The sequence below is a fragment of the Paroedura picta genome, chromosome 6 (genome assembly GCF_049243985.1).
Source record: "Paroedura picta isolate Pp20150507F chromosome 6, Ppicta_v3.0, whole genome shotgun sequence".
NCBI lineage: Eukaryota > Metazoa > Chordata > Lepidosauria > Squamata > Gekkonidae > Paroedura > Paroedura picta.
In genome coordinates this window covers 63554977-63699155 of record NC_135374.1, presented here as the reverse complement: position 1 = coordinate 63699155, position 144179 = coordinate 63554977, and the positions used below count along the sequence as shown (strand labels likewise).

Sequence of the window (144179 nt, the reverse complement as noted above, 5' to 3'; positions counted from 1 at the left end):
TGTAATATAGCACTTTTGGGGCCATCTGAAATGGTAGAAGGGACATATGATTGTGGAGAACAGGACTTTACTGGGAAAGCTGACCTACACATAGGAGACTCTCCATACAGTAGGGAACCCAGAGTTCCTTGTCATGCAGAGAGACTGTTTATATATAAAAGCGTGTACCTTCCAGTCAGTGCTGGATGCAGTTTCTCCTACATTTTGGAATGTCTGGGATGGAATTATTTCTGGAACTTGAATTTCCCATCTGTAAAGGAATAATGTCTTGTTATTCCCACTCCCCTAATTTGTCCAATGAGTCAGGGTTACCTATACAGAAATTAAATTAAACTGTATTTTTATTTTAAGACATTAATGCAACTTCACTACTAATTATTATAGGGTGGTAAATCCTGTCTCATCTTTGCGAACAGAGAGGGAGTAGAGTGAGGGTACTTGAATTTAAAAAAAGAATATTGACCATCCTTCATGAGGGTGAATTATTAGGAGATAGTTTGCCCTCTCAAGTACCCTGAAAACTAATGAATGGGCCTAAGTACTCGGAGGCTGTAGTTGCCAACCTCAGTAGATTTCCTGGCGTTACAGCTGATCTCCAAACTATACACTGCTTTGGAGGGTAGACACTATGGCAAAACAGAGTGCTGAGATTCTTCCCAAACCTTGTCCTCCTAGGTTCACCTCCAAATCTCCAGGAATTTCCCAGCCTCGAGTTGTCAACCCTATGAGATATGAATTTCCTGGCCATTTCTGCATGGAGGGGTAAAACATGAGTGGCTTCCTGTTTACAAACACAGGATGGTACATCTCACGTTGGCAGCCCTTCTCATGGGGAGACCCCTCCCATGTTTTTCCTCTACCCCGTTATGGCTTTTTGCCTCCTGATGAGGCTGCAAAGGAAAGTAACACAAATTTCTCCTCTACTCCTTGGCTTGTCAATCACAGCAAGCCACCAATCACAGCACAGCAGTTCACTTGTGGACTGAAACTTTCTCCCCCCCAACCCCGAAATTAATTTTAAAAAAGAGGAACTTCCACGTTGCTATGTGGTAATGCCACAACACAGATGCATCTTTGATAGAAATCAACACTGACCTGTTGCTATGGAGAAATGTCAGAACAATACATCTCCCCCCCATTTTTGGAATGTTCTTTTGCAGTTTATCATCATCATCATCATTTTATTTATATCCCGCCTCCCTCCGGAGGTTCGAGGTGGGTCACATAAAACCCGCCTCAGTCCCCTAAAACCAATCCCCTAAAACCAGTCCCCTAAAACCAATACAGTAAAAACATGGTACACCACAGAACCTATCCTTAACAGAATTAGTTATGACAAAAATGGCGACAAGGTTCATTGTAGACTAACCCAATCTCCACAACCCCACTAAAAAGGGAGGTGGAGGGAAGCTGATGACACACGCAACCGCCACTTTGTGAGGGGGCAGATCTTTTTGTCTGGGTGGATTTCTGAGATGCTGAAGATGATAACTGAAGCCCAAAAAGACATTTTGTGCTAATGGTTGGCTTTAAAACAAGGTGTTCAGACCCTTGTATGATTCGGAGAAGGCAGCCAGATCAGCTGCCCTCCCCCCTTCTCAGCTCATTTCCCACCTCCAGAAAACAGAAATGGAGCTGCGTTTGCCTGATCCCAAACAGACTGTCGACACCTTAAAGAAGATGTTATTTCACCTTTGACAATGTAGGTGTGCAGTCATGCTGCAACACATACCGCAGCATCTTAAAAAAAAATTACTCGGAGCAGGAAAAGGGGAGGGCAAGGGTAGGACAAAGCTGCCGAGACTATTGTGCATTTCCCCCTCCATATATTCTTATCCCTGGTTGCTCACTGGTTGCTCACCAGTGGTGCACGTGATTTAGGGTGGTAAATCCAGGCCCATTCTGCACAAGTTAATTGTAGTAGGAGTGTGGCAAATTGTAAATGCTACACAATCTGCCACACCCCTGAAACAAACCCGCAAAAAGCGCTTCATTGTAGCGCTTCCAGGGAAATCGCCAAAGGTGGATTCACCCTCTGGAAAGCGCTACACTCTTGCAAACAATCTGCAACAGTATCAAAAAAGTTCTGTGCGTTCCCATTGTTGCGGTTTCAGCAAAGTCCCTCCCCCTGGCTCTCTCCTCTGAACTTCCGGCGAAGCGATCACCATTTTTCTTTCTCGGAGTGAGCGGAGAGCAACGAGCCGGCGAGCCTTCATTCACCCAGCAAGGCTTCTCCGGCTGCAGTCCCTCCACAGAGCTGTTTTAAAGCTCCCCTAAGTCACCAAGCACAACACAGCCCCATTTGCAAGTTCCCTTTATTTTCAGCCGAAAATTGCGCCCGTGCACGGGGGGATTTTTTTTCACTCGGAGGAGCATGGCAATGATGACTCGCCAGCTCACACACAAGCTGCCAGCTAGATGGGTCTCTACGTTAGGAGGAATCAAGGAATCAAGGCATATTCGTTGCAACGTGTGTTTTTCTTTTTTTAAAAAAACCTGTTCTTAAAGGGAAAGGGGCTTTTCTGGAGCATGATAACAACCGCCCACTGGCTGTTCGTTTGATTGATGGCCAGGGGCGGGACAAAGCATGGAAAAAATCGCTTCCTGTGTGGCGATTTTTGCAAGACCGGAAACCTGTGGGAAACTAATGAAACGGTACTGAATTCCACTACAAAGGCAGGTATGCGTTATGCCGAATTCCACTATTTTAAATTCCGTTATTTCTTTCTGCAAGCAATTTGCCACATTGATCCTTGTGCGGAATGGGCCCCAGTTTTCTGGATTCCCGAAATCATGAGTTAAAAGTGGCCAAATTGCAACCTGGCTACTGGACAGTCTTAGGATGGCAATGATATATAGAGGAGGCTGTATATGCCACCGACATGTGAAGGATGTCCAGGAACATTTTCCTCATGCAGAAATGGCCCCTAGGTTTGATGTAGGCTCATGGTTAGCCACTGTAGTCTCTTTGCTCTCCAAGTTCAACTGCATCTGGCCAATGGTTCACTGGAACTTTTTCCAATGGCTATAATGGCCAATCTACTCTTGGGGCCAGTTCATAAATCCTTGTATCTGTCCCAGTTCTGTTCATTGTTTAAATGTGACTAATTTTGTCCATGATAAACCATGATTGAATAGTTCAGTGTTATAAGAAGAAGAAGAAGAAGAAGAGTTGGTTCTTATATGCCGCTTTTCCCTACCCGAAGGAGGCTCAAAGCGGCTTACAGTCGCCTTCCCATTCCTCTCCCCACAACAGACACCCTGTGAGGTGGGTGAGGCTGAGAGAGCCCTGATATCACTGCTCGGTCAGAACAGTTTTATCAGTGCCGTGGCGAGCCCAAGGTCACCCAGCTGGCTGCATGTGGGGGAGTGCAGAATCGAACCCGGCATGCTAGATTAGAAGTCCGCACTCCTAACCACTACACCAAGCTGGCTAAAGTTAACTGAATATCCAAACAGGCTGCTAGCACTAATATGATTCCATGTGACTGTTTCTGTCCAAATAAACTTACTGTTGTTTGCTACAAAACTTTTGTTTTATATTTGCAATGGTTATTTTCCCTCTACCTTCTCAGATGGCAAAAACTAAGATACATGTTTTCTAAGGGAGGATAGGATGCAACAGTTTGCAGTCTCTCACTTTCTCTTTACAAAATGTTGATGTTAGAAAACAAATTCATATTTCAAATGGTGCAATTATACATGTTATTAGAAAAGGTACACTTTATTTTGTTAACTTATCATCTCGTGCTGGATCATACATGTAACTACATTACTTTAAAATGTGTGAATGGAAAGCTGTCATCCAAGAATGGCCCGACAATACAAGAGTACTGGGAGTAGTATTAAACCTGCCTTGCCAACTTTTATTTGGCTTTTTAGGCATTACTCTGTGTTAGAACTTGGATAGGGTGCAAAGAATGTTTAAAAAACAAAAGTTTCTTTCCTCTCTTGGTGGAGGGTTCTTCTAAATATAAAGTTTCATCTTGGCTTCTTGATTTAAAGCCCTGGGAGTAAGGCAAACACTTCACTTGCATATTCATACTGTTTTGAAAACTTTTTGAGCAGCTGGTGTCAGTTTGAAATAGGAAGACAGGAAAAGGAGATGTGGACAGGAATAATTAAAACAATCAGGGAGCCGTCAAGTTCAACTACCCTCTGCTTCAGAGTTATCCAAGGTTTAATGGCTTCTTATCCTGATACTGATTTTTGTTCAAAATAGAGAATATCTTGAGGATATCTTAAGGGTTTTAAGATGCAGTGGGTCTGTCCTGAATCACTAGCCTAATTCAGGTTTGCTGTTTCATACTGGCTCAGTTTTCAGACTTATTTAAAACTAGCTTCAAAGCCGATTCCTAAGAACGGGTCTTGAAAGAGTCCCCTCCCCTGGCCCCTGGCCAGGCAGCTTAAGGTGGCTTTGGACCACAGCCAGATCAAACGGGGTGGGTGGGGGCTGGGCAGCTCATTAGAAGGCCTGGGACAGAGCTCCTTAGCAGGCAGTCAGCAAGCCGGGAGGCCCTCATTAGCAGACCCTCCACCATGACCCTGTGGCCAGGGCCCTCTCCCCTTACCTGCTGCTGGCTCCAGGCACTGAGGTGCATCTGAGAGCAAATTGCTTAGAGTCCAGGGAGGGAGGGAACTGCAGGGGCAGGGCCAATCAGGGTGCAGCCAGTTTTGCTGGCTGCACCCTGGTTGGCCCTATTTCAACTTGGACAGCCGGACATGTTCCACCCCTCAGACTGTTTCACAAATATATAGAGTAACCATGGATAAGGATGGTTAGTGCTTATCTGAGACCATTTTAAATGGCAATTATGTCCAATAATTGATTCAGCATTACTTTAAAAATGTCCAATAATTGATTCAGCACTTGACACTGTCACATTTAAAATATTACCCAAGTAAATGCAGTCCTTTTAGCTGTTTGCAGTACGACATATTTAATTATCTGACAAGTAGTAATGTTAAATCCACTGTATAAAGAAAACAAACTACCTCTAAAAGGCAAAGGAGCCTTCTCTTTGTATTATTGCAGCATGTTGCCGCTGCTCTTAACTACTACACCAAGCTAGCTCTTGTATGTGGAAGAGGAATGGCATAAATGAAAAACAGATTGTATTTTGGTCTATGACAATGTAAATAAATTGAATACAGAAACAGCTGATATAATCAAACAGAAAGATGATCTGTTAACTGTGGGGAGAGGAGGTATCGGCTGTGTTGGAAATACAATCAGCAAGTTATTTGGAATAGTCCTACCTTGTAGGGCTGGTTGTTGTAAACTGCAAGGTCCTAGTCATGTGCTCAGTGAAGGCACCTGGTGGCGGCAGAACAGGAACCACTGTTGTTGCCAAAACTCATGCTAAGACCTGTTCCTTCTGACACACCTGAAGCTTTTGTTTTGAGTGGGAACACCCATTTCCTCTTGCATAGGAAAAAGAAGAGCAGGGTTTTTTACCGAGTCAGTCTGTCTCTGTCTTTGTCTTTGGCAGGCTGCCTGCATGTCCTCTTCCATTTTGTAGCAGCATGTAAGAACTGGCTTTCCCCTGTAACTGGCTTATGTTTATGGAACCCTGATTGGCAAGACTGGCCAATCAGTGAATATGATATCTGTGTATATATCAGAGCAAGTAAATGTTATTGATTTTGATCATTTCTCCTCACATGTCATTTGTGTCTCAAAGCTAGGCTGGAAGCCTGATCATTCACCTTCCCCAGTCTATTGCTGACTTCAGGCAAAGATTGTGACTGCGCCACCATGCAGAGATACCGCTTTCTAAGCCCTTTGACTTCAATTGACTGGTAATAGCTAATGATTTCCTGTGGGTAATTTGCCTATGACTTTAACTACTTTTCAATGTTACACATTGTAGATGGCCATGTTGGTGCAATGTAATATAGCATCACAGAATAGCAAATGCACATTTTGAGAAACTCAGAAGACTGCACTTGCAAAGTGTAATATTTGGCTTGATCCCAATGAAAAGGTATGATAATACTGTTGGTACTGTGTTTTTCTTTTTAGCCTTCTACCCTGTAGTTTTCTACTTGTGCATGGAAAACATATGTAGTTGTACCATAAGTTAACATTCTACCTGAAGAAGTCACGGCTTACAATCTGAATAAGTACGTGTGTGCTTTGTAAAATACAGTTTTTAACCCTCAAATTTATTTAAATGAAAATAAATCTCCCAAATCCATGTCATTTTCTCAAAAATAGGATAAAGGTAAGATGGGGGAGTACCTAAACCCTTAGCATTATAGAGTGAATTTGCCATCTTGGGGGGGGGTACAATTTTAAGGGGTATTGTTTTATTATTTTATTGTGGGGTTTTATCATTCTAACTTGCTTGGAAGTGGCGAGTAATGCATCAAATTAATAAATGAATAAAAATAAAAATACAGAAAGGCACAAAATGGCTAAGCTGAATCTTCTTATCATTGAATAGTCAGACCTTTTCCACATAGAAGGGTAAAACACATATGGCCTCCTGCTTCCAAATGCGGGATGTTAAACCTTGTGTTTACAGCCCTCCTCATGGGTAGACCCCTCTCATGTTTTCCCTCTCCCCCATCGTGGCCTTTTGCCTCCTGGTGAGTCTGCAAGGGAAAACAAGCTGAAATTCCCCACCACCACTCCACTCCTTGGCTTGTCAATCACAGCAAGCCACAGCACTTCTTTCATGGACTGAAACTTTCTTCCACCCCAAGCCCCCAGATTAATTTTTTAAAGGCACTTCTGCATTGCTATCTGGTAATGCCACAACACAGATGCATTTTTAATAAAAAATCAACACTACCGGGTTGCTATGGAGAAACTCCAGAATCAGATAGCACCACACCCCCTTTTTTGGGATTTGTGTCCTTTTGGACTTTATTTATATCTGGGTGGATTTCTGAGACACTGAACATGGTCCCATGGTCCCAAAAAAGTCATTTTGTGTAAATGGTTGGCTCAGACCCCTGTATGATAAGGAGAAGGATGCTTGATCACCCACCACCCGTCTTTCCCAGCTCATTTTCCATCTCCAGAAAACACAAACATGACTGTTTTTGCCTGCCTGAGTTATGACAAGCTGCACATGATAGCTGAAGCCCCAAAAGACATTTTTTTGTAAATGGTTGGCTTGATTGGAAGAAGGCTGCTCAATCAGCCCCCCCCCCCTTTCCCAGCCCATTCCCAACCATCAGAAAACAGAAATAGGGCTGTGTTTTTCCTGCCTGATCCCAAAAAGACCATGGACACTTTGCAGAAGATTTTATTTTAATTTTGACAGTGTAGCTTTGCAGTTGCACTGCAATACGGACCACACCATTAAAACAAAAACAAAAAATACTTGGAGCAGGAAATGGAAAGGGAAGGGTGGGTGTGAGGGTGGGACAATGCTGCAAAGACTATTGTGCCTTCTCCCCTTCATATGGGCTTGCCCATATGTTTGCTCAGTGGTTGCTCACCAATGGGATGTGAGATAAAAAGTGGCAAATCTACTTTTTGCAATTTCCCTCATTCTGAAGCAAATCAGGGCAAAATGCGAGCCAGCCCCTGGACAGCCTCGGGATGCAATCAACATCATGTGAAGGGAGCTCTAAATCCCACCAAGAATCGGCGGCTGTCCAGGGGCAGATTCCTCATGCAGAAATGGTACAAATGTCCAAAGAGTAGGTTTTTTTCCTGCAAAAAGTTATACAACCCAAACCAGTTTTTTGCACAAACATAGGCTCCAAATGGCATTGTTGAACATGTATCCCATTGTGTGAGCTTAGCCAGCAGCAAAAAAGCAAGACAACCACACCTGCTAAACTGCTTTTACAGGAGTGTGATGAGACTGTTTGTGCCATGCTAAACAAATTATGTGAAGAAAGCCTTTTTCCTGTTGTGGCATGACAAGGACACACAAGGATGAATCTAAGTTACAGCATTTCTATAATGACCAAGAAATGGCCTAGAAAAAATGTTTTGTTTTGTTTTAATGAAAGGGCTGAAGTTCATTCTTCTAAGGACTGTGAAACATCTGAAGGTTTTCAAAGCTTCAGTTTGGTGTGACTGAAAATTGATATGTTTTCTTTGATATTCAGCTTCTGTGGGGAAAATTGAGAAGCTTTCATTCTGAGATATGGTGGCTTCCTGTTTTGAAAGTGAGCCCTGACTGTTCCCCACACCCATCTTTCACTTTGAAATCCATGTAAATGAAAGCATTCCCTGCTTGAAACAGAATCTATTATTCACAAGATTGTTTTTTTTAAGGATTATTAAACCAGGCATATACAGCAGGGTGTTTTTCAAAATGGCATTGGAAGCAGCCCTTGCTGGTACCCTTCTCAGCGCCTTTTGTTAATCTAAAGCAGGGGCTTTAGATTAATCTAAAGCAGCGAATGCTAGCAGGGGCGCCTGGGAATTGTAGTCCATGGACATCTGGAGGACCGCAGTTTGACTACCCCTGATCTAAAGTCTTGATCAGTGGGGTTTAGAAAGTGAGATCTGAAACTGCAAAATGCCATAGCTCTTTGCACTTGAGCTGATCCTGCTTTCCGTTAATAGGGGTGGGGATCTTTTATGTTGGTTACTAAAGAATAAAACACCTGGAGAGGCCCAGGAAAGCCATATTTTATTTAAATTGAGGGTTAAAGTTTTTAAGCACACACTGTAACACATCGCGAGCCTTGTGGGAGCGGCGGGTAAGAAATTAAATAAATAAATAAATAAATAAAATAAGTGCAGTTTCTTTGATTGCAATTCCTTAGAAATTAACTGATTTCTTTTTATTCTGATTTTTAATTTTATTTAAATTTATTTGTTATTTGCCTTGGAGATCATTCCTGGTTGAAAGCGGGTCATGTAACAAATTATTGGGACCTACCTCTGAATCAACAATTGGCTGTAGATTTAATTATGGATAAAAATGTACTGCATTTTATCCAGAAGCCCTTAACAAATTGGTGCCTAGCTATATCTGGTGATATGTTACACTGTGATATCTTTCTTTTATATCAATTCAAATCATAAATGGGCTTTGGAAAAGAACATGACGGAGATACGAAAAATAATATCCTCAACCAGTACTGTATCTGAACAAGTAAGCATATACTCGATAGCTTGTGTCTTGAATAAAACTTTGTTGGTCTTGAAGTTGTCACTGGACTGAAACTTTGTTTTGATGGACTGACAAGGCAGATTCATGTGTTCATATGGCCAATAAGAATAGAGGGTAGCAAGACTATGGGTCTCAGAGCAGTTCCAGTTTTAACTAGGCAATAGTGTATGCCACAAGGGTATATATTCTGGGAGCCCTGGTGCTTCAGCATCCGAAGTGGCCGTTGGCTCCCGCCGCAGCAAGCGCCACGCCATGGGGGGAGGGAAGGCGCGGGAGTCAGCGTGCTGGCGGGCACACACACACAGGCACAGAGCGCCTCTGTGTGTGTGCACCCGCCGGTGTGCCGATGCCCACGCCTCCCCTCCCCTCCCCTCCTGTATGGGCAGACTAAAACAAAAAGCATCTTGATTTTGGGGTTTTTTTGGGGGAGGGGGTTATATAGAGAGCTCAATGATGTTTAGTTAAGTCATCTGCTTTCTCCTGTGCTGTAGTTCATTAAATCTGGAAATCGTGCATTGTAATGTACATTGCAGAAGCTTGGGAGTTTGGGGAATCAATATATATCTGCATACTGAACGATTGCAATGTGTAAATGAGTAAGACATAAATATACAGTGACTACAGATCTCTGTGCTGTTACTTTTAGAAGCCAACATTCACTTTCAATTGCCATCTTTTCTGAGATGCCTCTGCCCAGAAATGGTTTGTGAGTTTTTGCAATTTGGACAATAACGTAATGGTTTCAAGAATTCTAGAAATAGCTGTGACTTATGAGAGATAAGAATGAATGGCTATTAATAGGATGACAGCCTTTCTCCGGGACCAGGTTTTAGAAAAAACCCTCAACCCTTGTCACCAAGTCATGCTTGAAACATAGCTCAAGAGAGATTATCTGGCTCTGGACGTCATTGCAGCTTGTCTCTGCACACGCTCTTTCATTCCCCCTCCGTACTTCTGATGGTAAATGTGAAAGGCCACCTGGATCACTTCTCTGCAGCACTAAGGGTAGCATGGATTGCCAGCCTAAATAAAGCAGCCTTGTAAAATTGTGCATAAAAACAAGAGTTTTAGATTCTATTGACCTGTCAGATTACAGGGTTCACAGTTAGAAAAGGCCTACTAGGGCTTGAAATCCATTAAGAGTGGTTTGTTTTTGTTAAAGCTATATACATTTATAAAGCTATAAATACTCACATAGCATACATGCAGCGCTATCCAGTGTGTGGCTAAACAAGGCCCTCTTAGTATCTGTTGTAGTGATAAAACCAAATACAAAACCAATACTTTTTTCCTCTGTGCTTGGGGGAAGGAATAGATGCTCACACCAGATCCAAACCCCTGCTACCAAAATTTGTTGTAGATCTGACTGTGGCCCCTAACAACTTTTGCACATGCCTAAATGTTATAAAGCAGCCTGGATGCACTGGAAAAAGTTACCAAAAACATAGAAAAAGAAGATTGTCCTTTCCCTGTTGCATAAGGTTCCAATCTTAGCACATTTTGAGAGAGTGCAGTAATTGCTCCTGGGGGTATAGCTTCAGTGAGGCACGGGGACAATGAAAGAGTTTAACAAATAAAGTTTACTTGGTGTACAAATGTATCATGCTCAGAGAGTTGGCATTCTTGGCAAATCAGGGTTCACAAGCTTAAGCAGGTTGCATAAAACAGTCTTTACAAGCTGCTGCAGAATGGAGAATACACACATACAAAAAGAAGGTGAGACAGACTGAGGACAAAGCCTCTTTCCTTCTTTTCCTGTTCTGAGAGGAAATGGCTATTGTTATATGAAACAAAAGTCTCTGACAACTCATCCACTTCAGCTCCTATTTTGCAGTCACCAGGTGTCCCTACTGAGCTCATGAACAGGACTTTGCAGTTTCCAACATCCTCCCTACAAGGTAGGCCTGTTATAAATAACTTGCTGATTGTATTCCAACATTAACAATAAATAAAACAATCATGAAGAAGTGTTGCTGAAATTCAAAATGGAGCAAGAAGGAGGCAGAATGAAGCAAGAAAAAGAAGGTGGGGATGACAGCCAATCCCACAAACTGAAAAGCAATAGGCAAAAAGTGGTATCTTCTTGAAATTTATTAAATGCAGTCCTAGGTTATTTAAATGTTTTTGCAACTGAAGACCTGGGCTATTTTCCTTTGAGCAAAAATACAGCTAAGGAAGGTTTATTAAATTAAGATTTATAGAATTAAGGTAAGTTTGGAGGTAGTAAAAGGAATTTCACCCCTCTTCTTATAGTACCAAAATCCGGTAACTCAAACAAATAAATTGTTTGACAGGTTATGCAGTAAGTACAATTGGCTGGTTTTGAAAGGATCAGACAAATTCATGGGAGAGAGTAGAACTATGATAGGCCATTAAGTATAAGAGTTAAAGGAAATGTTTTGAGACAGTATAGTAGGCTCAAGCAAACAAATTGGAGGAAGTTCTTGCATAAAGTCCTCAAGAATAATACCATCTATCCTGATTGGGATCCAGGCAACTGAGGGAAAGGGGTTTAAGCCTGACAAGAACTGATGGTTTGCCTCAGCTAGTCTGTTTCAGGACCCATTCGAGTCCAGCATCCATCCTGGCCACCAGCTGGTCACTCTGACAGATGATCTCTGATGCCAGCTGGACCAAGGCGGATCGAGGCTGCTGACACTACTCACTCTGATGGCAGCATTCAGTGTATTCGATTATGAGCCTCTTGCTCACTGCCTTGCCAGTGCAGGGATACAGGGGACAGCCTTACAGTGGCTGGTCTCCTCTCTCCAAAAATGAGGACAGGCAGTGGCCGTTAGAGAGAGTAAATCAAGCTGATGCCAACTCCAGTGTGGAGTTGCACAAGATATGAGCCTCTCTCTGATGCTGTTTAACTTCTTTATATACCCCCTTACCCAACTGGTGGGAGGTTTTGGGCTTGGGTGTCATCAATATGCTGATGACATCCAGCTCTATATCCTGATGGATGGCCAGCCAGGTATTCCCCCTCCCGAAACCTAGGGCAGATGTTTGGAGGCTGTGGCGGAATGGTTCCAATGAAGCCACCTGAAACTTAACCCCTCAAAGATGGAGGTCCTCTGGCTGGTGGGGGTGGGGGTAGGGATAGGGGTGGGGGTGGCACGGGACCAGATCATATCTTTCTACCCTGGATGGTGTGCAGCTTTCTGCTGCCCAATCTGTCAGTCCTTATCAATGGAGGCCCAGGTCATAAAAGTAGCTCAGCTGGCATTTTACCATCTTTGCCAAGCTAAACTACTAGCACCCTACCTGGCCCTGGATCCATGTGACAGTGACCTCTAGACTGGATTACTGTAATTCCCTCTACATGAGCCTTCCCCTATACCTTCTCCGGAAACTACAACTGGCGCAAAATGCGGCTGCCTGGGTTCTCATTCAAACGTCTTGGAAGCCCCATGTAACATCTATTCTTTGTTGGCTTCTGGTGGAATTCTGGATTAGATTTAAGGTGCTGGTATTGATCTTTGAGGCCATCCATGGCCTGGGTGCGGTGTATCTAAGGGACCACCTATCTGAGTATGCCCTCCAATGAGCACTACGCTTGGCCCTGCCCCAGCATGTAGAATGAACTCCCAGAGAGATCACGGCCTTGCCTGAATTCCAGCAGTTCCAAAGGGCCAGTAAAACGGAGCTCTCCCACCAAGCCATTGGTTGAGACCAGTGCACACCTGCTGCATACAGCAGTATTTTGGGCCTTCCTCTACATATACATACTATGTCTACATTTACTTACTGCATATGTATTGGTGTATTGCCCCTCTATTCCCAGGTAAGAATTCTTCATCTCTAAGTCACCCATCCTGGGACCAATGCAATGGGGCTGACTGCTGGTTTTTGGAGGGGCTGTATGGATATTTTACCCTGTTTTATACTTTACCTTTTTATTCTATTTTGTTAACTGCCCTGAGACTTCGTGAGGGGCGAGATACAAATGGAATCATAAATAAATAAATAAGCAAACAAATACATAAATAAAATCAGGAAAATCAAGATAATTGAGGAGGAGGTACTTTTTTTAAAACACACAAAAATACTTGGAAGTCATAAACTGGTAATAGTATCTCCCTTTGGTTTGGCCCGTAGTCCCAAATACTGGTGGAGTTTTGAAGAAGTGTCTGGTTTAATGGTTGGTTCTAGAAACCAGTTGAAATGTTCGTTTGAGCTTTATCAGCATTGCTATAATCCTATGGGAAACCAAAGTAGCTTTCCTTTTTTAACATTTCAGTTATCTGCATGTATGTAATTAGTTTTCCAGCCAGCAATGAGTTTTTTTTAAGTGATGTCAGTAAAGCAGATTGTTTGCTGTCCCCCCTGCATTCTGTTTCTGTTCTCCTCATCTTATCTTCCAAAACAGCTTTAACCTATTTCACAATATGTTAGGTGTGTCAAACCTTGCTTCCTCTTCTGTCATTCTGGCAAGGCTAAATGGGAAGGGGGAAAACATCACACATCTGCAGAATGTAGCCTGAATGATTCAGGTCCACTGCGTTTGCTAGGCTCTACTGACGTAATGAGCAGGAGAAAATTACTGACACACCTGCTGGGGAACATAAATGACTAAGCCCTCATTGGATGAATCTTAGCTTCGGAGGCAGTGGGCTAAAGTAAACCTGAAGGTGACTGACTGGTTGTGTGTTGTTGTTTTTTTAAATACAAAAGCAGCAGAAGTTCTGTTCACATAATTTGTTTGTATTCTTTTAGTTGAAATAACAGAAAAGATTAGTGTTAAGTGCTCTATCCTTTTGAAAGCAGCTGTTTTTCTTTGTTGCCACTTACCGAGCATTTATTTCTTTAAAAGAGATGTGTGTATCCTCCCCGATCCCCCAGAAGCATGCAACCCACTTAGCTATCTGGTATCTCAGAAGTCTTTGCTCTCGGTTCCCTTTCACTCGATGGATTCTTTTAAGTCTGGCACTGGAATTGTTTGACCTTTGTTTTAAAGAATTTATAATCATATGTTTGTTTTTAATTTTATTAAAACAAAAAACATACATAAAGTGCCACATAATAAAAAGGGGGAAGTTGTTAATACAAAAGAGAAGATATATATATATATACACACACACACACACACACACACACATATATATACATACATAAATTGCAGCACCAATGTTTTTCCTCTTACCAACTAGACTATCACTATATAAGATATTATTTATTGACATCATGTACTGCTACTACTTTTGTGGTCTCTAATTCTATGTATTGCTTAGATATATCTCTACTAGGGGTGAGCATGAACTGGTTCACAAGTCAAAATTCATCACCACTTTAGCTTGGTTTGTTCTGCCAACCCCCCCCCCCCCCCCAACATTTCCCAGACCTGTTGTCTGGTTCATTTCAGGGACTTGGTCCATTTAAACCTAGCAGCTGAGCAGAAATGGTCTGCCCATCAGCAGCTAGGTTTAAATGTTATGAATCTAAATCACTTAAACTGCAGTATGGGAATAAACCCAATCTTATATATGATCACTGTGAATTATCTAAAAGCATTTGGATCAAAGACCTACACTTACATCCCTAAATAAAAGTGAACTAAAATGGACCTTAGAGCAGAAAAGGGCATTTTTGTTGACTGTGCACTGGGATGGAAAGGATATGGAATCCTCACTGTAGAAACAGTCAAGCTCTGCAATATGGTCCACATTACTGAAAAGAAGAAAATAAACAACACTGAGAAAGTAGATATTGGTGAGAGACAACTGAAGCACAGCAAATAGAAACAGTGCATCTGAGTACGATGGACAATTCACATGACACACCTGTGAAACCTAAAGAACTAGAAGGGGTTGCAGAACCAGATTTCAGACAACCAGCCAGATCAAATAAAGGAGTACCACCAAGAAAACTCTCTTCTCTAGCAAAGGCAGAAGCTATACATGAGCTTTCCACATGGAGAAGACATAGCAAGAATGCTTGTAACAGAAGCAGAAAAATGGAGGAAAGCTGCAGAAGAGATTGAATCTCTGACCAAGAGCCAACATGGGCAGAACTGCCTCCAGGGAAGAGGCAAATAGGATGCAAGCGGATCTTCACCACTAAACATGCAATGAATAAAGATCTAACATTAGATAAAGAAAATTTTGGGACCAGATTGCATGAAATTCTTAGGCCATCAACAATCCGAAAGGCCAGTCGGAAGTCAAAGAAAAACTTGTGGAATAAAAGGGCTATTAAAATATGGGATAGATATAAAGAAAGACTGTCCCCTACGCCCTCTAAGTTAAAATCGCCGGTGGAGGCATATTTGACCTCTTCTCAAAAAGTCAGGATTACATGTTTAAAATATCAAGATATCATATCTAAGACAAAAAAAATGAAAGATATGCAGACACTAAACCGAGAAGGAATCTCATTAAAATGGTTAGAATATAACCAATTAAAATCCAGATTTAAAACAGATTTTAAAATGCAGGATAGCATAAAAATGGACCACACAGAATTTGAGGAAATCATTCTGCAACAGAAATCTCATCTACAAGGCCACATATATAAGATACTGCTAAAATATGAAACTGAAATGGAAGTGGTCAAAAATTGCACAATTAAATGGGTGAGGAACTTCAAAAAGCTGATCACGGTAGATGCCTGGGAGAATATATGGAAAAATGTGAATAAATTAACAAGAAGCCAGATCATAAAAGAGAACTGGTACAAGATGTACTACCGCTGGTATATGACTCCCAAGGCAATTGCCAAAATAAATAAAGAAAACAGCAATAAATGTTGGAAATGCAGGAAAAAAATAGGGTCATTTTTTCACTTATGGTGGAGATGTCCTAATATACACAAATTCTGGAATAATATCTATCTGGAATTGGAGAAGATGCTAGGCCTGAATTTTAGCATGAAAGAAGAATATTTTTATTGAGTTTCATACCCGACAATATCCAGCCACAAATGAAATCTTTATTCTTTCATGCAACGACAGCAGCAAGAATGGTAATAGCCAAAAAATGGAAACTAAAAGAAATCCCCACCGTAGAAATGTGGGTGGAGAAATTAACTGAATTGGCAAAGATGGCCAGATTAATGATTCTAATAAACTTTCAAGAAGAAAAGAGATTCACAGAACAGTGGAAATAGATTACCTATCTAAATAGAAAATGCATAGGTAAATTTGACCAGGAAGATGACTATATGCCGATGTCGATAACACTACTATTACTATTAGCTATTAGCATATTTAACTTTCATTTGTATTAGGGGCAATTGATTTATTAGGACTAGAGTGTGGGATTTGTGTTAGTAATTCTAGTAAATAATTTGAGGGAAAAGAAACGTAATAGAGCAAAGATTAAGATTCTAAATAGTTACAACTCAGTCAATGTAATAATTTAATATCTTGATGGAACTGCACTATTTACGGAGGGGTGGGATTATATCATGGTTAATGCGTTTTGGACTATGTAAAAATAATAATAAAAAGAAACAAAAAAAACTAAACATGCAGACAGGAAATACAAAGATACAAAGTCAGATTTGTTGCTAAAGGATACTCTCAGGAGTATGAAGAAGACTCTGATGAAACCTTCAATAAGAGAAACTTCAATAAGAATGCTCTTGAGCATAGCAACAGCAAGAAAGATACGTGTGGAGCATTTAGACAAAAAGACTGACCATTTCTGTATTGCAGGCTTACCTCATTTTAAAATTGATGTGAAGTCTCATTTTTAACTGGAGGCTGGCATTCCTAATCTTTATTGACAACACTCCCCTGACAGTGCTTTAAAGGTAAAGGTAAAGGTATCCCCTGTGCAAGCACCAAGTCATGTCTGACCCTTGGGGTGACGCCCTCCAGCGTTTTCATGGCAGACTCAATACGGGGTGGTTTGCCAGTACCTTCCCCAGTCATGACCGTTTACCCCCCAGCAAGCTGGGTACTCATTTTACCGACCTCGGAAGGATGGAAGGCTGAGTCAACCTTGAGCCGGCTGCTGGGATTGAACTCCCAGCCTCATGGGCAAAGCTTTCAGACGGCTGCCTTACCACTCTGCGCCACAAGAGGCTCTAACAGTAAGTACTGGGCAAATAAGACAGCGAAGAAGAATGGTATACATAACTCTGGTATTATTTGGGGTTAGAATATATCACATGTTGACTCAGATACACTAAAAGGAGTTCAGATGAAAGAAAGAGGAGAGGGTGATTTCCATCCCACCCCCACCCCCCAAGCAGCCATCCCAGAGAGATTCATGTGTTCTATTGCCATCTTCTGCAATTGGGTGAAGACTTTTTTGTTTTATTTGGCATTCTCTTAGTAATCTCTTCCTCCTGCCCAATGTTTTAAACTGTGTTTTTATGGTTTTATATATATTTTAGCTCTGGTTTTATTTGTTTTAATGAAGTTATTTTTGATAGTTTTTAAAATTGGATTTTATTATTTATGTTTTAATTTGTGAGCTCTTTTGGTGGCCCTGATGAGGGCAGAAAGGCCTGGTATACATTTTGCCAAATAAATAAAATTAATATATTACTTCACACAAATCCCACAACCTCAGAATCAACTTTCTCATGTTCAAATGAGACTGCTGGGGAAGAATATCTCCATTAATCAGGTATATTCATGTCCCCACATTTTCATTTTTTTAAAAATTTAAAGCAACCAACCAGAGTGCAAGCTTCAATGGAGAACCAGTTTGAGGCAAGGTATCTCCCATCCCCATGTTGGCAATTATCCCATGGTAGCAATTGTCACCTGGGCAGTGTTTTTAGGGTTTTAAAAGAAAGCAATGAGGTAGGGGGGGGGGCATTGTGGAACTAACAAACCTGTAATTTGAGTGTGTGAAATTCATTGACGTCATGTACAGATTTTAATTTAAGAGTATGTTTTCCAGGTTATATTGAGTGTTGAGGCCTTTCTCGAGTAGTGACTTGAAAAAGTGAAGTGAAAGAAAAATAATAATCTTATCTTCATGATTGCAAAGACAACCCATTAAACATATCTTCTTCAACCACAGCAAAAAAAAAAGACTTGAAAAGAAGATCTAAAATTCAGGAGGACATACTCACATAATCATTGTCGGGGTTTCTCCGACTTCGCCACTCCTACCCGGGGACTCACCAACAAGAGGCGTATCACCTGGACCTTTATCCAACCCTGCAGAGTCGGGTCTGGGGGAGTCCTCGGGGGGGGGAGTCCTCAACGAGGAGCAGTGTTTGCGCTTGGAGGACCGGGGAGGAGTGAGGAGCGGTCTTGGCCGGGCAAGGAGCCGCCCAAGATTGAAACGACGGATGCAAGACGCCGGAGCTTCTCCTTTAAGGGTTCGGTGGGCGGGGGATGCGAGGGCGGAAAGCTACTTAATGGGAGAGGTCGGCGTCAGTGAGGAGGTGGGGTTCGGGATAGTGCAAGAAACTATCACGAACCCGGGAGTTTCAGCCTGGGTTTCCCGGTGGACTCCATTCTGAGACGTCGACTATCTGCCTCAAGTGCTATTCCGACCTGCCTTCCCGTCTGCCAACACCGTGGCGGAGCAAAGAAGAGGAGAGGACCCCTCGAACCCTGACAATCATTCCCTGCTACTTCCCTCGCCTGGGCTTCTAGACAAACTGTGTAGGTCTCTTTGGTTGCATTCGGATATTACAGATATTAAAACAATAAATCAGCATTTGTTAGTAATGCATGCTCACCTATTGAGTTCTCACTCCCCATGGGTTGCCATCCTCCAGGCGGTGCTTGGAGATCTTCCAGAATTACAATCGATCTTCATACTACTGAGATCAGTTCCCATGGAGAAAATGGATCCTTTGGAGGGTAGATTCTACAGCATTATAACCTGCTGAGCTCACTTTCTTCCCCAACCCCCTTTCTCTGGCTTTGCTCCCCAAATCTCCAGCAATTTATCAACCTGGATTTGGCAACCCTATTACTCCTCCAGTGATGTGGTATTCCAAGACTAAAGATAGCAATTTTCAGTAGATCTGGCTTGTCATAGTGCCAAATTAACAAATTGAAATTTGTTTCTTTTTGCACTAACTGGAATTTAGTATGATTATACCTTGTCCTTCCCAGTTGCTGGGAAGAAACAAACCTCAGTTTATTAAGGTATCCATATTTTGATGCAGTGAAACTGCAAGCTCTATCTGCCACATAAGTAGCGAAAGGGGGGCAAACACAAGCAAAACACAATTACTGCCTTGAACTTCAGTATTATATGGAGTTTGAGTTACAAAATGGACGCATGGGATTTTAATGATGGGGAAGCATTTTTTGCCTTTTCCTTTTAAAAAGAGTCCCCTACAATATTTTGCAAATGCTTTTTTGACCTAGTTGCTAATTACAATAAGTTCTTCTTGTCTTGGCCATTTATTAACTCAACAAGTTTCAGTTCAGGGTTCTTCAGTTCTTAACAGAAGATCTTTGCACCCAGAAAGGCAGGTCTGGTTATGCTTTCCAGTCATCTCACTAGTTTATTCATTTCCAATCCCTTGCCTTGATGATATGTCATAAAGTGAAATGGAGATGTCCACAGACAGCAAAGTTCCAATCAATAGAGTGCTTTAGGCAGCATTTAGTTAATGCTAGACCCTGGAGAATGTGAATGCAGGACAGCAAATAAGTTGATAACATATTTATCATCTCTTCTATTTGTTCATAGGCCTATTATGCATGGGTGTTTCTCCCTTGCTTTCACTGTGCATGTCCATCGGGTTTTCTTTGTTGATGTACATTGAATTGCTTCCTTCAGTGTTCAGCTTTCTAGTAGCTGTTTTCTCGGGTTTTATGAGAGTGCTTTTGTACCAATTTTTCCCATGCTTTACTTCAAAGTCAAAGCTAATTCAGAAGAATCCAGATTCCCTGAGATTTTTCCCCACACCTTTTTGCTGTACCGGGTCACTCCCCCGCCTATATCCAAGCAATTCTGCCCCTCTGTACCTTCTGCATACTCTCCACCCATCATTGTGCAAGCTACACTTCCATCTTATTTTTAATTATATATTTTTGACAAGTGGTATAAGCCTATTAATATGAGACCGTCGCTTGTCTCAGATTGCTGAATAAAAAAAAATTAAATAACCAGACAGAATTTTAAATGGAGCTGCATGAGGTTTCGTTCCCTGCTGGTATTGACTTGAAAAGGGTATTGGAGAAGAGGCAAATAGCAGCACCCGCAGTACAAAAGAAAAAAGAAAAAAGGATTTCAGTGCTGCATGCAAAGAAAATAAAGGGATTGTCAGAGCAGAATGAAATTGACATGAGATGTAAACAGAGACAGACATTGGATAAGAAGCTTTAAAGACAGTTTACTCTTTCATATTGTAGTGAGCAAAGATTTTTGGGCGGGAGGGGACCATTTTGGCAGTCTCTAGTAGGCTAACTTTAAAATGGCCATTTAGCCTCGTGGACTTTCTGAATACCACTGAACTCTAGAATTGCTTGGGATCAATGCATTTGGAGGACAGAGTGCAATCTGCACAGGGCATGCCCTTAGAAAAAAAACCTTACCAAGATCACAACCAGTGTACAGGATCAAATTAGAGAATCACAAAGAGAAAACCATGTAAATTTGCAAGGAAGGGCAGGAAATTAAGCATTACTATGCAACTATGCTAGGACATCAGTGAAAATCCCACCATTTTTTTTCCAGTTTCATGGCACAAGACTAAAAATGTTCTCCAAATCTGCCAGAGGACTCCACCGCCATACAAATTGCAACCCTGTGAAAAGCATGGTGGGGTTGTAGCTGATATACACAGGTGCATGTGCACATACACACACTCACATGTTGCCAACAATCACAGGTTGTAATCCCAGTGTCAGTGAGCTCTACTGTGCATTTTGTACACTCAATATGTTTCCTCACATTATGAGATAGTCTCTTCTCCCTCTTTTCACAGTGGCTGATACCACAGCAGAGAATCACCTTGAGCTACATAGAAAACAGGGCTTTGCAGCTGCTTGTCAGTTCCAAAAATAAAGTCTGGTCAGTTTCAACATTGGGTTTTCCCCCTTTGCCTGCATTCCTTTTTATTCCCTTTTATTTAATGAACTAATGCTAAAATGTTTGCACCAGACTTGAACAACAAGGATTTAAATGGAAAGTACTTGCTGGATGCACAGTTGCCACTCCAACATGTCCTAAGTGACATTCCACCCTGACTGAGAAAAGTGAATTTCTAAAACTGTAGCTGCAAAATAAATACACAGGAGGGGAAAGACTAGTGCTTAAGGCAGGCACAGAATCTGAAGTCAAGACTTACTGCTCTGAAAATCGGCAGTAAGGTGTGCATGCATAAAGGGCCATAGTCTTCCTTCTCTTGGTGATTCTGCTTCAGTTTTTGGGATAAAAAAACATGCACAATTATTTTATTTCCTTTGTTCACACACACACAAAGACAGATGAGGAAAGAGTGAAGATAAAAAGGGTGGGTGAGATTAAAGCCCAAATGCAATGCAGTCAGGAGTTCATTAAAAGCAGAAGGTTATAGCTCTTATTGTCCCTGCGTCAGTCCTCCCTTTAATGAGCTCTCCCTGTGACGCCAGGAGGAGCCTGTTAAATGTCAGCTATTTACTGACTGTATAGAAAAGGAAGAAAAGTGGCTGTGTGTTGCTGCTAGCCTGTCTGTCTCCAGTAACCTCCTCTGAATAATCTATTATGAATGAATCGATCTAGCCTGCACGAGTAGGCTATAAAGGCAGCCAAGGCTCAGGTGGACTTCTTTTCAAAGGAACCCATAAGAGAGTGGGGTGGGGAGAGTCCTAGTCTTTCTTCACTATGTCATGTTATTTCCCAGCTCCCTCCTCCTTTCTTTGACCTCCCTTTTTTCTATTATTATTCAGACTGCAGAATACATTTGATATGGGTCCTTGCTGTCCTTGAAAACACTAAAATGTGAATGAACCTTGGAGAGCAGTAACAGTTACAGAGGTGGTTAACTAACTGCTTGGCACATAGCTTAGCATTTAGGCATTCACTGATAGTGATGTGCCTACATGACCCAGAAATAATATAGGCACATTTGGGGGCAGGGATAATACTCTGGTCTGGGATGGGGTGCCCTATTTACTCCTGGATGGCAATTTTGAAAGCAAACAGCTGGCCTGATTGGTCAGGTGACCTGTGAAATGTCTGGTGAGGAATCAGCCACTGCCAGTTGTTTGCCACGGAGAGCGCTGCAGGGAGATTAACCACACACTCATAGGCCAGAATGGTCAAATGGTACCTCCTATAAAGGTAACCACCCTGTGAAGTGGTCCGAGCAACTAGGAGACTCTGCTCTTGCTGGCTAAGATCAACTGTGCCCAAGAAGGCCTATCAACTAGTTTCCCAAGCCAGTATTTGAAGGGCTTCCAAAAAAGCAGCATGGGATTGAAGAATTGCACCCTGGGAGCAATGTTTTGCACATTAACAGAAGCCCTGTTTATAAACTTCGGCAAACAGTTATACAACCAGTGTAAAGGGTGCACTTGATGTTTCTTTATATGTGGACTGAATAATTCTCAAGTTGCTTTCAATGCACGTACAGCTGAACGTGTTATTTAAACCCATAATTATCCATATACTGATCCCCAGATTCATTATTATACTAAAAGTATATTGGCTCTTTCATGCAAACAAGTATATGAAAGATATAAAATGTGAATATGGCTAGAGAACAGAGGAACAATCCAAAAGTCACATGTATCCATGGATTATTCCAAAGTCATGCCCAGAATCTTTTGGTACATTGCACAGGATCTTGGAACATAATGGATGGGAAAAAATGTCTTGCAGTAAAGAACAACTTTGTTCTTTGGCTCTTATGTTTCTCCTGTGATATAGGACATAGGATAAAATGTGGGTTGTCCAGGCATAGATCATATTCCAAATGCAAATCAAATGAAAAATATGGATTCAGATATAACCTATGTCAATATCAGCTTTACCTATTTGTTGCTTTTTTGCTGGCTAATGTGGGAAGTATAGCTCAGAATTAGACCCATGTTCTTTGCATGCATACCAAACAAAGCTTAGTCTTTGGCATCTCACCAATGGAGCCTCAAGGCTGAGAAAGAGCCGTCAGCCAGAGCAGACAGTACCTGGCTAAATGGAGCAATGGTTTTATTTGGCATAAAACAAAAACCCAGCCTAAAAATTGATAAATCTAATATAAAAATAAATAAAATCAGTCAATGAAAACATATTCAGTGAAGAACAATTGGAACTCTAAAACAAGAATCTAGAAGCAATTGGTCAGGGGAAGAGACATATTGACCGATTCTGCATGGAGATGTAAAATGCACACCACCTCCTGCTTGCAAACGGGCGTTTGGAAACTGCGCTTTTGCATGCTTCCTCTCCCACGTTTTCCCACCATGTCGTTGCGGCTTTTTGTCTCCCGATGAGGCGGTGGAGAATCTGAAAGTGTAGACAGCCCAAACTTCTCCCCTTGCTCCTTGGGTTGTCAATTAATGCAAGCCACCAATTCTTTCACAGTAGTTGTTTTCGGGGCTCAAAATTATGTGTCCCCCAAGCCATGAAAGGAGCCTCTTGTGGCGCAGAGTGGTAAGGCAGCCGCCTGAAAGCTTTGCCCATGAGGCTGGGAGTTCAATCCCAGCAGCCGGCTCAAGGTTGACTCAGCCTTCCATCCTTCTGAGGTCGGTAAAATGAGTACCCAGCTTGCTGGGGGGTAAACGGTAATGACTGGGGAAGGCACTGGCAAACCACCCCGTATTGAGTCTGCCATGAAAACGCTGGAGGGCGTCACCCCAAGGGTCAGACATGACTCGGTGCTTGCACAGGGGATACCTTTACCTTTACCTTTACAAGCCATGAAATTATTTTTTTTTAAAGATACACTTTCACATTGCTATGGGGAAGCATCACAACAGTAAAACATGTTTTTAAAAACGTACACTTACATGTTGCCATGAGATCATGCCATAACAATATTTCCTTAGATCTCTTTTTGGGATTCTTTGTATAATCATCTTAGGCATTTGCCTGACAACAGGTCCCCACTCAGATATTCTCTCCATGGCCTGAACTAGTCTGTCAGCTAAGTTACATTCCCATTATATTGTTTAAGATCACTTAAATTATGTCATTTAGATTATTGTTGTTGTTGTATTTGTTTATGTTATATATTAATTTGTTCCATGTATCCCCCATGTTGTATGTAAAGTGCCCTGAGCCATATGGAAGGGCGGTATAGAAATCAAATAAATCAAATCAAATCAAATCAAGTAAATTTAAAAAGAACATGTCACCAAGTCATAACAAACCCAGTCTGCAGGACATTCCAGGCAAGAGTCAAGCAGAGGTGGTTTGCCATTGCTTTCCTCCATGCAGTCTTCATTGGTGGATTCCCACACAAGTACTGACTGAGGCCAACCCTACTTAGCTTCCAAGTTCTGGTGACTTTGTGTTACCCAAATAGGTGGTTTCCTGATTAGTTGGGAGAAATGAGCTTAAAGGAGATGTTGTGTGGTAGTGGGGAAGAAATGGAGCTCCATCCGGAGCTCCAAGGGGATTGTTCCCTCTGAGAGCTCACGATAAACCTGATGGATGTTTGACTAGAAAAGCACACACAAGGCTGACTAAGAAGAATTGAGGAGAAAAAGACAGAAAATATTTTTGAAAAGATTGTATTACCAGTCATGATGAGAAGGGATCCATGGAAGCAGCAAAGTGGCCAGTGTTTCATGGAAGAAGAGGAGGGGTACAATGCACTGGGTGTATGTATGGGTCCAAGAAGACACACACAGAGCACTGGTGGCTAGGCGTTCTTGATACAGGGAAAATGTGCCCCGGGGCAGTCTGACCTATCAGCCACCCAAACCATAACTTGATAGGATCTTCCGGGAGTGGACAGTGATTTGGGAGAAGCATAATGGATTTACTGAAAGTTAAACTATAGATACTAATGATTCTTGATGACCCTCAGATCACTGGATATAAAAGCTATTAAGTTGAAGGAAAGTGTTAAATACTACCTGATTTGTATGGATGATGAAGTCCCACTCAAAACTGTTGAGATTATTGCCAAGGTATGAGAGATTTATTGTCCTAAATTCTGTATCTCCCTGGGGTGGAGAGAAGGTCATTAGCAGGTGGACTGTTCCTTCTCACACAATTCTCAACTATATGTCCAGACTTGTCTCTGGCTGGCATCCGTTTCTGTGTCCTGTTGAGCCAGGCAGTGGATATGCATTTATGATCCGGCTGACATCTATTTCTGTGTCATTTTTAGCCAGGCAGAATATTGCATTTAATACTTGAAATGACATTGAAGTAAGGATATTTATGGTTTTCTATCAATAAGCTGCCCCTCAGTGAGAGGAGGGCTCTGACTGCTAACACTCAGGCTAAGATGGGCTATTCGGACTACTTGATTTAGCATCAGGCAGCTGCATCTGCTCGTAGAATCTGAGCTGTGAAGAGTCTAAAGAGCCTTCCAGAAGACTGGGTACGTGAGTCTTCTAAATAGGGGAAGTCTGGAATCATTTCAGGGAGTGTAATGATTTGTCTGCCATCCTGGTCTATAGCAAGAATTTTTCTGACAGGACATGAGTTACAAGAGCAAGTTGCTCACACTGAAAAGATAATCGGAACACTTCACCTTAGGCAGGATTTGTACTGTCACACAAATGACTTTCAATAGTTGCTTTGAAGTGGTGAGGGTGTGCTTCACTGCAGTCCATGCACGCAACAAAGTCCAGATGCCACTGTATCCAAAAAATGACTGTGCAAATTGGGCCCTTAGCATAATGGGCAGTCCGCAATGAGTGACGTCCTTTGCTAAGTTTCCAAACCTGTTTTCTAGCCCTGTTATGGCAGGGAGATAGCCAGTTATCATGGGTAAGAGTGGTATGGGAAGAGCCAGAGGCAAATGGGAAGAGCTTGCATTTTCTTCAGGAAATCAAACTCTCCTTTCTGTTCCTCTGTCAATCCCTGTCACTAAATACTTTATATACAATGTTGATTTGGTAAATGAGCAGCTATTCATTTTGTGACGAGGGGAAAGCTTCCTCCCATTTTCACTCCATGTAGTGATTGCTGCAAATAAAAAGAATCTTTGTGAAATGATAACACCATGGGGTAAATCTTCAATGAGATACACACAGATTTTAGCTGTGCAGCCATCATTTCCATTAATGGGAGCCACATGGCCAAACTGCTGTGCTAGGGGGAAATGCTTCCTGCCCCAAGCCTCCCAGGTGAAAGAAACTGGGACCATTAGGAGAGGGAACAAAAGATTCAATCTGGCCTCTGTGTGAGACTGACAGAAGACCTATCACTGAGGAAGAACTGTCACTCACTGCTAGCTAATCATAGTGCAGGGCAGCAGGGGACAGGTATTCAAGGCTCAGGGAGAAGGCCGGAAGCCCTTTGTGCATCTGTGACTGTACATTCTAAATGAGATCCTCTGTGGTGACAGAAAGCACAGATCCCAGCAGCTTGTAAAAAGCTGGAGAGAAAGCCAGGGAAACAGCAATTATTTACCACCAGATAAAAGCCCTTACGAAGACAGGTGGGGTGAGGGCTGGGAGTTGTAATGGGAGGCAGGGAAGCTCTCTTTTCCATCTCCTCCTGCTACTAGCACTGCCGTGGCTCATAGTTTGCTCAGGGAGAAAGCCAGGTACTTTATGCCTTGGCTGAACAGAAAGCTAGCCCGGAATGCATTGCATACTCCTTAGCAGCAGAGGATCATAAAGCACAATTTGATATGATCTAGTAGTCCACCAACCTTGGAAGCCAGACAAGCTAGAGGCAACCTTTACCAAGCAACCTTTACCAAGTCCAGGGTACTGTCTGCACTTACAATTTTTTCCTGGTCTCAGTCCTGCCCAATTCTGATCGATCTGAACCTGGATCATGCAACAGATCTGCAACATTCCTTTTCTTTCTGACTCAAAACAGCTTTTGAGTCTTCTGTCTTCTGCATGTGAATCGTTCCAGTTGTCAGTCTCCTCTCTCCTTCCTGCTTGATCAGGGGAGGGGCAGCCAAGTGCATGCCCGTGACTATAGGTCTCTTTTAGCTAGAGTGCAGGGTGGCGGGAAAAGGGGTTATATGAGACTCTAGCTGGCATTGAAGTTGCAGGAGGTTGGAGAGGACTCTCCTTCACTTGTTGGTTTGAGCTGTTAATTGGTCTGTTGATTGGTTTCTGGCAGGAGCAGGGCTTTCAATTCTGGGCTTTGCATTTTGCACTTCAGTGCTTCTTGTATAAAGTTAAGGGACATTTAACACTTTCTTTTAAAAATGATTGCAAGTGCGAGGGGGAGGGGAACACTTTCAAAAAGTCTTTACTGATGAGCATACTGCATTCAAAGTCTCTATGGCCCATTATGCATGGAGTGGAAGGTCCGCATTTGGGGTGGAATGGCGGTGGCTAAAATTACCAATTATGCATGCTGCAGGTGGCAACCGGGCGCAGAGTCAACGTATGTCACCGAAAAAGCCGCGTTAGTGAGATGCAGAAGAAAGTAGAGCTTCCCGGGACCAGGGTGCAACCAGAAGCGGCTCCGGAGTAGCCGGGTGCATAATCGGATACTCTGGGTTTTGCCGCCATTGCATTCTGTCCTGTGCGTAAACTATTTGCTTCGCTTCTTCCTCCTCCGTGTTCTCCATGCCGCCGTTTCAGCGGCCATGCATAATAGGCCTATGCCAGGTTTTCTGGTGTTTTCTCTCACTTTTTCCCCAATGTCTCCTCCTCACTTTAAGAAACAAATTGCCAAACTTGGAAAGGGAGAACAACCCATTTCACCTCCCCCCCTTTCCTTGTGAAACATGTATGGGCTGATCTTTAACTCTTTCTGGTGTGATTGCTTCTCACATTACTTGAAGAGTTCAGACAGATTTTACGCAGCACCAGAAAGGAAAGGGTCTGCTGCTGCTGGGAGCCAACCAATCAGCAGACACTGCAGCACAATGTCTGTGCTGGAGACAGTGGGTGTGAGTTAGGGAAACTCCGAAGACGTCTGCACTTTAAGGAGAATGCTGTGGGCCTGAATTTCCTCATTAAAGTGCTGAAAATCCACTTTTGGATATGCTGGAGAATAAGTAGTGGGACTGCAGAATCACACTACAGCTCTCTCTCCCCCTCACCCACTCCCCTTCTACACAAAGATGTTTCTCCTCACAATAAAACTATTTTTGAGCTCTATAACCAGTATAGAGCAGTGGCCACTCAAGTTGACCATTGGGGAGCTCACCACATGGTAAGGAGGAGGTCGAAAAGCAATGATCTGTCTAATGCAACAGTTCTCAACCTGTGGGTTGTATGACCCCTTTGGTGGGGCAAACAACCCTTTCACAAGGGTCATGACCATCGGGCCTAGAGCTCCCCCCTTCCATAGCAGCCATTCCCTGCTCTCTAGACTCTGGGGAGGAGCAGTAACCACAAGGGATCCCCAGGCTCGACCCAGAGGCCGATGCTTCTATTCATGAGCAAGGTCCCTGTTGCAATAGGGCATTTCCCTGAAAGGGCTGCAGGCAGCATGCTAGAGAAGGGAAGGCAGAGCGAGCCAGGCGTCCTTCCTCTTTCCTTCCATGCACGTGGACAAGAGGGAGCAATGGCTGGGGGGAACTCTTAAGGATTTGGGGCTTGGAGCCTGGGGAGGACAGGTCTTCAGTGGGGGGGGGGGGAGCGGCGATGCCATACAGTCCCTCTCCCCTCTGAAGCAGCTGCTTTCTCCAGCAGAACTGCTCTCTGTGGCCTGCAGAGAATCTGTGATTCCAGGGGATTCCCAGGGCCCACTTGGAGGATGGCATCCTGAGAAAGGAGCCCTATTCTCCATGGGGAACTCATTTCTATGGTCTTGAGATGAGCTGTAATTCCAGGGGATCCCCAGGGCCCATCTAGAGGCTGGCATCCCAAGAAAGCAGCCATATTCTCCAGGCAAAACCAGACAAAAGGATTACGATGATAAAAAATTATTTTATGGTTGTGGGGCACCACAACATGAAGAACTGTATTAAAGGGTCACAGCATTAGGAAGAATGAGAACCTCAGGTCTAATGAAACTAGACTAATCTATATATTCTGCCATCCAAGCTCCTGTATTTTCCTCATCAGTTCATGCCCTTCTGCATTGACCATGTTCTGGACATATAGGAAGCATAGTTTTCTCCGTGATAAACCCGCAGTTATGAAAATTTGCTATGCCCATCTGTATTAGCCTGGGTGACTTCATCTTTGTTCTTAGTTGAGAGAGGATGGCACAAACTGTTCTCAGGGGAACTTTCTCACTCTCATGCTTGTCAGCAGAGCCTTATCTCCAAGGCATGGGTTGGTCCACCCCCTTCCCACACTGGAAGTGAGGTACAAAGTGGCGTGGCTCATTCAAGTGTTCGGAATAGCTTGGTTAATCATTCTTTGGACACACAGCCAGTATTCAGGGTATAAAAGATGCCTAGTTCTAATTATGCTCTTTGTCTCAAGATTTGGCTAAGGTTTGCTGAGTATGTGTATGCATCTCAAGGCCAACAGGTTGATGTTCAGCCTAAATCTGCTTTGATAACACTGATGTGTTATTAAAGCTCTTCTCATAAGTAAACACGGGTCTCATATTATTTCTTTGGCCACTTCTGTGAACATATGGAGCCTCTGACCACGGTCCATGAAATCATCTATAACTATCCCTTTAAGATCGTTCCAAAAAGACAAGAGATTTCACCACTTTTCCTATCCACAGCTAGTGACCTGCTAAGAACTCTTATAGATCTCTTAAAGGGACAAAATTCCTATTCCTTTTTGAAATATCATTGGATTACCTGACCCTGGATTGTACCTGTCATGCCCTCTGATAGGCCATCTGGTTCATGGTCCCATCATAAATTAATCAAATTTAGTTCCATAGGTTTTCCATCTCTAGCTAGAGATCCTAAATTCTGATTTGTTTCTCTGTATGGATTAAAAAGGGAAAGATTCTGATTTATTAAGGATGACGTCTGGATAAAAACTACATCCAGACCAAGGAAGATCTGTGGTATGTTTTCTGTTCTATCTGCCATGCCTAGGGAACATTCAAGATAGTGCTTCCCATTTAAAAGCACTATCTTTTTACTATTCAAACAGTCTTAATTTTTAAGAGATGTTCTTTTTTCCTACTCTTGACAAAATGGAGGCTCCTAATGGCCCATTATGCATGGGGGGGATAGTGCACATTCAGGGTGGAATGGCGGTGACTAAAATCACCGATAACGCATGGAGCCGGCTGCAACCGGCCGTAGATTTGGTGCATGCCACTGAAAAAGCCGCGTTAGTGAAACGCGGAAGAAAGCGCAGCTTCCGGGTGATCGGGGCGCAACCAGAAGCGGTGCCGGGGTCGCCGCGTGCATAATCGGTTACTCTGGGTTTTGCGTCCCGTCCTGTGCATAAGCAGTTTGCTTCGCTTCTTCCCCTTCCGCGTTTTCCATGGGACCCAAAATCGCCGTTTCGGCGGCTGTGCATAATGGGCCATTGTACGTAGGATAGTGCATTCCCCCTCAAAGCGTCCACTGGGTAGATGTTGCCAGACTCTTCTTTATTCAGGTCACTAAAAATATCAATGCTTCTCCTGAGCTCCAGTGGTTGTCTCATCTCAAGGATGCCATGAGGTCCAGCCATGCTAAATATGTTATCATGCCCATGAGTCATGACACTTGTGGGCTCAGAGAAGTGATTCAGATATAAAACACTATTTTGATTCCATTCTAATTTGAGGATATTATAAACAGGGGGGAAGCAAGTTTCAAAGGTTCGTTTCCCACTAGACTACTTTTTTTCCACTTGTCAAAACATTTGGAACCAAATCCTCAGTTGCAGTGTAACTATGAAATTCCCCATAGGCATAGTGGTTGTGCAGGACATAATAGCCTATATAAAGTGTGCATATTTATTTATTTTAATCCCAACTGTATGAGATAGGTTTGACACTGCCCTTAGCCGTAGTTTGTGGGATGCCTGATGAGCTTGCTGGTTTTGCAGTGTCAGTCAGGTAACAAAAACAGGAGGTGTATTGAACCCCAAAGGAATGTCACAAATAGCTGATAGACTGTGTTCAGCTTGGGGGGTCGCAAGTGATGCAGGCATGGCCTAAGGCCACTCAGATAGCTAAATCCAGAGAGCCTCTTGTAATAACACAGCACTATGGGTTGAATTCAGTGGGCTGAAGGGGGATATTTGCTATAGCTATTCCAGAGATGCTTGTAGGAAAGCTTGTAGAAGAATTCATACAATGTACAGTGTAGGATTGTCAGCTCTAAGTTTGGAAATCTTTGGAGATCGGTGTGGGGGGGATGGGTTTTGAGAGGAGAGGAAACTCCATTTGATAGACTGCCACAGAGTCCAAAGCTCCAAAACTGCCATTTTCTCCCATGAAACTAATCTCTGTAGCCTGGAGATAAGCTGTAATTCTGGGAGATCCCCAGCCTCTATCTGGAGGCTGACAACCTTAATGCTGAGTGATTCAAGTGAATAAGGGGGTGTCCTTACCAAATCTAATAATAAAGGGGCTGTCCCATAGGGCTGCTGACTTGAGGATAGAAAGGCCTTGAAATTTGGGGTGGGGGTGGGGAGGGAGGTTAGAAGCAGGAACCTCACTGCTGTATGCCATAGAGTGCACTCTCTCTGCCCCATCTGCCCCATAAAGTGCCTGTTGGGGGGAGAGGAAGGAAAGGTGATTGTAAGCTGCTTTGAGACTCCTTCAGGTAGAGAAAAGTTGGATATAAAAACAAACTCTTCTTCTTAATTATAGTCATTGAGGTCCCTCTCCTCTGCAAACCCTCCTCAGGCTCCACCCTTCAAAATCTTCAGGTAGGCCTTTCAACCCATTGAAGTTTGGGAAGCGTTCCAGCCCAGCCAGCCCTCTCTCCTGTACAGCTAGGTGATCTGCGATCTGAAGAGAAACCAGAGTACAGGCAATATGACTGACTTTGATACCAATCCTGACTGCCCCAAAGGTCTCCTTCATTTAAGTGCTTCTACAAAAAGTAGGACATAAAGTAGCCACAGGGCTTTTAACGTCCTCTTTCTACTGTTTTCTGGATTGAAAATGCCCTTCCACTGGTTGCTTAAGCTTACATAAGTTGAATGACAGGTGTTTATCTCTCTTACCTATTAGGGCTTGAAAAAGCACAGAAGGAAATGGCCAGGGGCCACTTCTCCAGCTCCAGAGCCTTGAAACTTAACCTCCCTCCATCATGGCTGCATTATACCCCACAGATACCCTGTTCACATTTCTCTCTCTCTCTCGTTATTTTTTTATCCCACCCTTTCTTCAGAGAGCTCAGAGCAACATATATGGTTCTCCTCCCTTACGTAATATCCTTAGTCACAACAATTATGGAGTAAATTAGGCTGAAAGATTGTAACTGACCCAAGAAGGAAATTTGGGTCTACAGCTTGAAAGGCAAAATTATGTGCAGAACCAATTGCAAACTTTCAGCTAAAAAGACAAATGTGGAGGTTTGCCCTGGTGCAGAAATGGTCTGACTCTCACGTAGCTTGGCTGCAGAGGAAAGTAATTATTTGTTGAAGTGAGAAGATTTTGAAGAAGGGAGCAGCTATTTGAAACTCGTATGTCCCTAACTGGAGAATTCAATAGGCCTGATACAAATGAAGGAGTCAGTGATGAATGTAGTTATCAATGTGCATTGGCACAATTTCCATGCGTGAGCAATAAGGCTCCATCAACACATTGTTCCCCAACTACCAGGCAGTCTTTGTAATGTATAGATGAAGCCATAGATTGAGTTTCTGTATGTATGTAGCAAGAATGGTTTTTCCAGGTTCCTCTATCTTTCTCAAGACTGATAAGAGTGATGCAAAATGCAAAAGACAAAAATAATTACTTCATTTAACGTCATGCACTAAGAGTACAATGAAGGCACCTGTGTTTTGACAAGGAAACTCAACATGTGAGACATGAAAATTGCAAAAAAGAAGCAATTAATCAAAACAAGCAAAGTTCAGATGAGCCTTGTTTAAACTGAGCCAAAATTGGTCACTTTTCAGTACTACCTTTTTCTTTTTTAGTCAATTTTTGCCATACGGCAAGCCCTTGGAAATATGTGTGTACATGTCTTTGGCTCGACATGACCAAAGCCGACACAGGAATGACCATGAACCAACTAAATGAAGTGGTCATTGACAGAGACACGTGGCGGAAACTTTCCTATAGAATTGCTGAGGGTCAGACACGACTGAACAGATGACATCATCATCATGTCTTTGTCATGTTGCTGGGATTTTTTGAATGCTAAGATGCTGTAATTCACTACAGGTGCATCTATGACTAGAATTAAATGACACAAAAACACACTTCAAGCATGATAGATCTCAGATAGTTAAGATCCAGGTTCTTTAGAGTGCTTTCATAGCCATTGCAAAGAAGAACATTCTGATAGGTATGATTTATGAGAAGCAACATCTCTGACTTTAAATTTATTGTGGACCTTCTGTGTGCATGTACATCTGTAGCTACAGTTATTGACTGGAGGGGAAAGTAAAATTGGATAGTGCAAATTTAATTTGCATTCCACTTCTCAAATCTCATAAATTTCATATACACGTATTCACCCATGCAAATAATCTTGCACACTGAGAACAAGCACTTGGAATGACTCTAGCACCTGCTTTCCCCTCCAGCCACCTCTTACGAGATGAGTGCTTTCACCTTTGACAGTACTGTTTACATTCTAATCTAGAAGGTTCATTTACCATGAAGGAACGCCTCTCACAGTTATTTTGATGCATTCTATAGAACTGATACTGCCAGTAAGCATTATCATAAATCTGCTGTCTATTTGGGTTCTGAGTCACTGAAACAGAGAAAGTAGAATATTTATTCTATTTTCATTGGCTGTGACCTTCTCCACAGCTTAGTATTTCCATTTTGAACCTTTATTTGCCTGCTGGAAAAAATCCTCATTTTCCTTTCAGCCTATTTTATTTTCATAATAGGCAGGCCTTTCTTGATTTCCCCCCTTTTCACTTAAACATTTGTCTTCTACAATCCACACCTCACATCAGAAAGAAGAATGGGATCCCCCAGTTCCTTTGACATGCCTATGCAAAGTTATGAACTAGCACGTGTCTCAGAAGGAAAACAAAGAGATGGGGAAGAAAGGACACATCTTGCCAAAGTAACAGCAAAAAACATTAAAGCTTCAGGCTTTTTGTTATTGATTGATAAATGCACTGTAGATTGGCCAACATTTGACTTCCCCCTGCATGCTATTGACTTTCATTTTCTTCCTAGGATGCCTGTTCAGAAATGGCTGCCTGCCTTTCCACTGAGATTGCTTCTCGATCAGTAGACCTGATTTATTTTGTTCTGTGGTCGCATCTCCTACCTCCCCCTTCCCTTTTATTACGGATTAATTTTTCAGTGAAAAAAAGTGTAAATCTTGAAAGAGTCTGTAACAGCAGAAGGTGAGCCTGGATAGAAAAAGACATCAGACATTTGGCATACATATTCTGCAGGGCATTGCCGCTAGTGCTGTTTGCTTCGCAGTGACTAGTGTTGACAACTTGGTGCAATCCTGTCTCTACCGTTGCAGAGGGAGGAGGAACACGTTCGGTCACAGGAGGCCCCATAGAAATATATCTGTGGCAAAGGATATATTTAATTTTTTTTTAATTGATGAATCTGAAGAAGTGGTCTCTGGGTTGCAAAGGCTCATGCCTAGTAAATTAATCAGCCTAAGAAACTGCCACCAGTCTTTTTATTACTTAGGGTACAGCAGAATTTATATACAGTTTCCTGCATGGCATTGTAGAGAAGTTTCACGAGTATGACACATCTCTAATTCCAGCCCTCCAAATGGTGACATGCTGGCGCTGCTAATGGAACACTGAAATAACCGCTCCACAATCAACAATCTTAAATCTGAACCATGCTTGCAGAATTTAAAAAACAACAACAACAACAGATCAAATATGACAGTGGAAAGTTGCAGCCAATTTACAACAACTGCAGAGGGGTTTGGAGGCAAGAGACTACCAGAAGTGCCTCTGTGTAACAAGCTTAAACTTTCTTAGTTGGTTTCCCATAGAAGTACTAGCCAGGGGGGACTCTGGTCAGCTTCTAAAACCTGATGAGATTAGGCTAGCCTGGACTATTCAGGTCTGATCGGATGTATGTTACAGCAGGAAAAATTAGGCAAAATCAAAGCACCATAAGAACTGAAACACAAGTAAAAGAGGCACAGCAGAAGGCAAGGAAGAAATAATACCATTGTTGCATCATTATGCTGCAGTCACTGCATTTTTTTTGACTCATGTAATACAGTTTTTCCATATTGTATCTAATGATGTAATCATTATGTTACCATTTCTGAAGAAAAAGAGTTGGTTCTTATATGCCACTTTTCTCTACCTGAAGGAGGCTCAAAGCGGCTTACATTCACCTTCCCTTTCCTCTCCCCACAACAGACACCCTGTGAGGAAGGAGAGGCTGAGAGAGCCCTGTTATTGCTGCTTGGCCAGAACAGCTGTGATGAAACTAAGGTCACCCAGCTGGCTGTATTTGAAGGAGCTTGGTAAATGCATTTTGAATCATGTATAATATTATATGCATTTCAGATTTCTGTAATCTTACGTGTCATCCTATTGATTACAATAGTTTACGCTGTGTGGTCTTTGCTTTGAGTCTCAGTGAGAAAGCTGGACCATAAACATAGTGAAATAAATAAATGCTTTAAAAAAGATCACTTTTAGGAAGAGGCACTTTAGGGAGAAGCATGGAGATGTTCCATTCCAGTACCCCACACTAATAATCAGTTGTCTTGTAGGCTGTGTCTACCAAATTTAAATTTTGTTGTTACAGAAATACCATTGCCACGTTGATGCACCATGAAGCCCAATCATATCTCTCCTATGCTGTTGTATTCTGGGCTTCTTGCGAATAATTCCAATTCTCCTATATCATTTAGTTTGAATTTTGCATTTAAGCCCATCCATCTCCATGGAAGAAGAGCATGTGTGGGTGCTTCTATTCGATTTATTTGTACCATGCCTAAAAGTGTACTAAGCCAAAAGATATAACATTACATTAAAACTTACAATTTTAAAAAATCTGGCCTTCCCTCCATGATCCCTCTTTCTTGACTTTTTTTAAAATTTTGGTATATTGTTTATATACATATATTTAGGTCTGGCTTTTTAACTGGTTTTATGATGTATTATGCCATTTTAGTTGCTTGCTGCCTTGGTGGCCCTAACTGGTCAGAAAGAAGAAATATAAATGTTGTAAATAACAAATAAACAAAAAGGTTACATGAATAAATAGAGAAGAAATACAAAGACATGAGTGAAAGGCAGATATTTGAGACCATAAAGTTAAAAAAAAGATTAGAGTAAAAATAAATTAGTGAGAAGTAAAAAAAAAAAAAAACATTATATAAATCCAGTTTCCAGGCATATTGTTTGACCAAGTGGAGTATTTCTCAGTTTCTACCTACTGCAAGGAATATGTTCACTATAATTAAGAAGAACCAGAGAACATATTTACTTCGAACATACTTAGATAGCCTGAAGAATGAAATGGGGAAGAAATTGTTTGGGGTTAGAAAGGGTGAACATAGAGCTTAATCAGTATGCCAAAAGAAAAAAATTCTGCTGTAGTGGATGGAAAGGAATGCTCCAATCAATACCAGTTATTATAAACATGCTCCAGCAGGTTTAAATACTGCAAGATTGTTTTGAGAATTCACTTGTTTGATTTGCTCAATATGTGAGATGAATCAAAGACCAACAAGATTTTGATGACAGCCCATATAAATGACCTCAATTACCGGCAGCTTGTTTATTCAGCAAATTCCTTGGTCTTCTGGAATAAAAAATATACTTGGCACATTTGATTCATGTTTGATCTGACGCTGATAAATCTCAGCTGCTTTGATGCCTGAGAATATTGCATGCATTTGTGTAGACATAAACTAAAGGTAGTCTGGAATATGTACTGGGTTGAAATATGTTCCGAGAAGGAAGACTTGTTCCTTTTGCCTGTTACGCATCAGCACTTAGGTTACTTTAAGGTAGGGTGAAGAGAGACACCAACTGGTTTGTTCTAGATTAGCAAAACATTTTGGGCTGGATCCAAGTAGCTTTTTGTGTGTGTGAAAAAAGGGACCATGAAAAATAACTATGTGGGGAATCATGAGACCTGTATGGACAAAAGCCAGGAAGTAAGGGGGGGAATTATGAATAATTGAGTTGTAAAGCTAGCTGCACCCAATCCACACTATGACTTTTGTGTAACATAACTCTAATTTTTGGTTCCTGAGGGGTAGCCATGTTGGTCTGTTGCTAGGAGTTGTCAGGGATCATAGAATCATAGAGTTGGAAGGGGCCATACAGGCCATCTAGTCCAACCCCCTGCTCAACGCAGGATCAGCCCTAAGCATCCTAAAGCATCCAAGAAAAGTGTGTATCCAACCTTTGCTTGAAGACTGCCAGTGAGGGGGAGCTCACCACCTCCTTAGGCAGCCTATTCCACTGCTGAACTACTCTGACTGTGAAAATTTTTTTCCTGATATTTAGCCTATATCGTTGTACTTGTAGTTTAAGCCCATTACTGCGTGTCCTCTCCTCTGCAGACAACAGAAACATCATCCTGCCCTCCTCCAAGTGACAACCTTTCAAATACTTAAAGAGGGCTATCATGTCCCCTCTCCTTTTCTCCAGGCTGAACATTCCCATGTCCCTCAACCTATCTTCATAGGGCTTGGTCCCTTGGCCCCAGATCATCTTCTTTGCTCTCCTTTGTACCCTTTCAATTTTATCTAAATCCTTCTTAAAGTGAGGCCTCCAGAACTGCACACTCCAGAACGTATACAATGGGACTATGACATCTTGTGATTTTGATGTGATGCCCCTGTTGATACAGCCCCAAATGGCATTCACCTTTTTTACCGCTGCATCACACTGCCTGCTCATGTTTAGTTTACAATCCACAAGTACCCCAAGGTCTTGTTCACACACAGTGTTACCTAGAAGCGTATCCCCCATCCAGTAGGCATGCTTTTCATTTTTCTGACCCAGATGCAGAACTTTACACTTATCTTTATTAAATTGCATCTTGTTCTCATTTGCCCATTTTTCCATTGTGTTCAGATCTTGTTGAACTCTGTCTCTATCTTCTGGAGTATTTGCCAGTCCTCCCAATTCAGTGTCGTCTGCAAACTTGATGACTAGTCCTTCCACCCCCTCATCTAGATCATTAATAAATATGTTAAAAAGTACCAGACCGAGCATCGAGCCCTGAGGTACCCCGCTACTCACCTCCCTCCAGTCTGATGAAACACCACTGACAACAACTCTTTGAGTGCGGTTCTCTAACCAATTTCCTATTCACCTAACTATCTGAAAATCCAGATTGCAGTCCTTCAATTTATCCATCAGAACATCATGGGGAACCTTATCAAAAGCTTTACTAAAATCCAAGTAAATGACATCAACTGTATTTCCACGATCCAGCAAACCTGTAACTTGGTCAAAAAAGGAAACCAGGTTGGTCTGACAGGACCTGTTGGAGACAAATCCATGCTGACTTCCTTGGATCACCAAATTGTCCTCCAGATGTTTGCAGATTGCTCCCTTTAATATCAATAAGAGCCTCTTGTGGCGCAGAGTTGTAAGGCAGCCGTCTGAAAGCTTTGCCCATGAGGCTGGGAGTTCAATCCCAGCAGCCAGCTCAAGGTTGACTCAGCCTTCCATCCTTCCGAGGTCGGTAAAATGAGTACCCAGCTTGCTGGGGGGTAAATGGTAATGACTGGGGAAGGCACTGGCAAACCACCCCGTATTGAGTCTGCCATGAAAACGCTAGAGGGCGTCACCCCAAGGGTCAGACATGACTCGGTGCTTGCACAGGGGATACCTTTACCTTTACCCTTTAATATCTGCTCCATTATCTTACCCACAACAGAAGTCAGACTCACTGGTCTATAGTTTCCCGGGTCATCCTTCCTCCCTTTCTTGAAGATCGGAACAACTTTTGCTCTCTTCCAGTCCTCCGGGACATCTCCAGTCCTTAAAGAGGTCCCGAAGATGATGGACAAGGGTTGTGCAAGTTCTCTGAAAAGTTCTTTGAGCACTCTCGGGTGCATTTCATCCGGCCCAGGGGATTTGAACTCATCCAGTGCAGCTAAATGCCTCTCAACAACCTCTCTGTCCATGTCAACCTGCCACCCAGACACTATCTCTTGGCTACTGCCATCTCTAGATTTGCCTAAACCCTTTGACCTGTGGGGAAAAACAGATGTAAAATAGGCGCTGAGCCTTTCTGCTTTCTCTGCATCCTCCGTTAGAGTTTGTCCATCCGTACCCAACAGTGGGCCTATTGCCTCCTTTACTTTATGTTTGCTCCTCATATAACTGAAAAATCTTTTCTTGTTAAAGTGGGCTTCCCTGGCCAATCTTAGCTCACTCTCAGCTTTGGCTCAGCTTTTCTGATGATTGATCTACAGTGCCTAGTAACCTGTAGGTACTCTTCTTTAAAGCTCTGTCCTTCCCTCCATTTCCTGAACATCTCCCTTTTCTTTGTTAGTTCCTCTTGAAGTTCTCTGTTCATCCAAATAGGCTTCTTAGAGCTCCTGCAGTGTTTTCTTCTTTCTGGGATTCAGACAAAGTCCAGTTAGTAAAATCCGTGATAAAGATACATCGAGGATTTCAGGGTAGGTGAAAACCCAAAGAAGAGCTTCATTGAACAGATGATATAAAAATACTGATGAATGCCAAGACCCATTGAGCAAAGGTCTTGGCAGAGACAAAGGCACAATAGACATTAGGCGATACTTATAGGGGTGACCCAATAAGGGTGGGGATTAAGGTCTAAGGCGGGAGAGCAACCGATACAAAGAGGTGCAATGTTTCCCAGCTAAGCCAGATGGCTCCGCTTTGATCTAAACTGTCAGGGTTCATGACAGGAGTCTTGTGATGACCTAAAGACTAACAAGGTTTAATTCTATTCTTGGAGAACAGAGGTCACTTTTTATTGCACCTAAAGAAGTCCATGAAAACTTAGACTGTAAAAAATTGTTAGTCTTTAAAAAATTTTAATTTTGTATTTCAGTTGTTTGTCCTGAGATAAATGACATTTGGCTGGGAGGCATGCTACTGTATGTTCAAACCATGTACTATTCATAAGAAATTATTATGGCCAAAATTATCTCTGCTGACTACACTCTCAAATAAAAAGTTGTCTGTCCTGATTCAATTCTTTAAAAATAAAGTTTTAAAGCCACGACCACAAATTATGTAAAGAAAAATTACAAGCACTTTACTTTGTATTATCTGACAAACTTGATGAAACTGAAATGTACGAGTAGATTGATGTTTACTGAAATTTCCAGCTATTTTCTTCTCATTTCCCTGCTTCAATAATTACTCAAATGATGTTAGTGCATTTCTCGTCAAAGCTACCTTCACCTTTGTGCTATTTGCATGCAAATTACCAGAAAGCAAGCAAGGCATTTGCATGTTTTTCCATCTAATTTGGCATCAGTATCATTTAAAGCAGGTGCTACACTAATAAGGCAACTTGAGTAATCAATCTAAATAGAGTGACTTATGAATCGCATAAATATTTGTCGTTGATTTCTTTCTCAGATCTGTGCTCACTAGCAATTTGGATTTGGAGAAGACAAAAATTGTTAGAAAACCCATTAGCAAACTGCTGAAATGTGATATCGATGTGGTGGTAGATACCACAACTATTAGAGATGGAAATGTTTTTATATTTTTGTATGTTTAGCCTGGAGAGGAGACGACTGAGAGGGGAGCTGATAGGTTGCCTAAAAATAAAAAAAAGACAAGAGTTAGGTTAAAAATAAATTAGCAGTGATCAAAATGGTTTTATATCTGGTTGGCTATTAACATCAAACATAAGGTGAGCTGCAGAGTATGGTGGATCATATAGATTGTTACTAAAAATAAAATAAAATCTACCTTAATGGTTTTAGACACCAAGAAGTTGATCAACCAGATTGAACACTTTTTTTTTCTTTGCAGTTAAAAAAAATGAGTTTGATTGTGGTTTTATGGAGTGGGCCACAATACTACATTTCAATTCAGTAGTTTGTTTATCTATTCACAATATGCTATCTAATCCCATAGCTCTAAACAGAGGGGAAAAACAGGGATGATTACTTTCTGCCCTATTCCTTAATTGTTCTTTGGAATCTTTGTTCTTTGGAATCTTTGGCTCCTCTCTGCTCTGTGATCTTAAGATAGAATCTCATGATCATCAAATAAGTCTGTATGCCAATAATGTAGGTATGTTTTAGACTATTGTTCAAATTTCATCCTCTGCTGTTAAGTCTTTAACATATCAGTACTCTAAAGTAGCAGATTATAAAAATAAATCAAAAACTTTTATTTGATATAGACCAAGAAGATTTAGATGATAACAAAATATTTAGGCATTAAGTTTGGTACAAATCTTTCTTCACTTAGCAAACTGAATTACAACCAGGTAATTAAGAACATTCAAGATCTCAATTTATGGGAAACCTTCAGTATTTAATTTTTAGGAAGAACCAATGTTATAAAAAGCAAAGTGATACCTAAATTATCTTATCTTACTAGTTAATAAATCTTTTAATATTTATGGAGAAAATCTTGAGAAAGTGGCAACAAATGTTTAATAATTACATTTAGTGCAGAAAAAAAACAAAGGTAAGGCTTACTGTAGTTTAATGGAAGATAGATAAAGGAAACTTTAGGGTTCCTGATCCTCAAGGCTAACACAAGGCTGCTAAACTAGTATGGTTAGGCTGATGGTTAATACAGTATGGTGGGTCTTTGCATACAGGAGTCAAATCATCATTTATTAAGGAGCCAGGCTATGCCTGGTAGTGACAGTGGGGGAGGGGGGTTAACATTGCTCATTAGCTGCAATGGGGGAAAGCTACAAGGGGAATAAAGACACCTGCAAGTACCACAGTTCCCTACTTGTTGCATTTTATTCTGTCTTTAAAAAATTGATTCCAAATCAGTCTAGCAAAAATTTAGACATAATAATATTTTTAAAAATCTGAACATTTAAAGAAGTTCTGACAGCTTTCATAGGTACAAATTCTTTTGGCCTACTGTGGTAGAGAAGAAAAACTAGTCCAGACTCTAGCACATGTCTCTAAGGTTCTATATTCAAATCCAGGCTCACTAGCATGGCTCCTAAAGGTTACAGGCATGACATATTCTCCCCCATTTGCTTTAATTACTAAGAAACACTCACTGCCTCTAGCCTGACTTCTTCAAAATCCTCTTGACTCAGGTAGCCCATTTAGGCACTGAAGCAAAACAACTTATCCCTTTGAGATTCCAGGCCTTCTAAACTTTCCTCATATTGCCTTGAATCATTCCACATTAGAGTTGCCAACCTCAAGGAGAGCATGGAAATCCCCCCAGAATTGCAACTAATTTTGAGACACCAATTCCTATGGAGAAGATGACAACTTTGGAGAGTGGACTTGATGACACTATTTCCCATTGAGATCCCTCCTCCACCAACCCTGACCTCCCCAGGCTCTGCCCTCAAATCTCCAGAAATTTCCCAACAACCCTAGGGGCCAGCCACTTTTCTATTAGTTTTGGTATTTCCTAAGGTGACCAGATTTCGGAGGGTGATCTGGGGCACCTGGCAAATTGTACTTACGTTGAAATTAAAAAATATATATTACAATACTATTTTTGCATTCTATGAAACTTTTTGTTGCTCCATATAGACCAAATTTTTAATCAAGAACTCCCCCCCCCCCGGTCAATGGTGTCCCGCTTTACCAATGTTAAAATCTGGTCACCTTAGTATTTCCATGACTTAGGTTGTGCGAATGTTTCTACCCAAGTCCACTGGGATAATGGATATGTTATAGCTGGTATGAATCCTCTTTCCTTTCTCTAGGATTAAAAACTCCTGATCTGAAAGCTCTAGGATTAAAAGCTCATGATCTGACCTTCATAACAATTTGGTAATAACACCAGGCAGAGGGAAGTAACCTGGCAAATGCATACTTTCTTTCCACCATAACCTGTGACAAGCAATATTTGCCACACTTGTCGATGCCATATTGTTTCTAAAGCTGCAAGAACTCCTTTGGGGTGAAGAGCTGGCAGCCCTAGACTGGGAGTAGCTCTAGACAGTTGCAGATTCAAGCAGAGTTGTTTCAACCCTTCCAGTCTCACAGTGCAGAGTTATGAGTTGTTTTGATTTCATTTTACCAGGCAACATGACTGGAAGGGGCAAGTGTAGCGTGGGAAATCCACAGACAATTTTTTGAATGGGACATTCCATAGAAAGGATATGCCTTTCCCTAAAATTGCTTCCTTTATTCCCAATACACTTATTAGAAATGAAGGAGGCTGCTGTTTGACCAAGTAGTCAGTCTTCCAGGACTGAATCTGCACAGAGATTTTATTCCAATCCAAGGTCGATGAAATCTCTGCCGTCTGCACTGAATGCGATTTCCATTTTGATTTTGGGCGATTTAAATTTTTCATCTGCAACAAGCATGATTGATCCAGAGTGACCCTACCTTTCCCCCACGATATCCTGGAATGGATATAACCCTCAATATTTGAAAATCGGCATGAGTAAAGGTGCAACTCTCTGATTTTCCCTGAACTAACTTACTGCCTCAAGCCTTCAACACTGTAGAAAAGTCCTGATTAGACAGGGCATCAGTTCAAAGGCTTCCTCGTTCCCAGGTTGCCCCAACTTCTCTTGGCAGAAGCTCCAGAAGCCCTAACTTCTCTCAGCAGAGATTTTCCTCTTGGATTTATTCTTCCTCCTCTGCTGTTTCCAATCCTCCCCCCCCCTTCAAGAAAAGAAATAAAAAGGCTCCTGCTGCCCCCCCTTCTGAGCTTCCCTAATCACATGCAGAACACTTTTCTGTTTAAATGGGGAGTGGGAGGGATAGAGGAAGACCCGAGTTCAAATCAATCTGAAGTCACAAGCATCCACAATGGAATAAACAAAGTAAGTGCAGATTCAGCCGAGGCTCAGTAGGGAAAAAAGGATTGAGTTCTAGGGTAAAAATAAAGCATTGGCTTTGATCTAAACAGCATTCTTCCTGTTGAAGACTGCTTGAAGTCCTGTTTATGGAACTGCTCTGCACAACATCTGTCATTTTTTTAAAAGCCACAAACCTGACAGGAAGCACACTTAAAATGCACACACTGACACACACAAACACAGGAGACAGAAATGACTAGAAGCTAATCTGACAGCAAAGACTGAACAGGTTTTAATTTATCTTGACAGCTCTGACATCACTGCATGCCTGAAAGGCTGTGTTGTTAATGGACTCAGTGGCAAGCTGAGGAGGCCACGACCCCAGGCCACTTAGACTGTGATAGCACGGCACATCTCTTCCTGGGTGGCACTGTGTTCTAGTAAGGGCATGTTCTTCGTTTTGCACACACACACAAATAAATACTCATTTTACATACTCATTACATGCTGACTGCAATCTTTCTTTCCAGAAACATTACTATAGTCTGGACCACTATCTCTGCCAATCTCTCCCTCTCCCAGTCTGTTAAAATAGGGAAATAAAAACAACCATACATCTGCCTGATCTTTCTCTATTTTAGGGATTACCAACATCTCTGACTAAGAGGCAAAAAGCCCCCCCACACACACACACACACAAATAACTGGTTAATTGCAGCCAACAGAGGTAACACTCAGGTGTTAACACTCATCTGGTAACACTCAGGTGTCATCCTATCAAGCCCAAAGGATTTGTTTGTTTGTTTGTTTGTTTGTTTCTGTCTGTTTTTTTTGAGATTCTCAGTAGCATAGACAGTTTCATTTAAAGGAATTGGTCCCTAAGAGCCATATCTGCAGTCAGGGATGTTAATACTAAATTACAAAGAAAAACATTGATCTCATTGTCTTAGACTGTATCTCTCCAAGTTGATGCATGTGAGTAGTTTATACCTAAGATGGTCATCACTTGCGAGCAAGAATGTTCAAAGTATTGACCTTTCTCAGAGAGAGATTTACTATAAACCAGGGTCCCCAGTGTTTCTGAACTTGTTAACACTCAGCACATTTGGAGTTCTGACAAGCCATGGTGGCTAAAGCACAAAAACTGCCATAAAATGGCTGCCACAAGAAGTGGAGCCAGCCTTTTAATGATTGCCACAGCTTAATTTCGGGAACACAGTGCAAAGCCTCATGCTATGGCGGCAGCTTCTGCCAAAGTAACATTTTAAAAATCTGCACAGCCAATCAGTTTTCCAATAGTTAATCAGAAGCCTTCCTGGGCAAAATATTAATTAATTTATTTGTTTGTTTATTGTTTAGACTTATTGCCCCGCCACTCCCAAACTGGCTTGTGGCAGTTACAAACTGTCTGTATTAAAAGCCCCCTTAAAACAGTTCCGGACACCCATCCATGTACAATAAATAGACTCCTAAAAACTTTAAAAAACCATGGCAACCCACTAACCACCACCCCCCCCCCAAAAAAATCTACTACAGGAGTGGGAGGAGGGAGCGTAGATAACATAGCAAATGCTTACTCTTTTAACACAATTGCACCGTCCCACTGCCTCTGGCCCCACCTACTTCCTAAAAACAGTTTGAAAGCACCAGAGAAGATGTCAGCAGACAACATGGTGCCAACCTGGGCTTTAAACTTTATCAAAAGTAACAGATCCAGGCATACTTTAGCAAAGTCCAACAAAAAAGACTGACTTGTCCCCGATATAAAGACCTATTATCTAGTACGGGTGTCTTCAAAGAAAGACAAGTGTTAGAAAAAGGAGTACAAATTCAATGGTTAGAGTACAATCAACTTTTATCTAGGTTTAAAGCTGAGTTTCAGCAACCTGTACATTTGGGGGCCTCAATACCAGAGTTTGAAAACCTTTTGATTCAAGAAAAACCACACTTACAAGGGCAAATATATAAATTGTTATTGAAATATGAGACTGAGGTGGAACAGATTAAACCATGCATGATTAAATGGATGCAAAATATTGAAATTAATGCCACAATAGAACAATGGGAATATGTATGGTCTAGAATTCCTAAGCTCACTAATAGTCAACTACTTAAAGAGAACTGGTACAAAATGTTTTATAGTTGGTATGTAACACCAAAAGTAATTCCTGAATTTGCAAAGAATTGTAATAACAAATGCTGGAAATGTGTAGATAAAGTGGGTTCCTTTTATCATATGTGGTGGAAATGTGGAAAAGTATAAAAATATTGGGCTAAAGATCATACTATATTGCAGAAAATGTGGGGTCTTAATTTTCCACTGAAACCTGAAAATATGCTATTAAGTACACCACAGCAGTGCCTCCCAACGCAAACAAGAACCTTATTCATCTATGCGACAACGGCAGCAAGACTGGTTATAGCCAGAAAATGGAAGATGCAATATTTACCTTCAATAGAGGACTAGCTGACCAAACTGGCAGATTTGACCAAGATGGCCAAACTGACATTGATGGTTAACGGAAAAACTGAAGATGTCTTTCAAGAACAACGGGGATAGAATGGGGTTTTATACCAGAACGTTTGTAGAGTACAGTTTATATAATCTAACTAATGTAGTTTCTGTATATTAACATTTTGTTATATCTTAATATAATAATAAAAATCTATAATAAAAAAGTAACAGATCCATTATCCAGTAAACAAAGCCTCCAATTCTGCTGCGACCTGCTGTTTCTGCAATATAGATGTGTATGTAAAAAGCCCAACAGTCTATATTTTAAAATAACTTCTAGTTGTAGCCTGAACATATGCACAAACAAGGTGAAGAATGGAATTTAGCAGTAATTAAATATGCACTCAGCCTAGTCAACAAGTTCAATTATACCCAATTTAAGGTTTAGCATGATTGACCGTTTAAAAAGCTTACTCTTCCTAAAGCAAATCTGGGTATTAATAGTACCATACACGAATAAAGGAAATGCTTCTGTAGGTTGAATTGCTTATACTCATGCAACTTTTTATTTCAAAATCAAATTCAAAGAGATTGATACAATGGATACAAACTCTACTTTAAGGTAAAGTTTTTTATCTGTATGGTTGTGTAGTTATTCTTTTTTTTTAAGTCTACTGAAAACCTAATTGGGCAGATGATTAATATTCAAGCAAATTAGAATGTGTGTGTTTTAGAACATGACCGATCTGAAGCTTCCAAGCCCTGAGCTAAAGACCACTGGGCAAGAATAAAGATTTGCTTTTAATTTGTCTGTCTTTGGCTTATTATGCATGGGACGGGTACACCAATGTTCTCATATCAGCGGGGCAAATCTCCACAGACACACAACATCGCCATCAGTTTGGCCCCCTCACATCTCTGGCCCGCATTAGGGCTCCAGATGCCCTGCGGGAAGGGAATGTTGATTTTCTGGCATTCCCTTCCTTAATGAGGGTGCCATCAGAGCCCATACTGGGCTGGGCCTGTGCATACGGGGAAGAGCCAGGCCTAAACAGCCCGGCTCCTCCCTTGCCTAAGGTGTTCCTGAAGGCATTGAGGCATTGTGGAGACAAACAGGGCATTTGTTTGTGGGATAGTGGGATAGGATTGCCATGCTACCCCACCTTTGTGCAGGGATGCCCCCGCCCCACTGCCCCATGACGCAGGGGAACCTGTTTGACCCAAAGTTTTGCTTGCTAGGAATCAGTGATGGCCTGGTGCAGCTGCCACCATGCATAATCTGCCTTTCTGTCCCCCATGAATAACTTTGTAAGAGCAATGTCAAGGCAACAAGACCCTTCAAACATAATCTCATTGTAAATTCCTAATATTTTCCATTTCCTCCTTGCTGTCCATAGAGCTCAATTGTTTCTGAAGAGTTATTTTATTTATTATATTTATATACTGCCCTCCTCAGAGGCTCAGGGCGGTTTACATAAAACATAGAAAGCAATACAAGGAACACAGCGTACTGCAGCAGGGCCCCCAGCTGGAAGGCAAGTTTATTTTCAACCACGGATATGAGCTGGAAATGGAACAATTGTGTAATTTGGCAAATTGGATGGGCCTGTCGCTTTTCACAGTTTTCACTACATGGTGGCCTCACTTTATCCACATGAGCTTGTGAAAGGTGATTGTTTGATTAATGTCAGCACTGCAGCTTGGCTCCTTGCTTTTTCTAAATGGCACTGCTTATTCATTTCCGGTTAACTCCTAACTTTCTGTAAAGTTCAAACCCAACATGTATTGCCTTACAACACATCTGTATGTGATTGTTCAGTGATCTCTACATTCAGAGCAATTTACATTCAAACCAATTTGTGAGCTTTGGAAAGGTAAACTTTCATCTCAAGAAATCAGATAGAAGGGGTGAAATCTGAAACTTTTCTAGGCAAAAGAAATTTAGATTAATGGGTAACACCCTCTCCCCTTGTGGTTTATTGGAACAATACTGGAAACATGACAGTGACACATTCAATATAGTGTATGATTTTAAAGTCACTGTCATGACAGGCAATCTATATAATTGTGCTGGATGACTGCAACCTCCACATGAAACCAACATTTTAATAATTTTAGCTTTTAATATAATGTTTAGACTTCACACCAACCTTTAGACTTTATGTCTAAGTGTACAATTTGTACAATTATACTTGAAACATTGTTTTCCCTTGTAAAACAGCCATAGTTACAGTGAATGTGCCCTGTGGATGCATCTTTTATTAAACCACATGAGTCAGTTTTCAATGGTATGAAACAGAGTTGTCATATTAAATTCTCTTTCTCTTAAGCAAATCAAGAAAGAATTATAAAAATGTAGAAAGCCTGGGTTTTCCAGGGCTGAATTCTTGACAGTTCTGTGTTATTAAACCTATTATTTCCTCTATGTACTTATTGCACTCTCTGTTTCTCCTGCCCTTTCTCCGAGGCATTCAAAGCAGTATACAGAGTTCTCGCCATCTCTGTATTATCCTCACAACTCTGTGATGGGGGTAGGCTGAGAAAGAAATGGCCAACCCAGGGTCACTTGGTGAGTTTCATTGCAATAAGGAGATTTGAATCCCAGCCTCTCCAGTCCAGAAGGATCCATGATGCTCAGGGTCAGTTTTTCACTGGGCAGGCACAAGGAGCTGCTGCAGAAAGGAGAGGGCAAGGGAACCCCATTGTGCGAGCAATGCTCATGGTTCTTTGGGTACAGCTATTGCAAATTGTTTAGGCAGCATCTTCATAGAATCATAGAATCATAGAGTTGGAAGGGACCTCATGGGTCATCTAGTCCAACCCCCTGCACTATGAAGGGCACTCACATCCCAATCGCTCATCTACTGTAACCTGCCACCCCTTTGCCTTCACAGAAGCAGCCTCTCCATCAGATGGCTATCTAGCCTCTGTTTAAAAATTTCCAAAGATGGAGAACCCACCACCTTCCGAGGAAGCCTGTTCCACTGAGAAACCGCTCTAACTGTCAGGATCTACTTCCGAATGTTTAGATGGAATTTCTTTTGAATTAATTTCATCCCATTGGTTCTGATCCGTCCCTCTGGGGCAAGAGAGAACAACTCTGCTCTTTCCTCCATGTGGCACCCTTATAAATACTTGAAGATTGTTATCAAATCCCCTCTCAGTCGTCTCCTCTCTAGGCTAAACAGACTAAGCTCTTGTATAAGCTTTACTATGCAAAATGCTAAGATTGGGACTTAATAAAGGATTAATTTGCAGGTTGTCATATTAAAAATGATGCTTCACTCTGTTGCGTAGAAAGCTCATTTTTTACTGACACTTCCCAGGAGAAACCAGCTGTGTATTTCTCTCCTTTCCTCTCCTCTGCCTACTTTGAGCTTTCAAAAGACCTCTTATGTGCTACTGAGAACAAGCACAATGGAAAGTCTATTTTATCTTGGATAATGAACCCGGATAAAGGTATGGTGCCAAGGAGGAACTTGTCCACAGACCGTCCAGGAAGGGGAAATAAGCCTCATCCTTCCGATAGCAAGTTCTGCCGTTCTGCAGAGCAAGTGAAAGCAATGAGAAGCAGGTTGGAAAAAAGGCCCCAGTAGCTTCTCCAACAACCCTAGAGATGAGAGGCCAGTTAATTCATGTATCTGTATTGGAACAGTTCCCTTTGGAAATCTAGTTGTATTGGAAGATACAACTTGTTCTCTTCCCTTTGGGAAGGTTGAAAAATTAGAAATAGCCTATTGATGGTCTAGTGGTATAATGGAAGCAAATGGATCTTCTCTATTCATTGCTCTGGGATCACAAATGGATGAAACTGGTGACTGCAGTATGGAAATAAAATGCTGGATTGCTCTGGGTTGCTCAGCAATGATGAACTGAACATGGAAAAGCAAGGACATAAGGCTGTTTACCAAGTGCAGATCAGTTAGATCTCTCATATTAGCCACTTATGGTTGGGAAATCCAATAGCCACTTATGGTTCAGAAAGTTGGACGATGAAAAAAATCAGACAAGAGAAGAATTTATTTGTTTGGTGTTGGAGAAGGCTTCTGTGGATGGCAAAAGTCACAAGCCATGACTTCTTTGGGTAGTAAAAAGTTCCAGCTCTTCAAACAAGGAAATACTACAGCACATAAAGTCTTATATATCACTGGTAGGCAAAATCACTAAACTCCACCTCACTTATTTTAGCCATATCATGTGATCCAACTCAATGGAGAAAGCAATTGTGCTAGGATTGGTCAGTGGAAAAAGGAAACCAGGACAGCCAAGGGCATGTTGGCTGGATGCGATCTAAAGGGACAGTGGCCAGAACACAGAATGGCTGAGGGAGGTGGAGCAGGATTGGGGATCATGGCAACATATCTACAGCACTGTCATGTATATTTTATAATGGAAGACAATCTCTTGGAAAATATAGCTACTTCTGTCCTTCCCTTTAAACACCCCTGGATCAAATTTTATCAAGTAAAGAATGCTAAAATGTCCCAGCTCTGTGCTCAATATCTACGTTGGCAACCATGGTCAGTTTTGTGACATTTGAAAGCAGGAATTGTTATTAAGTATTGTGTTCTTAAAAAGCAATGTGGATTGAGGATTGTACTATTAGGTGATGCTAGGGATGCCAGCCTCCAGATGGGATGTAGGGATTATAGATCATCTCCAGATTGCCGAGAACAGTTCTGCTGGAGAAAATGGGTGTTTTGGAGGACAGAGTCCACAGCATTGTACTCTACCAAGGCCCATGTCCTTCCCAGGTCCCACTCCCAAATCTCCAGGAGTTTTCCAGCTGGATCTGACAACTCTAGAGATGCCCTCAACACTTACAACTGACTTGAGCCGCTCCTGTGTTGAATCTTTGGGAAAGTCTGACATCTTGTGGACACTACTGTGAAGTTCAGTCCCTTTTCAGCTCAGCATAATTGGTGGGCTTGATTTTCCTAGACATGTACCCACCAGTGAGGCCCCAAAAGTTCAGCAATGTCCATATGGCAGCAACCGCATTTTCCTCCTTAATAATCAGAGTTCATTCAGTTTCTTACTTCAGTTCCATTTCCTGCAATATGATGGACCATCAGCAGAACGCTTGTGCCAGGATATCCACAGGATGACAACGAATGCCATAAGGCTTGTGAAATTTCAGCCAGTCCTTTCTGTATTTTTCTAAACAGCAGAACTGATGGAATTGGAATAAGTCTTCTATGCTTATCTTTCTACAGTGGTATCATCTTAACAATAAGCCAATTTGGGGATCATTCATTCCTAGGATTGCCATCAGTGGGAAGTAATTTGACAGCACTTAACATGCACATTCATTCTTCATTCACTGCTATCCTATATTGTCAGAAAAAGAGTTTCCTCGACATGTCTGGGCTGCCTGTTGGAGTGACAGATCATTAAATGACTGATTTACCTGTTTAAAACTTATTATTTTTTCCCCTGAAGATCAAACCATTTCTGCTTATGTCTTCTCCAGGATTCTGTTTAAAAGCTTCCTAAATCGGACACAACTTTGCACCTATCAACAACAAAATATTACTTGTTATTAGGACTGCCAATTCTGAGTTGGAAAACGTATGGAGATTTGGTGGTGCAGTCAGAGGTGAGTGTACCCTCCAGTACAGCCGTTTTCTCCAGAAAAACTGATCTCTGTAGTCTGAAAAATACTTGTAATTCCAGGAGATGTCCAGTCAGCAGCTGGATGCTGGCAATCCTAGCTGCCATATGTATACTGGGTCAGGTTTTACTGTTTAACCGCATTGGCTGTAAATGCTGTTTCAACTTGCTAAAGACTGTTGGGAAATGCATGCTTATTCCGAAAGCAGCATTGGCTGCCAGTTTGTTTCTGGGTACTATTTGAAGTGCTAGTTCTTCTAGGACCTGAGATGGCTTTGCTATCAGGTAGGGATGCCAATTTTTGAGCTTCTCTCCAGACAGCAGAGATCAATTTCCCTGGAGTAAATGGCTGCTCTGGAGGGTAGATTCCATAGCATTATACTCCATTGAAGTCCCTCCCTGCTCCAAATCCTGCCCACTCCCAGTTCCACCCCTAAAGTCTCAAGGTATTTCTCAACCTAGAGCTGGGAACCCTAGAATCAGGGCATCTTAACAGCCACTTGTCCTTGTATGAACCTTGCAGACCATGAAGTGGTCAACAGATGCCACACTCTATGTTCCCCTTTTAGAAGTAGGGTTGGGGTCTACCAAACTGTTACAGTCCCTTCATTGTGGAACAGCCTCCCTGCCTCTATTTGCCTGCTGTGTATTCTTATGAGATTTATTTTATTATGTTTATTTTCACAAAAATTATTTTGAAAGGTGAAAGATGTCTAGCTGTGTTGTCTTTTATTCCCAGTACTGCTGATTTATGGTTGTGTTGCTGTGGTTACAGTGGTTTTTGTTTGTTTGTTTGTTTGTTTGTTTGTTGACCATATCATCCCTACCACCATCATTATTATTATTACAATTTGGAGGCCTCAAAGAATTGACAGACAAAGGAATAATTTGGACCTTCATATCATTTCAAGATATTTTTTTTAAGTTTTCAGGTGCTTGAGCAGGCTAATTGTTCTTAACCCAGCCCTTTACTCCTTTCTGCATACCTAACATGTATTCCAAATGTGTAGATACCCCTACTGGAGCTGCTATGAATAGCTGCTTTGTATCGGTAGCTCTCCAATTAAAAAAGACCCTGTGCAAATGATACTAAATTCCCCTCAGCTCAGTGCTTTTGCCTTACCATGTTTAAATCAAGCCCAGTGCTGCCTTCAGAAAAAGAAAGAAAAGTGTTGCTACTGTTTGTGAGATAAACTGATCCTCTGGGGAGAAGTTGCAGCCTTGAATTTATGCTCAAACCACTCGGTCTCTTAGGTGACATAAAGAAGGGAACACCAGTTGCTTGTTTCACATTTTCTTTATTGACTGCCACTGGCTGAGTTCTCAGATTGTGTGTCAGATATCAGTAGAACAGGTGGAGCTATGTTAGAATTACAGCAAGATTAAGGAAGATGGCGTGATACATGCAGGCCCGGGGAGAGCTTGGAAGGGGTAGGAAGCTTCAGCACTGTGATGGACCGGGGGGGGGGGGGAGGGGGGTCTGCAAAGACATCAGAGGCATGCTTGTCTTTGCATCAGTGGCCACTCAGAGAAGAGGACACTGCGGTGGATGTAAAGAGATACACTTGTTTTTTTAAAAACCTTTGCTGAAAAAAGTTACAGCCCCACCCAAGACTTATTTTCTTATTTCTCCTTTTACCTGAAAGAGCTCATGGCACATTCATTGTGAATGCCATACACTCTAGCTGGTTCTTTTTCTCAGTAATCAGCTTAGCTCTCATTTGCTTCTGTGTCTGAATTGCTTTAGCAGAGGACCATTCTGTATGGCTGCTTTTGCTGCACCAAACCACAACTGAGGCGCTGAGAGCTAATGCTGCTTGCTGGTCCTGGTGGGCTTGTAAGATGCTAGAGGCCCCTTTTCAGCAAGTACATCAGCCCTGCAGCGCACTTCGTCTTTTGGGCCGCCCTGACATCACAGTGCTCTAGGCTTAGAGCTTCCAAGTTCACCCAGCCTCTCATTCCATCCAAGATAAAAATTAGAACCAAAAAGAAGAAAGGAAAAGGAAAAAAAAAGAAACCCTTCTAGATATTCACTGATATCTATGTAATGGCTCTGTGAATGAGGCCTGCAAGAAGTGACAGCCTGGATGCTTCAGCAGCAGCAGGTTCAGCCTAGGAAGAAGGAGCCGAGGTTGGCTTCTCTTCACGGGATACAGGAATTGGTCTCTCACTGTGGCTCAGGTCAGTGTTGGACTGGACCTTGGGAGCAGAGAAGGTCAGCATCCCATCGGCAGACAGAGAGCAGGAGATGGCCGACTGGTCCACATTGGAAGGGAGGCGGTACCTGCGGTGGAATTCACGGGAGATGTACCCGTGGTCATCCTGAGAAGAGACAAGAAGACCAACAGTGTTAAAAATCTAAAGTGTGTGGCATGAGCTTGTGTTTACATAAGGCATATGTAAACAAGTATAGATCTAATTACCAAGCCAGAAGAATAAATCGCTGCAGTTACTCAGAATATATCAACACTTTCTCCTGCATGGAATAACTTGTCTCTTATATTTCTTTAGGATAGGAGGGTATCTGTATAACGACTTTCCCTCTAGTTAATGTTATTAGCGACTAACTATTAATTCCTATTTAAATATCCTATAAATGTTTAATTTAATTTAATTAATATTCTAATTTTATCTTGTCATATGCATTGTTCCATGTTTAGGTTTCATTATTACTACTATCACTAAAATCTGTTAATTCCAAGTAGTTCGAATATATCTGATTTTGATTATACACTTGGATTGTTGTTACTATGACATTAAAAGTTTTTGAAATTTGAATGATTTTGATCAATCCCTTGCATAGGACAAGACAAGAGATCCTGTACTTAAAACATACCTAAAAGATAATTTCTCACTTCTTTTTTTAAATAACCTTCACTTTCCATTAAAACTACAAAAATTACTCCTCTGTAGTCTTCAGGTTATAACACTTTCTTATTCTTTCAGTTCACCTTTTCCTACCCTTAGTAAATGGAGTGAACATTTTCATCTTGCCTCTTGCTGAGAAAACTCAAACTGGGAGGGCTTCAAGGAGTCATTAAGAGTCATTAAAGCACAGACCATGTCTTGAGGCACCAGAGTACATTCTTTCTATAATTATAGATCATTATCTAACAATACCTACAGTCTGATGAACTATGGAGTACACGTGGGTGAACAGTGATTTACAAAGCTGAACATAACATTAACATCATAGCCCATGTTTGACTTTTCCTACAGCATATACACATTAAGTAGTTGAGTCTAAATTTTCTTTTCATCTAAATAATTTACTCTTGGCACATCCATTTACCTGTCTCTCATTGTGTTTGCCATGGATTTCCACAAAGTCATCGATGATCTTCACGCTCAAATCTTCAGGGGAGAAATGTTTTACATCCAAAAAGATTGTAAACTTGTCCCGGTCAGATCTCACCTGAAATAGAAACAATGAGAAATAAGCCCCCACCCCAAAAGCATTAGAATTCAAAATGTTGTCAAGACTTGGTGTTTATCATTATTTTTAATGAAGTACCTCTTGTATTGACTCTCTGGTGTGTGAGTAGAGTGCAATCAAGTCACAGCTGACTTATGGTGACCCCGGCAAGGGGCTTTCAAGGCGAGTGAGAAACAGAGATTGTTTGCCATTGCCTTCCTCTGCAGAGTCTTCCATGGTTTTCTCCCTTCCGAGTACATACCCTGCTTAGCTTCCAAGATTTGATGAGACTGGACTATATCATGTTGCCTTCCCTCCCATATCTACTGTATAGGTAAAGGTAAAGGTATCCCCTGTGCAAGCACCGAGTCATGTCTGACCCTTGGGGTGACGCCCTCTAGCATTTTCATGGCAGACTGAATACGGGGTGGTTTGCCAGTGCCTTCCCCAGTCATGACCGTTTACCCCCCAGCAAGCTGGGTACTCATTTTACCGACCTCGGAAGGATGGAAGGCTGAGTCAACCTTGAGCCGGCTGCTGGGATTGAACTCCCAGCCTTATGGGCAAAGCTTTCAGACGGCTGCCTTACCACTCTGCGCCACAAGAGGCTCTTATCTACTGTATAGTCTCTGTTAAATTATTTGGGATGGCTACATGATCAAGATTTGATCTGAAGTTTAGTAAAGTTACTGGAGTCATTGTATTAACTTTGGTAGCATTGATTATTTTCAAAGTAATTTTTTTCCCAAGTAGAACAGTATTCTGAGTCTATGAACTACAAAGTGTTTGGCAGGAGTGCATGTGTTTACCCATAAGTATACAAAGCTTTGGAAGGCCCCTAAGAATCCTGGATGAGACTTAAAGCAAGAAGGAGAAAGATATCCTAGATAACCGAGCCTGGCTCTGGCTTGAACATGAGAGTTACTTACTCCAGTGGAACAACACAGGTTTAAATCTAACTATTCTGAATTGACAGGCTTGGTGAGTAGGATGAGAGCCTGTTTCCCTATCTTTTAATTTTCTTATTAGCTGTTTGAAATACATCATGGAGCGTCTTTGTTTCCCTTAATTTTTCTCCATTCCATTTCAATAGGACAATTACAATTATGGCACTTAACTTATTAAGATTTATTCTACATTTATTTTGTGACATTTCTTAGACAATCTCTTTGGCCCCAGCACCCCAAAATAGATTTATATCCTTTCAGCAGTAGGTGTGACTGATGCTGCCCTCATGACTGTAAAAACCCACTCACATAGAATCACTACAGGTGAGTTGTAAAAGCTGCCACAGGTTTTCATGTGTTGAATTGCTACTAGATTTCTGAAGTATACCTTTAAAATGTCTACAGAAGATTTTTTTCAAACCTCAAACAGGACAGCATTTCAGATCTGAAGAACAAAATATTGTCTCTATAGGCAGCCTTCGGTCTGTTGGTATACCAATAACAATATATTTTTAAAGCAGAAAAATTTATGATTATCCCAGTCTGAATTCACTTCTAGCTATACCCCCCCCCAATTTTTAAAGATGAAAATGGATTTACTCATACAGAAATCTGTGTTCCTCTAATCATGAAACATACACCCTTCAAATATCCAGCATGTCCTTAACCTCTTAATCTGTTTCTTTTTATGAAACTGATATCACAAAATTTCTGAACTACACTTTTTTTTGCTAAGGTCATAATGAATTCCTCCTGGTTTCTAATCTATCTACCTCCATGCAAATATCTGATGGTGAGTTCATTTTAACTCATAAAAGAGCTGTAATGTATTCAAAAACAAGAATCTTACCTCAGAAACACCTGACTCCAGAACAGTGCGGAAGAGAGATTGCCTGTAGTAAGGGCTGATGGTAGAGGAAAACAAAGGCAGGAGATCATAATCAAAAAGACCTTCTCCAAAAAACTGGTCGAACAAACGGCTTGGAATTAAGGGACCAAGTGCTCGTTTGAACCAGGGGTGCTGAATGGTAATATCCATGATCTCTGCTGTGGGAAGCTTGGAGGTGGAGAGCAGACAGTGCAGTCGCTTTGGTGACAGTGAGGTCTTTGTGGGACTGCACAGTGGCGATGTAGGCAACTCCCCTCTATATATACCAGTTTCACAGAATGAAGGTATTAGTGGGATTTCTCTGGAAAGACATGATCTCATATTGAACGCCAATCTGGTCAGCAGAAATGTAGGGGCTGACCTGAGAGTGACAGTCTGGTTAGAATCGGTGCCAGATACCTCTGCACAGCATCTGGCTCGGCTGCAACGTTCTGTGAAGTTGCTGTTGGCTTCCCAACAGAGGGACAGAAACATTAGCCTTCAGGTGGGCAAGCAAAAGTCAAGATGGTTATTTCCTAGCTTTTATTACCTGAAGGTTTAGTTAATCTTCCTGAAGTCAATAAGAAAAAGATGGGATTTCTGTAAAAATTATTTTACAGAAGAAGCAAATTGGGACAACCAGCTTTGGGCCCCCAGACAAAAATACCTGATGATCTGTAGGACTGCTAACTTTGGACCCCAGACAAAGCTACCTAGTGGTGTGAGGCCAGGAAAGTTGGTTTTGAACTGTGTGGGGAAAAGGAATAATAGAATATGATGCAGAATGTCAAAAGGCATTCTGAAATGTACATAATTTTAAAAAATGGAATCCATAGAAATATATAGGAACTTTTGTCTGGCGGGGGGAACAGCTCAAAGAAACACCAACTGCTGGGTCAGTACTAGAAAATATGTTCTTATATAGCTAAGGCTGTGCTAGATGCAAGAAGCCTATATTGTCTACTTCATCTTGAAATTACCACAGTTCTGAAACTATGTGCCTCTCAAAAGATTAATGCCATCCGCCTCCCAGAAGATCTATGACATCCTAACTCAGATTCTGGTTGTGGGGCAGATATTTATTGGTAGCATAAAAATTTCCCATAGGCTTGTCTGCAGCAGTGATTTACTTCAGGTCTGCAGTGAGTTGGGGTAGATCTAACAGGCTTGACCATCATCTGTACTTCAAAGCTTGTGGAAGTAAATCAGATGTATAATAAATTTGTACCACTTAAAATACAAATTTTCCTACTGTGCCTTATGATATCTCGAAATAAAAGTTTAACTCAGATCCAGGGCCTTCAGTCTGCCTGACTTCATTATGGGTATTAATTGTGGAACTCAAGCAACGGATGGGAAAACTGCCCAGTGAGATTCATGGTACTGGTAGTGGAGAAACAGTCCCTACATATCTTCACTTTTGTGACCTTCATATCAGTTCTAAAGCACCAAATAGACACTTAGAAGTTATGTAAATGCCCCCTTTGTACAACACAAAATTGTGATGGCAGAAATCTGGGCCAACACTTGTTGTGGCAACTTGGTCTCATTTAAGCTGCTCTGATAGGATTACCAAATGTCCTCTTTTTAGAGAACATGTCCTCTTTTTTAGTGTCTGTCCTCTTTTGGACTCTTACAAAAATTGATGTTCTCTTTTTGAGTTGGAAGGGTAGGAATATTCCTACTTAGTAGCAATTATCACAGCTTAAATATTAGTAGGGAAGCCAAAATCCCCAGTGGGGGTGGGGGTGGGGGTGGGGTCTTCCGCTGCTAGGCTCCACCTCTCTGCCACCAGCCCGCTGATCAGCCAGTGGAAATTAACCCCCCAAAAGCGAGGAATGCCTAGCATTTCAGCAACATTTCTATATGATGTCAAAGTGCCCCAAAACCAGAGTATTACACCCAAATTCCCACAATGTGCCCATGTCACTTCCATGTCATGTAGGCATGCTGCTGAAATGTGGTTTGAAGTAGTCAGTTGGGAAATATGCTTTTCAAAATAAGGTAGCTCTATGCTCTGACATTGTATCACCCCTTACCTGTTCCTCCCACCACCACTACCTTTCCACCAATGCAAATAACAATATTTATACCCATATATGTTGCTTTGCTTTTTTTGGAATTTTGTTAGATTCATATCCACTAGCACCTTATAGACCAACAAGATTTTGGGGTATACACTTTTGAGAGTCAAACCTTTTACAGGTTCAAAGAGACAGAGAGTGTGAGGCTTTGGGAGGAATAATCACATGCACAACCATTTTTGGTTTAAAAAAAAGTAGCCACTGGCTTATTTAATGAATACAAAGGAGCAAAGGCACTACTTAGGGATGGATCCAAGCATCAGGCAACTGGGGAAAATGTATTACCTGACATGGCAGGCTGGAGGGGGGACCATCCCACCACATCTCGTCCAAGGATACCATGTGGCCAGAACAAGCCTCCTCCCAGCCCCCCCCCAACCTCTTGACAATGCTTAGCATTTGTTGTGATTGTTTATTGCAAAGGGCTATTTTCATTACATGAATATATTACATCAAGATCATACACGGACACACTTGCTGTCAAGGTGCAACTGAATTACAGCAACCCCAGCAGGAGCTTTCATGGCCAGTGAGAATCTGCAGTGGTTTGCCACAGGCTTCCTTGCTAGTCTCCCATCCAAGTAACAACCAAGCTGAGATCTGACAAGACTGGGCTACACCATGCTACCTTCATTCCCAAAGTCATAAAACCCTGTCTTTTATCAAATCAGACCCCTGGTCAATCCATCTCAGCATTGTCATCTCTGAAAAGTAGTAACTCTCTAAGATATCCAGTAGAAACATGTATTTCCTAACATCTGCTACCTGAGATCATTTAACTGGAGATGCCAGCAATTGAATCTGGGACAGGCACTCCACCACTAACAGTGCAATCCTAAAAAATACTTTCTTGGGAGTAAGCTTCATTTAATAGAGCTGTATAAGCTACTGCTCTAAAGCTATAACCTCTCTTAAGTTTCAGGATGCTTTCACAATAAATAATTATTTTAATTTCTTAAAACTGTACTCTTCTGCTGTTCCAGGGAATTCATATATTAAGACTGTAATGAATTTGCATAGTGCCTACTGAATATTCACATTGTTTTACACATATAAGAGGGATGTAGATACAGATGATCTAGGATATTAGAGTACTGGATGCAGTTCTAGTCACAATTCAACCTTTTCTTATAGGAAAGGTGCTCCAGCCCCTTAATGATCCTTGGTACTTTGCTCAGCTCTGTTATATCCTTTTTGGTATATCAAAAAGGATATTGCAGAGTTAGAAAAAGTACCAAGTATTATTAAAGAGCTGGAGCACCTTTCCTATGAGGAAAGGTTGAAAAGCCTGGGACTTTTCAGTCTAGAAAAAAAGTCAGAAGAGTTTATTATTTATTTATTTATTTATTTAGATTTCTATACCGTCCATTTCTTTGCAGCTCTGGGCGGTTTACATTGAACATTATATAATACAAATTACATGAAACGATATATAGTAACAATAGTATGTAACATCAACTTTCAAATAAGGCATCAGAACATTGCAAAACCACATTATAAATAACAATTAACAGTAACATTGGGGGTTGATTCTTTCATGGGTTGGTTCAGCAGCTGTTCTATGTCAAGTGAATGCCTGGTGGAAGAGCTCCCTCTTGCAGGCCCTGAGGAACTGTGGAAGTTCGGGCAGGGCTCTGATCTCCACAGGGAGCTTGTTCCACCAGGTGGGGGCCAGGACCAAGAAGGCTCTGGCCCTTGTTAAGGACCGACGTGCTTCTGTGGGGCCAGGAATCCATAGCCAGTTGGAGGTGGCGGAGTGTAGGGCTCTTTTGGGAGTATAGGCAGGGAAGCGGTCTCTCAAATACGCTGGGCCCAAACTGCGTACGGCCTTAAAGGTGATTACCAAAACCTTAAGCTTGATCCAGGATTCAACTGGGAGCTAGCCAAGTTGTTGGAGTACCGGCTGGATGTGGGATCTCCACGATGTTTTCGTGAGAATCCTGGCCGCAGCATTCTGCGCCAATTGTAGTTTCCAGATCAAGGATAAGGGTAGGCCTGTGCAGAGCGAGTTGCAGAAGTCCATCCTAGAGGTGACCGTTGCATGGATCACTGTGGCTAGGTGTTCTGGATCCAGGTAGGGCGCTTGTAAGGGAAGCGTCCAGGGTCACGCCCAGGTTCCTGGCGGAGTGTGTTGGTGAGAGCTGCACACCGTCCAGCGCAGACAGAGGTTTATAAAATTATATGTAGGGTAGAGAGACTGGACACAGAGTTTTTTCTGTACTGGAACTTGAGGTCAATCAATTAAGTTGATGGGCAATACATTCAGTTATGAAAAGAGAAATACTTCTTTACTCAAAGAAGAATTAGATTGTGGGATTCACTGTGATGTGCTGATGACAACAAGCATGTGTGGCTTTAAAAGGGGATCAGGTTGATTTATGAAGGCTAGGTCTATCAATTGCACTAGTTATGGTGATGAAATAGAGCCTCCACACTCAGAGGCAGTGTTTATTTATTCCAAGACTCCACTTTCGAGACAAAAGGTCTTCTTAGTGCCCATTTTCAGTATTAAAAAATTGCATTGAGGTTTAGTAGGACCATAGTATAAACAGAACCCCATTGTCATTTCAATTATGAGAAATACGGAGCTGGAAAAGAAGTCCTCTTGTAGCCCAGTGTAGTTTCTTATGATCTTAGCCATTTCTGGTTTTCAGTTTGTGTGGTAAATAAAGAAATCCTCGATCTGCGTTACATTTTCAATAATCTTTATAATTCTTGGTAGCTATTGGTAGTGAGTATTGCTGTCAAGTCACAACTGACTTACGGCAACCCCATAGGGTTTTCAAGGCAAGAGATGTTCAGAGGTGGTTCTCCATTGCCTGCCTCTGTTACATAACCTGGGTATTCCTTCAAGGTTTCACAACCAAGTACTAGCCAGGGCTGATCCTATTTAGCTTCCAAGATCTGGCAAAATCAGGCTGCCCTAGGCTATTCACATCAGGGACGTAGTTATTAATTCATAGAAATTCATCTCTATATGATGAAGGAGAAATACAGTGACATGGATTTCATTTGATAAACAACAAACTCCTGCCATGGTTGTTTTTCTGTTCTACAATGGGGGCACCTTTATACCTAAACCCAGGATATCTTCCAGATCTTTATAGCATTCTAGGAGAACAGATGTCCTTAGTTCTAAACTTGGCATACCTTGAGACCCTCTGTGATAGTCTCAGATCATTTTGCCATTATATAATATCTAACTAAGTCTCATTGCTTTAAATAGGATTTAAGACACAGCAGTTAACTTGATCTTTATTGTGATCTGTTTCCATTTGCATGCTTGTGGCAGGAGGCCTTCAGGTGACTGCTGCCATTTTCCACCAATGCTAATCTGGTTGGTTGGAGAAAAGTGGCTGGCCAAAGTGAGAGGAGTGCTATCATCACCCCCATGCAATGATGCAACTTCCAACATGACCCAGAAATGATGCTGTGCTTGGGGATAACACTCTCTAGAGGTTGGCCAAAAACTCTATTAGAACCATAGAGTTTGGGATTGCTAAAGCATTGCCCCCACTGCAATCCTGCCACTACCAGATCTCACAGAAGCTGCATCATCATGTAGGAATGACAATCACAATCCTACATGGATTGTAGATACATGGATTGTGGATACACAATCCTACATGGATACCATCTGGATTGTTTGACTTTTATCCTTGAATCACATAAAAGCCATTTGTACTAAAATTAATTTTAAATAAATGGACCAACAATTGTGTGATGTTGAATTGGTTTTACTGTTTTCCAGCTCACATGTTACTTCACCATTGATTTTTAAGTGTCAAAGCCTCAATTCCACAATTGTCTTGTTTTCACACCTTTGGCACTATTTAATTCTCGCTTCCTTCACTCTTTCTACCATATTTAAAATTGGAGAGGTTCATTTAATTCCACAATTTTCTGCTTTGGTTTGGAACAGGACTTCCATCTCAGCTGTATGCTGGAAAAGCTAAATATCAGCTGTCTTTATACAAAGCCAGATATTTATTTTATCTAAAGAATTTATATAATGTCAACAGTCTGCCTGAGTGCAGCCAGAGAGGCTTAAAAAGTTACTAGCAATCCCATTTTTCCACCTCAGAGCCCATGTCCTGAACACTGAACAAATCCCATCAGTGCTTGGGGCGTATAATATCATTGTTGTCAAATCAATGGTGAATGGAAGTGGTGTTAATCCCTGGCACTTATTCAACCAAGCTCAGCAAGTTTCTGCCGCACAAATACGCTCCCTGTCTTCATCAATGGATTCATATGGAGAATGACATGCTCAACACCTCAATCCACAGACCTTACATGACAATGGGAATGGGAGAGGCCAAGAGCCAAAATCAAACAAAAAGTGTTAGGAATGGGATTTATGGCTTTCCTCCCTAAGAATAATTAAACATTCTGACTCTATGGGCTTCATGTCAGGGGCTGTGGCTCCGTGGTAGAGCACATGCTTTACAAGTTGAAGGTTCCATCTTTCCATCAGTCTCTGGCATCTCCTATTTAAAGGTCTTGGGAAACACATTTTTCCATACACCCCATAGCCACTATCAGGCAGCACAGACAGGACAGAACTAGCTGGACCAGTGATTTGTTTTAGCATAAGGCAATTGATTTATTATTTTGTATAACGCTTCTCCCCTCAAATGGGTTTGGGGCAGTTCACACCATAAAAACAGCCATCAACAAAACATCAGTAAAACCATAATAAAACCATAAACATAAACAGTACTAATACTTTCCTCGCATCCACCCCCCTATCCATCTCTATTCACTGTCCCATTGGTCAGACATTGGTCATCCTCTTGGGGGTGTGTGTGTGGAAGAGCATGGTATGGAAATAGAAAGGGGGGGAAGAGGGAGGGAAAGAAATGAAGGGAAAAGTCTACTTGGTGTTTTGCAAAATATGTTTATTATTTATAGACCTGGCATTGTATAACATCAGTGTCAGAGCTAGATCACTTCCCTTTGTCTAGCCCCCTATGTTTATCGGGATGGGGCAAAGGTTAGAAGGGGTCCAAGTATTCCTGCTTCTATGACCTCTTTATGACCCAATAAAATGCTGTTGGACCAGCATCTGGTTTTATCATGAGTGACAGTTCTCATCATAAATGATGGTCTGGTCTGTGAGTCCTTGCTTACGTGGCTGCCGGCTGCCAGGTGGGCATGTACACAGCTGTGCTTCCCAACCATATTCCACAGCGTTGCATCACTTCAACTGTTTATGCACTGGAGGTTTCATGCCGGGCTGCAGGCTGGAGTTTTAGTCGTGGCAGGTTGCCCCACCTCTTCCTGTACCCACACGGGGGAGCATTTGGACTGGTGCACCTCATCTGCCCCCAATTTGTGCTCCTGCACAGGAGCTGGGGCAGTGAAGTTCCCAGTGCATAAACGGTCTTCTGGGGTTTCTAGAAGCCTGAAGAATGTTTCAGGGGTTTCTCAGTGGTAAAAAAGACTAGTCTGTAATTGGCTACAATCATGAAGCCTTCAAGCCTTCATTTGCATATAGTCTTCTGGTATAGAATGCCCATATACATAACACCGGTTAGAGGCTGCTGCTCTTAACCACTATACCAGACTTTCTCAACCAGGGTTTTGTGAAACCCTGGGGTTTTCTGACAGCCCTGGAAGGGTTGACTCCTACTCCTGAATGGGTGGGAGTTAATAAATGTTTATCAGGTGGTCCCCCCAATAGTCAATCAAGGGCCTGGAGGGGTGTGAAGGGGAGGGGCCCCAGGTGGGCATGTACACAGCTATACTTCCCAACCATATGCTGTATGATCATGCCACTTCTGGGGTTTCTCAAAGCCTGAAGAATGTTTCAGGGGTTGAGAAAAGTTGCACTACACCAAGTTGGGTGGGTAACTGACTGAAAATTCTCTTATTCTGTTTAGTTTCTTTGGATGTTATAGAATGGTAGACCAGGGGGCTTTTCTGCACCTGGTTTTTTCTCCAGCTTAGCTTCTTAATTGCACCGGGTTCCCCCCTCCCTTACACACACTACTTTTTACTATTGTTGCTTTTCTATTTTAAATTTCTAATTTTTCCCCAGACCACTAAAAATATGAGGGGAAGGACACAAAGAAACAGGGAGAGAACAATGACTTGTCAAATGATATTGTGTGAAAGGGAAGGTAGAAACTGATGCAGGAAAGTAGTCGAGCTGGAGCCAAAACCCAGAGTGGGAAAGGCCCAGGAGCTAATTCCATTTTCATATTCCTCCCCACCTGCTCTTATTGTGTTCTGATGAGAAGAGTTACAAGCAGGGAATGCTGCAGCTGCTTTCCTTAAAGTTCCTATTCCTCATCAAAATTTCTGAATCTACTCTTTAATTCCAAGATTAAGGTAAAAAACAGAACTATTAATAGAATGCGTACATTGGGCCTCTTTTATGCCATTTAAGGTGTGAGGGTTCACTGGCAGCTCCTGGATTTATTGGGACATGTATACCAGGGCATTTGGAAGCAGACAATAGTCTGCAGAGTTGAAATTGCATTGAGTCAGTGAGAAACTCTAATGATTCCGTGCAGGTCTTTCGGGACAGATTCAGATTCAAACTTTATTACAGTAATTCAGACCAAGTTATATGAAGTTAATACATAAAAGACCAAAAGAATATGGTCATTTAATATAATACCATTTAAAACAGATCATAAAATAGAACTTAAAATTATGCTACTTTAGAGCATCGATTTTTATGGTGGTGGCACAAAACTTAGCCAGCTGAGTTGTCACCTGGGGGGACTCATCACTTAACCTTTCATACCTGCTCCACCTGCTTTGGAGTGACTTTGTCAGGGCCCCCTCCCACTCTAACACACACACACACAGATGGACATGCACACACATACATACAGAAACAAACAGAGACTCACTTCCCACACCGCTGGTTCCCGCCTTACCCAACCTCCAACCTGCTTCTTCTCCCCTCTCTCACATACAAACACACACAGAAACAGACTCCCTCCCCTTCCCACGTCCCCTTCCCCTTTCCCCTTTTACCTAATGGCTTCCTAACCTGCCTTCCTCGCTCCCTCCCAGCAAGCAAACACACGTACATACTTACTCCCTTCTCCCCTCCTGCTTCCCTACTCCTCTGCTGTTGCCTCAACCCCCAAGATTCCCACGCACATGTGAGTACATGAGTATGCACACACACACACATGCAAGTATGCACGAATGCATACACTCACTTCCTTTCCTTCCTCTATACCCCATCCTGCTTACCTGCTCCTCCACCACTGCCTTGGCACCCACGGGTCGTGCAGTGGCTGCCTAGGCCCCCAGGGGTCAGCACGGCTGCTGTGAAGGCCACGGGGGCAGGGCAGCTGCTGCCTCAGGCCCCACAGTTCACGCAGCAGCTGCCCAGGCCCCAAGGGCCAGAGCAACCACTGCAAATGCCTTGGGAATGGGATAGCTGCTGCCTTGGCCCCCACAGGTCACGCAGAGGTTGTCTCGGCCCCCGTAGGTCTTACAGCAGTTGCCCAGGCCCCAGGGGCTGGCGCGGCCACTGGCTGTGCCCTCCATCTTCTGGCATAGTTCATGGGCAGGACAACGGATGTCACATCTGTCTACATTTCCATTTGATGAGGTGCACCAGAAGATCCCACATCAAAAATAGGCTCGATGTCCCCATATAATCTATATACATAAAGAGTGATTCATACTTCTGACAACATGCTGAAGGTTCCAAAGACTCCTATTGGTGGACTCTCCCCTCCCCCAGGGCCAATTGCTGCTCTTGCTCAGGATTCCGCACCTCCCTTCTTCCTTCAGGCCTGCTGTAAAGGAAGCGTCTAACAGCCCCTAAATGAGGCTAGGGAGGCATTTCCAAGGGGAGCCTGTGGGCATGTGTGTGCTTTTTTTTTTTTTTTTTTTTTGAGGGGAGAAAGCTTTCCTTATCTGCCTATTGACTGGCTGACAGGGCGGTCACAGAAAAGTCCCTTCTCACTTAAAATACTGTTGTGGCCAGCCTCTCTGCTCAGGGGGCAGATGCAGCCAAGGCATGCATGTGTCTTCTCAGTCACCCCTCCAAAGCAGCCATTTTTGCCTGCAGAGTCTTTATAGTCTGGAAATGAGCAGCAATTCCAGAATATCTCCAGGCCCCACCTGGAGGTTGGCTGTCCCTGGTCTAGAAATATTTCTTGAGGTTTGGAAGTGGGTCCTTCAAAAGGGTACAATGCCTCCACAACCACCTAAGCCGTCACAAAGCACCCCCTGACCAATTTCACATCAAGAAAACATTGCAGAGAGGAGGTAAGGTTGCCAGATTGGTATAAATTCATGTTCTGGAATTCCATACTACCTAGGTGTGCATAAACCGGACTAGGGTCAAGACTGCTATGCACAGAGAGACCTCCTCTTAGGGTTGCCAGCTTCCAAGTGAAGCACTAAACCCACACCAAACTATGAGCTTTACTACTAGTAAAGAATAAAATGAGTTTGCAGATTTATAGGTTGTTTAATGCAAAGCAAAGGGAAATTTGAGTAACTAGAACTATTTTGTCTTTCAGCGACAAGCGCTGTCTGGCAATGCAAAATGGACCCTGCTAAAGAGGAAAGGCAGCTGAACATTTCTGCCTTGACTGCAAAGCTAACACACAGCATGACCATGTCAATAACAGCTTTTACATCGTCCATGTCAAAGCAGCTGCTCAATAACTCCGCACTGTTAACAGGGCCTTCTGCCACTTCTGGCCTTTAACAACTTTTGGTCTGAAAACAAAGCCCAGTAAAATTCCCAGCATTAGCATTCCAGTGAAGATGGCTGCTTAGGAAAGCAATTCACTCAGAGATAAAACAAATAGGCCTCTTGTTATTGTTAGCAGACCAAATCAAGTGGAATATATCATGCCTCATAGTGTTTTGTTGTTTCTGCAATAGCTCTGTGAGAGACAATGTGTGTGAGAGAGGAAAAGTATTGCTTGGAGTGATCAGTGCATGAGCAAATGCATTATTATTACCCTGTTAGCAAAAGAAATAATGTGTTGCTGTGTCACATACATGTTTTCTCTACCATTGCTCTTAAATCTAACCTTTTCCATTCCGGTAGGTTATGCACTCCAATCTGGCAAAAGAGGCCTCTGAACAGTGGCTGACCTTTGCATGTGGATCTCCAAGAATGCATACATCTGAAATTTCTCTTGCTGCACATGACAAAAGGGTTTGGAGGCATCTCATAGTCACAACTAAAGTTCCTTCATAACTTGTTCTTTCAGTAGACAATAATGGTTTGCCATTGTTTCTGAATGAAGTTAAAGAAAAGCAAGTCACCTTACATTATCAAAACTGTGAGGTCAAGATCCAGATTTTCCAGCTTCAGATTTCAAGAGTATTTTTGATGATATAGTATTATGCATTGTCCAAAACTGGATAGTCCAGGATAGCCCATTCTCATAAGATCTCAGAAGCTAAGCAGGGTTGGTCCTGGTTAGTATTTGAATAGGAGGAGGAAGAAGAAGAAGAAGAGTTGGTTCTTATATGCCGCTTTTCCCTACCCGAAGGAGACTCAAAGCGGCTTACAGTCGCCTTCCCATTCCTCTTCCCACAACAGACACCCTGTGGGGTGGGTGAGGCTGAGAGAGCACTGATATCACTGCCTGGTCAGAACAGTTTTATCAGTGCCGTGGCGAGCCCAAGGTCACCGAGCTGGTTGCATGTGGGGGAGCGCAGAATCCAACTTGGCATGCCAGATTAGAAGTCCGCACTCCTAAGAGTTTCAATATGCAAAGATTCAATATGCAGAGTTTCAATATGTAGATTCACTCATCCGCCAGGCATTTGTCTGAGGCCGGGTGGTTGCCCGGGGGCTAAGATTGGGCCCCTCTCCCGGGGGGGGGGGGCAGGGAAGGCCAGTATTAGACTGGCTTGTTCTCCAGATTGTTCTACCCATACCCAACTATTTATCAGCTCCCTTCTGCTCATTCAGTGGGCCTGTGTGGGAATAGTTATTAATTGCCATCATTATGACCGAGTCATCGTTTATGAGATTTTAATGGGGAATGTATTGATGTATTGATTTTAAGCACCAGAATGCTTAAAATAATAAAACAGTTTTATTTAGAAGAGAAATAAGTTGGCATAGAAAGAGTGGAGAGAAAGGCCTAAACTGTCTAGCTTTTCTTCTTCATCATTTGCTTATCTTTATTTTGCAGCCTGCATGCTCACTCTGGGCCCAGAACCCTGTTGGCAGAGTTTAGATATGCAAAGAGGTGTTAACAACAGGCTGCTTAAAGAATAAAATAGTTTTATTAATGAACTAACTGTTCTGTTCTGCATTCACTCATTCTGTTCTGTTGTTCACTGTCTTTTCAGGAGTCAAACTGTCTTTTCAGGAGTGCTCCAAGTCTTCAATGAGCCTGTCAGGACTCTGGGAGAGTATTTTTAAAAATCCAGGAAGTTCCTAATCTAACTATGCAAAATACAAATAACTTCCAATGACCCCCTGTAGGGCACTCTTCATATTCTGTTCAAACATGCACACTACAGATCTTGCATATTCCAACACTATATACCGTATTTGCCGGCGTATAAGACGACTGGGCGTATAAGACGACCCCCCCAACAATTCCACTCAAAATACAGTACTATGGGCCACTATGGGCAGCTATGTCTATCCCAACTGAAGTGCACCCGGCGTATAAGACGACCCCCCCACTTGGAGGCATGTTTTTCAGGGGGGGAAAGTAGTCTTATACGCCAGCAAATACTGTAATATTATATTCCACTGAAGTCCCTCTGGAAGCCCTGTCCTCCTCAGGATCCCCCCCCCAAAAAAAACTTCCAAGTATTTCCCAGTCCAAAACTGTCAACCCAAAGTACATTACAGATCACCATCAGACAATTTCTGTTTCAAACTCTGCTTTCAGTCTCTATGTGAAAGGAAAATGGCCAGTAATTGTGTTGGTCCACAGAAGAAACCCAAACCAAAATCTTAGTAATATCTTTTAATACCTCTGAACAAAATATTTCAAAATGGTATACTCAAATATTTTCTCACTATTTTGTCATATTTTGTTAGTTCTAATAAAAGGCATTACATTAGGAAAGATCAATATGATCATGTAGGATCTAAACGTAAAAAACCTCACCCAACACTTCAATAAATGAATAAAATAAATATTCAACAAGGTTGGGGACCCCTGAAGTAAGACATGACATTAACATCTGGTATACAGATTATCCTACCTCTGACCTTGGAAGTTTCATTCAAGTTTCACCAACATAGTCGATAAGAGGGTCTTTAATAGGTAGAGCTGGAGTGAAAGGGAGTGAGATGGGATTGACACCTTTCTTAAATCAAAGAAAAATACCGTATTTGCCAGCGTATAAGACGACTGGGCGTATAAGATGACCCCCTAACATTTCCACTCAAAATATAGAGTTTGTTATGTTACATTACAGTACTATGGGCCACTATGGGCAGCTATGTCTATCCCAACTGAAGTACACCCGGCGTATAGGATGACCCCCCCCCCACTTGGAGGCATGTTTTTCAGGGGGGAAAGTAGTCTTATACGCCAGCAAATACTGTATTTTAATTTCCCCCAATTGGCAAAACAAAAATGGAAGAATTGTCAAGATTCCTAAAACAAGGATCTCCCTGCCACACTGATTTTCAGCACCATTTGTCACTGTGCCTTAATGCTGACATAAACACACAAAAAAGCAAGCTGGGGCAAACTGACCATAACTTACAAGGAAATTTCCTGGTTGGTTATTACTCAGAGCACTGCTGGTAGCCAGGAGAATTTAAGAGTGAATGCCCAACAACTTTGCCAAAGCCTCCTGACTCCTCTGACTTAGACCCTTCATTAGCAGCAAGGAGCACTTTGTTTATCAATTGTGTCTTCCTATATAGCTGCCATTGTAGGGGGGAAATGTAGAGGGTAGCCACCTGAATGCATAGCTGGCAGACTGAGCTGAGTGGTCCTGGACCATTTTCACTTCTCTGTCAAATTCTGCAGCAAGTTTTTTTCCATGCCTCTTACATGCAAGTTTCCTGAAACTGCATTTCATACCAGTAACATGTGCTCAACACAACCAATCCAGGGGAATCAATTCTAGAACTATTAAAATAAACTATATTTCACTTCATCTGTTTTCCTTTTTTATTTTACATTCTAACTGATGTAACTATAGGGAATTTTTCTTCTTCTACCACTGGAGGGAGCAACAGGCTTAGAGAGTTCCCAGCCTTTAAACTGCATCTTTTAATAGTTTGTTCCCACATGTACCTGTTACTTTAGACCTGACCAAGCCTACAACGGGACAGTGGGGTCCTCTGCAAAATGCCCTCCAGTGATTTCTCCCAGTAAGTTAACTGTCATGTTTCATCCTCTTCTACTTCCTTTGCTCCTGTCACGTACATCTCTATGCAAATGTACAGTCTACTTCAGTGGTCCCCAACCCCCAGTCCAGGGACTGGTACTGGTCCGTAAATCAGTCGGTATTGGGCCTCCTAGTCCTCCTCCCCAGCTGCTGCCTTGGGGGCTGCCCTGCCACTCTGCTGCTGGTTCACCTTTGGTGCTCTCCAGCAGCCGCCATGGCTGAGGCTCCCTCTCGGCATGGCACTGCTCAGCTGCTGCTGGCAGCACCCCCCAGCGGGCGGCGGGAAGTCAGGGGTGCCAGTGGGAAAGTAAGTGGAGCAGGGGCTCAGGTGACAGCACTGACGTCCCTAGGCAAAAGACTACCCCCCCCCACCAGGCCTCAGTAAAATTGTCAAGCATTGACTGGTCCCCGGTGATAAAAAGATTGGGGACCACTGGTCTACTTTACTCCTTCTGAGTCTTTCTAACCAGGAAATCTCACATAACACTAAAGGATTTTGGGATGTTGTAGAGTCTCCAGAAAGATCTCCCATTTCCTAGCTGGAGAGCTGCCATGGGGGGCAACGGAGTATAGCTTTCTTGCCACCTTTCTTTGGCATCCTTCCCATCAAGAAAAGGGAGATATCCTTTGGTATCACACTCTCCCATATACTTTTGTGGGGAGAGTTCCCTGGAAAAATCACAGTATAATTCTTGCATGAGAAAGCAAGATGGAACCAGATACTTCCCAGAACTGCAACTCAACTCCAGAGCAGAAAGGTCAGTTTCCCTGGGGAAAATGGTTGTTTGGGAGGGTGGGTTCTATGGCATTATAACCCACTGAACTCCCTCCCCAGGCTCTGCCTGCTACACTTACTACAATTATTATAAACTATATTGCCTTACTATAAAAGACAGTTTTTTATTTGCACTGATTATAGCTCTGTATCTATAGTCTCATTGCATCATTTACTGTATATTTTAGGCTGTATTGTTTTTAAAAAATATTTTGTAATCCACCTGAGTCTCGGTGATGAGCTATAAATGAAGTAAGTAAAGAAAAAAAAATCTTGTTTGTCCTTCCTGGGCAAGATGATAGGAGTGGTAGTAGGTCTTTCTAGATAAATCATCTGGCCTAAACTTCGTTCAGCTTGGTTTATAGCCCAGCTATGGATTGAGATATAGAAATTGGATATAGAATCATCCAATTATAACCTAAAATAGACTTGTGCATTTTTGGTACATTTTGAGATAAGTTAACCAATGCATAATCTGGAATGTTCAAAGGTGAAGATAGTGATATATTTGGTAGAGAAATTACTGATTCAATTGACATTGTCCGGAAACTGAGACGGCTAGAGCGAGTTTGGAGGAAGACTCCCGACGAAGAATCGAGAGCATCTTATAGAATGCAGTTAAGAGCCTATGAGAAGGTGGTGAAGTCAGTGAAACGAAACCTTTACTCGACTAGCATCACATCTGCGCACAGAATGCTAGCAGCAACGAGGCCAGCCACTACTTGCCCACTAGACCCATGTACATCATGGCTCCTAAAAACAACAGACAGAAGAATAGGAGCCCCCCTCCTGGAAATAATTAACCTTTCCCTCTCAACAGGAGAATTCCCGGAGGGTTTAAAAGAGGAAGTGGTACTCCCTTTATTCAAGAAAACATCCCTGGCTGCGCAAGACCCTGACAACTATCGCCCTGTTTCGCACTTAGCGTTTCTGGGGAAGTTAGTTGAAAGGGCTGCTGTGGACAAAATATCAGCATTCCTGGAGAAAACTTCAGACCTTGACCCATTTCAGTCAGGCTTCCGTCGGACATGGGTGGAGACAGCGCTAGTCGCCTTGATGGCCGACCTCCGACACCAGCTAGACCAGGACTATTAGACCTATCGGCGGTGTTTGACACAGGACCATGAGCTCCTAGCTCGTCGCCTCGCCAACACCGGAATAAGGGGAACGGCCCTCAAATGGCTGAATTCCTTCCTCCGGGGCCGTGGACAGAGGGTAGTGATAGGAGAGAGAATATCTAACCAACACCAGCTCACATTTGGAGTCCCACAAGGAGCAGTGCTCTCTCCTATCATATTTAACATCTTTATGCGCCCTCTGGCTCAGCTGGTGTGGAGGTTTGGGCTGGGTTGACACCAATATGCGGATGACACCCAGCTCTTCCTCCTGATGGATGACTGCCCTGACTCCCCCCCCCCCCCCCAGAATCCTTAGCCAGATGTCTGGAAGCAGTGACAAAATGGATCAAGCAGAGTCGCCTGAAGCTCAACCCTACAAAGATGGAGGTCCTATGGTTGGGTAGGAAGGAACCATGGGAGGAAGCGCGTCTGCCCACCCTGGATGGTGTGCAGCTCTCACCAACGCACACCGCCAGGAACCTGGGCGTGATCCTGGATGCTTCCCTTACAATGGAAGCCCAGGTCACAAAGGTAGCGAGGCTGGCATTCTACCGCCTCCGCCAAGCCAAGCTACTAGCGCCCTGCCTGGACCCAGAACACCTAGCCACAGTGATCCATGCGACGGTCACCTCTAGGCTGGACTTCTGCAACTCGCTCTAAGCAGGCCTACCCACATCCTTGATGTGGAAAATACAACTGGTACAGAATGCTGTGGCCAGGATTCTCATGGAGATCCCACATCCGGCTGGCACTCCAACAACTTGGCTGGCTCCCAGTTGAATTCCGGATTAAGCTTAAGGTTCTGGTAATCACCTTTAAGGCCCTACGTGGTTTGGGCCCAGTGTATATGAGAGACTGCCTTCCTGCCTATATCCCCAAGAGTCTTACACTCCACCACCTCCAACTGGCTGCGGATCCCTGGCCCCAGAGAAGTGCGTCGGACCTCAACAAGGGCCAGAGCCTTCTCGGTCCTGGCCCCCACCTGGTGGAACGAGCTCCCTGAGGAGATCAGAGCCCTGCCCGAACTTCCACTGTTCCTCAGGGCCTGCAAGAAGGAGCTCTTCCACCAGGAATATGCTTGAGGCCGACTAACTCAGAACACCTGCTGGCCCCCCCAGACGCCTGCCCATATTCAGAGCCCCTGTTCTGAGTGCTCCTACCTTCTAAGTTCAGGTAAAAATTTGGAAACAGGCCTTCTTGGTTGTGGCACCAAATCTAGAATAATCCCCAGGGATATTTCTGTGTCTCCTTCCGTTGTCTTCATTTCATTCAATGCCCCTTCCTCACCAATGTTTTAATTATTGTTTTTATGGCTTTGTACAAATTTTAGTTATGTTACTAATTGTTTATTGTGCCTGTGTGTCTCTGAGGGGGCTGATTTTAATATTTTAAAAATGTGATTTTATCACATGCTTTAATGTTAGCTGCATTGGTGACCCCTGAGGGCTGAGAGGTGGAGTATAAATTCTGTAATATAATAAATATATGCTGGCAAATTTCAGTCTGTGGGGAAAAATCTTGTGACGTCTAATAAAGTAGTAAAAAGTGATATTCACTAGCTAGCACAACTTCAGTAGCAACAACTTCCTCACATAATGAAAAAAGGGCAGGTTGTAATGTTCAGAAAACCTAGGATGGACAAGACTACGTTTACTTAAAACGACATTCCGCACTCGTCAGATACAAAGGTACTAGCATAAGAATCTGGGCACAATAATTCAGAATGTTGCTAATTCTCAACTTTAAAAACTATGTACATCAGATGCAAATGTCATTTCGTGACTCAGAAATGGGTTATTTTTCTCAGAAATAAAAGCATCAACCTCAACAGCACAGAAGGCTGGCAGTGCAAGGATGATGGGAGGGGGTAAACTTTCTACAGCAAGGGCAGCGTACGTAACCCCGGAATGGCGGACATGGCAAAAAAAAAAAAAAAAAACCCAAACGGGCGGAAGCCCACAAAAATAACTGGCCGGCGGCGAGCATAGACGCATGCGTAGAACATCCCCTAGCCCCACCTTTCCGCCCTGATTGGTCGCCGGAGTTCGATCGTTCTAGAGAGCGTGGGGCGGAGGACGTTTCCGGCGCGGCGCTGTGACGCACGCTCTGGGAGCCGAGGCGTCCGGCGGGCGGGCGGCCGGGTAAGGCAGATTGTGGGAGATGGCGGAGTACCTGGCCTCCATCTTCGGCACCGAGAAAGACAAGTGAGTGGCGGTCGCCCCCTCCTTTTCCAGAGGGCCTATCTTGTCCCGCATAAGAGCGGGGAAAGGTGGGGGTGGGGACGGGGAGGCTGGCGGGGCCTCCGACGGCATCCTGGTGGGGCCAAGCATAACAATAGTTCCCCACGAGGAGCCTTTTCGCTTTTGCAGAAACACACGCACGATCGCGCATGGGCGGGGAGGGGCGAGTTTGCTGCCGTCCTGGCCATAAAAACACTCTAGCGCGTGCGCGAGCCTTTTGGCTCTTGATTGCCTTTGCTGCCGCCGGAGACTCCCTCGTGCGAACTTCAGCGGCGCTCCCGAGGAGAACTTGCCGGCGCACGCGCACCCGCCACCCCTCCCCCCCCGTCTGAAAAAATCGCGCGGTGGGCAGCAGTCATAACGGCCGCGCGCGCTCCCTTCTGGGAAAGGAGAAGAGGCGCTAATGGCGGGCTGCCGGCAGCGACGAGTTCCGCTTCCCCCCCCTCCCCCCATGCTCGGTTGCGGCGGGAAAGAGGGCGATTCTCGGCCCTCTCTTTACCTCTTAGCTAATCTCTTGCCCACTCCCGCAATGAAAAGTTGGCCTCTCTCTCTCTCTTTTCTACACAATCCATTAAAAGGACTCCGGGGGAGGGGCATCAAGTCGCAGCTGATTTAGGGCAGGCACATGGGATTTTCGAGGCAGAAGTCGTTGAGAGGCGCTTTGCCATTGCATGTCTCTGCGTGGCAACCCTGGACCTGGGCAGACCTTGTTTAGCTTCTAAAATGGGAGAGTGGCCTATCCAGATCACGGCTCGATGGAGATTACTCTCCGAAAATACCTTTAGGACATTCCTGATAGTTTTAGTAGGATTGAGACTTGTAGATCTCACTAGGAGCTCATGCTGATGTTGTGTTGAGCAAGTCTAAATGTATGCATTTTTATGTATAAGAATGCAGATGGATTCCTATACAAGCATTCTTTTAATGACTTGTTCTTATATTGAAGAAGAGTTCTTTTTATACCCCGCTCTTCAGTTCCTAAAGGAGGCTCAAAGTGGCTTACAGTCGCCTTCCCTTCTCCCCACAACAGACAACCTGAGGTAGGTGAGGCTGAGAGAGCCCTGAGATTACTGCTCCGTCAGAACAGTGGCAATCCCAAAGTCACCCAGTTGGCTGCATGTGGAGGAGCAAGGAATCAACCCCGGTTTGGCAGATTAGAAATTGCCGCTCCTAACCACTACACCAAGCTATACCAATTTATTATTTGAATTGTAAGATATCATGAGCAAGACTGTGAAGAGGAGGCATATAAATTTTCACGAATAAACTCTTTGCTCATATTTGGCAACATGTGGATACATGTATGTGCCCTTGCCCAAGTGGAAGAAGATTAAAATGATGTCCTGCATTTTGACTATTGCAGACTCCACTCAAGTGAGCCTAAGTTCCCTGCATTATAATTATTCTAACTTTCTCCTCCATTTCTTTCTTAATATCTGAAAGTGGTAGCACATAGCTATAAGGCAAATCTATTTGTTGTAATAGTTTTAAGTAGATCAACATGTTGCTGGGGGTTGGGTGAATAAACAGTGCAGATTGCAAGCAACACTAATTTCTATTTATGGATTAAAACTAGTATCAAAGCCCATTTTAAAAATGGGCTCCCTCCCAGCAGAAGCGTACCTGCAGGCCACAAAGCCCTGTTGCTGCTTCTTTCCTCGTGGGCAACAATGGAGGCTGCAGCCACAAGGCTTCTAGCAGGCAAGGAGGGAGGGTGGGAGCTGGAGGGGGAGGGCCAATCAGGGTGGACCTGGACAGACCAGGGCCCTGGACAGTCTCCTCCCAGGATGCTGTTTCCCAAATATATAAGGGAGCGAAATAGTGTTAAGGATTACTTCCTTGCAAAACACATTTCTAAACACTCTAAGCATCTAATAAAATGGGTCTTTCTGAACTGCAGGATCTAGCAAATGCTGGTTATCCCATATTTAAAACACGATGGCATTGCTAGGCTTACAATTAAGGTCAAAGTATTCTAAATTCCCCTTAAGGGTTGCAGTTTATTATCTAAGAACCCTGTGTTGCATTCTCTGAATCCTTTCACATAAGTAGATTGGTTGCATCCTGGAGGAAGATTTCCTCAGGCAGAAACTGTCACTTTCCACTTTGCCCTTGAGAGGAGAATCATATCTAGAAGAAGGAGTAATAGGATCTGATGCCAAATCTTGTCATTGATCAGGGGTACACATGCTGTATCTGCTTGTTAAATTTAACTCCATTTTAAATGGAAATAATGTAGATGTTTTAGATTTGGGAGAAGGAAATTAAACCATTCATGTATTTATATGGGCTTTAATTTACAATGATTTGCAGTCTACACCATTCTGGGTTCACAGGTGGTAATATGTTAGGAAAACTAATATACATTAAAATAGTTGTTTCTGAAATAATTTAGAACCATGAAGAGCTGTTTTAATTGAGCACAGCTTCCAGCAAGAACAACTTAGTGACTGCTAAAATAACCACATTTTGAGAAGTTTCTGATGAACAGCTTTCCTGTGGAGTTGTATAAACAGTACTAGTTTGTAACCGGCCTTGGGTCAGTGGTAGAGAATCAGCTTTGTATGTGTAAGGTGCCCTGTTCAGTCCATGACAGCTCCTGTTAAAGTACCCCAGGTAACAAATGTTATTTTTCTGTGCTAGAGACATTGGAGATGCATTGCTAGTCAGACAATATTGAGCTAGATCAGTGGTCCCCAACCTTTTTATCACCGGGGACCACACAACGCCTTTTACTGAGGCCCGGTGGGGGGGGTAGTTTACTCCTCTACTCTCAACCACTGCCCTAACGCTCTCTGATCTCTATGGTAATGTTTAAACATCCCTTCAAAATACAGACACGCCACAACAATGAACATAAGGAATATTTTATTTTCATGGAAATTTGAACTCATGACAATGACAAATCAATGGGAACCCTGAGCTTGTTTCTCTGCAACGAGATAGTCCCATCTGGGAGTGATGGGAGACAATGACACCCGAAGTGTGTTGTAAAGGGCCAGGGGGGGGATGAAGTAAAGGGCCGGGGGGGGGGGTGGAGAAGGAGTCCTTCGGGGCCCACCTCCAATTAGTCGAAGGACCACATTTGGTCTGTGGCCCACAGGTTGGGGATCGCTAAGCTAGATGATTCATTATAAGACAGTTGTGTAGCTCCTAATCAAGAACACTAATATATAACATCAATCAAGAATGATTTCTGTGAGCCATAGGGGAAACTATTACTGCCAGTTCTAAAATACTTTAAGTTTATGTATCAAAGAGGTGCATACTTATCCAATACATATCTGGTAATTTAGTCCTCCATACTTGATAAGAAAGAGCCTCTTGTGTCGCATAGTGGTAAGGCAGCAGACATGCAGTCTGAAAGCTCTGCCCTTGAGGCTGGGAGTTCAATCCCAGCAGTCAGCTTGAGGTCAACTCAGCCTTCCATCCTTCCGAGGTCGGTAAAATGAGTACCCAGCTTGCTGGGGGGTAAATGGTAATGACTGGGGAAGGCACTGGCAAACCACCCCATATTGAGTCTGTCATGAAAACGCTAGAGGGCGTCACCCCAAGGGTCAGACATGACCCGGTGCTTGCACAGGGGATACCTTTACCTTTACTAGATAAGAACATAAGGCCCAAGCTAGATCAGAGCAGTGATCCATCTAGACCAGGGGTCCTCAAACTTTTAAAACAGGGGGCCAGTTCACTGTCCCTCAGACCATTGGAGGGCCGGACTATCGTTTTTTAAAAAAAAAAACTGAACAATTTCCTATGTATACTGCACATATCTTATTTTGAAGATAAAATGAAGAAGCCTCACCAGTGCCCATATTGGTGGAACTCCACTTTTATTTCAGGCTCAAACTGGTGTGGTGTGGGAACCGGCACAATTACAGAGTCGGTCCCTCCACCACCATTCCAGTTCACACTACCCTGTGCAAACTGCACTGCGATTTGTGAACTCGCATAGGAATCTGATTGCATAGGTGAGATTAAGACCCATGCAATCAGATTCCACTGCAGGAAAAAAGAAGGCACATATGCCTTTTTTCTTCCAAATTTAATGTGAGTTCAGCCATACAAGCACATGGCTGAACTTGCACTGCTCAGAGATCACAACAGTGTGAACCAGGGCTTACACAGCACACAGCATACAACATCATACACAACTGAATAGCAATCAGAATATAAATGCAGTTTGGTGTAGTGGTTAGGAGTGTGGACTTCTAATCTGGCATGCCAGGTTCAATTCTGCACTCCCCACATGCAGCCAGCCACCTTGGGCTCACCACAGCACTGATAAAGGCTGATCTGACCGAGCATGAATCTCAGGGCTCTCTCAGTCTCACCCACCTCACAGGGTGTCTGTTGTGGGGAGAGGAAAGGGAAGGCGGCCGTAAGCCACTTTGAGTCTCCTTCGGGTAGAGAAAAGCGGCATATAAGAACCAACTCTTCTTCTCCTTCAGTAATCTCAGGGCTCTCTCATCCTCCCCTCCCTCACAGGGTGTCTGTTGTGGGGAGAGGAAAGGGAAGGTGACTGTAAGCCACTTTGAGACTCCTTTGGGTAGAGAAAAGCAGCATAGAAGAACCAACTCTTCTTCTTCAGTAATCTCAGGGCTCTCTCAGCCTCCCCTCCCTCACAGGGTGTCTGTTGTGGGGAAGGGAAGGGGATTGTAAGCCGCTTCAGATTCCTTCAGGTAAAGAAAAGCGGCATATAAGAGCCAACTCTTCTTCTTCTTCTACTGTCAATTAAATTGGGTTTCCTACTCCTTCGCTGTCTGCAGAGCTGGATTAAGTTCCCATGCAATAACACTGAGCACTGACCATTTGCATTTCCTCTGAGCACTGACAATTTGCATTATCATTGTTATGCCACCCACCTAGAAACCACCCCAACCAACTAACCAACTTCAAAAAAAGGCTCTCCTTATGTTAAAAAAAAATCCTAATTGTTTTAACGTGGTGGGGGGGCGGGTCTCTCTTCGGAGGAAAGCAGCAAAAAGAGCTTGGCAAAAGAGATCCGACGGGAAGGTGGGGGGGGGGGGGGTAAAGATTAAAATCCTTGCAAGAGCAGTTTTTCTAAGGCAGCCGCTGTGCGCTGCAGACCCTGCGCTGCTTTGTAAACCTCATTTTCCTGTTGCTACTCTAAGCTCAAGCCAACTAACCAACTTAAGAAAAAAGGCTCTCCTAACGTAAAAAAAAAAATCCTAGCTTGTTTTTAACCTCGATCAGGCAGCCGCTGGCTTTCCACAGGCACACTCGTTATCCCTCCAATCACGCCAGAGACAGAATGAAGAGACGGAGAAAAGGCGGGACTCAGAGATTGCAGCTCAAATTTCACACATGCGCACCGCAGGGAGTCGGCTGCTGACAGGCGGCTGGAGGGAAAAACACCCGGCGGGCCAGATAAAAATCGTCCGGGGGCCGGATTTGGCCCGCGGGCCGTAGTTTGAGGACCCCTGATCTAGACCAACCTGTATTTCAGAAACAGCCAACCAGGGTCAGCAAACAGGTCATAGTGGCAAGGCCTTTCCTCTGATCCAACCTTCCAGTACTGGTATGCAGAGGGTTGTTTCTGCTGTATATAAGGTTCCCTTTACCCTCCACTGTTAGTTGCCATTGATATATCTATCCTCCAACAATCTGTGTAATTCTTTTAAAATAATTTGCACTTGTGGACACCAGTACATCTGGCAGTAAATTCCACTATGTAATTCCTCATTGAATAAAGTAGCACTTCCTCTTGTCTCTTTTGGGCCTCTGCACCTCACTTTCATTAGATGTCCCTGAGTTCTAGTCTTAAGAGTTCTAGTCTATCTACTTTCTCCAGCCCATGCATAATTTCATAAACTATCTTTGTCACCCTTACAACCATATTTTTTGAGACTGAAATGTCCCAGGCTTTCTACTGTTTCATCATATAAAGCTTCTCCAATCCCTTGATCATCTTGGATGCCTTCAGTACTATATCCAGAATCATTTTTAAGATATGGCAATCAAACTTTGCACAATATATCAAATGAGGCTGCATCATAGCCCTTTCAAAGGGCATTCCAGTGTTGGCCAGTTTATTTTCCCTCCCTCTCCTAATAATCACTAGCACTGAGCTTTGATTTTCCCAATGCTCTCAATCACTGAATCAGTATTGTCATCACGCTTTCTACTACAGTCATCCATTTCTGAGCAAATTTAAGTGAAACAGCTTTAGAGGTGCAAAATAATAAGGTATAGGCCTCTATTTTGTGCAGCTAGATTAAACTGATTATAGACCTTTCTAGCCAGTGAAGAGTCTAGCATTTTTAACACAAGTAGTGAATGGGATTTTGAAAGCATAAGTGTTACTAGACTAGATGTGGTTCGTGACCATACTGTGGGGTTTGTAGCTTTAAGGCCTAAACACAGGTGGACTTGGTTTGGTCAGTAGTTGATGCAGACCATTTTTCAGAACTAAGGATGAATTTGCGACTTATTTCCTACTCTTATCTCATGAACTCAAGGTGGTTTATATCATAAAATCACATCTAGATAAAATATGGCAATAAAAACAACATTACTAAATTAACAAAATCTAAATCAAATTACAGTCGCCTTCTAGTAGTTATTCTTATCCTAAAAAAAGGAGAGAGGAGGTGGGAGGATCTTCTTAGCCCAATATGGCCTATAAACAAGGATTTGGTGGGGAGAATAGCATAGTTCAGATGTCACTTCAGGCCTCAACTGTAGGCCTAGCGCAATGGGATATCCAAGGAGAGGTGGTCTCGCAGGTACAATGGCTGTCATTCAGACCTTGAATCTGATTCAGTCTGCAATCGAGCCAGAGCACACGTTTTATATGTGTCTCCTACTGAGTCCATGTAAGGACTTGTGCATCTGCATTCTGGATGTTGAAGTTTCCAGAGCAGCTTCAAGGGTAGCTCTGCCTAGAACAAGTTGCAATAATCCTATCTGGAGATGGCTGTTGCATGAGTCACAGTAACTAGGTCAGACTCATTAGATGGGGCACTAACTGCTGCACCTGGCAAAAATGATAAAAAGCCAGACTTGTGACCTGGACCTCTATAGACAAGGAGACACCCAGGATCATACCCTGGCTCTTGACAGTCACCAAAGTTGTTAATTGGACACCTACAGGAGTTGAGAACTGTAGCGACCCATCTAAGGCTTGCCAACCCATCCAGAGGACCTCCGCCTTAGCTAGATTCAGTTTGAGCCATTCTGCCACAGCCTCCAAACATCTGTCATGTTGAGGAAAAATCTGACTGTTCATCAGCAGATATAGCTGGATGTCATCAGCATCTCTCTCCTATTGTCACCCTCCGTCCCCAACTTTGGAGGAAAAATTGTGGCCATTTAAGGGCCCTACCTTGAACCCCCATTTTATCTAGGCAGCGGATTAAAAGCCCAAAATAGACTTGATTGAACATTGCCTTTAGATCTAATCATGGCAGCAGTGCTGACCCACCTAGTAGGCAGTTCTTCACCACTGAAAACCACTTTCTAAAATATGGTATCTCTAGTAATCATTTGAGGTTTGGATCTTGGGCTGATTTAGGTGCATCAGTACTGTTTGTTACACAAATATGCTGAAAAAATGCAGATTAAAATGAAACGTATTTTATGATGTAGACGTGTACATTTATACTTTAAAGCTTTCTTAGATATTGTGCAAGAATAAGGAAAAAAACCTTTCATAAAGGAAGAGTGAGTGAGGAAGCAAGACAAATACATGACTTATAGACAGAGAGGCCCATGACATTGTTTGATTACATTCTTCATGGTAGCATGCAAATATATGTTGCAAATGCAATGTTGATCTTTTTGCCCTATTAAACTTCTATGATGATTTCTGTTGCTGGAAACCATCATTATCAAATACTGAGTTGCCTTACTTTTGGAATTGGGAAAAGGGAAGTTACTGGACAGAGGAACCTACATATTTAATGAATATTTAATGCAACACAGTGCTTATTATTAAATATATGGAGGGAGGGAAGTCAACAGGGGCATCATAGATACCTACAAAGATCTTGTGGTTTTTGCTTTCAGAGTCAACTGTTCTTTTTATTTCAAAATTGGAGCATGTCGTCATGGAGACCGATGTTCTAGACTGCACAATAAGCCAACATTTAGCCAGGTTTGTGTAATTTCTTTTTGTTTGTAAAATGGCCATGCACAACTGTTAATGAAGGCATGACTTTCTGAGTTTTAGATATACTGATATAAGTCTTCTGAATCTCTAAAAGTTTTGTTTATAGATTTACCTCAGTGTTGCAATTTATTTTTACCACCTATCTTTTAAAATTCTTTTCACCTTTAATCATTTCAGGAAATGTTTTTCTAAGTTCACCAGTAGTAGAGGTCAGCCAGTGGTAACCTTTGGTGTGATATGCTGCTGTAGTGATATTTGGATATGGTAAATGCTTAATACTCTGTACTGCACCTAACTTTGTTGGTACAGATGGATAGATTTTTAAAATAAAAGAATACTGTGAAATGAGGAAAACCCCAATTCATTTTCTTCCAGTAGTAAAATTTATTCAGAAAGCTGATGTTGTTTCCCCAGAAATTTACTCAAGGTAGCTCACAAAGTAAAACAATAGCCATAAAAACAATTTAAGAATCATGAAACCAACATTCCATAGACTAAATGACATTCATAAAGTACTCCACAGGCTAGAAGCAGATTATTAAAAACAGCTTTAAAAAGTTAAAAGCTGGGTAAAAAAATGTTTTGGCACCCAAAGGACAGTAAGGGAGGCGCTAGATGAGCCTAGAGGGAGAAGACATTCCAAAGGCCAAGTACCAGCAGTGGAAAATACAGATTTTTCCTAGCAGACCCATTTTCAAACAAGATTTGCAAATCAGTATTTAGTGATTTGCTTGTTTGCTGTTTAGAATGAATTAATGAGCATATAGTACAGCATATTCACTTTTAAACTGGCTGTGACAAAAGAAGTGTTTAATGTTTTTCCCCACTGTATTTGTAAGGGTGCTAATAGTGACTAGATGATTTTATTTCCTCTGAATTTAGAACAGCAGAACTTTTAAGCCTTTTTCTGGCATTTTCACTAATATCATGATCTTCAGACCAGTCCCTTAATGCATGTATCACATTTTTATATATAGACGGTTGTGCTTGCCTTCCAATCATCATCAGATAACATAAAGCAGTTAAATTTGAGATGATGGTGACCCATTTACTTGTAATCAAGTAGTTGTGCTTATTGGGATGCTAAGACACTGGACAAACTACCTGAGGGTTAGGAAATGACTGTAGAGATTTCTGCCAGCTAGCATGAGCATAAAACATTGAGGTTTAAAGTCAGTGGGATTGCTGCAAACCGGGGACAGTTTAGACAGCAATCACCCACTTATGTGTAGCCAAAGACAGGTTGTTAACACTGGCTGGTTTTGTAAAAAGAAAGTCTAAAAATAGTTATTTAATGAACCAGTACATTCAGTTTGAATGAAAGGTCATGCAAACTAACAGTATTTGAATAACTTTAAGCAGCTTACACTAATATGGACTTTAAAACTCTTAAGATGTTAGATTACTAACTTAAACATGGTTTGTTTTTTCAGACAACTTGATATTAAGAAGAACGATACAAATGTAAGGTTTCAAGTCTGCCTGGGCAAACTCTTCAAGTAGAAAGCACAAAGACTGAAAGGATATTCTTTCTTTAAAGATCTACAAAAAGTGGACACTTAGAAACTCGTATTATTTAAACAGAAATTCCACCAAGAAAATGCTTCATAAGAGAAAGTGGAGATGTATCGCTTGTGGCTGTGACCTTTGGTACAATGGTGTTGTATGCCGTGGGCTTTTGTAAACCTCTGTACTGAATGGAGTTAAAATTAGATTATAATTTGAAATCTGCTTTACAAAGTACATAGAGACTGGATGATGAATTCCTCTTTGGGGATGTCAACTAAGGATGCTTCCTTAGATAAGCCAAATAAAGCGGCTTCTTGGTGAAATCGAGCACTGTTTTCATAATATGATAGTTTGATTGGTGTTTCAAGACACTGAGCAATTACCGAAGAGGAGAAAATAGCATACCACTTGAATAAAATGGAATATTAAGCTGTTCAGAAAAAGTTGTCTCTTTGCAATTGTCTTATTATATGCACAGCAGCCAGTAGAATTCCCCTTTTTATTTTTTTTCCCCGCAGACCATCTTGATTCAAAACATCTATCGTAATCCCCAAAACAGTGCACAGACGGCTGACGGCTCACACTGTAAGTCCCACAGTTGGAGAAATTTTTTTTAAGAATGGTGTTAAAGAGCCCATTCCTAAATATGAGAAAATCATGTGGCTTCTGAGCTGCTGACATAAAGCTGTTGCAAACAGGACAAGTGACGGAACTCTTACACACTGATCAAGAATTTGTTAAATGCCTTTGGCTTTGCAAAAAGAATGGCAATCAGTAAGGACAAGCTTACTGTATTTTTTGGTTCAAAACTGTGAGGACACAAACATTAACATGTTCTCTTTTTTATCTTCTTAAAAGTAAGCACTGGGCATTTATCAAATGGCTTTTTTTCTTTTTTTAATTTGAAGGTACAGGCATTTTTGCCATATACGGTAAGTTAAATTTGGGTTTATTTCATCTTAACATTCTTAGGGAATAGAGATTTCATAACAACATTATAATTGTATGTTACAGCGGAGACTAGTTCCTGACAATTCATAGACATATTTATGACTTAAGGGTCAAATATAATTATGTACTTGAGTACAAAAACAGTACTCCGGTGCTGTTTGCAATTTAAATAAATACAATAATAAGTGTTGTGAAATCTCTATTTTTTTAATGTTAGGGTGATTCAGAATGCTCACACGTTGAGTGGCACGTATTTCCCTTTTGGGGAGAAATAACATTCTCTCTTTCAGCACTGAGACTCAGCTAAAAGTCATCACCACAAGGAAACCAGTTTCTTGTTAAACTTATTTTCCATAATATAAAGTTGTTGCGTTTTGTATTTCAGACCATTGCCCTCTTGAACATTTACCGTAACCCTCAAAACTCTTCCCAGTCTGCTGACGGTTTGCGCTGTAAGTTCATACAAGTTCCTTCACTGGTTCCCTGGGCTTGATTGTCAGAGCTCAGTGTCAACTGAAGCTGGTCTACCATTTTTAGTTTAACGGAGCAAACTGACTGCCTTTAATTTAAATGACTCAAGAATTTTTTTATCCTAATTCCTTTTATGCCAAGACATTTTGTTTCTTCTGAAACTTTGGCTACCTCCCATTTTATATATATCATTGTTTTTTTTTTAAGGAACACTTTTAAAAGTCTCCTTAAGCCATTGCTGTCAATCCCATGCCTGCCCCTGGTTCCTATCATTTCAGTGTTCTTGATATATATATATATATATATTTAATTAATAATATACAATAATATTATCTAAAACTAGGCCATCAGCATATTTAATCCAAATACCTTTCCCAGCTGTGTAGATGTTAAAATCATTTGAGATCTCTGCATAAGTCTACTTAAAATTACTTACTTTCTTTTAAAATCTGAAATTGTTAACTGGTGGGTATTTCATCTAGTATGGGGAGGGAGATGGGGAGTGTGGGGACGGTCTCACCTTAATTATTAATGCCTGTGCAGTTCTGAATGGCAAAAAGCTACTTGTCTACTGTATACCAGTAGAAGTGAGTAAAAGGAAAAGAACTGAGTTAATCTGCGATTTGCTCGTGAAGCAGTTAAACAATGCAATGTTAGGGAATTTATCGTCATGCAAAATCTATTTACAGTGTTCTTGCACTGCTAAACAATATGCTTGGGCTAAAATTTTCACCAATCTGGTAATTAATGCATACTTGAGCCACATGGTCTGCTGTGGAGGTGTTAAATATTAATTTGCCAAGAGAATCACTGGCTTAAACAAATGTAGTTGTGGTAGCAAATCATTTTAAAAGTCATTTTAATGGATTCAAACATAGAGGTTAAAACCATGACTTCAGATGGTAATTATACTTAACAAACCAACAGCTTTTGGGCTGTTTAAGCAATGCATGTTACAGATAATTTGGCTAGCAAATATTTCCATTGTTTAACTATTATTTTCCAAGGATATCCTGCAGTAGCATCAGTTCTTTCTAGTCTAGTCTTCTGGTGGTGTATTCAGCCTAATACTGCACCATCACTTAATTTGGTTTGTTTAGTTTTTTTACAGGAGAATGGTTGTATTAAGGTTCAGTACACTCAACATATGGCAACAATTGATTACCATCTTCCAGAAACACAAAATTAAATATTCAAATCCTGCCAGTGCAGTTTTGCTGATGGCACATGTATGAGAAAGTGGTTGACTATTAAACTCTCTGTAGCAGGTTTGGGATAATTTAATACATTTTTAAAAGCTTATGATGGAAGGTTTTCAGTACATTGTGTATATGGAGAACACAATCTAAATATTTAGAGTGTAATTTGACGAGTCCCTCTTTAATTATACTGTAGACATCAGAGTAGCCATAGGTCATTGTAGCCATAGTTTAACAGACATGGATCCAATTGACTGGGATATTTTTTCTTTATTTACATTGGACGGTTGGGAATAGATGCATATGAAAATCTATTGAGTTCTCCCATGCTAGAATATTGCAGATCCTGCAGTATTCTAGAATGTTCCACAATGTGAAACAAGGAAATGCTTTCCATGACTACAATTGTTCCATTGGATCAGGCCATTTATCAGATATTCACAAACAAAACTAGTTTTAAAATTGCATGAATGTGTTTTGAACCACTGTAGAGCTGTCAGTTTTTGCCATACATGCCACTTTGAAATGTATAAAGCCTTCACCTGCTTTCTTATGAAAAGGTGAACTAGTTGTTGGCAAGGACAAGACGTAATAAAGAATTAGTTGCTTTAACTGTTCCAGAGAATTGTGAAAAACATAATTGGTTGATGAGCAGACTAGGGGGAAAAAACAGCCATCAGCATTTTGAGAAAATGAAAAAATGCTAGTGTAATAAATGTATTCCGTAAATTGTATTGATTGTGAGTTGTTTTAATTACACCAGCAAGCAAATTTTAGTATATTTGCTTTTAAGATTAATAATCTTTTAACTTGAAATTCCCTTATAGAATGTCTTACTGGCTCCTTATTTGATTCCCGGTAATCCAAAGGTGGTTATGAAAAACTACTGTGTTAAAACTAAAACAGTTGGAGCTAATCATCAGATCAGTTTCTTTAGATTAAGTCAGTTTTCTTCTTTAGATTAAGCCAGTTTCTCCATAAATTTGTTCCTTCATTGGGATGTTATAAAACTTTTTAAAAAATTGCTTTGATCTTCTTTCTTTAGAGCCTTACGGAATTTCTGATGGTTCACTCATAATGGTTAGCTTTGTATTACACATATTTTACTCCAGTAGATGGCTTCTTCTGACATTTCTCTTAAGAATATTTTGTGATGTGCTCAAAGTCCTTTTTACAGTTAGAAACTAGACTCTAACTAATATGACTTGATGTTTGCAGGTGCTGTGAGCGATGTTGAAATGCAAGAACATTATGATGAATTCTTTGAGGTACGTTAGACTGAATGATACATTGTAACAGAAATTAAAGTTATGAAGCTTCTCTTGAAGGAAAAAGAAAATCAGTAGTTTCAGTCAGAACTCTGTCAGTATAATGAATTATTTTTAATATTTTGATGATGATGATTTGTTGGCATTGTATGGTACAAAGAAGGATCATAGCATTAGATCTAAAATATATAAAAAGTTAAAAGAGTTTAGTCACTGAACATATCTGCCTTCTTTATAAGTGCTACCCAAAATGCTGCTTCTGAAGGCCAGGCAACTATTAGAACAGCATGAGATGTTGCTGAAGGGAAGGAGGCAAATGCAGAAACAGCTTGTGCACACATCCAAACAGAAGTATTGTCCAATGACTAGTTTGGACTCACCCATAGTCTCGTCCAGGAATATTTACAGTTGAACAAGATAAGTGGAAGCAGGAGGTGTGGATTGACAAATGATAATAGATGTGCAGATGGTTTGGGGCTGTGGGAGTTCAGGAGGATGCTTGCTGAAAATCTTGAGCTCTTCACTTGGTGTGACTTTGAGGAAAGGCTTTAATCAAACAATCTAGTTCAGAGCTGTAGCATCGCCTGAAATAGTTATTAATAGATTACAAAGAAGTTTTATGTTTCAGATGTGAGGTAAAAGTTGCCTCACTGTTTATAAACACTGCAATAAGCAAGATTGCTTGTAGCCAAAAAAAGAAACAGAAGAATGAGATGTAATGTTTAGTTTGCAGTTAATAGCATCAATTTATAGGCTTGACAATGCCTGTAAACTACAGACATATCAAATTAATACTATGATCTTTTTGTGTGTTCTAAATTCAGGAGGTCTTCACAGAAATGGAGGAAAAATATGGTGAAGTAGAGGAAATGAACGTCTGTGATAATCTTGGTGATCATCTTGTTGGAAATGTATACGTCAAGGTATGATATAAAGACAAATGTGTTGATCAGAATGAAGACGTATTGCATAGTGTGTTTGAAAACACATTTTGAATGGTGATTCAGTGAGCCCATAAAAGTCACATAAATAAATATTTAAAAGTTTTGCTTTATGAAAAGTAGGTTTCTTAGAGCATGTTTACCATATTTTTGGATAGTTTATCCTGAACTGTTGTCATAGTCCATCAAGGGAGACCTGTATGTAGAAGTACTTACAATATTAAGATCTGTATTTGAATCTTTTAACTGGATTTTGCTCATGTATTTCAAAACTTCAGAGGGAAAATATGTGTGCAGTCCCACCCTGTGTTTCAAGCAGCTGCATATACAAGCCATGTATTACAACTTGTGCACCCAGAGCAGAAGACTATCCCTAGCTCTACAGACTAGTCTGAAGCATTTTATTATGAATATATAAATTCTCAAGTTTATACTTACACATCTCAGTATGACTCATAATTGGAGCTACTTGGTAAATACTATTGGATAAGTATTTTAGATCCTTTTGTGAAGAAAATGCATTTTATTGAAATTCATTCCATAATTATTCTTAACAGAATTACACTTTAAGGTAATGAAAGAATTTGAAGAGCGATATATTAAAGCAGTTGTAACCAAATTATACTGTCACATCAGAAGCATTAAATAAGACTGACAGTGGATTGATGCTATATCTAGGGATATTTGTGAGCTAACATTAAACCCAAAATACCATGTTTTATTTTGGCTTAGAGGTATCTGACATACTCATGAAATATTGAGAGTAACACATTTATTTCCTGGGATTTCAACAGTATTTTGGGTTCCAGGCTGGCACCAGAAGATATTGGGGTCGGGAGGAGGGAGTGTGCCCCAGTTGGTCTGCAATTCATCAGCCCTGCATAATCTTCAGCATTGAATCAGTCACACTACGTATAACACAACCTGAATTATTGTCATAACATTTCTTATCCTCTTGGTGTAATACAGCCATGCTAATTCTGAGATTGGTTAAAACTTTATCCTATACTTTGTAATTTTGGGAGAGTCCAAATTAGTATTTCACAATTTCTGCAAGAAATGTTTAGTTGCCTGTGTAGTCATTACCCTGGAGGTCAGACTGTGTAAATCAACCTGACTGGGCCTGTGAGATAATTTTTTGGGTTCACTGTTCAAGAATTTACACTGAACATCCATTGATATAGAGAGGCTTCATTTTTGTAAACATACCTTTTCAGTTTCGACGTGAAGAAGATGCAGAAAAAGCTGTGATTGATCTGAACAACCGCTGGTTTAATGGACAGCCAATTCATGCTGAGCTCTCCCCTGTGACAGACTTCAGAGAAGCTTGCTGCCGCCAGTATGAAATGGGGTAATTAACCAGTCTTTTTGTCTGCTATGGTAACATTTACAAAGTTACTCCAGAGAGCAGAAATATAACATTTCCTTTTCAAAACCTGCTCAATTACTTTTTTTCAGGGAGTGTACACGGGGCGGTTTCTGTAACTTTATGCATTTGAAACCCATTTCTCGAGAGTTGCGACGTGAACTGTATGGCCGCCGCCGCAAGAAGTAAGTAATGTTTTAAAAACTGCTGCGTACAATTTTTAAAATACGCGCTTTTCCACAATTTTGGTTAAAAGCAGCAGTATTGATGTGATACTGCATATTCCCACCTTCACTAATTTGTCTCTTGATGATGCTGTAAACTGATCTAGAGTCACAAATCTTGGTCACTTAACCTTACATTTCAATTAATATTATTAATGAATATAAATAATGTCTGCCTAAGGGTTACTGGGTTCAGTGTTTGAGAAGTTGCTGCCATATTGTTTCTGATGGAAGTTGCAACCTGATTAGTTTACTGTACAGGTGGTGGTGTCATAATGCGATGATTGAAGAGCATAAGTGTTACCAGAGAGCTAAGTAGAACTGGTCTATTGATTCAATAAGCTATTCAGTTGTGGTAAAACAAATTTGGTATTCACTAAAACTGTTGCTTACTGTGCCTTTTAGGATCTAAGAGATTAATACTGATGGCCCCTATAGACATAATGCCAACATTTAACAGTGACAAAAATAACTTCAGTATTGCTGTTAGACAGAAATCACTAAATTATCAACAGGCTGATAAGCTAAGAAACTGTCCAAAACTATGTTAGGGTGTTTTCATGTAGCAAGTACATATACGAATCAAAGGTAGTAGGGAACAGAATCAAGCATACTTAAGTGATTAGTTTCAAATGAATATGCGTGTTGGTCTGAAGTAGCACCTTTAAGACCAACAAAGATGTACTCTTTGTGATTAGTGTCACAACATATATAGCTAATAATAAAACAGGATTTCAAAGGATTGTCTCAATGGAATGTTGAGATTGCTTGTAAAAGTATTCCAGGTTGTATATTCCTGATAAGACTGTTGACTTCTTAAAGTCTGGAGGAAGGACTTAATGGTTCAGTTCCTGCTTAGAATTTTTGTAGGCATATGGAATAGGGGTGCCAGTACTCTGCGTGCTCCAATGCCAAGATGCTGTTCCTGAGGAATAAGGAACCTCCAAGAGTAGGCTTGGTGGGAATAAGAAATGTTCTGCAGCAAGGAGGTATTGGTGAAGAGTCTCATCCTCTTTGTCATGGAAACCTTTAGGGGGGATCTAAGTCTATACAAGAGCCTCTTGTGGCGCAGAGTGGTAAGGCAGCCGTCTGAAAGCTTTGCCCATGAGGCTGGGAGTTCAATCCCAGCAGCCGGCTCAAGGTTGACTCAGCCTTCCATCCTTCCGAGGTCGGTAAAATGAGTACCCAGCTTGCTGGGGGGTAAACGGTAATGACTGGGGAAGGCACTGGCAAACCACCCCGTATTGAGTCTGCCATGAAAACGCTAGAGGGCGTCACCCCAAGGGTCAGACATGACTCAGTGCTTGCACAGGGGATACCTTTACCTTAAGTCTATACAACAATTATGTTGTTAATTTCTTTAGAGCCTGTTACCATATTGAAATCATGTTTCTCAGTTACTTGAAGCAGTGTAAGGGAAGAAATTGTAGTGCCGCTTAAAATATACGGAAGCAGCAGTGTATGGTTCTTTAACCAAGAAAGCAGTTTTCAGAGATGGGGTTATTCTGTCATTTCAGCCAAGGAGGCACAATAATTCATAAAGATAAGGAACCATCTGAACATGACCACAGAGTATGGCACTAAAATATGTAAAATTGGAGAGGGGGGTATCCCTGCAAACCCTGGGAAAACCCCCTACCCAATTTGCAGAATTTTTTTAAAAACAATAATGCTTTTAAAAATGTCCCCCAAAATCTCAAGGCCAGAATTATGGGTTTGCCTAGCAAACCCATATAACTTGATATTTTAAGTGGTTGTGGGGAAGCTCAGGGATAGGGATGCGTGCTTCAGCTCGGCCGAAAAACCTATGAGGTATGACTGCCTCGGAAACAAATTGGACAAAGGCAGTCCTAGGCAGCAAACCCCATGGTTGCCATTGTTGTGAGTTTATTGTCTTATGGGCGCTTTAATGGGGAATTTTAATGTTTCTAATGTATTGGTACATTAAATGTTGTAAACCGCCGCAAGCCGGTTCTCCACGAGCGGTGGTCATACAAATCAAATGATAAATAAATAAATCCGAGGCAGCTGTTCCGAGGCATGCTTTGGGGCACTCTGAGGTGCCTTGGATCCAAGGAAAGGCAGGCCGGGCACACCCCTTCCTATCCCCCAGAGGAGGAGGACAAGGAGAACCCGTCTGCCCACCCCCTCCATTCCTTCACCTCCCCACATGGCAGGCCTTCCCGGTGGCTGGGCTCTGCTTTAATGTGTGACTGCCGGCTGGCACACCACCACCCCTGCTCTCGCTCTGCAGCAGCATGAAGCTGCCGGCCAGTACACCACCACGGCTGTTGCTCTTGCTCTGCTGCAGCGTGAGGCAGCTGGTCTGCCGCCACCCCTGCTCTCCTCACCATGGTGACTCTGGCCTCCGAAGTGCCGCCTCAGAGATCCCCGAGGCTTTGGAGATCACCAAGTCAGTGTCTACTGAGGCGGCTTCCTAAGAAGCTGAGGTGGTCCGGACCAGAAGGTCGGTGCACATATGCCTACCTGGGGAAGAAAGGGAAAATCGTAACAAAACCAGAAGAAAAGGGCAGGAAGGTGGCAGGAAAGAGGGAAGGAAAGAGGGAGAGGCAGTAGGAGGAAGTGAGGATGAGGAGAAAGTGATTGGAGGGTGCAGCAGTTAGCGGGGGAAGAGACATGGTATCTGCATGGGGGCTGTGGGCAGATGGGATTTTACTTTCAGTATCTATATATTAGCAAATGTTTGTATAACATTTTCTAGCAAGTAAGCACTACTCTAAAAGTTTTCCATATATTTCACTGGTGAGGCTGGTCTCCCTATGTTAAAGCTACAGGGACTTCTATAACATCCTTAAATTAGATAGTGTTGTTTGTTTAATTTTGGTATTTTTGTTCATGCCATCACTACCTATTCATGCACAATCTGCAATAATTTCTCCTTATATTCTTTTTTTTCCCCTGCCAGGCATAGATCTAGATCAAGGTCCCGTGAGCGCCGCTCTAGATCCAGAGATCGTGGTCGTGGTGGAGGTGGTGGAGGTGGTGGTGGTGGAGGAGGAGGAGGAGGAGGAGGCGGCGGCGGCGGCGGCCGAGAGCGTGATAGAAGGCGGTCAAGAGATCGTGAAAGATCGGGGCGATTCTGAGCCATACCATTTCTACCTTGTCTGTTAGAAAGTGTTGTAGTTGATTGACCAAACAGTTCATAATGGAAATTTTTTTAAAAAATGGGCTTCTGAATAAAAATTTGTAGTGATAAAGTCCCCCCCCTTTTTTTTTTTTAATAACTGGTTTCTTATGGAATAATCTATCATTTCTCTGACAAATGACTGGGGTAATAATTGCAATGAACTGCAGATCATCCAGTTTCTGCATTTGTATAAGAATGAAATTGTTTTTGTATATAATATAAAATATTGTATAAACTAACAATTTCATCCATATTCAACTATAAAATACATGAAAAATATGCTTAAGTCATTTAAAGTTTCCTTCTGTTCTGTCTGCTTACTTAGGTTAGTTTAGACACATCTAAAGGAAAGAACATTTCTTTAATCAGTCAGAATGCTTAGTTGCATAAAATGTATGTTTCTTTCGTTAAGAAATTTGTGCTCTGTGAATGTGACATTTACAATAAATCCAATTTTTTGACTTAAAAGCCTATTCTGTAGGCCCTCCTGACTTAGTTTAGTTGCTACCATATCAAATTTGAGTTATTTTGTTTTCATGCGTAACCTTTTTAGTTGTTTTTCAAAAGTGCCATATTAAAGTGAAAGATGAAATTTCTGTCTCAAAAAAATAAGAAAGGAGTTGTGAGGATCTTACTACAGCATCATTGTGAAAGTGTTACTGGGATAAGTCACTTGATATGGGTTCTTAGTCTAGCCTTAAAAATAACTTTACAAGATAATAGGCTGCCAACACATTTTCTTTGGTATTCTATGAAACAGCAGAATGAGGCTGTAACTAGACATAACAGTATGGCTGCCATCGGGATCAGCACCTCCACAGTAACTTTTCTCTCATCCTTATGAGAGTAATGCAAATCACGTGACACATCACCATGCTGGGTTTCCTATCCTCATGCATTTCATTAGCTATTGCTTGTGGAAAACTAGGGTGTTATTTTGTATAACCAGATGGTAGTAACAATGAGGCAACCCAGGGCTACCATTTTGTTTATTTAGTCGTTCTGCTTCTATACTGCTCTTCACTTGACACCTTGGGGTGGTGTACATAGAACATACAAACTAGAAAATGTATTATAACATTTGTAACTAAGAAAATATAACTAATATATAACGTAACAGATCACAAAGAATGGCTTAACACAGTGGTCCCCAACCGCCAGGCTGGGCCCCAGTGCCGGGCCACGGCTCCCCCCCCCCTCGTAGTGAGAAATTTCCCAGGCCATAAGCAAATTGGCCGATTAGCTTGTGGCCTGGCAAGCATCTTTTTGCAGGAGCGGGGGGGGGGAGCACGGCTGCCGGCACAAACATGCATGTGCGGCAGTTTCGTGCAAGCGCGCATGTGTGAAATTGCCGTGCATGCACATTTGCGGCCACACATGGTGCAAACGCGCATGCACGGGCCTGCCATGCATGCACATTTGCCCATGGGCTGCCGCACATTCGCGGTGGCTGGATCACCCTCCCCCCCACCAGTCCGCAGCCTAAAAAAAGGTTGCGGACCACTGGTTTAACAGATGAGGTGGACATTTGGTCATTGGTGGTGCAGTTTCCTGGTAGTTGGGTCGGATTTGGGGTCCTCGTCAATGGTCTTCTCCAACAGCCTGGTGGAAGAGCTCCATTTTGCAGGTCCTACAGAACTGTTTGAGTTCCAATAGGGCCTTGATCTCACTGGGGAGATCATTCCACCAGGTTCAGGCTGTGGAGAAGGCTCTGGCTCTGAGGGCAGACATTTCTTTTGGGTCATGGATTACTAGAGCAAGTCACTCTTCACTGAGTATAGACAGACAGTGTCCTGTTTTGTGCATCACAAATAAAAATTTTTCCCTTAAAAGGGCGAGGGGACACCTGCATTCCAATTTGCTAAACTTTCCCTGATTGTTTACTGTGAGGGAGATGTGTGACTACAAGAAGCATAAACTTTTTATGTAGCCACGAGTCACAGGTACTATCAGTGCTGTTAGGTGGCATCTGCAAAGCATGAACAAAATGCCAATGCTCTGGGAAAATGGCAGTGAGAGCTTGTGGGATCAGGTGTCCAGTGTTACGTATTGAACGATGAAGTCCTGGGGAATATAGCTTGATTTACAGTCCTATAACTGTTACACATCGCACCTTCTATAGAAATCAGGATGGTGGGCACTGTGTTCCCAAGAAGTCAGCCATTGAAGCGGTGATGAGACACTATTTTCCTTCACCAGGGTTTTTGTATGATGTGACTTCCAGCCATATTTTGAGACCTAGTGCAGTCATGGGCAAATAATCAGGTTCAATTCCCCATTTGTGAAATGTGAATAGACATCTGGATTTATTAGTGCAAAAACTACATAAATTTTAACATCAGTGGTATTAAGATATTTTTATGTATGACTACTGGAGCTCATAACTTTTTTACATTCCTTAATACTGAGTGTACTTAATATGCAGTGCGGATTGCCAAAGGTGTACCCTGACTGCAGCCTGATTTTTGAAAAGTGGTAAGTTGCAACTGAAGAAAAAATATTACTAGGTTTTTTTTCCCAGTCAACTTTTTCTTCCACTGTTTGAATGTATACATGTGAATGGGTTGCCACAAGTCCAAGTCACAGGCCTACACTTCATCCTACCTGACCCAGTTTTCTATCACGCATGCTAGGTTGTGTGTAATCATAAGGTTTTCAGTGTTGTAATACAAGAAAGTTCTCAGTGGACTGACATTTTTCTTTTAAAGTACATCCTGACTAACCTACAGTCCCCAAAGGCCTACCCCTCCTGACATGAAGCCACGAGCCTGTTCAGCTTTCTCCCAAAGTGCTTGCTTGCTGTGTCCTCTCATAAAATGGCAGGATGGTCTTCAGCAACTACCCTTGGAATAGTATACCAGAGGAATGTATAGAAAAGTTTGGTTTCTTATGCCAGAGGAATGTAGTTGGTTGAAAGTTACTCTTTGTGGCCCATTGCAGTCTGGCATATTAACATTTTGGTAATTGTATATGCAGTATGTTTTTGTAAATTGCATTGGGCCACTTGTGGATGAAAAGGTAGAAATGAATTCTGTAGATAGATTTCCTGTGGGTTTCTCCTTGCTGCAAACTCTGAAAATACAGGGGCAGGAGTATTCACTAACTCATCCCCAGAATGATCGTGGTGCAATATGCAAAGATGAGCTGTTATTCAACATGACTTCAGATTTATCACCAAAGGTGATGACTCAGTTTCCTTCTCTCTTAAGCTATATACCCAAAGTATATATGTATTTCTGGATAAGTGCCAGAGATGCTGCTTATTGGAAGAATTCAGCCCAGCCCCCAGGTTCCTTCCATGAACTTCTGCTGACACTGCTACATTGTTTTTAAAGAAGAGCAATACTTGTTCACTGATGTCTGATGCTATTTGGTCATTCCATTGATACCTGAAAGATCAGCAAGCAATGTATGTGCACATAAGGGAAAGATGGGTTAGAAATTGCCTCTTCCTTTCCTTTCCGCCTAGGTTTACCTTTGCCTTAGCTTCCTGTATGAACAGCCCCAGTCCTAAACAAATAGTGGGGTGGCAATTAGTTATTTAGTAATTATAGTTGTACAAAAGGGAAATTCTTGATTGGGTTTTTTGCCTTTAAAAATTCTAGTATTCTGTAGATGCTTGCAAGAAATGTAATTTCCCCCGCGTCCTCACTTCCATGGTCTTCCTAAGCACAATATTGGTTAGGCTATTGTATTATTCATACTATTGAATGACTAGTGTCTGTGGGTGTTGGAGTAGGCTCAAGGAGACCCAAGTTCCAATCCCTGCTTGTGATTATATTCACTGGGTGACCCCTTTGTCAACCTTATCTAACACACAGGTAGTTGTAAGGAGGGGAGGCAGTTCCTGAGTTCCTTGGAAGAAAGATGGGAGCCACAAATCAATATAACTGCTTTTCTTTTTTGGTCTATTTGAAGCATCTGTTATTCGTGTCTTTTTGTTGCTTGCCGTTTTCAAGTGATTTTTGAACACAAATTCCTGTGAAGCAGTTGTCTATCCTGTTCACCTCTGCTCTGAATCTCAACAATACTGTAAAGTTGCCCTGGAGACCTGTACCGGTCTTTTACTAAGATTGAGTAGGAGACCACTGTGAAAGCTTAGGGATCCCATGGAATTATACCTCATCTCCAAGTAAGAGAGATCAGTTCCCCAGGAAAAAATGTCTGTTTTGGAGGATGGACTTCATAGTGTTTTACTCCACTGAGGTCCCTGCCCACCACAAAGTTTCCAGATATTTCCCATCTCAGAGCTAGTGCCCCTATGAAAGCCAATGGCTCTCCACCATGGGCATACTTTCGCCTCACGCCTCCATACCTCCCCCCCCCCCCCGATTGGATCCACATCTAGTTTGCACAGGGAGACTTAGGTGTGGATTCCCTCCCCCGCCCCCAAAGGTGGGCAAGGTCAAACCGCCTCAGCAATAACGCCTTTTAGGAGCGGCTCCCGCCCTAACCCAGAGGCAGCAGCCAAGGCTGCAGTAGATCCCGTCTGCAGGAAATCCGGTCTGCCGCGAAAGAGCTCCCGCTCGTTTCGGCTCCTGGCGCAGGCGGCTGAACTGACACGCCGCCTTCTCATTGGAGGGGTGTGTCCCCCTACGCCCCCGCCCCGGCCAATCAGCGTCTGGTTCCTTTCCCAAAGATACGGGGCGCTGCGAGCGGCTCCTCGCTCCGGCTGGAAGCCTCGCAGGCACCGGCACGGTCGCTCTGATCCCGGGCAGGCTGCTGTGGCTGCCCCTCCTTGCCGCGTAAGTAGCAGCAAAGCCAAGCAAGAGGGCGCCGGGAGGGATGGAGGGCTGCGCAACCCCACCCCGGGCTTCCCCTTTGTTAAGCGGCGTGGCTCCGTCTCTTCTCGGCCGCCCTTCTCCTGAGGGCGGCATGCCGCAGGTGAACGCGAGGCGGCGAGGTTTTGCGCAGCGCTGCGTTGGGTGAAAAGTGAGACGTACGGAAAGGTCTTCCCTGGGCTTTAGGGATGCCGCCTCGGCGCGATGCCGGGGGCTCCTCCTGGCTTCGCCTTCCCGCTTGCTCTGGTCGCTCGCCGCCTCCAACTAACCCTTCTCCCGCCCCCCCCCCCCGGGTGAGGTGATGGGAGTCAAAAGGCCGCCCAAACAAAGACGAGTTTCTGCTTGTGTGAGATCCCTTTTAAAGGAAAGAGCACGGCGCTCCCTCGATCAACATTCAGAAGAAAAGATGTGCTCTCCCGACTCACTATGGCATTGGGTGACGTGTTTTTACCAATCGCTAGGGCTTTGATTGCTGGGGGGTAAACGGTCATGACTGGGGAAGGCACTGGCAAACCACCCCGTATTGAGTCTGCCATGAAAACGCTAGAGGGCGTCACCCCAAGGGTCAGACATGACTCGGTGCTTGCACAGGGGATACCTTTACCTTAGGGCTTTTCTGCGCTCTTGTTCCCAGGCCACATATTAACAAACTGCTCGTGAATGGTGCCTCTGATGCTATCCTGTGAGCATCTATTCATAAGGAAGCTTCACTTGGTTCACTGTAGCTGACTTCTAAGATTACACAGGAATGCAGTCAGTCAGGGAAGTAGTCGGACTTGCTCCTGAATAAACCTTCACTGAGTCAGTATACAAGGTGTCTTCCTTAATGTTGCACACTCGCTGAACCCAAGGGGACCGACTTCTGAGTACAGTTGCATAGGATTGGGTTGTCCTTGAGCCTCATCATAATTTTCATGTGATAAACAAATGTTCATATGCAAAGTGGAAGAGGCTCATTTGCAGACCATATTCAAACTTTCATTGTGCACGTAATGGACAGATTACAGTGCAAATGCCCTTACCTTATGATGCATCACTTAAATGTTACTAATCTAAATTGTGGTATTTTTTGACCACTGTGGTGTTGGTGTTTGTTTGTGTTTGCATCCAAAGCTCAAATACTAAACATGCAAAAAAGGGAAATTATTTAAATATTTCTTAATGCATAAGACAGTTAAATGAAAATAGTCTCATCTTAGTCCCTGTCTTGCTGAAATACCCCCCAGCGGATGCATGGGCTTCAGAAAGTGGATCTGCTTAGGGTATCTTGTGCAAACTCAGGTTACAAATAGCTTTTGCATATAGGGTGGCTGGATAGCTTTTTCAAATGGATACAGATCCGAGGTCAAAAAGTGCTGGAGACAGTTCTCATCTGGCAAAATTCCAGAGATTCTTGTTGGTTCCTCTTTCTTAAAGCTGCCTGTTCAGAATTCCTTCCCCATTATAATTGGAAGGTAATGTTCTCAGGAGGCACAAACATGACCAACCTTTGTTGCTGGTGAACAAATGGTATTAACTATTTGATGCATAGTCCTCCAAATCGGATCAGTATCCTTTGTGTTTCCTATGCATTTTGTGAATGAGCAGGCATGCTTAGGAAGCAATAGGAAAGGAATGGTCCCAGCAATGAAGTATTCTGAGAATTGCTTTTCAGACATGGGTAATCCCAATTTGATGCAGCTGATTACTTCATTAATTCAGCACCTGCTATAATTTTATTATGCCCCCACCCCAACCAGTCATACATGTAGCAAAATTCACCCACAGTCTCTGCCTTTCTGGGAGATCCCCAGATATACAGAAAGCCATGCTTTTGTACATCAGCCAGAGGTGGGGCAGAGAGCCAAATGAGAACAGAATGTTTCTGGAGCAAGGAATATTAAAGGGGGAGATAGGAGAGAAAGAGAGAGTGTGTCACTTGCTTATGCCCTTAAGAGTTTATATCAGACTTTTTCAACCTTTTGACCATGGAGGTACTGCTGAAATATTCTTCAGGCTTCAAGGTGCCAGGAAATGATGTCTGTTGGCCACTCCTCCCTGCCATGCCCCCGAAGTGAGAGGAGCCTCGTCTGCAACGGTTTTCAGTGGCCAGGGCCCCTCCACATACTACCCACTCCAGGTCCATCATTGGCCAAATAAAGGTAGACATTTTTTAAAATTAAAACTCCCCCCCCCCATTGCTTGGAGCTAAAAATGGAGACACAGGGGGGAGAGTTCTTCCCAATTGCCCTTTTGAACCCCCAAAGTACCATTGAGGGGCCTCTGTTGTACCATGTGGTACCACAGTACTATGGTTGGGAAGCCTTGTTTTAGAGATTTCCTGCAGATTTCCCAGGTTCTCCACCACCACCTGTTAGCCCCAGCTTAGTTAGCATCCTGCCAGCTGATGAAACAGGATCACTTTGTGGAAAGGGGGTGACTTCTAGATATCCAGGAAACAATTCAGATATGCAAACACAGACACATAAAATAGAATTTTGGAAGCATGAGCATAGAGAGTTGTTAAGCAGAATGGAAGCAAGCATCCTCCACTCCCAAGTCCGGTCCCCAATTCTCCCATGTTCTGTTCACTTCAGTGAATGGATGTACATCCTGCATGTATGTGTGTGTGTGTGTGTGCAATGTGTGTGGCTGTATGCAGTCTGGGCCCAGTGTACCTCAGGGACTGCCTCTCTGCCTACACCCCTCAAAGAGCTCTGCCACCTCCAACTGGCTAGTTATCCCTGACCCCAAGGAAGCCCACTTGACCTCAACCAGGGCCAGAGCCTTCTCTGTTCTTGTCCTCACCTGGTGGAACAAGATCCCAGAGGAGATCAGGGCCATAATGGAAATAAAACAGTTCTGCAGGGCCAGCAAAAGGGAGCTCTTCCGCCCCTGAACCTCCCTCCCATGAATCCATGCACCTGAACTGACCAACTATGTATCTATTTGATTGTTATTCTGTTAAAATGTTATCCTCTTTGTTATTACTGCTACCATTATTGTTATCTCTCTGCCATAATAATTTGCAAGAAAGGTCCAATATGAGTTCATTTTACAAATGAAACTGGGGACCATAACCTGGATAAATATTCAGTTTCAATTACATGTTCAGCTGTACTTGTGTTGAACGTATATGAAATAAAATCACATGTATGCCGTACGTGAATTGTCTGTGAACAGGGATAAGCGCATCCCCCCACATACTATATCAGAGAATTCAGGAATGGCTGCCTATTTCCATACCTCACCATTACAACCACTTTGTGCTGGAAGAGGATTTCCCATCAACCTCCCTCTTGTAACTTCAGTCAGAATTTTCTAGTAACACAGGAAGTAGGAACATTATTTATATTATTGGTATTATTATGAATTGCCACAGTTGGATATTTGACTGGTAGATGGTTTGTGCAATTTGAGATCTAGCCAAATTCTTGGGAAATGTAAGTGTATCTTCACAGAATTCTTACTGTTCTCAGCAACAGTCTTCTGGAACTGACCTGGTGTTATTTGCTCAGTGCCCAGAATGTCATGAATTTCTGGCTGATAGTAAGTCAAGCTTCTTGCAAAGATTCTAGTCCAATGTAGCTGCAACTTTATCATGATGTCCTTCATAGTCAGTTTCAGCAATTTTACTGCAGGCACTGAGCATGTGATCAAGTGCCTCATCCTTAGTCTTGCAACGTCGACATTTGCTGTCATAACTGGTCTTCTGAGTTCTGGATTTCATACTATTAGTTTTGAGTGCCTGGTCTTGTGCATCTAGAATGAGTGCTTCCCTTTCTTCAAGTGCCCATTTTGGAAGGGTGTTTTCATTATCAACTTTGGTCTCTATATCTTTCAAATAATGGCCATGCAAGGGCTTTTGTTTTCCATTGTCAAAGTGAATTTTGATTGCAATCCTTTTGGAATCTGCTTTGGTTTCTGTAATCATAAATTACTCTGCCCTTTACATTTTAATATGATTATATTATTATTACTAGTTCTATTAAGGCAGCAGACATGCAGTCTGAAAGCTCTGCCTATGAGGCTGGGAGTTCAATCCCAGCAGCCGGCTCAAGGTTGACTCAGCCTTCCATCCTTCCGAAGTCGGTAAAATGAGTACCCAGCTTGCTGGGGGGTACACAGTAATGACTGGGGAAGGGAATGGCAAACCACCCCGTATTGAGTCTGCCATGAAAACGCTAGAGGACGTCACCCCAAGGGTCAGACATGACCCGGTGCTTGCACAGGGGATACCATTACCTTATTACTACAATGCTGTTCAATAAGTATGAAGTAAGTTTCTCATAACCTTTGAGTCCTGTTCAACAAAAAGCAAATCCCAGCATGAATATAACATGTAATTGGGACTGAATGAAATAATTGCGAAGGTTGCTGGAACATGTTTTATATGATTATTGTAGCTGCAAAGAAATTCTGTTTTGTGGATTGCAACAGACTCTTTGGGTGTCTTGTTTGTGGGAGGGTATGCCTACCATGGAATGTAGGGTCTGAAGGAAAAGGTTGTGGATGTTAACAAAAACCAGTGGGTCACTGATTCATGTACAGGGTAGTGTAATCATAACTTTTAAAGTGTTAAATGTAAGAAAGGCATTATTATTTCTTAAAGCTGTATTGGACACAGAGTATGTTTCATTTTGATAAAAGGAATATATCTTGTAGTATGATTTGCATGTAGAAATGGCACAGCTGTCCTAGATCAGTAGCCTAAATGTCAGTGTTGTGGCATGTTAAAGGCCGATGGATTAATTGCAGCTTAAGCTTTCACAAATGAGACTCCACTTGTTCAGATGGCACATTTTTCAATTTTGAGGTGCCACTTTTTGTTATTTTGGTTACAACGGAATTCCGTTGCTACCCCTGCCTCAGCCCAAGCTTCCAACTTTGAAGCTAAATCACTATTTGATTATAAAATGAATAAACTAAAAATTTTAAATCACTATTTGACTATAAGCCTGATTAATTGGTATGCAAGTTTTGAGAAGTAGTTTGGGTCATTTAACCCTTTTACCTGGGACTGGTTTGCATGTCATTCTGGTGTCTTTATTGGCACAAGCTGTTTTTGTGCCAAGAGATCAGAGTTCTGTTTTTTCCCCCACTTCACACAGTAAAAGTCACTGTCTAGTTCTTTCTGCTCAGTCTCCTTTGAAGCAGTTAGTATCAAACTGTGGACTTCCTATCCACCCACAGCCATGATAAAAGGGATGTATGTTTAGCTATTTCCATATATGTGTGTGTGTGACCAGATGTTAACAATTGTAAAGTAGGGCATTGGGGGTAGGGGGGGAGGCGCGGGCGATTGTGCAGCGGCAATGTAACCAGCAAATAACCCTCGCAGGCGGGGTTTCAGTTCCCTCAGGACGCCTGGCCCCAGGGCTCTTCCTACCGTGCTCGAGGGCCTCTCTGCGGGCCCAGCAGGTGGCAACTCTCTCCTTCAGGACAGGCTCTTTCAGTGCCACAGAGAAGTCGGTGCCCGCCTCCTGCGTGAGTTGCTGCTTCTTCCTCTTCCCGGGCTCTCCAGGCAGGCAGGGATCCCTCCACTCATCCTTCTCTGCTCATGCATCTTCCCGCCTAGAAACTACAAGTACCATTGTGCCCCGCAGAGCATGAGCTGTCCCAATAGGAGCTTGCGTTTCTCTCACGGCTATCCTCATGGGTTGTGGTGTCCACACCAATCGGGTGCTGGCGATGGCAAAGGGAGGGCCTCGCCTGATCTTTCTCAGCAGTCTCTATGGGCTGCCTTTCTATGGTCCCCGGAAGTGTTGCCTGGCGGTTCTGGTGTGGGCTTTGGCGGGTGTGGGACGAAGTGGAGGTGGAGCACAGCTAAGGGAGGCTGAAAGGACTGCAGCAGGACTAGGACTTGATGCTTTTAAACTTTAAAATCGGGACTTTTAATAGGGATACGGGACGCGGGACAATTCATTTAAAAGTATGATTGTCCCGCAGTAATTGGGACGAGTAGTTATATATATATTCTGGTTCAGCCATTCTGCTATCACAATCAGCCCCATGGTATAAAACAATTAAAAAAGACCACTCTAGAGCATCATATTTAGTAAACATAACACGCAATCTTAGAATGGCCCTAACATCTTTGGAGTTTGAAATGATGCCATCAGCCGTGCTCTTTGGATGATATCTCCAAATACTCACAGCCCAACGCCTGTGTATATGTGGAAATTCATATATGGCGGACCTGCCCCACTATGTTTTGGCTTGTCCCCTGTACTCTGAACCCACACCCCACTTCTGATTTTGATAAAGTCACCTATCTGTTATTAGATGTCGACCCCTATATTTCATATAGGGTGGCACTTTTTGCTCTGGCCGCCAGGAAGATCTGAGCCAAAGCTGTTTTACAGGTGTCCCCACCTTGATACACCGTGTTTCTTTTAAATTGTAACTCAGTAGCCCTCGTCTACAATTTTATGTACGCAATATTGGAGAAATATTGTTTTATCCATATATGTACCATATTGTTTTTAATTATGTTTTGTAAGGGCCTTTTGGCTAAACACAATAAATATTATCGTATTCTGGTTCAGCCATTGTGGTTCATGCTTCAGTTACATTTAGACTGGACTATTGTAATGTCCACTATTGGGGCTACCCATGGAAAGTGTTCAGAAGCTGAAACTAGTGCAGAATGCTGTGACTAGACTGCTGGTTGAGGCCAACTATCAGGAGCATGTTATCCCAATTGTTACAGCAATTACACCAGCTAAAAGGTATCCCCTGTGCAAGCACCGAGTCATGTCTGACCCTTGAGGTGACGCCCTCTAGCGTTTTCTTGGCAGACTCAATACGGGGTGGTTTGCCAGTGCCTTCCCCAGTCATTACCGTTTACCCCCCAGCAAGCTGGGTACTCATTTTACCGACCTCGGAAGGATGGAAGGCTGAGTCAACCTTGAGCCGGCTGCTGGGATTGAACTCCCAACCTCATGGGCAGACAGATTCAGACAGCATATCGCTGCCTTACCACTCTGCGCCACAAGAGGCTCTTTGCGCCACAAGAGGCTCTTACACCAGCTACCAGACACCAAATTTGCTACCAAGATTGGTTAAAGTTCCTTTAAAGATATACATAACTATTTGATATCTGAAAGATTTTCTTCTCCCATATATGCCTGACCAGGAATCCAGGGAGAGGTGCTTCTGACTGTCACACCGATTAAGAAGCTCCTCTGTTGAGTACGCAAGATAGGGCCTTTTCAGTGGCAGCCCCATAATTATAAAATAACCTGGTCCCCTCATTTTCGACCATCAGGAAGCAGCTGGAAGACAATTGTATTTAGGACTGCATTTATTTAATTTAGTTTTTGAGATTTCAGACTATTGTCTTTTATGTATTTTATAGTTGTTGTTTTATTTATATTGGAAGCCACAATATAGAAAGGCAGCTAGTAAATATTTTTTTAAAAAGTGCTGTCTGCCCAATCACAACCACTCTTTTATAGCCTCCCATGGCTCTCTGAGGATTGACAAGTGAGATTAAAAGGCTGCACCTTTACTCCATATCAGGGTAAGGTTGTTTTTTCACTGCAATCCTGAGTGGAATAACCCAGGCTAGCCTGATTTTATTAGATCTCAGAAGCCAACAGGGCTAGGAGGCCACCAAGAAAATCTACAGTTGTTACTCAAAGGCATGCAATGGCAAAGCCCCTCTGTATGTCTTTTGAAAACCCTATGGGTCACCATAAATAAGCTACAAATGGCATTTTCAACCCCCAGAGTACCTCTATTGCTTGGGTCAGTCTGAGATTGACATTGCTGCCTGGCTCTGAAGACCCTTTTCTCATTCTGTGCCCAGGCTGGTTAATATTTGGCTTTTAAAATATTATTTCAAGGATTTTGTGTAATGGGGGAATCTTTGTTTTCCTGTTCTTTGGCTTAGTTTTGCACTGTTTTGAAAAAGGGTTTTAAAAGGCTGATTCTGTTGGGCTTTTTTCTTTTGTTCAGAGTTTTTAACTGCTTTCAATTTTCTTTGTTTTCAATGGTACGTGGGTTTTTAAAAAAGATGTTGAAAGGTTTGTAATGGGAGGGAGAGAGATTCTCTGGTTTGACATTGGTTGTGTTGGGCTTGTTGGTTCTATTTACATTGTGAGGCTTCTGGCCAGTGAGTGTTCTTGTACATTTGGCTGTTGGCTTGTCAGCCCTGGAGAAGCGTGGCCCTTTCCCCTCACATAGGAAACAATGAAGTAAGATGGATAGAGGCAACTTGTTCATGGACCTGTAGAACAGGACCTTTTGATCTGCTTGAAATTTGTACAGGAGAGGGATCTATAATGCACAGGCAGGAGTAGGTTCCTTTCTATATTTGTGTAATTTGCCACTATAGTTAGAATTCTGGAGAAACCAGAAGGGAGGGGGACAGGACCTGAATATTCCAAAATACTGGTATAAAACCCATTCCTGAAAATGATGTTTCTCCCCAGGTACACATTCCTAGGTGTGCATGAGTACTACACAGAGATGCTTTCTCCATGGATGCATGTGGGCTAGATGTTATGGGTGGCATTGCTCCCTTTGTTGGATTTGCCCAAGCTGCTCAACTGGTATGTGTGGCAGGCTCCTGTTCAGGAATTGTAAAAGAAAGAATGCCAACACGTCAAACTCTTATCAGTGTTTGCCAGAGAGAAGGGGTGTGGATAGAGGTGTGTTACTCTTAGGTGTTAATTTTTTAGCTGCCGGCTTTCCCAGGAAGAAGCAGAAGTAGGCAAGATTAGCAGCTAAAGCGTTACCTCTGAAAGGTTATGGTAAGACAACCCCTTCCTTGTAGCATACAGCAACTGACTTTTGACATGCTGGGTTTGTCTTCTTCCCAAGAGGGCAGGGGACACCAAAAGCTGAACCAGCACCAGTCTTTTCAAGTGTTTTCTGCATGTAGGGTGAGTACTAGGACTGACCACTCCAGCTTGGGAAATTCCTTGAGGTCTGAGGGCATTGCACAGGGAGGGCAGAGTTTGGGGAGGGAAGTCAATAGAATATGATGCTATATACTCCACCCTTTGAAGCTGTCATTTCCTCCAGGGAACTGAACTCTGTGGTCTGGAGATGAGTTGTAATTTCATTCATCACTTGGAGGCCAGAAGCCCTAGACTTTCCTAGGTAGGCACCTTTTAGGATTCTAAACAGACAGAGCCAGTTGCCTTGCACATAAGAAGCCGTAACATGTAGCCAAACTTCTTGTTCGTTGCAAAAAACAGCTCCGTAAAATTTGACCTGATTGTTGTGACATAAGTTTTAGAGTGCTTTTTTACTCCCTACATAAACACCAGCTGTCTCTTGTTCTGCTGCTCCATTATTGATGCTGGCTTTATAGATTACCCCAGAACCCTTTGATGATTTTGGAGTCAGAGCTGAGTGAATGAGTTAAGTCATTCTGGGTCTCTGTCAGGTGCCTGGGAGTGATTCTGGATGCCTCCTTCTCAGTGGAGCCCAGATAACAAATGTTGCTCGCCTGGCATTTCCCCATCTACTCTATGTGTAACAACTTGCATTTTCAGCATTGGACTTAGCCAGGGTCATCCATGAACGTTCACCATGCGATGTTCACCATGTGACGTTCAGCTTGCTCTGCACAGGGCTTCCTTTGAGAATGCTCCAAATGGTTCAAAATGGCAGTGGCTTGGGTCCCCTTGGAGACCCAGCGGAGGTAACATATGACAAAAGTGCTCTCCCAGCTCCATTGGCTCCGCTTTGGAGACTTGATCAGATTCAAGGTTTTGGTAGTAACCTTTAATGTGGATTTTTATGGGGTTTTAATGGGATTTTGAGGGGGTTTATCTGACACTTGTAACCCACCACCAGACTTCGGGGAGTGGCGTGAAATAAATCACAGAAATAAACAAACAAACAAATAAAGCCTTAAACAATCTGGGATTGACGTATCTATGGGATTGCCTTTTTCTCTGTTCCCTCAAAGAGCATTAAGGTCCTCAGTACCAAAATTTTCTTTGGCCCAAAGAAAGTGAGATTGGTCTCAACCAGTCTGGTGGAATGCTCTGCCAGAAAAGATCAGGGCCCTGTGGGACCTTAACCAGTTCTGCAGGGCCTGCAAGACAGAGCTGTTCCCCTAGGCCTATGGCTGAGGCCCATATAGACTACCAAAAAGTGCTGGTGAAATGGAGAAAAGATCTGTCTGCCAAAGACCTTGAACCTCCCTCCCCACTAGTTTTAAATCAACTGGGGGAGGGGGTATTAGTGTAACATAAATATGTTTTATTGATTTACTAGCTTCGAAACCCGTTCCTAAGAATGGGCCTTGAAAGGTTCCCCTCCCCTGGCCCCCCGGCCAGGCAGCTTAAGGTGGCTTTGGGCTGCAGCTCGCAGCCAGATCAAGTGGGGTGGGCAGGGGCTGGGCTGGCATAGAGCTCCTTATCAGGCGGGAGGCCCTTGTTAGCAGGCCCTGCTTAGCAGTTAGTAGGGCCAGGCTAGCAGGCCAAGAGCCCCTCTTTAGCAGGCTCAGCTTAGCAGGCCAAGAGGCCCTTGTTAGCAGGCCCTGCTTAGCAGGCCAAGAGGCCCTCATTAGCAGGTCCTCCACCATGACCCTGTGCCCAGGGCCCTCTCCCCTTACCTGCTGCTGGCTCCAGGCACTGAGGTGCGTCTGAGAGCAAAGAGGCTAGAGTCCAGGGACAGAGGGCGGGAGCTGCAGGGGCAAGGCCAATCAGGCAAAGCTGGCTGCACCCTGTTTGGCCCTATTCCAACTTGGACAGCTGGACACGTTCCACCCCCCAGGCTGTTTCACAAATATATAGAGGAACCATGGATATCCTGATTTTATTGTAGGATTGAATTGTTTTTAAACCATGTTGTTACCTGCCCAAGATTGAATTGTTTTTAAACCATGTTGTTACCCGCCCAGGATTGAATTGTTTTTAAACCATGTTGTTATCCAACCAGGGCAGCAGTTCCCACCCAGCCTAAGACAACTCCCCTCACCTGGGTAGGTCCTTGACCAGTGTCAGCAAGTTAGCCACAGTCAATAGCGCACCTGCTGTTGGGCCTATTGGTCACAGCCATAGGCCTCGGCCTCTTCCCTAGCATAGTCTGCCCTGAAGTGCTCCATGGCTGGCAGCACCAGTGCCTGGGCCTCCACGTTTTCCTCTCATAGGTTGGCAACTGGGTCTGCTCCAATAGCTTTTCCCATCACATGCAGAGGTGTTTCTGGTACTTGTGAGTGTGTGCAGACCCTGGGCCCCTTCCCAAGAATGTAGATGGGTGAAGCAACTGCAGAGGTTTCACAAAGCTCAGAGGGATCATTTCAGTTAACCACCACCTCTGCCCCACGGAGGCCTCCTTAAAACTGGGGGGGATGGGGTCCTGGGCCCATACCCTGGAAATTTCATCCAGGGAACTCCCAGTGGCTTGCCTTGTTTGCCTGTTCAGTATTAGGAAAATAAGGAAAGCACAAATTCTCCCACCCCCACACACACACACACTTTCTATGACTTCCCAAGCCATTTTTGGATTCTGTCTAAAATAGTTGGGAGTTAAAGCTAGTCATGGTAGAATATAGTTCAGTAGGACTTTTGCTCACTCACAAGGAGGCATGCGCAGGCTTAGCTCCTAATTGTTCCAGTAGGATTCATTTCACAGTTATTTGTAAGTATTCATGCCTCCCACCCAAGATCTCATTAATTCTTTAAAATCTAGGGGGTTGTAGGGCTCCTAAATCGATGGCTATTATTATCATTGCTGATATGGGGGATGGTATCACAACGATGAGCTTTTAAACAAATGCAGAGGAGTAGGAATCCTGTGCCCAGACACCTGGTGCAGAAGACGGAATTACATCCCCATGTGTTTTGCTATGCATTTTGTGAAGCATAACTTTAAAGCACATTAATACAAATGGTCTTACCCTGTTAGAAATGTGCTGAGGTTTGCAACCTTTAAGATGTTGCAGCCTGTCTTCTTTGAGACTCTTGGCATGGCTCGTAGGAGCCATGTTAAATTTGGATACCTGCATATGGACCCATTTGAAAGGGAATGCTTATCCATCTGGTTACTTTTTAATTATCTTAACAATCATAAACAGTGGTTGGGCCTGCTTAAAAATGTGTTATGTGTGAATTAGCAAGTGTGAAGAGCTGGAACCCTTATTAGGAAAGCTGCTCTCCTATGTTTGCTATGCCTAGGAACTGCAGCTGAAGATGAGAGATCCTTTGAGGATATACAGAGTGCTCTGCCCCCTGGAAGACCAAGATGTTTTTGATGAGGAAACACAGCTTATGCCATGCCCTGGGGGTGAACAGCAACAGCACTATGGAAGCAATGCTTGTCTGTCATCCCCCCCCCCCCCAGCATAGCAGCACTCACCCAGTGCAGCTGAGGCCCGTGAGGAGAAGAATTGTGGACTTTCCTTTCACCACCTCCTTCCCCACCCCCCTCTCACAACCACACTGAGTACCCCTCTCTCCCTCCTGCTCTCTCTCTCTCTCCTTCAGGTTGGCCTGGCAGTCCTTTTTCAAACACTTTGTAAATATCTCTAATGTTTCCACATAATCTTTCATGACAATCCGATTCTCACAATTTTTTTCTACCCATCTAGATGGGCTTGGTTAATACTGCTGGCCGATAAAGGCCAGTGTCACTGTTACTGGGACTCAAAGGTTGCAATTAAAGTAGGATCTTCCACTGCAGGTGACAGTGATCCATGAACTGGAGATGTCAGGGATAGAACCTGGGACCTTCTTGTGTGCAGACAGCATGTTCTACCACTGAGCCACAGTCACTCCTATGTTGTACTGCTTTCTGTAGTCTTGACTTCCTTAGTTTTTCTTATCATTGAGAAAGTCAGTTGAAGTGATTTCCAAGATCCCTTTCACCCCCTGTTTCAGAATACCATGATATATCCTAGCTCTGTGTTTGTAATATATTAGTATAGCAAATCTTTGCAACCCGATTCTCTGTATTGTCACTGTCATATTATTTTCAAATTTTATATATTTATCTTATAATTGTTTAGTTTTTCTTGCCTTTCCACTTCAAGTCATTATCAAAGCAGTGTATGATGATGGGAAAGAACAGAAACTCATCATGTGAGCCAGTTCAAATATTAGAAGAAGAGTTGGTTCTTATATGCCGCTTTTCCCTACCCGAAGGAGGCTCAAAGCGGCTTACAGTCGCCTTCCCATTCCTCTCCCCACAACAGACACCCTGTGGGGTGGGTGAGGCTGAGAGAGCGCTGATATCACTGCCCGGTCAGAACAATTTTATCAGCGCCGTGGCGCGCCCAAGGTCACCCAGCTGGTTGCATGTGGGGGAGCGCAGAATCGAACCCGGCATGCCAGATTAGAAGTCCGCACTCCTAACCACTACACCAAACTGGCTCTATTACTTAAATATCTGTACCTGCAAGAAAAGCAACCTAGTTAAGAACTTGATTGAAGTAATATGAAGAACATGCATTTATTGTGATAAAAATTGGAAAGAATTATAGCATTCCTATCCCTAGGGCATCATTAAATCCACCTCAAATTGTTCTGCACAGGATGTTCTGGGCTCATTTCATTTAATTGTGACCCACCAGTTCTAACGTGCTTTGCTTCAAAGATTAAGCAGTTTATAATTTCTTCTAGATACCAAGTCATGTACAGCTTGCATGCATTGTGGAGTTTTCCTCTAAGCTTATTTATTCACAGCCTGCAGACAACAACAAAATCTCTAGGGCAAGGAATACTAAAACAATGCAAAATGTGGAATTACAAAGGTAGAATACAATGCCATAAAAGCAAGATGATACATACAAACCTATTCCTTTAAAAACAGATGCCCTTGGAATTGTTCCATTCTACTATACTTCTAATCCCTTTACAAAAATGGGCACTTCATTTGTGCACATTCTGCATAATTATAGAAGAGCCTTCCTGATCTCTTCAGACAGGCTGTTCCACTGGGGACTGGGAGAAACCACAGAAAAGCTGCCAGTCTTACCCATTTACAAGCTGACACCTTCAGAAGGCTTTGCTCAGATTACTGAGCCCAAGTGGAGAGAGGTGGCCCTGCACGTACATAGTACAAGGGCTTTGTCAGGAGTGATTTATGGACACCAGAGCCAGTTTAAGGATTTGTGGGGTCCTAGCAGAGTACAGTTGTGGCGGGAGCAACCAGACTGGGTGTGGAGGGGCCCCCCACAGTGGAAAGGGGTGTCACTCCGAGTGTCCTTAAAAAGGAAAAAGTGGGGAGGAGAGGCTATGGCCCTGATCCATGTGGGGAAAGCCTCATAGGGGGCTCATAGCATATGCTACATGTGTTAATTTGATAAACTGACCCTGTCAGTAGCACTTTGAATTGAATCCAGTAACTGATTAGTAACCAGCAGATGGCTGTGAATGAATGCTGACCTAGCACTTGATAGCAGCTAGGATGCAGCATGCTCTATCAATGGGAGTTTTTGAGCTGCCTTTAAGGACAGAGCCATCCGTCTCAGAGTACCTGCAACATGGATCCACATGGCCACATCATTTGAGTCAAGGCAGAGATGCCAGCTTCCGGGTGGAGTTTGTGGATCCCGGAATTACAGCTCATCTCCAGACTACAGAGATCTGTTTCTCTGGAAAAATAAATATCTGTCAACATGTTTTCATATCCCCAAATCTCAGTTCTCCCCCGCCCCCCAGGTTATCTTTACTTCTTGCAATAAACATTGTAAATACTTTGGAAATGCTGGACATATTCCAGGGCTTATTAATATAACTGATGAATCCTAGGAAATGGATATCTTAATTTCTGCTTGGCAGGGTCTGCAGTGCCAACAGAGCCGAGGGAGAGATTTTACACCCTCAGGACTATTTATGTATCATAACAAGTGTTACTTGTTTGGCTTTGGAACACCATCTTGAAACCTTAAATTGGTATGCTAAGAAACTGCTTGTTCTTTGGTACGTGTTGCTGTTACATAATCTTATTGGGAATAATTTGTCTCCGTGAAGTAACTGAGATCCTCACTGTACCACCGGTATCTGCAGTGCAAGTTATGGAGAGAGGGCAGCTTTACCTGATGCAGCCACAAGAGACTATTTGCCCGAACCTTTACATGTTTAGATCTGTGTGTGTTTAAGAGACAAAATGTTTAACAAAACAAAAAGCATTGCATGCTTAGAGAATCTTGGAGGCCAGACACCTTTCTTTCTTACGGAGCTTACAGTAGCTTATAATACAAATAAAATATAGAAAATAGAGTACATAGAAATACATAAAACTGAAATTTAAAATCACAATTTGGAGCTTCCTTAATCAAATGCAGGTTCAAAACTCTTACTCTTAGGCTAGATATCAGGAAAAAGTTTTTCACAGTCAGAGTAGTTCAGCAGTGGAATAGGCTGCCTAAGGAGGTGGTGAGCTCCCCCTCACTGGAAGTCTTCAAGCAAAGGTTGGATACACACTTTTCTTGGATGCTTAGGGCTAATCCTGCGTTGAGCAGGGGGTTGGACTAGATGGCCTGTATGGCCCCTTCCAACTCTATGATTCTATGATTCTACTCGGTCATTGAGTGGCCTTTGGGCTAGTCCCTCATTCTCAGCTCAGGAGACCTGTTGTGAGGATAGAATGGAGGAGGGGGGAGTGTTGCATGTTGCCTTGAATAGGGATGGGCAATGAACTGAACCATTAAGAAGAATTCTCAGTACATGTGTGTTTCTTATGTAGATATATGTACTTTGAATTGTGGGTTTAGGGTTCTTTATGATTACTAGTTGTTGAATTTTTATTGTTGTACTGAATGCTCTTATGAACTTTGCTGACAAAGATGAAGGGCTTTGGAACTGGATTGTGGAAGAGTTGTGTTCTGGGATGGCATGGTAACAACATATGGTTTCCGCAAAATTTGGTGTGGGAATGGATAAAGGCAACTGGACAAATAGATGTTTTGGTGTAAATACAAGAAACAGTGTCTCTAATGAGAAGTGAGACAGCAAAAAAAAAAGGCTGTGCTGCTTTAATCAAGAGACAAATGGTTTTGTGTAAGAAAACAAAGAGCACAGATTGTGACATATCATGGTATAGTGTATACACTATTCCATGTAGTGAGATTTCCTATAACTGACTTGTGAAAAATGTCCCATATGTTGAACCCATAACTGAATGAAAGGCATGATACATTTATTTCTTGCCCTTCTCACATAGTCATGTTTGCTTTTTAATTTTTTTTCATATTCTGGGTTCTTCCTACAGGTAGTGGCTATATGAGCTTAAGGTATGGCTCTCTGCCAATTGGAAGAATAGGCATCTTGTCTTGCATTCCAGTCACTGGGCTGATCTTGGCTGGCAAGACGTCAGCAGCAAAGTTGCTGGAGATTATTGACCTGTCTTCCTTTCTCCTGCGCCCTGAGTGGGCAAGGGGCATTGACCATTTATGCACTGAGAACTTCCCTGCCCCATTTGTCCTTCCCATGCAGGAGGACAAATTGGGGTGGATGAGGTGCACCAGGCCTGTGTGGGTGCAGAAAGAGGTGGGACAACCGGCCATTACTAAAACTCCAGCCTAAATAGTCATTGACATTCCATGATGGGCATGCTTGGGGGGAGGGGGAACTGAGTGTTTCAAGATGAAGCTGTACAGAGATGCAAGCAATACAGTTGCCACGTATGTAACATCCAAGTACGAGATAGCTACTAGACAACAGGCTGCTCGATCTCAGGACAGTATATATGCCGTACAACATATATATAAGTGAAAATCAACCACAAATTTTTAACACTGCAAAACTTGTGCTCTAAATTCTGGAACCTGATCAGAAGGCATTCTAGACTGCAACTTTTGAATGGCTTCCTAAAGGAGAGAGATACGTTCTGCTGAAAATGTAATGTGACACTTGGAGGGACTGGTACATGAACTGATAGCCCAATTGTGCTCCAGAATTTTTCTGTTTTGGCCAGCCAGCATCCCCTCCCAATATTCTGCAATACATTTGCTACAGTGGCTAAAGGCCACATAATTAAAAATTACAATGATAACTTGCAAATTTAGCTTCTGTGGTTCATTTTACCTGCTCCTGTTGATTTCTGTGCTCTGGGTCATAGCTAGAGTTCTCTGATTTTGCAACTGAATAGACAGCTCACAGTACAACCATTTGAGACAGAGTGTCTGGAAGCAAACAGCTGTTGGCTTTTGGGAGGTATCAGAGCCCTTATCATGAAGGTCAAAGGTCCTTTCTGAAATGTACTTTGGAAAATTAAATAAATAATACATAGATTAAGCATTTTTTCAAGACAGCTGTTTCCACATGCATGCTTCCTACATTCACTAAGGTGATGCTTCCTGGGCTTTTCAGAAGCACTTCTTGCTCCTCAAGAAAGAAAACTGAAATGAACTCATTGCGTTAGGACATATTTCTTTTGGGGAAGAAGAATGTGGGTGCTGTGGTGGCCAAGGGCACCAGATTGGGGATCACTGCCTTCTTAGATGGAGTGCTGTTGCTCACGTCTGCTTCCTGGGCTCTTCCCTTGAAGTCTTGGAATTGTGATGGGACCAGCAGTTCTGGAAGGAAAGGGAGTTGCTGACAGTGTTTGATTTGCAGAGAATTATCATCATAGAAGTATTCTGTTCACACTTAGGAAACTATTTCAGGTAGTTTACCAACACGCCCAGCCTGCAGGCGGTGCAGGATGGGTGTTTGGACAGTGAATTAATACAGCAGAGCACAGCCTTTAGCGATGTGCTCTTCTGTCATAGCTTTATGCATATCAGCAAAGCCTTCATACCAATGGTTCAGTTTGGCAGCTGCCCATTTGTGTGCATCCTGTGTTCTGATTCCCCCACTATGGTACAACCAGCTTTGTGATATAGTACTATTACATGGTTTATTGGGTGTCTTATGCTGTTAAAGGATGCTGTTATGTGATTCACACTGCGTGTCAGTGAGCAAGGCAGGCCAAAAATAAATACTGATGCATGAATATGCAAAGTGCTGCAAATAGGGTCTAATCTCTGCAGTGTAATGGGTGTGTCAGCTAGACTCAAACACTATTAAATAGCCTGTGCTTATAGACTTTAAAATGAATTAATAGTCAAAAGTGATTGTAATACATAAAGCTGTCTTCAGCAGAAATGTCCCAATAGCGGACAAGCTTCCTCTATGTATTTAACTGGTAGCTGTTGAAAACAACAACATTCTTCTAATGCAGCAGATTTTCACTACACCTGGTGTACCAGCCACTTGCTGTCTTTTCCCTGTGTGTAGGTGTTTTTTATTCTAGTTCCTGGAAAGGCAAAGTATGAGTTACTTTTGAAATGGATTAGACAACAGGAGCATTTGGGCAACATACCATATGGCACCTGAGAAGTTACAAGCATTTGTCAGTCTATGAACAGGCTTACCGGATACCCACTAATGGCAGTCAAATTCCTGGTAATTATTGCTGATGCCCCCATTGCTGGTGCTCATCTGGTCAGTAGGCAGAAGCAGACTGGCAAAATGGGTGGGCGGTGATCTTCACTGCTGCACAATGATGTCATTTCCGGTGCAACCTGGAAGCACCAGCATTGCACCAAAACTCCATAGAGTTTTGGGGAAAGGGCTGGAGCATTGTTCTGGTGTGATGCCAGCATCTGAGTTGCTCCGGAAGTGATATCATCACATGGTGACAAAAATTGCTGCCTTTCCTCTCCCGTAATAGGTACCAGCCTCTCCCTGCTCCGTCTCCCACCAGTTGACAGGCATGCCTGGCAACCCCACCTATAAATTCATATATTGTTATTAATTTGGAGTAATTTAATAATACCAAGTAAGTGAAATTATCCCATCAGATACAAAAAGGGCTGAGTAGCTGAAAGTGGTAGGTAGTATATTTATAACCCTTTTCAAAAGAATATATATATATTTTAAAATTCAGCTTGTTACAACTTGATTTCCCCTTTGCATCTGGCCATTACTTTTGCATTTGGTAAATCATGAGTCAAAGTAACATTGGTCTCTTTTCTTCCTTGAGGCCGCAATGCCATTGTTCCCTGCAGAAGCTGAAATGGAGGCCATATCCTCTCATTTTCCAAACAATTGCATTTCCAATGGAGTCTTGGAGAAGGAGCCTTCTAATACTACTGAAAAGGAGAGGAAATGGATCAGGCCTGACATCCCAAGCAAATGTACCTGGGAGCTTGGGAAATCTTCTGAATCACCACATCATCATACTACTATGTAAGTGACCATTTAGTAGATCTGTTGTCCAGTGTACTTGTTCTGTTTAATTTTGATGGGTAGCTAGGAGAAGTTTAGGATTTTTTCACCAAACATATTATTGTATATGTCTGCTGTTCTGGTTTAGATCAAAGACTCCTAATATTATGCCAGACATCTTGAAGAAAATTGGCGACACTCCATTGGTGCGAATTAACAAGATAGGAAAGGTCTTCGGACTTAAATGTGAACTTTGTAAGTATTCTTCAATTAGCTGGAGATGTAACTGCAAAAAATTGCTTAGTAGCTTGTACTATTGTTGGGAGATCCTAAAATTATAGGATCAAGAAGGATACGCTCAACCTAAGTATTATTTTAATTTTGTTTTTCTTTCTCACAGCTGCATGATCTGCTCTTGCCCTATTGTAAATGTAAGCGTCAGGAATAGGGATGGGCATAAACTGGTTCACAACCTAAAATTCACCATGAATTTGGATAGTTCATCCCCCCCCAGCCATTTCCTTTTGTCCAGTTGGATATGGGCTTGAGCCATTTAAACCCAGCAGCTGAGCAGAAAGCTCCACCTTTCAGCTGTTAGTTTTAAATGTCTCTGAACCATTTCCAAGTGAGGGGGGGGGCAGCATCTGGAATGGCTGCCAAGCCTGTCAGCTGACATCAGATGGGCCTTCACCCCCTGTCGTCGGGCCAAAAGACTGAAACGGGTGCAAGCAATTTCAGTGCGACAGTTCCTCCCCTCTTCCAAAGGGAGGGAAGTGAGCTGGCATGCTGAAATCACTGGCAGACCTCTCAGCTTCACAGCTGAGCGGTGAACATGTCTGGTTGTCAGGCTAAAAGGGCTACAAACCATTTCAATCTGATGTTTTGTTTACCCTGCTTCTGTGTCAAACCGGGCTAGTCCAAATCAGACTGGTTTGTTTTGAGGAGGTTGCGTCATGTGAGTTTGGGGTTTGGTTCAGGAATACTTAAAATCCCAAAGCAAAATTTTCTGGTTCATGCCCATCCTAGTCAGGAATGTGCAGCCTGTAAATTGAATCTTGGCAGTTGTCACCTGGCTGTCCTGCAATGGCTCCTGGCCACCCACAGAAAGGACTTGACCCCATGGCTTAAAAACTAGTGTCCTAGTCAAAAATTAGCTTCTTTAGAAGAGGTGTGTATGTATGCGCATGTGTTTGCACGTGCCCAAGTGTATAAGAGAGAAGTAACCTGCTGTTACTTTAGCATCCGGCCATAGAACTTACAGGGTAAAATGGACACACTGTACTGGCTGAGCCAGACCTTTAGTTTTTCATCAGGATAATCTCTTTCTCTCCGTTTTAAGGTGACCTATATTTGAATATGGGAGAAGTAAGCAGTGTGTGCACATGTTTAATGTGCTTTGCAAATTAAGAAAAAAAATCTTGTTATGGTTACTTTTATGTTACAGTAGCAAAATGTGAGTTTTTTAATGCTGGAGGAAGTGTGAAAGACCGGATCAGTCTAAGGATGGTAGAAGATGCTGAAAGAGATGGGATTTTGAAACCTGGAGACACTATCATTGAACCAACCTCAGGAAACACAGGTATGGGCATTTCAGTGAGAGCTTTCTTCATGTGCATGGAACCAGGAAAACTGGAGGACCAAAATCAGCCATGTTCTAGTCATTTATTTAACCCTAGTTCCCATCATAGTTCCCATCCCATCCCTAGTTCCCATCCCTTTCAGTTATTGGATTTTGCCTTCAGCACAACCTTGCATGAAGGTGATGATGAAATGTTCTGGAATGGACTGAATGGGCTATCTAATCTAAAGGAGAAAATGGTTTGGTTTAGCATCTCTTGTGCGTAACAAATAGAATATGGCTAGTAGGGACATAACCTGCCCAATTTATTGTACATACTGCTACATTACTATCCTGCACAAGAGAACTGTGTAAATGTTCAAGTTGCACTATGGCATAATACTGTCGGGACAAACCGCTGGTTATTAAGTACAGTAGATCAAATATTTACTTTCAGAAAGTGAGTACACATAGAAAAGTCAGTGAGTCTCGAATAAGCAATGGACACTTGAGAGTAACAATAATAAGCCGCTTTGAGACTCCTTTGGGTAGAGAAAAGTGGCATATAATAAGAACCAACTCTTCTTCTAATCTTTATTCTTGAAGCCTTCCCTTTCTGTGAGGCTCAGGGCAAGTAACATTAACAATAAATTACCATTATAAATAACATTAAAACATGTTTTAAGTTAAGTTAAATGGAAAACATTTTACAGTTCATGCCTCTGCCAATTGATATAATCATCGAGGAGGGTTTCTGTCTTTGGGTGGATGGATCCCCAGGGAGGCCAGCTGATTTGATGCTATTGGATGCTATATTCCCGGTTTCAAGCATAAACCTGGTGGAATAGCTGTTTTACAGGCCTGATAGACCAAGTGAATTCATATTGTTATCTTGGGTTTCATTTTACAGTTTCCAGCACTTGGCTTTCTCATATTAATCATTGCCTGGAAGATAAGTTCACTTAGCTGCTATTTCTGAGGTTCTGTTTTCAGTACAGGGATTAGTCAATTTCAGTGTCAGCTGAACTTTCCTGTGCAGAAATTCTGATCTTCCTATTACAGTGCCTGTTTGGATCTTTGCAACCTTAAGAAGTTTTGAGAGTTTGCAAGGAGCACACTTCTGCAAGCTCACAAATGTATCTCAGATTCTAATTTATTATTGGAAACAAAGTCTAGTTAAATTTCTCTTACAGCCTGGGCAGCTGCAATAAAATTTAAATTCTTCCTGGTAGAGCTTTTAAAATGGACAACATTTGATTCTCATAAATCATCTTGGGATAAGTTAATGGAGATGTTCAGTACCTGTTCCCTGTGGATCTTGCAGAAGTTAGGAAGAATGCTCTCATCTTGCTGAGGAGATTAGTTCGGGAAGCTCTTAAATTATCGGGCAAGAGTCTCTGTTCTCCTTTTTTCTCGGGCCTGTTTTGCCATGTTATATTACCTTTTGAACAGTCCTGCTTTTTCACCACTGTGGAAATGCAGTTTCTCTGCTGGCTAATGCTAGAAGCCTTAACTCTATGAGTATGTCTACATCTGTCAATTTGTTGCTGGGTCAGTGTCAGGGTATAAATTTGAAAAATACAGTATATGTTTGGTTTTTTCCACTGATGATTTTTTTTAATTATTATTCCAGGGATTGGATTGGCTCTGGCAGCTGCAGTGAAGGGCTACCGCTGCATTATTGTGATGCCAGAGAAAATGAGTATGGAGAAGGTGAGAGTGGCTTGCAGTTTAAGATCCTGAAAGATCTACATTTGGTTGCAAATTTGTTTCCTGATCCCCTGCACATTGCTAACTTTACTGTATATAAGATAGAATATAAAATTCTATTGGGCAGTGTTACAACACTATGTCCAGTTCTGTGGGCAAAACAGCTAACCTAGATCATCTGAAATATGCAAGAATTTCAGTGAATAAGTCTCTTGTGGCAAACATTCCATGTTTTATTAATGCAGGCAGTGTGATACATTTCCATATTTCTTTTTGTTTTCAAATCAGGTTGATGTGCTGAGAGCTCTTGGAGCTGAAATTGTGAGAACTCCAACTACTGCCAGATTTGATTCTCCAGAGTCACATGTTGGGGTGGCATGGAGACTGAAAAATGAAATCCCCAATGCTCACATACTGGATCAGGTATCATACCAACCTAAAAGAAGATGATAGATGTCCTGATGCCAAGAGAGGTCCCTGGTCGGCTTCAAGGGAATAAGATCCTATGGTAGAACACAAGGGGCTTGGACAAGTTGCAGTTAATTAGCTTTCCTGATGGAACCACAAGTGCATGAAATGAATGAGACAAAAAACAAGGGTAAAAGGAAACATGAGCACATCCCAGCTGGGAGGGCGTAGTTGGTGACTGAAGGCTTTACCTCCATAGTCAGGGGCAGGAAACATCTGTTACTCCTGCTAGAAGGCAACACTAGCAGAAGCCTTGCTTGCTGGCTCTTCAGGACACCTGGTTCGCCATTGTGTGAGACATGATGCTGGACTAGATGAATCACTAACCTGAGCCAGCAGTAAATAATAATAATAATAATAACAACAACAACACCTTTCATGCAGATACTGGTTTATTAGTAAATATACTCTCTGGCAGTTGACTGATAAAGGTATCTTGGCAAAGAATTACTTGTGTTCTGTGGTGGGGTAACAGTAGGATGTTTTCCTGGGAAGATGATAAAGGACAGCATTAGAGGTATGTCAAACAACAAAACAAAATGATATTTTTCAGATTCGGATATAATAAACTCAAATAGTATTTCCTGATATTCCAGAATCCCAATGGATTCAATATATATTCAGGAATGCAGAAAGTTTTTGACTTCATTATAACCTTTGGGTGGCCATTAGTGTATTATGGTCCCCATAAAGTATAACAAAGAGTCAGTTTGGGGGTATCTGGGAGATGTTTTTTCAGGTAGAGGCACCAAATTTTCAGTATAGCTGCATTGCGTCCCCTACCCCGCCTCCTCAAGTCTGAAAAAGATTGGCCCAGGTATCCAGTTCCATAGTTCCCCATTGGTTTCAATGGAGGGGGGAAACATTTAAAGCAGCGGTTCTCAACCACTCCCATGCCACGACCCCAACTGCAGCAGTGGCGGGGTTGGCAGCGGCAGAATGTGCGTGCATGCGGGTAGCATGCATGCACGCGCAGGCATGCACATGCAGACAACAGTTGCTTGTGGCCACCGCCAGCGCTGCCCCACCACCTGCCGCCACCCCCAGCCTCCACAGTGGCGGCAACCAACCACGTGACCCTGATGAAGGGGCCAGGAGATCCCAAATGAGGTCATGACCCCTAGGTTGAGAACCACTGATTTAAAGGGAATGTGTCCCCTTTAAATGCCATTTTCAAACACCAAGTTCCATCTAGTTAAATGCCTTTCAAATTCGATTATCTGACTATTCTGAAAAATTCCCAATATTTTCAGGATTGTTTGGGGTGGGACCGATGAAATGCAGCTGCAATCTGTATCCATCTGAAAGAATACAAAGAAAATACTGATAAGATATTCATCAGGTAGTTCTTTGGGCTTGGATACATCAAATGCACACAGAGACATTTCAATCTGTGCGTCTCTATATTAACCCTTTTGTAACTTTTTTTGTGATCTTTATGTTTTGTGATTCTCTTTATGTTTTAATATAGTACCGCAATGCCAGTAATCCCCTTGCACATTATGACACAACAGCTGAGGAGATCTTGCAGCAATGTGAAGGTGTGTTTATTATTTATTAATAATTATGTTTACATCCCACCCTTCCTTTGAAACTTAGTTGGTAACAATACAATGATGGTTTTTGTCCAGAAAACAGAGAGGAAGCGTGCATATTAGAGATACCGTATAAATTAGGGCAAGAAGAACAAACATCCCCTGGAAGTCAAGTATACTCCATCATAAAATGTTTTGCTTTATTGTATTTGCTACCTTGGAGCAGTAGAGGGAGCCCTCAGTATTGTTTTTTTTTTTTACCTCTTTCTTAGTAGGACATCTATTGGTAATCCTTGCACTGGATTTGGGTAAAAGGCTGTGACCTGTATCTGGAATGTTCATTTCAATTGTCGATTATGTTGTAGAAAGAATATCCTAATACTTATAATTTTTTAGAAAGTATGTTACCTTGGGGGTGACTTACAATGCATTTTCATGCTGTAAATAAGTAGCAAACATAAGAATTGTTGAACAAAAGGCAGCCATAGCAGCGACAGGTTCCTTCCTATGTCTACTACTTGCACATAAGGGAAGACTGGGGCTGGCCTTGCTTTGTCTTATTACAATGACCGCAAATGGTGCTGATGTTTTCCAATGTTTGCAGCTCTAAAAGGTTCAGGGACTTGACCTAGTATGGAAATTCATGGTACTTATAACAATTCACTGGCTATTAAAGTACAGAGTGTGTAGCACAAGTTGAACAGAGGAAAGGGAGGGAGGATCTGAATTAACTGGGTGGAATTTATCCTGCAGAGTGTCCCAAGATTCTGTACTCTCTCCTGTGGTCTTCAACCTTTATATGAGGTTGAATGCGATCATCTAGGTCTTCTGGGTTGGCTGTCATCAATATGCAGATGATACCCAGTTCTATTATTATTGGGTCTGAGCCATTGTTTTGAGGCCATGGTTAGGTGACTAAGGCAGAACAACCTGAAGCTGAAGCCAGTCAAGACAGGTGATGCTGTTTGAGAAGGCTCATGTTTTAAAGGAATTGCATACACTTGGTGGAATGGAATTCAAATGGAATTGCCAAGCATCTTAAGGGTTTGGGATGTTCATGAACCCAGCATTGCTTTTTGAAAGCAACCATGTGTGTGTAGCGATCATTGATCTTTCATCTACATCTGGCTTGCTAGCTGTTACCCTCCTGAGACTTTAATTCTTTAGAAATGTTTCACTTGTATATTTTTTGCTTCTCCAATAGGGATGGTAGACATGGTTGTAGCTGGAGCAGGCACAGGAGGCACCATCACTGGAATTGCCAGAAAACTAAAAGAAAAATGCCCTGGATGCAAAGTAAGTGTAGCTTAAAGTTTGGACTCATGGATCTCTCTCATCTCTCTCATGGAGTTGACTGTAGAATTTTCCATCTTCAAGAAAATGTGGCAGTACTACTTGGTCTCTAGTAATCAACTACTATTTTTCCATGCATGGAACAAGACAATTTACCAGGCAAATTGTTGCAGAAGTGGCTTGCTCTATTCCCTGTGATCAAAGAAGCTGTAAAGTGCATTGCCACTGTGATTATATAAATTGCAGCTAGCCACATCCTCAACACCCTGGCTCACGTGCTGTGTGTGCAGTTGTATGGGCAAAACATGCCTGAATAAACCAAAGTCTAAACAAACCAATAAAATACTAAAAACAGCAGCTATAAAATTACCATTCTTGAAATGAGGCCTACAAATATTAGCAACCTTAATTGATACCCATTTGACAGCATCCCCAAACTGTGAACGTGTTCCTTTGGGAAGAGTCCAAATTCCTTAGTCACTTGGGGTCACCCATCAGACCAGCCACATGAGATCTCTTGTAGAACCTCTTCTCCTGCATGAGCCTCCTCAGATAGGTGTGTCCTTATGTAGCTTTTTACCTGAGCCTCAACTTTCAGCGAGTGCTAAGATTTAGAACGGGGTGTGATTATTATAGAAGAGCCCCCCCTCCCCAATAGTTGCCCAGTTGCTTCTCTGACATGCTTTGTGTGTCAGGTTCAAAACTTCTTCGTCTGTTGAAGTCTTAGGTGATGGTTTATGTAGTGTTGTGGTTTTTTTACTGTCCATTTCCTAGATAGTATTTCAGTCTTGTTTTTAAATTACATTTAGGGTTTATTTTTATGTATACCATCCTGGCTGCATTAAAAAAAATCAAAATGTGGTTCATAAATTTTAAAAGAACAAGGTCCTTGTTGCTTCTTAGAAAAGAGATGACATCTTCATTGTATCAGTCACCAGCAACATGAGAAAAATTGGAGGCCATATCCTGGTCATCTTTTGCAAACAACAGTGGAAGAGTATGGCAAAGATATAATTAGGAATTGTACACAAATGACTGTAACAAAATCCCAGACTCCTTCTCTTGCACTCACTCACTCACTCACTCACTCACTCACTCACTCACTCACTCACTCACTCACTCACTCACTCACTCACTCACTCACTCACTCACTCCTTAATGTATAGCAGCCTGGAGAAATTGCAGGTTTGAATGAGACTAAGGAGACGGAAGTGGGAACAGTGTATTTAGCTGTTCCCCCACTGGCCATTTAACCTCTCCAAGCACCTCTTTCTGCTAAAGGGTTCCAGGGACAGGTTTGACAGTATAAATGAGAAAATGACCATTAATGCCAAGGAGACAGTTGCCATTTTTTTAAGGATAACTGGATTTTAACATCTGATTGTGTAGCTGAAAAGCTCTTAAATGTTCCCAAAATATATTGGGTTTCTTTCCTTCTGTGCCTGTGCTGTGATCTCTGCAGCTTCCAAAACTATTTTGAATGAGATGGAAATGTACACCGATAGGTGCATACCTACATTCCTGTCTGTCACTCCATCTTAGGGTGGGCGGGGAGGGGTTCTTTTTTCCTTTTCTGGGCAGAGATTAATCATGTTCCTGCGTCCATGTCGTGTTACATTGTGGAGTCTCTGACCCCGGCACAGAATGCACAGAATGTAATGAGACCTAGCATCTGAATGGGGTCCAGGGCATATTCTTTGACCTTCCACTTAGCCATGTGCCAGCAGTGACTAGCTGGGTTTTTCCACAGGCATTAGAAGGTTCAAGACAGGAGGGGGGGAGTGTTTTTCCAAGGAGTACATGAAGGGAAAATATTTCCAACATTTACGTGACAGTATTTGGGATGCCTTTTGTAAAATAGGCAATTAATAACTGTGCTTGAAAAAGCAGAATACTCTCGGTCTTAACCACCCCCCTTCCTTCCTTCTCAGGTTATAGGTGTTGATCCTGAAGGATCCATTCTTGCAGAGCCAGAAGGACTGAACGTCACAGACAAGACAACATATGAAGTGGAAGGGATTGGATACGATTTCATCCCTACAGTTCTGGACAGATCAGTATGTCAAGTCTCCTTTGATAGCTATTCCTTGTCATCTGTAGACATTCCAAATATCCTGGAAATTAATTGACAAATGAAAGATGTAGAAAGCATTTGTGATTAATACACAAGGTGCATAAAAGTAAAAGATTCTTCTGGTTGATCACAGCAGGAAAATCAGGAGTCCTATACGTTGCCAACAATGCCAAGGAAAAAAGTCCTATCCCTTTAACAGAGGCTTAATTAGTGGAAATTAGTTGAAATTTTTCATTGCATGAAGTTAACTAACAACACCTGGTAATAATTGAAGAAGACTTGGTTTTTATACTCTGACTTTCACTGCTCGAAGGAGTCTCAAAGTGGCTTGCAGTTGCCTTCTCTTTCCTCTCTCCACAACAGACACCCTGTGAGGTGGGTGAGGCTGAGAGAGCCCTGATGTTACTGCTCGGTCAGAACAGCTTTATCAGTGGTGTGGCAAGCCCAAGATCACTCAGCTGGTTGCATGTGGGGGAGCGCAGAATCGAACTCAGCTCACCATATTACAAGTTGGGGCTCCTAACCACAACACCACACTGGCTCATGCTGGCAGATCAAACAGAGATTAAAGGAATAGTTAGAAGTACCCGTTTAAAATCCTTTATTCAAGCAATATAGAAAGGAAAAAAAGTATCCCGAGATCACATTGAATGTCTAAGGAACTTCCATGAGCTTGGAGTGTTGAAATCTTTTTTCTGCTGCCATTACCTGCAAACATTTCATGTCACTTTAAGGCAGCGTTTTTAACCTTTTGAACCATGGAGGAACCCTGAAATATTTTTCAGGCTTCACTGAACCCTGGAAGTGGTAACATGCCCCTCTAGAGAAGTGGGTGTGGAAGGAAGATGTGGGAGCCAGCCAGCCAATCGATCGATCAGTTACCATTTCCATGGTGGAGAAAGAGACTAGGCCGTAGAGTAACACAGGAGGTGGGCTCCAGTGATGTCTCGTGATGTCAGCAGCCATCCAAACTTCTGGGAAAGGCCACAGAACTACTGCTCTATTGTGCCAGCTCTCATTAGCACGAGGAAGGGCCTTTGTATGCATGTGCAAATATTGCACAGTGCCCTCTGAATACTAGCCATAATGTTTCTGTTCACTCATGACGCCTAAAACAGTTAGGAATCTTTTAGGCCTTTTCTTTGCTTTGTTTTTAAAAAGATTCTGCTTGCATTTAGAAAGGTTTTCCTGTTAAATCCCACTTTCAAGGATAAACAATGACTTTTCCCCTGTTATATGCATTATTAAGTGAAAAGCTTTGCATCACCTGGGAAGGTAACTCAGCATTCTGCCAAGGTATTCAGCATTCCAAGACACTCCTGTGAACAGCAACATTAAATCAGCAAGTATAAAGGCTTTATGGAATGGGTGTGATCACAGATAGATTACAGGGTGGATCTTATATGCTGATAAGGAACACTGGCGGAATGAATCTTTCCCACCTTTCCTGAACAGCCTCCTGTGAACTTTAGAAAAGTGGTGCCAGGGATGAGAAGTCCCCGGAGAAAAGAGCCCTGTAACTAGGGCTGTCTACATTCCAAAAGCCCCGGAGATCTCCCGCTATTACAATTTGGTCTCCTGATGACCAAGGTCAGTTCCCTTGGAGAAACAGAGGGTGGACTCTATGGCATTATACGCTACTGAGGTCCCTCCCCTCCACTAACCCTGTCCCTTCCAGGCTCCACCCCCAAAATCTCCAGGTATTTCCCAACTCAAAGCTGGCAACCCTACCTGCAAACTGGGCAGCTGCACTAAAGAGGGAACAATCAGAGAAAAAGCTATTCTTTCTCTTACAAAGCAGAGCCCTTTGTCAGTGTCTTTGCACTTTCTTGGTTTATAATGTTGAAGGCTTCAGTGGGCAAGCCAGACCATGTTCCACAGAGGCTCTAGAACAGTGGTCCCCAACCCCCGGTCCAGGGACCGGTACCAGTTCGTGGATCATTCGGTACCGGGCTGCGGCTCCTCTTCATCCTCCTCCCCAGCTGCTGCCTCGGGGGCTGCCCTGCCACTCTGCCACTGGCTCATCTTTGGTGCTCTCCAGTGGCTGCCATGGCTGGGGCTCCCCCTCGGCGTGGCACTGCGCAGCTGCTGCTGGCAGCGCCCACCAGCAGGCGACAGGAAGTCAGGAGTGCCGGCGGGAAAGCAAGCAGAGCAGGGGCTCAGGCGGTGGCGGTGGCGGTGGCGGCGATGTCCCTCGGCAAAAGACTACCCCCCCCCCCGGCCTCAGTAAAATTGTCAAGCGTTGACCGGTCCCCGGTGATAAAAAGGTTGGGGAGCACTGCTCTAGAACAAAGAAAAACAAAGCCAGGTATGCCCACACAGATTGTAGGCCATGAGTGCTCTGGGGAATACAGTTGGGGAACTGTGAAGGCCATTTACAGGCTAAACCAGTTTCTCCCTTCTTACCCCTAAATTTCAATGGCATTCTGACCATCAGCGTAGAACGGAGAAAGAGTGTTTCTTTGCGTGGATGGATTCAGTGCACCTCATTATGTTTTTATTCTCCTTTTCTCCCTCCTCTTTCTTCTAGCTCGTGGATAAATGGTATAAATGCAATGATGAGGAATCTTTTTCATTTGCACGGATGTTAATCCGAGAAGAAGGACTGCTGTGTGGTAAGTGCTATCTTAGGGGGATTTTTGAAAAATCAGAATTTTAATGTAAAGAACTGGTAGCCGAAGCAATGGAATAGTGGAGAGAGCATGAGTAATTTCATATGTAGATTGAGAGGTTCTGTGGATTATCTAAATCAGAGGTAGTCAAACTGCGGCCCTCCAGATGTCCGTGGACTACAATTCCCATGAGCCCCTACCCCTGATCCTATGACAATCTTGCATATACTCTTTAAGGAAGACAGCAGTTCCCACAGATGAAACCTGTACATCACGGATTGCGGTACTTTTACTAATAGCCATGGGCAGCCCATCCCGATGCCAGCCTTAGGCCTTTGCCTAGAGTGCCAGAGAGCAGGGAGTGCCAGGGGGAGCCCCAATGCTGCCACCCCAGCCCTCAGCCCAGCAGGATGGTGGTCTGGGACACGGTCTGTCTTGGCTAGCCAGCTGAAAATGGAGGAGGGCATTGTGTCAGGACTCAGAACCTGCACCTCATTTTGTCTTCCATAGGGATTTCAATGATTCCTTGAAGTGGCATCATTTCTGAGTTCTGGTGCAGTTCCCTCTACCCCTTTTTCCCGCTGTATTGGTGGGCAAGCAAACCCTGAGCTTCCTAGCCAGTCAGTGACTCAGAGTGCTCAGACTGGCCAGCCAAGGGTATGGAAAGCCCCAGGGCTGGCCTTGTTAATAGTAGGAATGTGTGGAAGGAAATAAAGTGTTTAAGCTTGTTGTATAAGCCAGCCTGTTATAGCCATTCACTTGTTACCTTTTTAGTGAAGTAAAATGCAGTGGTCCCTCATGCATCTGTAGTGGCCTCCTAGTTTCAGGATCCATTGCCAGTGGCCAAACTTGGTGAGCCCTTTTCTGATGTTGCTTTGTCCCATGCTTGGCCTGGAATTAGTCCCTGCATCTGCATGCTCACACTTTCAGCAACAAGTTTGGTCTCAATAGTGAAAATAAAGAAATTGCTGTACTATCTGCTTTCTTTGTTCTCTCTGGGGGCAGTGCTGTTGCTCACAATTATCTAAATAAATCCAATAAGGGTTCATTGGCCAGCTGTATTTCTTGGTTCCACCCATAGGATTCCTAGGGGGCCTCTCCCATCCCAGCACTGTCTAGACCCAAGTTGGGCCAGGCCCAGATGCAGCCTTCAGACCACAGCAATAGCAAAACTCTAGAGTGTCTCTAAGTTCTAGAGAGGACAGTATAATGCCCTGGATTCTTTGCAAAGAACATAAGAAAAGTCCATCTAGTGGCCAAGAACATATTTACAATTGCATATATTTTACATTATTCATTTTAATAATAATGGTAATTTCCATTTGGAAGTTCTGTGACCCCTGGCAAGGTCGGGACAACTGATTTGGGTAATCTTCTGGATAGTTAATCTTCACTAAGCCACATCCTGTCTCTCTGTTAGGGTGTTTCCATAAGGTCTCCAAGAGATTCTGAACCCAGATTCTCTCAGCTCTCTGTCTCGGGTTGCGTCTGTGTTTCTGAAACGGCTTCTGTGGAGGCTTGGCAGTGTCCTCTGTGTTTTGACAGGTGGCAGTTCTGGCAGTGCCATGTCCGTTGCTGTGAAGGCAGCCAAACAACTGAGGGAAGGCCAGCGCTGCGTCGTCATCCTTCCTGACTCTGTCAGGAACTACATGTAAGGAACTGGCCTGCATTCCTGGTTCAACCTGGAACTAACTTGGGATTCATTTTGAAATATTTGTGTCTCAGTCTTCCCACAAATGGATGTGGAATGCTAAAATTCTACAGCGATTTTGCTTTGGAGTTCAGATTCTTTTTTATTTATATTTTTAAGACTAGTGATCTGACTTTCCAGAGACAATTAAACCACTGTTGCTAAGTACTATGAGTTCTTCTTCTGAAATCTTGGTTTGGTACCATTAAAAAAACTCGGCCTAATGGTTTATTTTGGTATTATTTATTTTGGTATAGTTTGTCTACAGGGAAAGAGAATTCTTCTTCCTTTCCCACTGCATGTCTTTTGAAACAAAATAGCTTGATATTAGCTAGACCAGAATGTTCCAGTTATCTAAGTCATGGGACTAATATCACATCACAAATGTATCTTCATAAATGCATTGCATTGCATTTATGTCAAATGCTACAGAGAGGTACAAACATTTTTGAAGTGTCAACTTTTTAGTTCCTTTTCAGAAGGAGGAAAACCTGCCCCAAGTCCTAGTGCCCAACTTGAGCATAATTAGGACAAAATATTCTCACAGGAAATGTTTCCATCTTTTGCAGCCAACTCACAGCAGATTTCAAATGCAATCAATGCATTTTTGCTTTCTTTTGAAGTTTTTTTGTCTTTTTACAGGGGGATGGGGAAAATATTTAAGATATCTTGACATTATCCCCTGTACTGTGGTGTCAACAGGGGTCAACATTGAACTACCTTTATGTATATTTAAGGTGCACTTCAGATGTTGTACCAGCAGAGTAGGCGTTTCTTAGTTGTAGGTTCATCCTGTGTAGCTGCAGTAACAGTCAAGGACTCAGGGACACATTCTCTTTCTACCTGTTTGTTATCCAGTTAGTACTGTGCTTGGCAGTTGAGTGGAATGGACCTATCTGGTATTTACAAGAGCAGCAGGGGATGACTCATGCTGTTTATAAGATGGTCACTTGAGGTTGTGCTGTCCTGAATGAAGCCCTAGCCATGCCCCCTACACACACACACACACACACATATACACACACTCATTTGCACTGCTTCCGTGGTACCCTTCCACCTCATTATGAGCTGTACACATTCTCAGAAACATTCTCTCTACAAAGGCCTCTGGATCCTTCTTTCTCAACTTTTCTACATGAGGTCTCCTCTAAATTTTTGTGTGTGTGTCCTAGCTTAGACATGTTACCTACCCCGGGGGAAGTGGCCTTCTGAAAGACTTTGGCCACTTTAGGTATCACCCTGGTTTTAGTCTCCTCGTGTGAACTTTGGAGGTATGACTCTATATAATAAATCTTTTTATTGTATTTGCAAACAATGGCATTTTATTCCCCATTATCCTTCACCATTTATTTACTTTGAGGGCAGGTGCAGTTTAAATTGGTTCGTATGATATATTTTGTTTCTTGGTGGTTTCTAGGTCCAAGTTCTTGAATGATAAATGGATGACTCAGAAGGGATTCATGAAAGAAGAGGATGACATTATTAAGAAACCTTGGTGAGCTCCCTGTCTGTTAGTAAAATGCATTTGTGAAATGGCCACTTCCGTGTTGTTTTTCATAATATTTACTGTATTTATTACTTAATGCTTATGTGGATCATATGTTTATGATCCTGGACTTCTCATGATGCTAGAAGAAGGCAGATTGAACTCACTGTGGTTTATATTTATTAGTATTTATATTCTGTGTGATGTTGCTGCTGGGTGATTTTATGAGTGATTTTACTGTCATTGAGTTTATTGTATATTTGAACGTTGTAAGCCACCACAAGCCGGTGACCCCAGGAGTGGTGGTATAGAAATCGAAAGAGTAAATAAGCAAATATTTATATCTGAAAGCACATTCAGTACAAATTTTGCATGATCTGTATGGCTGTTAAACAGTATTAGACGTTCCCCACACAGACAAACATCCACATGGTGTCTCTCCTGAGATGCAGCCCCATAGGCTGTGAAGTAAAAAAAATGGAAAGTTGTGAGGAAGTGTTTTGAATCAATGAGGAAAGGAGGATTAAAGCAGCAAGGGCTAAAATTCTTACCCTTTCATCATTTGAGGAAGGCTTTGTTGAGGATGGGTCTGCATGATAGTAGCCTGCACTTGAAAATGTAAGACGTATCCTTACAAAAGAGTCTCCCCACATGAATAAAAATGTGTTGGTTGTAAAGGTGCCACTGGACTCTAAATTTCTTCAGACCAACACAACTACCCCCTTGAATCTATCCCCACATGGCAGTATGATGATGACAATGAAAAATAGATTGCTTGGGTTACATATCCCATACCAGTTTTGCAATTGCCAGTGAGGTGAAAGGAGATGCTTGCAGACTATGGAGACCAAATACAATGATTGCCTCTAACATATACCCAATCCACAAATGAGCTATGTGGTAAAATACACAACATGACCTTATCTGCCCACCTGGGGAAAAGCTGTTTTGACCACATTGGCTTGTTGTGGACAAGCTTATATATTTATAAAGAATGAAGTTGTGGATCTTAGTCAGTGCATGAATTGTTGCTGTAAAACCTTTCCGTAGAATGACTTTATGGTACTTCTTTTTCTCCCAGGTGGTGGCACTTGAAAGTTCAAGAATTATGTCTCTCTGCTCCCCTAACAGTACTACCAAGTGTCACCTGTGAAAAGACCATTGAAATACTTCGAGAAAAGGGATTTGACCAGGTTCCTGTTGTTGATGAATCTGGGTATGTGCAGGCTTGAATATTGTTCCTTTTCCCAAGTATACTCATTTTCTAAAGGGCAGGTAAAGGACACATAATTCAGTGGCATTTCCTGTCCTTTCTTTTGCTCAAGCAGGACTCAACCCATTTGTGAACCCCTGTTGGCACTATTTGTATAAACCCACCTTAATTGAATCTGGTGGGCTGAAAAGAAGGAAGTAAATAGGTTCATCTGGAGTAGAGTTCGATTCTCATTCTTTGACCTAACTATCATGGCCAGGGGGTGGTGCAAAATGTAGAAGGTGTGCATTCTCCGAAACAGAGTAGAACTGTTGGCTGAAGGGTACAGTTGAGGCAGATTAAAGAGGATTTAAAAGCCCTCATAACCTGGTTTGCCTCCAGCCACCAGGAATGCATAGTGGTTATGAAATTTCTGAGAGTGAGCAGGAAGCTTGTTTGGGGCTGGCTGAGTAGGAGACAAGCTTACCTTCTATGCTTTTGGCTCCAAAGTCTAGGACCTGACCAACTGTCTTGCACTATTGGCCTACCAAGACCTGTACTGTCGATTCTGATTGGCAGTGACCATTCAGGGTCTCCTGTAGAGGTCCTTTTTGCCTCATCTACTATCTGCTTCAGAAGATGCCAGGGATTTGTATATATTTGCAGAATAAAGGGCTGCCAAGGTGGTTACCAATTAAAACATGTATGATAAAATGCATTGTTAAACCAGTACAATACCCGCTCTCAAATGTATTTTATTAAAAAAAAACTTTCCAAAGAGTTTAAAAACAGAGTTAAAATACCAAACATCATAAATCTTTGGTTAAGGAGAACTTGCTGACAAACAATACGTAAAATCTTCACTTACTGGCCAAAGACAGCAACAGAAAAGGACAGATGAAGCTTCCTGGGGAAAGAATTCCAGAGCTTTGGAGCCATAACCAAGAAGGCTGTCTCCCAGGAAATGTCACCTGCCTAATCTTAGAAGGCAGTAAGTGGCACCTGAAGCAGGGCCACCGAAGAAGAGCTAGTTTTCTTATACCCTACTTTTATCTACCCAAAGGAGTCTCAAAGCAGCTTACAATTGCCTTGCTTTCCTTCCCACAAGAGATCCCTTGTGAGGTAGGTCAGGCTGAGAAAGCTCTGAGAGAACTGTGCCTGGCCCAAGGTCACCCAGCTGACTGCATGTGGAAGAGTGTGAAATCAAATCTGGTTCTCCAAATTAGAAGCTGCCACTTTTAGCTACTGCACCAAACTAGCTTACCAAGAAGACTGTAATGGTTTGGCAGGTTCATAAGGCCACAGACTTTAGTGGAGGCCTAACTTAGCTAAGGATTGCACAGTAGTTGCCTCATTACTTCCACTTTATAGTCTCTCCTCCAAAGGGGCTTTAAAAAAAATACCATTGTGTGCAGTGTTTGATATATGTCCTACGATTAAGAATGTATTGGATTCAAGATGAGAAGGGGGAGGGCCTGAAAAAGCTGATCTAAAGTACGAAGTACAAAGAAGAAGCTTACAATTCACTTAGTAGAATATCTCATCTGACATTTATTTCTTCTCTCACTTTTAGTGTGATTTTGGGCATGGTTACCCTTGGCAACATGCTTTCTTCAGTGCTTGCTGGCAAAGTGCAGCCACTGGACCAAGTCAGTAAAGTAATCTACAAGCAATTCAAAAAGGTAGATGAGTCATGTGGTGCCTCTTGTTAGTTTCCTTCTAGTACCCTAAAGTGAACTTCCTGGTAACTTGCCTTTAATTTGCCCCTGTTTTAGTAATAAGGATGTACAAATTGTTTGACTGAAACATATCCCATAATTTAAAGCCATTATGCTCATTTGACCCTGCCTTTGCATGGGTCCTCACAATGAAATCTGGGAGAGGGGCTGGTTAGTGACGGCATAGTTGAGGTCCAAGCAGGACTGCAGCACAGCAGCTAGATGCTACATTCGCGATTTTTCGTTTTGGTCTCTTGGTCTTTAAAAGCCTATAATCATTTTGTCATACTCTGCAAAGCGGAATTGGCCCTGCTGAATCCGCAGAGCCACGACCATAGGACACACACTCACATTCTGTGCTGGGTAGCGTAACTGGCAGCAAAATAAAACTCAGATGTACAGGTGGCCTTGATAAAATGCTCTGCTTGTATTTATTTGAGGGTTTTTTTGTTTGTTAGTGTCAGTTCTTTGAAAAAATATATAATTGTAACCCTCCAATAGCTGTATGCTGGGTGAAAAGTAAGTGAAACATCCCAGCTATTAATTTCTGCTTCAAAGGGAACTTAAAATAAAACAATTTAAAATATTTTTAAAACCCTTCTTTTGCAGCATACTAACTCTGTAGTGCTTTAACTCTTAATTCCCTGCACAAAATATGATGTTTGCCTCATCACTGCAGAGTGTGGAATGCTTGTGCCTTGTGTACACATTAAATCCTTTCTTTCTCTCCCAGCTCTCAATTGAATCATCATGCAAAATATATAGCGTGGTGCGTAACTGAGGAGTGCATGCCTAATTAAGCCGCACAGCTTCTCTCCTCCTCTAGCTTGGTGTTTCTTTGCTGTGGGGGGATGGGGGGGTCAGAAACCATGTTGCTGGTGGCAAGTAGCAAGTGCAAGTGGACTGTCTGCAGACAGGTGCTGTTTGGAGGGTTTCTCTTGCTTTAGAGAACCACTGGTTGGAGGCAACCTGCTTCCATAGTCAATCCACAAAAACCATCTAATTGCAGCAGGAGGATTTGGACAAGTAAGGTAGCTTAAGCATTATGCAGCCAGGCTTGAGTTGCCTGCTACTTGCCTCTAGACAAATTACCTTGTCTGGTGAATTCATTTTTGTGGCTCTAGCCAGGGCCGTGTTCTGTCTGCACTTTTAGCATACATGCATAAGCATCAGCATCTGCTTCTGTTTAGAGAAAAGTAAGGGGAAAGACAAAGGGCTGGATGCTACCAAAAGTTTTTGGAGGTGGAAGGCTTTCCATCTGCAGAAGTGTGAGTTCAGTTCTCCTGAAGGAGCAGCCCAAAATACCTCTCCCCTGGGCTGCACTTGGGAGATGGTGGGATCCCCCATGAATAGTTTGGGAGGAGTTGAAGGTCAGCTCTGGCTGCAGTTCGGGGCAGGATCAGCGAAAACCTCTCCTGACCGTTGTGCACACCAGCACTGTAGACAGGGTCTAGCCAAAGATGTAACACCGAGCGGAGTGGGGCTGCTCTGGAAATCCTGTGGCTGAGTGCAGTCCAAATGCGACTTTCTCTTCAGCATCAAACTCCGAGGAAAAAGACATTTTTGACACATTTGAAGCAAAACCCAGCCCATGGTTAGCTGGCTAGTTCATTGTGATTCTACCCAGAAATTTCCCCCTCCTCTAGTCCTTGGAGCACTTCTGCAGTCATATTCTCCCTGAAATCATTCCTGATCGTGGCTCACAAAAATGTATTTAAAACAATCCATTAAATAAGACAATAATTCAACAATTAAATTAAAGTCAGCAGCCAATAAGCACAGAAAAGCAACATTAAGAAGAAGAAAAAAGGAAGAGCAAGATGGACAGTTGGCACAGCTTTTAATTTGGTACTGTGTCTCATCATGATTACATTTCAGTTGCAAGGCTAGTGGGAATTCAGAGTCTCTTCATGCTGCCTTTGTATTAGTAAACCATGGGAAGCTTCAGGGTATTCAGGCAATGCCTGGTGAAATCGCAGAAGCCGGAGAAGGGGGGAGGGGGCTGAATAGCTTCCACCACCATCACCACCACCTCCACTTACCCACATTCATATAAAATAAACTGCTGTTGCTAAATGTGCTTCTTTTTAGGTAGTTCACATAATTCACTTTAGGAGAGGATTTGGGTTATCCTAGTGCCTAATTGAAACTCAAATACTTTGGCCACCTCATGAGAAGGAAGGACTCCCTGGAGAAGGGCCTAATGGGAGTGAGGGCAAAAGAAGAAGGGGACGACAGAGAATGAGGTGGCTGGATGGAGTCACTGAAGCAGTCGGTGCAAACTTTATTTATTTATTTATTTATTTATCGTACTTCTATACCGCCCTCCCCGGAGGCTCAGTTAAATGGACTCTGGGGAATGGTAGAGGACAGGAAGGCCTGGAGGATCACTGTCCATGGGGTCACGATGGGTGACTTCGCACCTAACAACAAGTGCCTAATTTTGATGGGTATTATTATCACACAAGCGTATGACATAAGAGGATATACATACCCCTGGCTATTGCTATAAATTCTTCTAGGTTTTATCACTTTTTCCGAGTATTTCCTCCTTTCTTGGCCTATTTTTCTTTGATCTATCTCGTAGTCTGAGTACCCTCTTTTTATCCAACTTGTTTATTGAATAGCCAGCATTCCTGTCAATCATCCATCCTCTTTAATTAGGAGTGTTGCTCTACCATAAAGAGAAGTGGTGAAACACATTCTTTTCTTTAGCAACCAAACTTAGATGTTCTACTGTTGAAAGAGAAGGTCCTGAATAACCCTGTTATTTGTACAAGAAAATAGTTGGTTATATTTCAAGTTGATTCATTTTGGTTTGACTAGAAATCACAGTAAAATGAAAGAGATGCTGGTGGCAGACAATAGTGCTTCTAAATTAGGAAGTTCCTTTTGGTTTCTGTCTTTCTCTTTTTACATTTAAAATGATCAAATACTGCTGGATCTCTGTGTGTACACTGCAAATCAGTAGCATCACAGTCTTTGAGGATTAAAAAGGGCAGAGAAATCCCTGGAAATACAAAGTAAAGCAACTGAATTAAACTCAGCAGCTTTCAATGGGCTTCTTCCAGCTTCATATATTATTCGTTTGGATCTCCATAGTGTCATTCCCTTCCTTACACACGACCAAAGAATCCAGGAGAATATTGGTCTTTAGATTGATATACTAGTGGCCATGTGGGAAAGGGTTCCAAAGTGCATATGATGAACACATGAAGCTGCCTTAGACTAAGTCCATCCAGTGATCCATCCTGTTCAGAATCTTTCCTAATCCTGTGATCCTGCTCCCTGAGGTACTTTAACTGGAAATGGCAGGGAATTAAACTGTGAACAACTGCATTTGAAACATCCAGTCTTAGGATGCCAATCTCTGGGTGTTGGCTGGAGATCTCCTGGTATTACAATGGATCTTCAGACTGTAGAAATCAGTTCACCTGGAGAACTGACTACAGAGGGGCAGTGTATGGTGGGGAAGGAAGCAGACTAGAAAGAGCTCTGTCCTGCCACCTTTTGCTAAAAGAAACCAAAGCTTGAAGGCTGTCAATACTGTTGTGTGTAACCCCTGCCCCCCCCCCCACACACACAATAGTTACTGAGATATCACAGGACATCCATTTCTTAAAGCTACAGGTGCTGCTTCTACCATTTGGGGCAAGGAAACCTCTAATGTACTTTTTCCAGGTTTCTGTAAACCTGGAACTATTCTTGGGTTTGTAGAGAGATCTGACTTGTCTGTTCATGGTCCCAGTCTCCAGTCTTAAATAGCCACATTTGGGAACATGTTAAGAATAAGATATATTGATACAGTATAGATGGAGACACGTTTTCGATATGGGTTTTAAAACAGAGTCAGTTTCTTCACAGGAAAACAGTTATTCCTTGAATGTGGATCCTTGCTTTGCTTTATCTCTACTTATTGACTTTTATGTGGTTCTTCCTACCCACCTTTCTCCTGTTTATCTTCTCTCAAATGCCTCCTTCCTTCTCATATTGTCAATGCTGGGAAATAAGCTGCTATTAGATGACTGTACTTTCAATGTTGAAATCAGATTGAGAACACGTAAAAGCCATCATTTTTCAAATTACTGGTTTTGAAAGTATCTTCTTTTTCATTTCACTTTTATTTAAAACTGCAGCATTTAACCAAACCCTACTGTTCCCACCACCTCACTATCATAAGATGCTTCACTATCACAAACACTACTATTTTCAAAAGCCTTATTAGAGCTGTGGAATAAGGATTCAGGTGCTTGCCTCTGTAGTACACTGGTTTCCCAGTTCAATCACTTTTTTTTTTTTTTTGCAGATCCATCTACAAGACAACTTGGGGAAACTGTCTCATATCTTGGAAATAGACCACTTTGCTTTGGTGGTACATGAACAGATTCAGTGTAAGTATAAGGACTTCTGAGTTTGTCCTAAATTGCTTTCTATCAAATCAACTCATCTTCTTAAGACACAATTCCTAGGAATTCAAGATCATAACGTGACCACTTCACAGCTGGCTGTATCCAGCTTTCCCGGTCCAATATATGCCTACTGTAGATTAGAAGGCAGTAACCAATATTTAATTTGCAATAGAACAAGACCTGTAAAGCTAAGTCCCAGTTTGTAGATTCAGCCAGGGGTGATACTGAAAGACCATTCTGTCAATGACATTCTGCCACTGCTAAAGTCCCTAGGCACTTAAACCAGCACCCTTATTTAACCACAACATCATAATTGATTCTAACTCAGCTATCATTACATGTATTAGAAACTGTCTGCGTCTGTGGCTTGAATTCTGCCTCCATTGCATTTCCTTTCTCATTTCTGATCTTTGGGTGCACTGCTTTCTCAGAAGGCATTGTTTTCTAAAATCTTGCAGCCTAGTCTCATGTAGGAGGGAGCAAAAGCTAGTGGCTCAATAGCTGAAAGGGTACTATGTACAAGGCAAATGGTAGACAGCCATACAAGTGGTCTCCCCCCCCCCCCCCCCGCTACAGATAACGTTGATAACATTGTGTATAATGTTGGACTAGAAAGAACCACGCCAATAACCCTTATGATGTGGCAGAGTTCCTGTTTCAGTCTCCACAACCTTTTCCCACTTCTGGCTTGGTGCAGTGACATCTCCAGCTATGAATGCTGGTACAGGTCTTCCAGTAATACAGCCACCAAGTGGAAGCAAAGGAAGCAAAGTGCTCCTTCACCTTCTACCAGTGTAGATACCTTTGCTGACCCTATGGGCAATTCATCTTTATCTAAAATACTGCAAAGTTTTGAAATGGTAATTTAACATCTGAATATGTCTATCCTATTCTTCATCCCTCTAGATCACAGCGATGGCAAATCCAGTAAAAGGCAAATGGTGTTTGGTGTTGTTACAGCAATTGATTTACTTAACTTTGTGACTGCCCAAGAACGGCAAAGAAAGACAATTTAGACTCAAGCTGCTTCAGTTGTGTTGAGTGTTTTTTTCCAAGTCTCATTTCTTTTTCCTCTCCATTTATATTAGAACAGTCTTAAAATTTGTTTTGAAATTTTTTACCTGAATATTTGTCATAACGAAGTAATATTGGGCATAAAGAAGTGTAAGCCTGTGATACTTGCAGGTGGGGGCATTCCCACCCCTACTCCTTTTCTGCTGGGCCCATGCCCAGTGCAACTCCTAGGCTTGCATCTCCACTGCTGGAAATTTTTAGATTTTTCTGCAAACCTGGAGAGTTTTTGCTGAAAAATCTGTTCATATGGCCCCAACCATGAATTTAAGTATCTGCTGATGGGGGCCATGCATCCCTAATAGTATATAGGTATGCAGTAATCCTTGGTTCTGCTGATAGTTGGTGAGGGTTAACATTCCTCGTTAGAATAGATTTCATTTGGCTGAAAATGTTGGAGGATCTAGACCTCAGACATGTATAACAGCTGGTGTGAATAGTCCATTGAGATCTAGGATGGTGTCTACATAGAATACATCTGTTCCTATTATATCAGTTGCAACCTATCTTGTCACTGGTTCTCCCAGGTACTGCTTCCTTGGTGTTGCACTCATTAGAGGCATAATGTAGTCTTATTCCTTTTCCAGTTTGACAGATGTCTTTTGTACTGCAGATGCGTAACATACAACCGAATCAAAATATGAACTTCCATTACATGTGCTTTTGAACTTGTGCAGGTGCCAAGAAGGAAAGTAGCAGAGTGGGCAATTATTGTGCACATGCAATATGCAGGGCACTGTGCAAACATGCTTTTTTCTGTGACAGCTGCTAAGTCCTGACTTCAAACAGCAGGAACCCAAATCTTACGAGTCCAGCAGACGTGCCACCCTCTGGGCCTAAAATAAATCCTGGTAAAAGTTATTTATAGTCACAGAGTAATGAAATATCAATGAACTCTTTGTTGCCCCCTCCCCTGGCTTCCAGTTATCAGCTCTTATTAGGTACTTGATATTCTCTTCTTAGATGCCAGTCAAAATGTATGATATTTGAATTGGAGAGGACTAATATAGAATTGGAGAATGACTAATATAGAGCAAAAGCAAAAATGGGGAAGTATTTTCACTTGAAAAAAAGTGTTTGTTTTGTCATCTACACTAGTATAAAGGTGATTTGTTGGCACAGTTTTATATTTCTGAACTTTGCTTGTCAGGGAAGTGGCTCACTAGAAACACACAATGACCCTGTAAATTCTCCGATGTATTGCATTCTTGACTTTGCCTGACATAATGACATAATGGACCCATGTCAATTTGGTTTTAGCTTATTTGGTTAATGCAATATGGAGTGCAAAGCATATCCCTATATCTACATTTCTCTGAATAGCAGACATTTACCAAATATAAACTCCAGTCTTAAAGCCAAAGATTATATGCTGATTCTTCAAATGTGTGCTTTTATACTGTATATTGTTGGGCTCTTTGTATGCTGCTATTGAATCTCTCACTACTTTGCACGTAAGATAAAATGTTACACTGTGGAGTTTTAAAAATTACATTAATATGGAGATACTGGAAACATACTTTATTTTTTATTGAGTAAAGTTTAATTTATTAATGAAACTGGTGTAGTTTTTCCTCTTGTAGTTTCCTCTAAGTTTCATTGGAAGGTTTTAAGATTTCTGACTAGAATTTTTCTGGTCACAGCACTGTTTATATGCCATGGCAGAAAACTATCCCTGCCCCAGTCCAGTTAAGTGTGCTTATGCCTATTGATTTCCTTCATGAAACTCTTATTTGTACACAAAGGTTGCCACTAGGTGCCGTCTTAACACAATGGATGTAATACTCTTGCTTGCTGCAGACACCATCCTTGGCCAGTGCACTTTTCCTTCAGTGTTCAGCATTGGAATGACCACTACAGCCTCTAGGATTGTAAAAGGAGGGTTTGTCCAAAATCCAGTAAGAGCTAAATAAAAGTGCTTATTTCTGACAAACTGTCTGACTGCTTATTTACACTGGAAGTAGGGCTACTTACTGCCAAATGGACCCAGAGGCCATGAGGCTGTTGGGCGCACACACCGTTAATTGCCAGCGTTGGGTACTCACCTCACTTCCCACCCACGTGTGGAGTGCAATTGAAGTCACTGTGGCAACTCAATTCAGAGGCACAGGGGAACAGAAAGTGGGACTCTAAACTTCAGTTTAATCTTGGTTTACAATCTGAAGGGAGGGGGACGACAAATACCAATTTGCCCAGTGTTCGCATTCAGACACCGTCACAAATCAGAGATTCATTCAAGGCTTCACAAACACAGCAGACTTCAGTCCACTCCATGCACCATGGGAGGAGCCTGGCAACAAGCTATGTTAGTACCTGTAATGGACAAGTAGGAAGTTCCAGTCTTAGGTACTCAAAGCAGCACAAAGCAGCACTTTAAAAAAATTATTTGTGACCTCCTTATGCAACTGCTGATCAGCTGCTGAATAGGGTAGAGAACCCCCAAAAGTGGTGATATGCCCCTTC

The 144179-nt window shown here is 42.4% G+C and overlaps 3 protein-coding genes across 9 annotated transcripts; 2 read left to right on the top strand and 1 right to left on the bottom strand.

The window, feature by feature from the left end:
* Positions 1-53322: 53322 nt before the first annotated feature.
* On the bottom strand, positions 53323-57541 carry CRYAA (crystallin alpha A). The gene is made up of 3 exons (XM_077342821.1): positions 57253-57541; positions 55333-55455; positions 53323-54362 (listed from the first exon to the last, which is right to left on the bottom strand). The coding sequence occupies exons 1-3, from the start codon at positions 57439-57441 to the stop codon at positions 54153-54155; spliced, it is 522 nt and encodes a 173-aa protein (XP_077198936.1). The 5' UTR covers positions 57442-57541; the 3' UTR covers positions 53323-54152.
* Positions 57542-75604: 18063 nt separating this feature from the next.
* Positions 75605-95487, top strand: U2AF1 (U2 small nuclear RNA auxiliary factor 1). Of its 4 annotated transcripts, XM_077342819.1 has the most exons (9): positions 75607-75772; positions 83840-83927; positions 85376-85406; positions 85970-86036; positions 89291-89340; positions 90165-90263; positions 91499-91632; positions 91740-91832; positions 94798-95487. In XM_077342819.1, exons 2-9 carry the CDS (start codon positions 83881-83883, stop codon positions 94973-94975), a joined length of 699 nt encoding a protein of 232 aa, XP_077198934.1. In that variant the 5' UTR covers positions 75607-75772; positions 83840-83880; the 3' UTR covers positions 94976-95487. The 4 variants fall into 4 exon arrangements, with proteins under 4 accessions (XP_077198932.1, XP_077198933.1, XP_077198934.1 ...); XM_077342817.1 differs by lacking the exons at positions 85376-85406; positions 85970-86036 and adding an exon at positions 86788-86854 and having other exon boundaries at positions 75605-75772; XM_077342818.1 differs by lacking the exon at positions 85376-85406 and having other exon boundaries at positions 75605-75772.
* Positions 95488-99557: 4070 nt separating this feature from the next.
* LOC143839978 (cystathionine beta-synthase-like protein) lies at positions 99558-143649 on the top strand. 4 transcript variants are annotated; one of them, XM_077342815.1, is made up of 17 exons: positions 99558-99764; positions 118716-118921; positions 119049-119155; positions 120345-120479; positions 122092-122171; positions 122457-122591; positions 124108-124177; positions 125376-125467; positions 127396-127521; positions 130069-130153; positions 131696-131801; positions 133258-133335; positions 134408-134542; positions 136092-136200; positions 136970-137005; positions 140543-140627; positions 141552-143649. In XM_077342815.1, the coding sequence occupies exons 2-17, from the start codon at positions 118722-118724 to the stop codon at positions 141659-141661; spliced, it is 1689 nt and encodes a 562-aa protein (XP_077198930.1). In that variant the 5' UTR covers positions 99558-99764; positions 118716-118721; the 3' UTR covers positions 141662-143649. The 4 variants fall into 4 exon arrangements, with proteins under 4 accessions (XP_077198930.1, XP_077198931.1, XP_077198927.1 ...); XM_077342816.1 differs by lacking the exon at positions 99558-99764 and adding an exon at positions 101923-101941; XM_077342812.1 differs by lacking the exon at positions 99558-99764 and adding an exon at positions 115955-116236.
* The last annotated feature ends 530 nt before the right edge of the window (positions 143650-144179 follow it).

What these genes read in the sequence shown, in the direction of transcription:
- U2AF1 (XM_077342817.1), top strand. Translation starts at nt 75,729, where the DNA reads ATGGCGGAGTACCTGGCCTCCATCTTCGGCACCGAGAAAGACAA. An exon ending in TTGGAAATGTATACGTCAAG is followed by an intron (nt 90,264 to 91,498) that starts GTATGATATAAA and finishes ATACCTTTTCAG; the next exon opens with TTTCGACGTGAAGAAGATGC. An exon ending in TGCCGCCAGTATGAAATGGG is followed by an intron (nt 91,633 to 91,739) that starts GTAATTAACCAG and finishes ACTTTTTTTCAG; the next exon opens with GGAGTGTACACGGGGCGGTT.
- CRYAA (XM_077342821.1), bottom strand. Translation starts at nt 57,441, where the DNA reads ATGGATATTACCATTCAGCACCCCTGGTTCAAACGAGCACTTGGTCCC. An exon ending in TGGAGTCAGGTGTTTCTGAG is followed by an intron (nt 55,456 to 57,252) that starts GTAAGATTCTTG and finishes TTTCTATTTCAG; the next exon opens with GTGAGATCTGACCGGGACAA. An exon ending in GCAAACACAATGAGAGACAG is followed by an intron (nt 54,363 to 55,332) that starts GTAAATGGATGT and finishes GTCTCTTCTCAG; the next exon opens with GATGACCACGGGTACATCTC.
- LOC143839978 (XM_077342812.1), top strand. Translation starts at nt 115,970, where the DNA reads ATGAGCTTAAGGTATGGCTCTCTGCCAATTGGAAGAATAGGCATCTTG. An exon ending in CCACATCATCATACTACTAT is followed by an intron (nt 118,922 to 119,048) that starts GTAAGTGACCAT and finishes GTTCTGGTTTAG; the next exon opens with ATCAAAGACTCCTAATATTA. An exon ending in AGAAGAAGGACTGCTGTGTG is followed by an intron (nt 130,154 to 131,695) that starts GTAAGTGCTATC and finishes GTGTTTTGACAG; the next exon opens with GTGGCAGTTCTGGCAGTGCC.